General features: G+C 45.7%; 6 protein-coding genes and 1 pseudogene across 8 annotated transcripts; 2 read left to right on the forward strand and 5 right to left on the reverse strand.

Annotated features, from left to right (window-relative positions):
* Positions 1-25,400: 25,400 nt before the first annotated feature.
* Positions 25,401-46,071, reverse strand: STARD7 (StAR related lipid transfer domain containing 7). Its single transcript, XM_037527861.2, is given in 9 exon segments — positions 25,401-27,477; positions 28,315-28,399; positions 30,560-30,659; positions 31,113-31,195; positions 31,277-31,387; positions 35,867-35,916; positions 36,180-36,388; positions 45,751-46,007; positions 46,009-46,071. Coding segments are annotated over 9 exon segments (1,143 nt in total). The 3' UTR covers positions 25,401-27,292.
* LOC119259219 (protein mago nashi homolog 2-like) lies at positions 43,755-45,213 on the reverse strand. Its single transcript, XM_054701875.1, has one exon. It carries the CDS (start codon positions 45,072-45,074, stop codon positions 44,628-44,630), a length of 447 nt encoding a protein of 148 aa, XP_054557850.1. The 5' UTR covers positions 45,075-45,213; the 3' UTR covers positions 43,755-44,627.
* Positions 46,072-52,970: 6,899 nt separating the features above from the next.
* Positions 52,971-68,223, reverse strand: TMEM127 (transmembrane protein 127). Of its 2 annotated transcripts, XM_037527863.2 has the most exons (4): positions 68,100-68,223; positions 67,375-67,692; positions 58,820-58,984; positions 52,971-58,076 (listed from the first exon to the last, which is right to left on the reverse strand). In XM_037527863.2, exons 2-4 carry the CDS (start codon positions 67,616-67,618, stop codon positions 57,769-57,771), a joined length of 717 nt encoding a protein of 238 aa, XP_037383760.1. In that variant the 5' UTR covers positions 67,619-67,692; positions 68,100-68,223; the 3' UTR covers positions 52,971-57,768. The 2 variants fall into 2 exon arrangements, with proteins under 2 accessions (XP_037383760.1, XP_054557851.1); XM_054701876.1 differs by lacking the exon at positions 68,100-68,223 and having other exon boundaries at positions 67,375-67,705.
* A 216-nt stretch (positions 68,224-68,439) lies between these two features.
* On the forward strand, positions 68,440-72,554 carry CIAO1 (cytosolic iron-sulfur assembly component 1). Its single transcript, XM_037527864.2, has 7 exons — positions 68,440-68,732; positions 69,313-69,461; positions 69,594-69,705; positions 69,813-69,901; positions 70,128-70,329; positions 70,926-71,013; positions 72,116-72,554. Exons 1-7 carry the CDS (start codon positions 68,594-68,596, stop codon positions 72,354-72,356), a joined length of 1,020 nt encoding a protein of 339 aa, XP_037383761.1. The 5' UTR covers positions 68,440-68,593; the 3' UTR covers positions 72,357-72,554.
* Positions 72,555-75,255: 2,701 nt separating this feature from the next.
* SNRNP200 (small nuclear ribonucleoprotein U5 subunit 200) lies at positions 75,256-100,909 on the reverse strand. Its single transcript, XM_037527865.2, has 45 exons — positions 100,767-100,909; positions 99,906-100,069; positions 98,679-98,850; positions 97,479-97,671; positions 97,013-97,068; positions 95,910-96,008; positions 95,150-95,302; positions 94,943-95,042; positions 94,307-94,443; positions 93,630-93,713; positions 93,368-93,541; positions 92,945-93,082; positions 92,552-92,707; positions 91,814-91,984; positions 90,422-90,615; positions 90,104-90,227; positions 89,263-89,412; positions 88,929-89,039; positions 88,014-88,145; positions 87,682-87,870; positions 87,167-87,364; positions 86,612-86,764; positions 86,421-86,501; positions 86,054-86,137; positions 85,342-85,448; positions 84,890-85,008; positions 84,460-84,614; positions 84,166-84,355; positions 83,794-83,967; positions 82,723-82,883; positions 82,181-82,408; positions 81,642-81,833; positions 81,371-81,549; positions 81,037-81,188; positions 80,086-80,194; positions 79,202-79,310; positions 78,298-78,487; positions 78,046-78,210; positions 77,724-77,845; positions 77,319-77,462; positions 77,047-77,223; positions 76,592-76,752; positions 76,396-76,477; positions 75,791-75,883; positions 75,256-75,694 (listed from the first exon to the last, which is right to left on the reverse strand). Exons 1-45 carry the CDS (start codon positions 100,809-100,811, stop codon positions 75,551-75,553), a joined length of 6,411 nt encoding a protein of 2,136 aa, XP_037383762.1. The 5' UTR covers positions 100,812-100,909; the 3' UTR covers positions 75,256-75,550.
* Positions 100,910-100,997: 88 nt separating this feature from the next.
* LOC119259914 (60S ribosomal protein L39) lies at positions 100,998-105,982 on the forward strand. Of its 2 annotated transcripts, none has more exons than XM_037528905.2 (2): positions 100,998-101,213; positions 105,324-105,982. In XM_037528905.2, exon 2 carries the CDS (start codon positions 105,350-105,352, stop codon positions 105,503-105,505), a length of 156 nt encoding a protein of 51 aa, XP_037384802.1. In that variant the 5' UTR covers positions 100,998-101,213; positions 105,324-105,349; the 3' UTR covers positions 105,506-105,982. The 2 variants fall into 2 exon arrangements, with proteins under 2 accessions (XP_037384802.1, XP_037384801.1); XM_037528904.2 differs by having other exon boundaries at positions 100,998-101,218; positions 105,324-105,981.
* Positions 105,983-110,867: 4,885 nt separating this feature from the next.
* On the reverse strand, positions 110,868-111,266 carry LOC119258773 (iron-sulfur cluster assembly 1 homolog, mitochondrial-like; annotated as a pseudogene).
* Between the last annotated feature and the right edge of the window lie 10,370 nt (positions 111,267-121,636).

Genomic DNA, 121,636 nt, shown 5'->3' on the forward strand with positions numbered 1-121,636 from the left:
GTGAATGGCAGAGAGTGGGGCAGGAAGAGAGAGAGAATAGATCACAACCCACATCCCACCCCACTTCTGCTCTGACCAAGAGCCCTGACCCTTGGTGAGTCACAGCCCAGATATCGTCTTCCTTTCTGTTACTTCTGCAAAGAGCACAGTCCCCGTCCCCCTGCAGACTCGATGATGGGGGCACTATGAGACAGGCCTTGATTAGACAGGGTGCCCCACGGGCTGCAGACACTGGAGGGAGGCCCCTGCTCCTATCACTAGAGAGTAACAGGACAGCAGGGGAGGAGGGGATATTGCCATACTCAACTCTTTTTTTTTTTTTTCATACTCAACTCTTATAGAGCTGACTATCAAGCAAGAGTGGGGCTTGTTTTTTGTTTTGGTTTTTTTTTTAATTAAAATACCCAACTGGAACAAATGATGCTTCTGTGTCATTCTCCTTTGTAATCATCCATTCTGACTCGCTTCTGGCCTTTGGGATTCCCTTTTTCTGCCCACCCAGCCCCCATGCAAAGCAGTTTCCCTTCCACATTCTCGAACTTCCAAGCTCTGTACCGATGCTGCCGAACATCAAGCATCGCGTTTTCCTTCCTCCTCCTTCCAAACCCACACCCTGAACAGACGCCCCAGGGAGAGGGGAAGAAATGAATGGGGTAGCTACAGAAGGATCCTTAGGCTAGGGCAGGTATGAAGGTGAGAGTGACAAGTGTCGGCCACCCCCAGCTCCGCCTGAGCAGTGAGTCAGGGTGACGTCAGGTTTCCTGTGCCAGGCCTCTGTGAAGAGCCAGCCTCGGCGGCCACCCCCACAGGCTCCTGCCAGGCGACAACGGTGACGCCATGCTCTGTGCAGATGGCCCTGTCCTGCACGGTGGGGAAGACCGGGAGGGGGTGGGGAGAGAATCGCTTTGGGCATCCAGGCCTCAGCAAGACGCCTGCATGTGGCTGGGGGGGGGGGTGCTGGTGCCTGTCCCCATGTGTATAGGCAGCCCTGCTGGGGACGCGCTCCTGAACTCGATGAATGTGTCGAGAAGAAAGTCTCCATTTGGGGCTGGTGTAGCTTTAACACCTCCTGAATACTTGCTTTCCGCATTTCACAAAGAGACTTGGGGGTGCCTTCCCCAAGTGTCTGTATCCAGGTCACTCAGTCCTTTCCACATTTACGCACTTACTCAACTCCTCTATTCAAAAATATATTTTTGTCATGTGCCTGGTTCTGTTCTGGGTGCTGGGAATACAGCAATAAATCACAAACACTACCCTTAGGGAGCTGACCTCATGGCTTCAGTAATACTTATTTTTATGACTATGTTGGATCCATGGCAAGTGATACCACTTATCCACCTGGCGTAATGATATAGTTTCCGTTCAAAATAAATTTTAGGTTTGTAAAACCAAGTTGAATGGGCCAGATGGGATCTAGAGATGGTAAAGAGTGTGCTGGAGGTAGGAGATGCCAGGGTCGCCGTGCAGACGCGCCCTACAGCCCCTTCCGGCTTTGGCTCGGTGGGCTTCCATGGGGTCTAGTCCCCCATTCAGGGGACCCTTCAGGGAGGCCATCGTCTCCCATTCAGGGAGCATAGAGGAGGGGGGCTGCTGTGACCCTAAGGAAGAGAACCTGGGAGAGTCAGTCCCCCTGCTGAGAGCCAGCTCCTCTGGTCAGTGTCCCAACCGGCCCCGAGTTGGGCTGTGACCGCGGCTGTGCCTGGGCGTGCAACCTGGGCTTGTGGCCCCCTCCCTAGAATCTTCCCTTGAACACACCCACCCAATACACCCGTGGCCATCAGGGTTGTAAAAACCGGTACCATTTCCACCCAGTCGGCCAGAGGCCCAGGCGTAGGCCCAGGTGAGGCGACACTAGTGCATCGTGCATCCTCATGGGGTTTGTACTGAGCAGGGGAGGGGGGCAAACCAGATGCCAAGGTGGTGGCCTGTGTGGCCAGAGCCTATCTCGGAGACAAGAGGGCTTTGAGCGAGGCAGACCTCTCCTGCCTCGTGCCCTGCTCCCCTCAGGAGGTGAGCAGACTCTGCACAAGCACAGGTCTGCAAGGGAGTGGCTGCACCTGGGCTTTGATGGTGGCCAAGGCGTCAGGGGTGGTGGGGTAGAAGGGAGCAGTCTCTGACTCCTCAGACCTGAAGGCTCCTCACCAGCCCTCACGCTGCACCCAGCTCTGACCACAGAGGAATCACGGTGTGCTCCTGTCCCTGAGTCGCGCACTCTGTGACCACAGCGTGGCAACATTTCTGAGACTCCCTCAACCTCCTGCCTGGCCATTCCCACTGGTGACAACTCCTTGTCAGCAACCTCTTCGTCCCTCCTCTGCTACCTTCCTGCCGAGGGAGAAGCAGCTTACAGGAGGTGGAGGGGCAGGTTTGTGAAGAGAGGAGCCCAGAGCAGCAAGGCCGGCTCTTGCTGGGCCCTGAGGGTCTGATCTGATTGAAAGGACAATGGGAAGCCCTAGAAGACTTTATAAAGGAAGGAAGCATCTGACTGCAGAAGCACTGACTCTTCAGGAGCGGGAGTGGCCACCGGCAGGCGCTGCTGTGCTGGTTGGGGGGTCAGTGACTGACCTGGATGGCAGTAAATATGAAGGAGGGGGTCCAGAATCAGGTGGGGGCAGAGCTGACAGGATTTGTGGGCAGAAAGCACGGAGGCCCCTCACGGAAGGATGGGGCCATGTCTTTCTCCCTCCTTCCGAACCTACCTGGGCACCAGCTCCCCAAGACAGGAGACAGGGGACATCAAGTTTGCCAGGTTCTGCATGTGCTCATCCCACCGCAGGCCTCAGTTTTGCCATCTGGAAGAGGGGCATTGTTCTCCAACCATCCCAGGCCCGGTAGGCTCACCGTCAGTTCAGGCAGCTTAAAAGAGAAACTTGGAGGGGTCTCCCTGGTGGCACAGGGGATTGAGCACAGCACTATGAAGCAGTCCACAGCCTCAGCAGCACGAGTTCGATCCCCAGTCGGCCAAGGAGCTACCCACATAGCACAGCAGACCTCTCCTGGTTCGCCCGCTGCTCCCCTCACAGTGTATTTCAGTCAGTCTGCCTGTTCTGTTCCCCGCTCTGTCTCTGGTGAATCCTCTCATCCCTTGTACCTCTGACCTGCACCCCAGGTCTTAAAAAAAAAGAGAGAGGGCCTTCCCCGGTGGCACAGTGGGTTGAGCACAGCACTGTGAAGCTGTTCGCAGCCTCTGCAGCGCCGGTTCAATTCCCGGCCGGTCAAGGAGATTCCCACATGGTGGGGAAGACCTCTCCTGCCTCGTCTGCTGCTTCCCTCAGCAGTGTGCTTCAGTCCTTCTGCCTGTTCTGCGCCCTGCTCTGTCTCTGGTGAATTCTCTCACCCTCCCGTGCCTCTGGCTTGTACCCAAGTGCTTGTATAAATAAATAAAATCTTTAAAAGAGAGAGAGGAGAGAGAGAGAGAGACAGAAACTTGGAGCTCTTGGCATCAGGTTTTTTAATAGTACTCAGGGGAAACAAGGCAGCAGGGAGACAGCGAGGTGGGCCCCCTGCAAATCTCTATACACTTTTTCCTCTGGGCTGCCTCTGGCCTTCTCTCGTGGTTGCCTCTTCTCACAGCCGTCGCTCATTCTCTTGTAGCCATTCTCCACCGCACCCATCTCTGAGTGTCGTCGCCCTTATAGCCCTGACCCCCAGGCTCAGGTGTGCCCACTTACGCATGCCCACGCCATACTCCAGGTGTCCACCATCAGGCACGCATGCCCTGAGCCCACGCTCACAAGCGCCTCCAGCATTCAAGGCCACAGGTGATAGTCACAAAATCTAAAGGCACAAAAAGCCTGAGCAATCTTCATTCACCCTACAGGCACTTACTCAACACACATGTGGAAACGGGCAGAGAAGAGAGGTTGCCCAGCCACAGGCAGAGAGGCACTGGGGGCTGCAGCTGGGATGGCAGCACATGGCTGGGGGTAGAGACCAGAGAGGAAGTGCCTGGAGAGGACAGGGCAGGGCTAGGGTGCCAAATCGGATTCTGCTTCCCTTGATGATGAAGGCTCCTGAAAGTGCTGAAACTGTCCCTGCTCATAGCGTCCCCTCTGGACATCACACCTCACACTCACACAGGTTTCCTGCACACCCATGTCACACACATCAAACCAAAGCATCTTCTCCACCCTCTCATGGACTCTGGGATGAGGCTCCTGGCTCCAGGACCACCTGCAGAACCCCTTCCACTGGGCAGTGCCTCCAAGCCCGTGGCCCCAGGGATCAGTCCACAGACAGGCAGGCCCTCCCTGCCTCAGTTTCCCCACGGCCAGAGAGCCTTCAGATTCAGTGAGAGACAAGAAAGGCCCCAAGAGAGGTGGAGCCCAGTGACCACCAGTGTCTTCCCAGGCTAGACCAGGTAGGGGCAGCAGTGACCTACACCCATTTCCCAGGATGTACAGGGGCCAGGCATGTCCAGATGCTCAGGGTTTCTGCATTACGGGGCTGCTGCTGTGAGATCACCCAGGAGTGGGCCCAAGTGAAGGAGGCCAGAACCAGGCCACTGGCCCAGGGCGCAGTTCCAAAGACCGTAGACATTAGGCAGCTGGATCGTGTCTGCGGCAGACCTGGGTACTGAGGATGAGGGAAGAAGACACCGGAGGGCCAGAAGGGGACGCTGCCCTTGCCGAGACCCCACAGGAGGGCCCGCACCAGGGAAGGAGGGCAGTGCCCAAGGAGCTCTGGTCTTATGCAGCAGCCAGAAGCAGTGGGGTAACTATATGGATCTGTGTGGAGAGGCACTGGCAAGAGCAGGCAGGAGACTGGGGCAGCTCCCCTGGGCCCAGGAGATGGAGGTCCCAGCAGGGAAGAGCACCCCCAGCCCCCTCCTCCCCGCACCCTCAGCCAACTAAGGGAAACAGAAACTGCTTGCGTACAAGCAACAGGGTGCCTTCCCCTTCCCAGCCGGCCCTGCTGGGCAGCCTCTGTATGGGTGGCGGTGAGTCACGTCACACCGTTTCACATGGGCCACGGCAGCACCGCCTCGCCTGCTCTGTTGGGAACTGAATGAGCTGCCATCCGAGAAGTCATTTTGGAAACTATGAAGAGCTGTCCATGTGAAATAATGTCAATAATTAGGGAACAACAGACTCATGAGCATAATTAAAGGGGGAGGCCTCCTAGGCTGTGGGGAAGACCCCTGGAAAGGCCTTTTTCCACCCCCCACTAACCCCCTCCCCAGGCACAGGACTGCCTTTGGGGTCCTCTGTAGGTCTTCTGTGGCTACACTTCTCCCAGTCAAGGACAAAATATCCCCAGGACATTCCTTCTGTTGATATCCCCTCACTCTCCTGATCCCTTAATCCTCTCCTTTGGATGCTGTGGGGGTGGCCCACTCTGTTTTAGCATCTTGCACTGCCAATAAAAACTCTTTCATGCAACCTAAAGTTTCCCCAGAGGAGCTCACAGACCCACAGCACACACGAGAGGGGCCACCGAGGGATGAAGCTGCCGTGGGCTCCATTCATCCAAGCCCTGCTTGTGGGGGAACCTTTCTGCCCCAGCACTACCGTGGGCTTGCAAAATGTGCGGTGGTCCGTGTGCCCCTCCCTCATCCCAGGTCCCTCGCCCTCCTTGCTCTGGGCCCACAGGGCTGATCTGTGTGGACACACACTCTCCCGGAGCATCCAGGGACAGCAAAGGCGAAGGAAAAGGGGAAAGAGTAATCGGGGGCTCCCCGTCCCACCCCCTGCCATGACACTAAGGTTTGGGCAGCAGCCAGGCCTTTCTGTGACTACAACTCCCGTAAGACACAGCTCAGAGGGCTCTGATCTGGCCTCTCCTTCCTCCAGCTCAAAAAGGAGGAACAGCTTTGTAACAGGCAAAAATAACCACAAAATTTTGCTGCTGTCCCATCAAGGGGTGGAGTCTATTTCTCCACACTTTGTCAAAATAAGACACAAGGACAGACCAGATCCCAAAACAGCTTCTCTCTGACATCCTCTTATTGAGACACCCTCATGGTTTCCTGTGATGTGTTCTCCCTTGCTGCAAATAAGCCACCTCTTTCCACTACCGGTGTGTTCTGGTGGTCTTTGGCGGAGGACATGGACAGACACACCCCGCCCCCTTGTTCCTGCCTTTTCCCTCCTCCCTGTAGCCAGAGTGAACTTTCTAAAATACAAGGTTGGCCTTGTCATCCCCCAGTGGCGTTCGAGTATCTGTCGGTAGAAATTCAATGGGGACTGACAGCAGTGGCTCAGATTCAAGCCGCTGCAGGAGCTCAGGGCTGGCATGGAGCTCATTCCTCTAAGCGCCCAGGGATCTGGGTCCTGGCGGCTTGTCGCTCTGCTTCTACGGCCTCCATTTCCAAGGTCACCTTAGAGTTCAAGCTGGCCGCTCCAGCTCCTGCTTTCAATCAACATGCCAGTCAGCTGTGGAGGGAAGGGCAGAAAGGAGGAAAGGGTAAAAACATGTCCCCTAAAGAACTTAAGGGCACTTGCAGGAAGCTGCACAGTCACCTCTGCTGTAAGCAGCCAGAACACTCAGGGCAGCCTCGTCCTAGGCTGGTTGGTCCCTCTGGTGTGTGCCAGTCCCTCCCGGGGAAACTTTTGGTTGGATGAAAGAGAGTTTTTATTGGAGGTGTAGCCAAAAAGAGCCACACCTCATTATTCTGGGCAGCCGTGTGCCCCAATAAAATCCCCCAGCAAGCAAGCTTGTCCAAAAATCTGATATCATGTTGAATAATCATTCAAGATAACGGACAAGCAGAAATCTTAGGACACTAAAATAGAAAAATAGAAGCCTTTTAAACTCGAGCAACTCCTTAAAGGAGCCAGACAAGCAAGCCCATGAGAACTGCCGCCGTGTCGTGACCTGGCCCAGCCCTCTGGTGGGAGGGGAGAAAGACGTAGGAGAAGAGAATAAACCATCATTAGTTGCAGGAAATATGACTGCTTGCCAGGAAAATCTAAGAGAGCCATCTGACAAATATTAGAACTAAGAATTGAAATCAGCAAGATAAGCAGATACAAAATCAACATCTGACAAGTATTGCTGTGTCTGCTCACCAGAAAAGCCAGTGAGAAATTATAATTGAAATTTGCCATTCACAGTATATATTTAAAAAAAATAAATGTTAATAATTAAGGCTAAACGGAGTGTGTGGGACCTATGTGAAGATAACACTAAGATTTGGTTGAAGGACGACATCATGTCAGGCCCAGTCGCGGGAATATTTGACATAAAGATGATCTCTGCCTGACTTGATATGTAAATGCCTCACAACCCAATCAGTATCACAAGATATTTTATTTATTTTTTTTAAAGATTTATTTATTTATTTATACAAGCACTGGGTACAGTCAGAAGCACGGGAGGGTGAGAGAATCCACCAGAGCCAGAGCAGGGAGCAGAGCAGGCAGAAGGACCGAAGTACACTGCTGAGGGGAGCAGCGGGCGGCAGGAGAGGTCTGCGCGCCATGTGGGACCCTCCTCCGGTGGCCGGGGAGCAGCCGGGAATCGAACCGGCGCTGCAGAGGCTGCGGGCAGCTTCGCAACCCAGCGCTCAACTGCTGCGCCACCGGGGAGGTCCTCACAAGATATTTTAATAGGACCTGACACACTGGTTTTCATATTTATCTGAAATAGAAAATGTACAAAAATACACAGAACAAAGCATAGGGACTTGTCCCACTTGATGTAAAAGTCTAGTTCTGGCATTGTAATAGACTAGTGGATCAACGGAGCCACTTGGAAAATCAAAAAAAAAAAAAAAACAGCTAGAGATGAATGCGGTGTTTAAAACCAACAAAGATTAGACTCCTCAATATATAACACTTGTACAGCCAGCAAAGTTTTTTAAAATTTTAATCCATTATCTTACATCATTCACAAAAATGCATTCCATGTGGGTTAGAGCATTTAAAATCAGACCAGGGCCTCCCCAGTGGCGCAGCGGTTGAGTGCTGGGTTGCGAAGCTGCCCGCGGCCTCTACAGCGCCAGTTCGATCCTCAGCTGCTCCCCGGCCACCGGAGGAGGGTCCCACATGGCGCGCAGACCTCTCCTGCCGCCCGCTGCTCCCCTCAGCAGTGTACTTCGGTCCTTCTGCCTGCTCTGCTCCCCGCTCTGGCTCTGGTGAATTCTCTCACCCTCCCGCGCTTCTGACTGTACCCAGTGCTTGTATAAATAAATAAATAAATAAATAAATAAATAAATAAATAAATAAATAAATAAATAAATAAATCTTTTTAAAATAAATAAATAAATAAATTAAATAAAATCAGACCAAAACAGACAAATATTAGAGAAATCATATTAATCACATGCCAAAATACGTTTATTTCTTTGGGGTAAGCATGACCGGAGGCAGGGACGCCTGTCTCTCCGCTAGACTGGACGCCGTCCTAGTCACAGAGCATTGGGCAGAGCCGCTGGGGCCGGGAGGGACAGGCAATAAAGAGATGAACATATAGTCTGCCAGACGGTGCTTATGGAGAAAAACAAGACAGGGAAAAGGGGGTGTGGGGAAAGCAGGTAAAGATGCAAGGCCCTCCAAATATTAGTAAGAAAAAAAAAATCAAGCGGCATAATAGGCAGAGCGTCAAAGAAGAGCAATTTGGAATTTCCAGGCCAATAAGTATGAATGTCCACTAATTCCAGGTATGCAATGGCATCACTTGCCCATCAGGTTGGCAAACACTCAGTATACTGGGAGGGGCAGGTAAGGAGTAATTTTGTGCCTTTTGGATGTAAATTGGTTTTCTTAAAGAGTATTAATCCTGGGCCTCCCCTGGTGGCGCAGCGGTTTAGCACTGGGCTGCGAAGCTGCCCGCAGCCTCTGCAGCACCGGTTGGATCCCCGGCCACCAGGCGAGAGTCCCACATGGTGCACAGACCTCTCCTGCAGCCCGCTGCTCCCCTCAGCAGTGTATTTCGTCGGTCTGCCTGTTCTGTTCCCCGCTCTGGCTCTGGTGAATTCTCTCGCCCTCCTGTGCTTCTGACTGTACCCAGTGCATGTATAAATAAATAAATCTTAAAAAAAAAAGAGTATTAATCCTGGCATGAGGCCAGGACAGAGGGGCGATTTCAGGCCAAAGGGGTGGGCTCTGACCAGATAGGTGGAGAGAGCCCCCCCACCCTAGTGACCATGACCCACATACCTCAGGCCCGGTGTCCCCTCAACACCCCATGCTGACTGACCCTACCTGGGATGACTTTCCACACCCTTCACCTGCCCATTCCTTCAAGGCTCACCTTGGACCTCACTTCTTCCAGGGAGCCTTCCCAGATCCTAAGGATGAATCAAGGGCCTCCCAAGGGCCTCCCACCTCTACCCTTCACAAACTCATCTTGGGGCCCTCCTAATGCTTGAGCCTCTCTCAAGTCAGGGAGCTAAGTGGGCCTTGCCTGTTTCATTCTCTTGGCTCAGGCCTGGCCCAAGCAAGTCCTCCATCAGTATAAGTAGATGGACAAATGAATGAGCTGCTTGCCCTGTTTCTCCTTCATGTTTGGTTTTGCCCTTGGGTACCAGGCCCTCCCGGCATCTGGGAGTCCTTGTTAAGATTCAATCCCCATATCTCCAAAAGGCAACATTTCTGTCCTTCTCTCACCTACCACCTGGCCCAGGGGTCAGGTTCTGCCAGAAGCTGGGGGAGGGGGGAGTTACGGGGGGCGGGGGCTGTCTGGGAGCAGGATGTGCTGACTCCCACACAGCCCTGGGTCTTTTTCCGTGGCTCAGAACAAGCTGTACCAGGTGGCTGCCTTGCTGGGAGTCACCTTGCTTCTCACAGCCCCCTCTCTCCTCACATCCTGTTTCCACCTCTCTGACACCCTGGGCCCCAACCCTGGGCCCCCACCCCCGCCTCCTGGGTTTTCACATCACCTTTCCTGGGGTGCTCTAGAGGCACAGACCTTTTGTTCTCTCTCTCTCTCTTATTTTTTTTTTTTACTCTTAGGGGCTTGAAGGAATTTACACTAGAGTCTGCTATCCTGGAAGGACAGTCTTAAAATATGTTAAATGTAGTTTGGCTGGGTAGAGATGGTTGAGGGGAAGGAGCGAAGGGAAGGGTCAGGTCATGTCAGGAGACTGGGCTCCCAGCCTGGTTCCCCACCAACACACCCTTAAGTGATCTGACTCCACTTTCCTTGGCTACCAAGGGAGCATCTTAAAAAGTGGCCTCACAGGGGACAGCCAGCAACAAGGACCAGAGTCCCTTGCGACAAGTCAGGGCTCAGAGCCTAGTCTGCCACACCTGACCTGCACTCACTCATGATACAACATCTGTTATTTTCCCTAGCTAGCCCACAAATACACCCACACTGTAGAAAACTTGGAAGAATCAGAGAAGAGAGAAGACAGAAAGCATTGCCAGTAACCCACATGGGTTCATTTTTGGAGTCCCTTCCTCCCTATGTGTGAGCCCTTTGCAATACCCTTAGTACTAAAGGGCAGGAAGGGAAATCCATTACTGAAAACAAAAGCCTGCTGTTAGCACAGACCAGGGGAGCCCTGGGTGTGCACACAGTCCAGAGGACTCTACCCCTTTTCCTCCTCTCCTTCCACCTCAGGAAAGGGCAGCCCCCTGGGCCCCTGTGGTCTCCAACCCCCCACCCTCCCCGCCCAGGGCAAGCCCAGAGGTCCAACGGGAAGCACCGGCAGATCAGAGGAGAGGCCTGAGTGGGGACACAGTGTAGCACATCTGTGGTGGACGTGACTGGTGGCGCACAGAGGCAAGAGGCAGCTCTTTTCAGGGGGGCAGGGGAACCATGTCACACATTGCAGCCAATGAAATGTCACTTTCAGCTGAGGCCCTAAAAACCCTGTGGGGTTTCCAGTCTGGCTCCCATCCTCTGCCTTGTTGGTGGGGAAGCACAACTGCCTTGGGCCTTTGTTAACTGTTAAGTGATGGGCCTGGTGGGGCCCTTGGGCACCCTCTCTCAGCCATCCCAACCTGCACAGCCAGCCTGCTCCCCTGGCTCCCAAGTCCTATCTCTCATCTTACTCTCAAATCCCTCTGCTTGCTGCCATCTACCACCATCCCCATCCTGATCTTCTCCTCAGTCCTCAGATGGTGGTTTTTGTGCAGTCCATTCACCCTGGACAGTGAGGGGGCTGGGGGCCTCCCCTACCTGGTCTCAAGGCCAGCACCTTCGGGACAACCCAACCTTTCCCATGGGCAGAGTGGCTGCCACTGGGCCCAGCTGACTGCACCCAGACCCTCCCCTGCATTCAGTCCACCCGGATCTGTGCCCACTCCAAGTAGTGCGGAAGAGGCAGGGGAAACCCCTCCTCAGAGTTGGACTCTGTGTTACTGCCCCCACACTTGGTTTCCGGGTTATATTTTCATTCATTGTCATTTAAGCATGCCCCCATGTCTCAAGCACCCACCTACAGGGACGAAAACTTTTCCTTTGTCCACAATGCCTTATGACTAAACACGTCTACGCCCCACTGCCAAATCCTGAACATCCTTCTCTCCTTGCCCTCCTAACACTGACACCTTGAAAAAAACCCTAATCCTGGTTCAATCCAGCTCTCAACCCTAGTGGCTAAATGCTTGCCCCCCCCCCCATGCCTTGGTTGCCTAGCTACTGTGCTATCTATGTTTACTACAAAGTGCTATATACCAGCATGGAAAACAATAATGTTGGAGCCCTACCTCACAACCTAATGGGGTAAATATCTAAAGGTAAATGGTAAAACTATAAGGAAAAGGTAAGCGCGGAGGACGATATCTTTTTCACCTTGAGGGAGTAAAGGTTTTAAAAGTACAGATTACAATTGAAAGAGTGATGGATTCAACCATAAGAATTAAAGATCCCTATTCAATGAACAATACCATAGACAGAGTTAGTAGACTGGTGATAGATTAGAAGGAAATGTTTGTAATGTCTAAAACAGACAGATTTTGTAGGTATGTTATATTATTATATATTATATATTAATTTTATAAATAAACTACTAAGGAATTTTCACTTAGCTTATACAATCATTTTTGCAAATAGAAGAAGAAGATAGGGGAGTTACAGAAAGATAGCAATAGAAAAATGGAAATAACCATAATAAACAATTTATATAAGGGACTTCTGAGTGGTTAACAAGTACGTGTGGAAATATTTCAACTCCCTAGCAATAAAAGAAATCAAAGCTAAAACTATGAGATATCCCTTTACATCATCCATAATGGCAAAAAAATAAATCAAAATCAGAAAATCAAAGTCACATAATAGCGAATGTTGGGAAAAAATGTAAGGAAATCAATATGGAAATCAATATTGAGTCAAAGAAGTAGACTGGTTGCCTCCACATTAGCAAAATCTCCTTGTCTCTATTTTTTTTTTGTAGTACCTCTTGTCCCCTTTCACCCCTTTCATTCATCCCTGACTCCCTGCCTCTGGTACCTCCAATCTGCTTTCTATGAGTTCTTTTTTCTTTTTCTTTTTTTAGATCCCACACATAAGTGAGAGGGGATGGTATTTGAGTTTCTCTGACTTATCTTGCTTAGTATAATGTCCTCAAGGTCCATCCACATTGTTGCAAATGGCAGGTTTTCTTCTTTTTATAACTAAATTACATTTCTCTGTGTGTGTGTGTGTGTGTGAGAGAGAGAGAGAGAAAGAGAGAGAGAGAGAGAGAGAGAGAGAAGAGAGCGAGCAAGCGAGAGAGAGAGAAACTTTCTTCATCCATTCATCCATCGATGGACACTTAGGTTACTTCCATATCTTGGCTATTGTAAATAATGCTGCAATGAACATGGAGTGTATACATATTTTCAAGTTAGTGTTTGTTTCCTTCAGATACATACCCAGAAATGGAATTTCTGGATCATATGGTAGCTCTATTTTCATTATTTTGGAACCTCCATACTGTTTTCTATACAAGCTGCATTAATTTACATTCCCACCAACAGTGTACTAAGATTCCTTTTTTCCACTTACTTGCCAGTACTTGTTATCTCTTGTCCTTTTGATAATAGCCTTTCTAACAGGTGTGAGGTGATATCTCATTGTGGTTTTGATTTGCTTTTCCCTGATGTTAGTAATGCTGAACATTTTTTTGTAGACCTGTTAGTCATCTGTCTGTCTACTTCAGGAAATGTTTATTCATATCCTCTACCCATTTTTTAATTGGATTGATGTTATGTTTTGCTACTGAGTTGTAGGAGTACTTTGTATAGTTTAACGCTTTATCAGATATGATTTACAAATAATTTCTCCCATATTGTAGATTGTCTTTCATTTTGTTGATGGTTTCCTTTACTGTGCAGAAGCTTTTTAGTTTGGTGTAATCCCACTTGTTTTTGTTTGTTTTAGAACACGAAAACATAAAAGAAAAAAAGAAAAAATTGAACATCAAAATTATAAATTTGTATTGTTTGAAAGATACTAGTTTTTTTTTTTTTTCTGGCTCAAAAAGGAAGCCCTACCTCCCCCTTTTGTCTTCCTAACTCACTTCCTCATTTTATGGGCCACAGTGTAGCACGTCACAGTGCTAGAACCAGACAGACCTCCTGGCTTGCTCCTGACTCTGCATCACAGCAGTTGTCTGACCTGGGTAGGAGATTTGGAAATTCTGAGTCTGTTTCCCCATCTGTAATGTAGCATGGTCACCCCTGCCTTGGTGAAAACATCTGTCTAATGCCTGTTACCCAGCACATGTTGGAGATTTTAGTAGTCGGTGACATTTTCCCCAATATAGCCAAAGGTCAAGACTCATGATGACCTTGACACCCAACCAAGACAATCACAGAGAAAGATATATATATTTATTTTTAAATTTAAAAAAGGCAAGTTTGGGCTTCCTTTGTGTTCTAGAGGTTAAGTCTCAGCACTATCATCACTACAGCCTAAGTTCGATCCCTGGCCAGGGAGCTAGCCCACGTGGCACAGCAGACCTCTCCTGTCTCATCCAATGCTCCCCTTAGCAGTATATTTCAGTAAATCCACCTGTTCTGCTCCCCACTCTGTCTCTGGTGAATACTCTCACCAACCGCACCTCTGGCCTATACCCTGGTTCTTCTACACAAAAATAAAAAATAAATAAATTAAAAAGGCAAACTACAGACAGAAAGTAAATATTCCCAAAACATATGCTAGACAAAAGACTTAGATCTGAAATATATAATTACACAACCCAACAATAAAATAACAATCAATTAAAAATGAGCAAAGCTTTTGAATAGACATTCTTTCAAAGAAGATATACCAAGAGCCAATAAACACATGAAAAGACATGAGAACATATGAAAAGATCAGTCATTGGGAAAATGGAAGTCAAAACCACATTGAGATACCACTTTACCCACACTAGAATGGCTAGAATAAAAAGATAATAACAAATGTTAGGGATGTCCAGAAATTGAAGTCCTTGAGTTGCTAGTGCAAATGTAAGATGGAACAGCTACTCTGGAAAATAGTTTGACAGTTCCTCAAAAGGTTAAATGTAGCATTACCATATGATCTATCAACTGCACTCTTAGCTATATACTCATTAAAATTATAAACATATATCAAAACCTGTACATCAATGTACTTGATAGTCAGAAAGTGTGTGTGTGGGGGGGGAAACACTATTTCCAGCAGCAGCAGATAAGTAGGTAAACAAAATGTGGCATATCCATATAGTGAAATTACTCAGTCATAAAAAAAAGAAAAGGACAACAGTACTGACACATGCTGGAGCATGAATAAACCTTGAAAACATTATGCTAAGTGAAAGAAACTAGTCACAAAAGACCATGTATTGTAAGATGCCCTTTACAGCAAATGTTCCATAAATTAGTGGTTGCTGGGGCTAGGGAGGAAAGGTAGAGGGGGATTGATTGCTGATGGGCCTGGGCTTTGGGGGAAAAAGAATGAAAATTTTTGGAATTAGATATAACAGTGACAGTGGGAAAACTTTGTAAATAAGATTAAAAAAAAAACACTAAATTTGTTCATATGTAATAGTTGTAACAAACAACCCAATAAAAATTGAGCAAAAGATTTCAAATGACACTTCACAGAAGATTTATGAATGACAATAATGACATAAAAGAATACTAAACATCATTAGTCATTAGGGAAATGCAAATTAAAATTATAATGAGAGGGTCCTCCCTGGTGGCGCAAGGGGTTAAGTCTCAGCACTATGAAGCTATCAGCAGCCAAGGCAGCATGAGTTCGACCCCGGCCAGGGAGATGACTCACATGGCATAGCAGACCTATCCTGTCTTGCCCTCCGCTGCCCTTAGCAGTGTATGTCAGTCAATCCACCTGTTCTGCTCCCCACTCTATCTCTGGTGAATCCTCTCACCCTACCCCCTGCACCTCGGGCCTGTACCCCGGCTCTTATACACATAAATTAAAAAAAAAAATCTTTAATAAATAAATAAATAATATTACAATGAGAAGACTAGCCATAACAACTTTTGTCAAGTAGGTGGAACAACTAGAACCCTCATATGCTGTTAGTGGGAATATAAAATAATATTTGGGTGGTTACTTAAAAATACTTAAATATACACTTACCATATGACACAATCATTCCACTTCTAGATATTTACCTAAAAAAAAAACCTCAAAAACATACGCAAAGACTTGTACACAGCAGCTCTATTTGTAACAGCCCCAAACAGAAACAATATAAATGTCCCTCAGCAAGTGAATGAATAAATAAATCCATTCAATGGAATAATGCTTAGCAGTATAAATGAATAAACTGTTGATAAATGCAACTTGGATGAACCTCAGCATCATCATACTTAATGAAAGAAAATGAAGAGTGCATACTATATGATTCCATCTATTAAAAAAATCCTAGAAAGTGGACACAGGAAGCTCCTGGAGATGGGACTGATGGAGCATTCCAAAGGGGCACATGGAAAATTTTGTAGCTAATGAAATGTTCATTATCTGAATTGTGTTACCTATGTGCACACGTGTCAAAATTGATTAGATTATTCATTTTAACTATGTGTATCCATTGCATTTTGATTATACACCTAGATAAAGTTGGGAGGGTAAATTACATAAACAAACAAAAACAAACCCAGGTAAAGATATCAGATTGAGAGTACATGATTACTTTGGCTTCCTCCTGAAACCTCACTCCAACATGTAAAAGAAGCAAAATTTAAGGCAAATCCCACACAAACAAGGAGAAAAGAGAAGAACAATAGGAAAAAAAAAAGTCTTTCAAAACTGGAAAGCAGAGGGATAAAATGCCATAAGTGAAACACAAAGTTAAATTCCTAGTCAGCAGTGGGGACAAGAGCCAATGCAACTTATATAGCAGAATCGCCAAAAGACCGGGTAAGTGGGGCACCAAGTGGAGCAAACAGATGGGCTAAAATAAGAACAAGTTGAAGGCATGAGTAATATGCCACCTGTTCACCCTACAGTGATGGTAATAACCAGCACCACCCCCTCCCACACCCCCACACTCACATGCCTCAGAGCCCCTGGTAGGAACTGTTGTATGAACGACAACCATTGGCTTTTGGCCGTCCAAGGAAAGCCTCTGTCATGCAGGAAAGTAACCTGGATGAAACAGATTATTCAGGAAGAAGAAAACAGTAACAAAAATCACTAACATCCTTAGCAGGAGAAGGTACTAAGCAGGGGGAGTTATCATAAAAGGGAACATTCCGAAAACAGATATTTTATGTATTAAAAATAAGAAAGCAGAAAGTAAATACTCAATATCAGGGTTCAAATATCTTTCCAGAAAGTAGAGCCAAAAGGTAAGAGGTTGGCAAACAGGAGGGAAAAAGATCAGAAAGTGAGAGGACACATTCAGGTGGTTGACCATCTGAATAACAGAAAGTTTAAAAGAGAGAAGAGGAGGACCTCCCTGGTGGCGCAAGGGGTTAAGTCTCAGCACTATGAAGCAATCTGCAGCCTCTGCAGCATGAGTTCGATCCCTGGCCAGGGAGCAACCCACATGGCGCAGCAGACCTCTCCTGACTCACCCGCTGCTCCCCTCAGCAGTGTATTTCAGTCAGTCTGCCTGTTCTGTTCCCCGCTCTGTCTCTGGTGAATCCTCTCACCCTCCTCGCCTCTGGCCTGTGCCCCAGCCCTTGAATGCATAAATAAATAAATAATTTCAAAAAATAAAAGAGAGAAGAGGAAAAATGAAACAATTCAAGAAAATTCCCTAGAGCTAGAAGATGAGAATTTACAAAGGAGAACCCAATGGTAGCACAATAGATAAAAACAACTCAGAGGAAATACCAGGAACAAAGAGGTCTCACTCACTTGGGCTGGAGAGGGAGGGGGTGCCGCAGGGTGGGGGGGCAGGGGGTAGGTGTTACACATCACAGATAAAAGATAGGAATCAAAACACCTTCAGAATTACTTGAAAATTCTAAAGGAAAACTATTTCTAATCTTTATTTCTGTACTTGGCTGAATCATCCAACATGTGAGGATCTAAAAATTTTTACCTCCCCATGTACCATTTCTTCTTTGACAACCAAAGAGGAAATAAACCAGGGAAGACGAAGAATGGGCTATGCAGGTCACGGACTGACCTGGAAGGAATTCCAGGCAGAAGTAGAATGCAGATGGCGCAGCAGCAGCTGCCCACACCGCCTCAGGAAGGAGAGATGTTGCTTGACTACCTGTTGCTGCAGAATTATCAGGAGGACGGAATTGGATTTGTGATTAGAACAAAATGCAGCAACCATGTCTTGGCTCTAGGAAAGGGTGTGCAGGAAAGGTCGTCATAGTGTCCTCTCGCCGGTAACATTACCAAGCTTGCAATAACAGATGCTACACAATGCTCTAACTAAAATTTCATGTAACTAGGGTGTCCCTGGTGGTGCAGGGGGTTAAGACACAGCACTATGAAGCTATCTGCAGCCACTGCAGCACAAGTTCAATCCCCCTGCCTGTACCCCAGTTCTTGTATGCATAGATTAATACATCTTTAAAAATAAAAGAAAATCTCATATAACTATTAATACTTTGGGAAGATGAAAGAATGGAGAAATGGAAGAGAGGAATCTTCATATAATGCCTCCAGTGAAGAGTCAATGTGTATTTGTCTATATATATTATTTAGAGACCTGGAGGCAAATACCAAAATAATGCCCTCTGGGAAGTGAAATTGGTTATCCCTGAGGAGGCAAAATGGTAGGAGAGAGGGTTTCACACCAAACTACATGAACGACTTGGCTTTGTAAGTGGTGTGCGTGAATGCTTAAACTACAAAAATGAAAAAAATGTATAAGTATGTGACAGCGGTTGAAAGCTGCCCGCATAAGTCACTATTGAAAAAGACACTGATTCTGTGGCTTGTAACAATTACAGATTTTTTCCTTTATTTTTTTATGTATTAAATAATGTATGAAATAAATGCTTTACCTTTTTAATCACATAATTACTACTTTGAAAAACAAAAGAATATGGAGGTAAAATCCAAAGGAGTGTCAAGAATGTCCTCAGTGAAGAATCTGCACCGCCCTAGGTGAAGTAGGTTCCAGACTGTTATTGTGGTTGTTCCTTTGAATGGGGCCCCACCTCTTACCACCTGTCCTTAACTTCACAACTCAGAGCTGGCACTCCAGTGCCAGCTTAATTCTGTCTACTTCTGTGCCAGCTCCTTAACTGCTTCATAATTTTTTGGAAAGTCCTCAGGCACATAGCAGGCAGTCAGTAATTCCCTGCAGCGTATCAGTCGCCATGTTTCCCCTTCTGTCCTAGGCACTGAAAATACAGCAAACAAACATGACTGAAAGCTGGAAATGGGGGACTTAGAAGAGAGGACTGAAACATCACACAGCTGGGTCCTCCACTTGGCCTAGCCAGCCTTGGATGGATTTGGAGAAGGGACCCACCTCCCCAGATTGGGAACTGGATTGGCCGCTAGGAGTAGACTGCGAGGAAGGAAGCAGCAAATCAAAACTGTGCCCCCCTCACGCTCCCCTCCCACGCACACACCCGGGGTTGTCCAGCTGGGAGCCCATGAATTTGCCACTAGCCCTCAGCCCCCTCTTCCCACGCCAACCTACTAGAGACGCCCACACAGATTGTGGCCGTCTGAACCACTTCCTCTCATTCATTCATAGGTCTTCATGCCAGTCAAGGCTTTGACGGGAGGCGGGTGGTGCCCAAATGAATGCACCAAGAACTACCGGGTTTTATCAGCTGTAAATCCTCCCAGCAACCAAGAGGAGGCTTCTGGCAGGCAGTGCAGCCCTGCCCCCTGCTGCTGCCACACTGAAGATGCAGGACAGGTGAGGAGGCAGCCAGCCCTTTCTGGACTCATTCTTGAGTTATCTGTGGGTCTGCCCTGGTTATGGCTTGAGTTGTCCCCTCAAAATTCATATGTTGACATCCTAACCCCCCCAAGTACCTCATCTTATTTGGAAATGTGACCTGATCTTATTTGTAAATAGTGCCATTGTAAACGCAAAGTTTGGGTAAAATGAGTTCACACTAGAGTAGGGTTAATTTCTAAGCCAATATGATGGGTGCCCTAACCAAAAGGGAGCATTTTGGACAAAGACATGCTGTAGGGGCAGGATGGGCACTGAGCAGGTTTCTATGATCTGGCGATGGGTAAAGGGGAGTCTTGGAGCTCTCAGTGGCTTTCTCAGGCTTTTATTGAGTTGTTAACATGTAGAGCAGCAACCAGGTACACGGCAGGCAGGGGTGCCAGGGGGCTAGGAGGCCAGCAGGCCTCCAGGCCCCCTGCAAGTCTTCACTCTGGGCTTCTCTGGCATCCTTTCTCCCCTTCTTTCTCTCCTGCTTCTGCTTCTCTCTGTGACTATCTCTCAATACTCCTCCCGCGGCCCACCATAAATAAAGATAGTTTGCAATGTAACAACTACAGGTGCCCCATCAGGCAGGGCAATCCCGATGGTGGGAGGGCAGAAAAGCCTGAAAAAACATTTACCCTACACATATGCACAGGGAGATGTGAAGATGAAAGCGGAGATCAGGGTGATGCCTCTACAAGTCAAGGAATATCCGAGATGGCTACCAGCCACCAGAAGTTAAGAAAGAGACTCGGCTGGTGGCCCAGGCAGTTGAGCGCTGCGCTGTGAAGCTGTCCTCAGCCTCTGCAGTGCAGGTTCAATCCCAGCCGGTGAGATACCCACATGGTACTGCAGACCTCTCCTGTCGCACCTGGTACTCCCCTCAGCAGTGTATTTCAGTCAGTCTGCCTGTTCTGTACCCTGCTCTGTCTCTGCAGGGTGAGTCCTCTCACCCGCCCACACATCCGGCCTGTACCCCGTTCTTGTATAAATAAATAAATCTTTTTTTTTAATTTTTTAAAACATTTATTTATTTTATTTATACAAGAACAGGGGTACAGGCCAGATGTGTGGGAGGGTGAGAGGATTCACCAGAGACAGAGTGGGGAACAGAACAGGCAGACTGACGAAATACACTGCTGAGGGGAGCAGCGGGCGCAACAGGAGAGGTCTGCAGCGCCATGTGGGACACTCACCGGCAGCCGGGGATTGAACCAGCACTGCAGAGGCTGCAGACAGCTTCATGGAGCTGCGCTCAACCGCCTGCGCCACCAGGGAAGGTCCAAATAAATAAATCTTTTAAAAAAAGGACAGAGACTTGGTCGGATTCTCCCCCCAGTCTTCCGAAGGAACCAGCCCTGCTGACACCTTGATCTCAGACTCCCAGACTCCGGAAACAAGAGGCAACAAATTTCTGTTGCTTAAGCACACGGTTTGTGGTACTTTGTTACCATCGCCCCAGTAAACTAGAAAATCTCTGGCATTTTTTTTTTTCCTTTTTAACTGATCCAGAGTCTTTAAATTGATACACTCAAAATTGTAGGTATGTCTTATCTAGAATTTGACAAAGCCTGCCAGTTTCCTCCATTCCTAGTCTCTTCTTCTTAAGCAAAATTACCTCTGAATTTTCACTGGACAGATGACTGCTCGAAGTACAGAGGATTTCACAGCAGCTGGGTATGGTCTTTTGACAAATCTCTAGCTATTGGGCTAGAAGCAGACATAGCGTGCCATCCTGGGAGTGTCCCCAAAGGTAATGATGTTCTCTTCTCTCTTTTGCTCCTTCCCACCGGTAGAACACAGACATGATGGCTGGAGGCAGAACAGGCCTAAAATTATTTGTGTATATATTTGTGTATATTAAGTGCTATGTCCCAGGCAGCATTCCAAGTAATTTACATGTATTATTTTTAGTTAATCTTCACAACTCTATTGGTAAGTATTCAAATCTCTCTTCTACAGGGAAGATACACAGGTTCAGTTCACCATTGAAAGTCTGGTTCAGGGCCTCCCTGGTGGCGCAAGGGGTTAGGCACCGCACTATGAAGCAATCCACAGCCTCTGCAGCACGAATTCAATCCCTGGCCAGCCAGGGAGAAACCCACATGGCGAGGCAGAACTTTCCTGTCCCGCCCGCTGCTCCCCTCAGCAGTGTGTTTCAGTCAGTCTGCCTGTTCTGTTTCGCACTCTTGTCTCTGGTGAATCCTCTCACCCTCCCACATCTCTGGCCTGTACCCCAGCTCTTGTATGCATAAATAAATCTTAAAAATATAGTCTGGTTCAAGGTTACACTCAACTCTAGCTTCTGAGCCCATACTTTCAATCACTTCACCACCCATTACTGTACATTAGGACCCCTGGGAAAACACAATGCTTGAGTCTCACCCCAGGAATTCTGCCGCCACTGTGATTCCACCCATGTGATACAGGTGTGACAAAACCGCAGGAGCCCTCGTGTGGGGGGACGAGTTACCATGCACTAGTTACATTCACAAGAGGACACTAGTCTTGTGCCAACCATATTGTGAGCGTCTGTCCCTCAAGACTGAACATAATCCTAACTCATCATTTAACATATGGTAAGTTGCATTACCCATAACACCCAAATATCACTATTTCAAAATATTCATTACCTTTTTAGGTATGGTTGGGCTCTTTAAAAGTAGACAACAAAGTTAAGTAGTTTATGTTATCTGTTTGAAAAAATTTTTACCGCCTTTGTAGACCAGAAACCACCATGGGATTATTATTATTATTTTTTTTTTTATAAAGGCATGTTTTTTTTATTTATTTGTTTGTTTGTTTGTTTGTTTTGTTTATACATGCACTGGGTACAGTCAGAAGCGCGGGAGGGTGAGAGAATTCACCAGAGCCAGAGCGGGAGCAGAGCAGGCAGAAGGACCGAAGTACACTGCTGAGGGGAGCAGCGGGCGGCAGGAGAGGTCTGCGCGCCATGTGGGACCCTCCTCCGGTGGCCGGGGAGCAGCCGGGGATCGAACCGGCGCTGCAGAGGCCGCAGGCAGCTTCGCAACCCATGGGATTATTAAAGAAACTGTGGCTGTAGGAGCCCTGGGGATTCTTTTGGAATGCCTCTCCAAGTGACCACTTTGTAGGAAGGAGCATATTTTACATTAAGATCACTTCCGCAGGCTGTAGTTTAATTTTTCAGATACTTTCAATTTTATTAGAAATCAGAGTTCTCAGCTTTCACCTAAGGGCATTTTCATTTTGAAAATAATTTCCAGATTCCTGTTCTATCATGCTGGGTACAGAAACTGGTTACCTTATAATTAAACATTTTTAAAGTGTCACCTCAAAGATGTCGCCAAGAGTACTGCCCCACCCCTTTATATTGACTCAAAGGGCAGTGGTGTACATCCTAAAGTTTTCAGGAATGTTACTTATGCATCCAGCCACTCATAACCATCCAACAATTGGTAACTGAATGACGGAACTAGGAGGTTGGGAAAGTTTAAACTACATTTTTTTTTAAAGATTTATTTATTTATGCATACAAGAGCTGGGGTACAGGCCAGAGGTGTGGGGGGGGGTGAGAGGATTCACCAGAGACAGAGTGGGGAACAGAACAGGAAACAGACTGAGATACACTGCTAAGGGGAGCAGTGGGCGACACAGGAGAGGTCTGCTGTGTCACGTGGGTTGCTCCCTGGCCGGCTGGGGATCGAACTCCGGGTTCGAACTCGCACTGCAGAGGCCGCAGATAGCTTCACAGTGCTGTGCTTAAGCCCTTGCGCCACCAGGAAGGCCAGTTTAAGCCACATTAAACACAGATGGATAAAAAATAAAGCCTGTGATCCAAGTTCCAAAGTCAACAAAGCTAAGTCTGAAGGCATACTGCTGGAGTCATCCTGGGAGAGGTCAAAGCTAGGTGTGCATCTGTTCTGTCACTTCCTGTGGGACCTTGAGCAAGAAAATTACTCAAGATCTGATGTCATTTCTTCACCCATGAAACAGGGGTTGTGGCAGGACTAGATAAGACTGCACGAAAGCATGAAGCAGTGTCCAGCACAGCCAGTGCTCAGTAACGACAGCAATTAGTTGATCCTGAGCCAACATAAGCCAACAGTGACAAAACTGGTGACAATATGGACACCTTAACTTGTACTAGTAGTATGCAGATCAAGGAAGATTGCTGCCTGTTTTTTCATCCTTTGGACTACATTAACAGTGACCACTTTCACCGGGCAGTACTGAAGTTACTGGCCTTGGGTGGCATCCAGGCATGGGAATTTTTAAAGTTCCCAGGTGCAGCTTCTTTCGTAATGTAGACATGATGAGGGGGTATGCTTGGTCTCAATATAAAGAACTTCTAGAAAGCCAAAGCTGCCCCACTGTGGCGATGCTGCTCTAAAACTCAGTAAGGGCAGCTACTTTTGACTTAGCTACTTAGTTATTGACTAGGGAAATAAATATAGCACGATACTTATCTGATCTTTGCCTTGTTGGCCAGAGGGGAACTCTAAGTCATTTAGGAGGGTGATTGGGGATATGTATGTATGAACTGAAATTCAATATGACATTATGTGCTGCTAATGGCATTATGACCACACAGAACATTACTAAAAAGCACACTCAAGTGTGTCATATTGTCGTATTTGCATCTACTTTAAATAGCCGTGAAAAGTGTCAGTCCACTTAGGCTGCCATTACAAAATACCATGGACTGAGTGGTTTAAATAACAGTTCTGAAGGCTATTAAGGCCAAGATCAAGGTGTCAGCAGATACTGTCTTGGAGAGAGCTCTCCCTGGCCTCAGACAGTTGCCTCCTGCGTCACCACAGTGAAGAGGAGCAAGCCGCTAGTCTCTCAATCCCATCCTGGGGTCCCACCCTCACCTCATTTAAGCCTAATCTACCAACAGCCTTGTCTCCAAATACCCTAACATTGGGGTTCAGCATATGCGTTTTAGGTCTGTCCATAGCAAAGCGTGTACAGAAAAAATGATAAAGTACTTGCTATAGCAAGATGTTAACCAGCAAAGGTAGGGAAAGGGTACAAGGCCGTATTATTTTTTCTTTCAACTTTTCAACATACATGAAAATTTTCAAAATAAATTTGAAAGATTTCTTTTCACATATGAAACTATTGGTGACATGGAAGTTGAGAAAAGTTGAGGGCCACATGAACAGTCTTCTAGAATGTGAAACATGAGCCCATGGAAGCCTTTTCCCTGTGCTGCTCCAAGGACAGAGCTCTGACCCCCTGGTAGACAGTGAGTCAGAGAAAGCACACTTGGTCTCAATATATAGAGCGTCCTGAAAGCCAGAGCTGAACCACAAGGCAATGTTGCTACTCAGTGAGAGGTGTTCACGCAGAGTCTGTAGAACATGAGAAATTCGATGCAGGGGCCTCCAGCAGGGCAGAAGCTGGAACTTCCAAATTTAAGATTACACAGACGGGTGTCCTCACAAGCATACCACCTCTGGTAAAAAGTCTGTAAGTAGGGCCTCCCCTGGTGGCGCAGTGGTTGAGCGCTGGGCTGCAAAGCTGCCTGCGGCCTCTGCAGTGCCAGTTCGGTCCCCAGCCATTGGAGAGGGTCCCATATGGCGTGACAGGCCTCTCCTGCTACGCCCGCTGCTCCCCTTAGCAGTGTATTTCGTCGGTCTGCCTGTTCTGTTTCCCACTCTGGCTCTGGTGAATTCTCGCACCCTCCCGCGCTTCTGACTGTACCCAGTGCTTGTATGAATAAATAAGTAAATCTTTAAAAAAAAAAAAAAAAAAGCCTGTAAGTAGAGATCTTTCTAGTGATTATTGTAACACTACCTGAAGGAAAAATTGTAATTGGGTGTGCTTTTGCGTTCACCTAGTGTTCCTCACAGGCAAAAATCTGACATAAACTCAGGTTATGCTCAGTGTGTTCTCATCTCACTTCCCTTGAAACAAATCTACATTCTAGAACTGCCTGTGTGACCCTCTTAACCCACTGTGCTAAGTGGCTCTGAGCTTAGGAATTTTACCCTCTCTTCAATCAGAGTACCAAATTGCTCCCCCCCAGATCTAGACCTGGTGCTTCCTTGAGTCCCCTTCCTTCTCCCCAGTTACTATCAGCTAAGCTCTAACTTTGTTTCCTTTACACTGATCCTTCTTTAAAGGCAAAGGATATGGATTAGTAGATAAGACAAGAAAGTGGAAATAGGCGGTTTATTTTCAGTTGCCAAATTTATCACCTGGAAAGGGGTCAGGGTCTAAAGAAGTGGTAAACCACTATCAATAAAGAACGAGTCCTGCTACTTCCATGTGCCACCTTTATTAGGAGAAACACTCTTTCTTCAACTTTATAATAATAAGGAAGAAACGATAACCCTAATAAGCTCTTGCTTCCCACTAGTCTGTCAAGACACAAACACTTTTGTACCAATCTTTATGTATTTATTCACACATTTGATAGAAATGTCACAGTTAGGAGTGAAATCATTACAATGACATAAGCAACTATACAGACTGACCCCAAGTGCAGTCAAATTGCCAAAAATCAAAACATGAACAACACACAGTTCCTTAATATCTACACACTCACACTCACTCACTCACACCCTTCCATGCACCAACAAGTTCAGACATAACCCAGGGATTCTTTCCTGCCTTCTGTCAGGTCCTGGGGATGAGAAGAGAGAAATAATCAATGAAAAGAAGCTGGAACAGCTTGATGCATCTTTCTGCTCTGCCAACCATTCAAAGGAAAGACATGAAACACTGGGGCAGTTATTTCCTTGGCACAAAACTTAACAGGCAGCAAAAAGGCCAAGTTTAAATTAGTCTCAGATTTAGATCCCTTTTCAACAACTCAAAAGGGATTCTAGCAGAGAAAAAGGGAAAAATCTGGTCATTTAAACTCTAAGAAAAAAGGAGAGAGGAGGATTTAAAATTTGATCCCTGTTCCCCTGACAGATTGTAGCATGACCATAAGCCAAACCAGCAAGGCCAAACTGATACCATCTGACTGTGACTTCAATCAGTAAGTAGGCTTTTACACTAGCTTTGAAGAAACGCAGGGAAAAAATTCAAATGAATAAGATATAAACCACAACCCCATTATGTTAGTATTTGGGGTAAGAGTACATCTATTCATTCACACAGCTTTTCTACAGCTCTGAGAGCTCCACAGGAGTGGCCCAACCCCCATTCCTCTGCCTTCCAAGATGGACAAGACCTCAGCTTCCAGTCAAACCTGAAGTGTGAAAAATAATGCCTGAACCAAAATAGTGTTTCCTATACAGTGTGACTATGGAAAAATCTCACTCAACTCCCCAATTCCTACTTTTTGAAACAGAGATTAAAAAAAGAAAAAACTGAACTAAATTTAAGTGTGGTATTTTGAGTATCTCCACCGACTCTATGAACACACTGAAGATACAGAAAATTACAGTTTAAAAAGACTCATTTCCCAGTGCTCTTGGTAAATGCACTAAGGTTTAGATGGAGACAATGATCCAAATGAAAACAGTGCAGAGACATAGAAAATGGCCAATTCAAAGGAAACTGCTAGGGCAGGGTGAGTCAAAGGGGTGGCAGTGAGAGGTTGAAAGAGAAACTTCTTGGTACATTCTTTATGCCCCTAAAGAGAGAAACAAAGTGAAGACAAGGCACTTGTACTGCCAAGCAATAGTTCACATCCATGCAACACTAGAATTGTTACCAAGAGCACTCCCATGATCCCTCACTGAAAGACTCAATGAGCCAACTGCACTTTCCAGTTGGACCTTCAGAGCTGAGGGACATCCAAGATTGCAGCAGAACCACTGGTAGGAACTGGAATGTTGGCAGAGGAAACTACTCAGAAGAACCAAACAGAAGTCATCCCCGTCGGGCCTGAGGTGAAAGGCTTGTTCCAGATTAGCCCATGAAATACTGAAATTCAGAATGCTTGGCCTAAGAATATCACAAAGTCCCCAAGGACACCTCCTTCTCTCTGTTTTGATAAAGAGCAATTAAGGGCTCTGAATGACATTGGACACCAGTTAGTGAATCATCTTGCACTGGTAGTTACAGCAGACGCCTTCTAATACATGTCCCCATTCTGTAGCAGAGTGATAAGGGATCAAGACAGGACTACAAGAAGCCTGTCTCTTCTCATCCCAAAGCCCTTCAAGCATACTCGATGCGGGCAGGGCCACAACTACCCTCATTCTTCCGCTCAGAAGATGGAGAGGTGGTCTTGGCTTCACTGCCCATATCTAGAGGTTTAGCTGAAATATAGTCCTTTACTTTGATCTCCATGTTCTTGGCTTTCAGAGTGGCCATGTGCAGCTTCTCCAGGAAATCCGGCATACCTGTCAGAAGAAAGAAAAATTGGGGTAGGTATACACAAACAGCAAGCACAAAGTCAGAAGGCCCAATTTCTTTGAGGATAGAGAATAATTCTTCGCAGTAGAGTTAACACCTTGATTGACAACTTGGAAGTGACAGCTGCCTCCTAAAAGTAAAAATAACTCATGGCCTCCAATCCTTTGAAAAAGGGTAGCGTACTGATCAGGCCATGTTAAGCCCCAAAAGACTCTCCTTCGGGTGATTAAAATATCACATATCAATGGCACAGCATAAATACCTGCCAATTTTACTTAGGCAAATGTCGAACAGGAAAACCTAATCTCTCCATCCTCCCCCGAGGTATTTGAAGTTATCTATAGAGAACCAGAAAGCAAGAAAATCACATGATGGTTTTCAAAGCAGGGAACTAGGAGAGAAAGGTGCAGTTTCTAGTCATGATGTGCATCTTTTATTAGAACAGGTGGCAGTCCCTTGCTCTAAATAACTGTCTACAAATGTATTTCTACAAGAGCTCTTATAACCGCAAACACCAAGAACAAGAAAAATTCTAACTGCTAATGTATATAAAGTACTTATTTAAGGCCTTAAGCAAACATTCTTTTTAAACCTTCCCTCTGGGAACAAGTTTTCTTTCCAAAACTCTAGAATTCTCATTCCTCCAAATCTCAGCTGGAGGTTTTGATATCTTCATAGTATTCAAGAATGACAACCGAAAGAGTTTTAATTTCCCCAACAGGATTCCAACAAGAGAAATACTAATCTTATTGCTGCTATTAAGAAACTAGAGAAAACAAATGCCCAGCCCAGGTTGCAGTACCTATAATAAAGTGCTCACTTACCACTGGAAACCATCCAGCTAACACAGTATCGAGGAAACACAGTCTGGGGATTGTCACTGTATGTCAACAAATAGTCAAAGCCATTCTGGAAAGGAAAACAGCAATATAAAGGTACTTCAATTACCCACCAAAACCCCTATCTCCAGAACCACACAATAACCATGATCTAATTCTGGGGCACAGAGTACCATTTTTTCACCCTGTACAAAAAAGAGCTAACACTGAAGACTTGATATCCATTAAAAGGTCTGTTTGCAAGGTTGGCCTTCAGCTGGAGTCTGGAACTTGGCTCCCAGAGTGTTCCCTGTCAACAGTTACTGCTAAGGGTGACTCCCTGGGCTTCCTCTATTTGTGCAAACAATGTGGTTTGTGCTGAACACCTGGCTTTCACGCCAGGGGTCTGAATGGATGGGCCTATGTGACCAGTCCCAATAGAACTATAGGGTACCAAGTCTCAATATGGGCTTCTCTGGGGAGAAATATCACACACATATTGCTGCATTTTCATTGGTGGGGGAGGAGTGTGCTGCGTGACTCCTCACGGGAGAGAGCACAAGGAAGTCTTTGTGTGGGTTCCTCAGACTCTGCCTATGTTTTCCCTTAAATCTGGGGATGTATCCTTACTATGTCATTGTAATAAATCTTAGCCACGAGTACTATATGCTGAGTCCTGTGAGTCTAGCACATCACTGAATGTGTGAGCAGTCTTGAGGATCCCACACATAACCCCAATGATTATAGTTTATAGTCAGCCTCCTACACTCTCTCTGATCCTAACCCAGACTTCCCTTTCTTATGGCAACCAGCAACTGAATGCAGTCTTTTCTGTTTCCTATCTTTTTCTAAAGCAAGGACTTTCAAACATTTTAAAGTACAACACACTGTAAATAACTTTTTTTTCACTGCAACCCAGCTCTCTCTCTCAGCTTCTCACAGTCATACATATTTATGTAACTAAACAAGTCTCATGAAATATGTTTAGTTCTCTTCTGTTCTATTTTTTTAAGCCGGTCATAATGAACTAAATTAATTTTGTCTTCCATTAATGGGTAGCAATCCAGTTTGAATACTATTCTAAAAATAGTGCAGTAATAAATAGCTCTTCTAGCAAAGAATCAAACACCACACTGACTGAGATGAACCATTGCTTCTTAGTCATAAAGTCTCAGTTTCGTTGGTATAAATAAAACATCTCAATGAAAACAAGAAAATCATACTTAAAAACACAATTCATATAGCCCTGAAGCAAGGAGAAGTGAGAGGGAGAAACAAAGCCATTATAAAGTGAAATTGCACTGAAAACAGCAAGCACTGCTATCAGTGTGTACAACCAACAGAGATTTGGTTAAAACAAAACAAAACAAAAAAAAACACCCCACTAAGTGAAGAAAATACTCTCAAAGAAAGGTCATATAATTTTAAGGAAGACAGAGTGCATTAATCTAACCCTTTCATTTTTTGGACAAGGAAACGGAAGTCCAGAAAGGTTCAAATGTTCTGCCCATTGTGGTAAAATTTTGATGGAAAAGCACTCACTCTAGTTCCTAAAGAATGCTGCTGCTAAGGACAGAGTGACTGAGTTAGTGCTATCTTCTCACAAGTGTCTCTCAGATAAATGGAGTCAATGGTCATTACCATTGTGTTTTGGGAAATCTTCCTGATATATCACTCCAAAAGCAAGTGTTCCCAAAAGGTGACTTCCAGGCTAATTGTATCACCTTTACCTGGGAACTTCCTAAAAATGCAATTCTTGGGCCACATCCCACGCAATATCTTTTTTTTTTTTTTTTTAAAGAGGCATGCATTTTATTTATTTATTTGTTTGTTCATACGTGCACTGGGTACAGTCAGAAGCGCGGGAGGGTGAGAGACATCACCAGAGCCAGAGCAGGGAGCAGAGCAGGCAGAAGGACCAAAGTACACTGCTGAGGGGAGCAGCGGGCGACAGGAGAGGTCTGCGCGCCATGTGGGACCCTCCTCCGGTGGCCGGGGAGCAGCTGGGGATCGAACCGGCACCGCAGAGGCCGCGGGCTGCTTCACAACCCAGCACTCAACCGCTGTGCCACCGGGGAGGCCCAACCCACGCAATATCTTTTAACAAGTTCCAGTGCCTCTGATACATGCCAAGTTTGAGAATCACTGCCCGACAGCAACCCGTCGTACACTCCCCAGTTCAGATAGAAGACATTCCTTGAGAAAATTCCGAAACTACTATAAATCACATTTTGGATGATGTAAAACTCACCTCATCAAATGATTTGTGGGGACGGATAACCATTTGGGATTCATATGATCTGACCCTTACAAATTCCGGAGACTCTGGCACACTAGGGTGCTCCACAGCACTGGTAAAGGGAAAAATTAAGGAAACTTAGTAATGTCTACAAATGGTATAAGAGTTAAAGTTACGAGGAAAATCTAAAATGTTGGTTCTAATTTTAAAAAATACAACAGGAGTCACTAGGATGAATGAATGTGAATTAAGTTCTAAAAACAAAGTGGCTTCTTTGGTGCTTCTTGCCTCACTTTGTGTTGAAGACATCACTTTTTTTTTTTAATAACCAACACTAAAGAACTAAAAAAATGGTCTATTAAAAGTTTATATCCCTTCCATTTTCCTAGATATCACCAGTCACAGCCCACTAATGTTTCAGGTGGGACAGACGAGGACCTGCTGCAGGGAACTCTGTGGGGGACTCATAAGGGCACTAAGAATACATTAGCGCCCCCCCACAAAATATATATGAATGAAGGACATTGCTAAAGGTACAACACCACAGGCAACCAATCACACATACCGTGACACCAACACCATCACATTGTTTTCTTGATCCACACTATACCGCCGAACATAAACATAATCCCGTGAGTACATTGGATACTAAAGAAATGGAGGAGCAAGATTAGTGATACATCTCACATGGACATGGTAAAAGTATCAAACAGAAGTAAAAATACTTACAGGAAAATGGGTTACCCAGTGAAGAACCTCAGAACCACTAACCACATCCCTCTCAATTACTTCCAGCTTGATTACCAGGGCATCCCACTTTTTTCTATACTCTGTATCCAGCTGTGGGAAAAAACAACATCATGAATACTCCAAATGCTCAGGCTGCCTCTGACCCAAGGACCTTATTTTGAAACAGTGATCTAACCTAAGAGAAAGAGTCAAAAGTATAAAAGACTTGCCAGTGCACATACAGAGAAGCCTTTCAAAATCCCTTCTCATAGGGCAATACCCTTACAATGAAAGTGAATCTTAATGATAAAAAGCCTAAGGAAAAAAATATTGTAATGTAAAATGTGTCTGGGAAAAAAATGACATACATGTGTTAAGGGCGAAATAATTCCAAAATGTTTTAACCAGACAAGAAGCCAAAAGAAGCCAAAAATGTAAACATATACCTCACACAAAGAAATGCAAGTAGCAGGCGAAAGATGGTGGATAAACAGGTAAAAAGTATGGTGAAGGAAATGTATGGTGAAAGAAAGAAGTGGACTTTAGCGGGGGAGTTAACGTAGTAGACACAGATGATGATGCATGATGGTGCACACCTGAAACCTGTATGTTATAATACTATGCCACTACAATTAAAAATTATGAAAAATGCAAGTAGCATTATTTTAATTTCTAACATCACTAATAACTAATGAATTTCAAAATAAGAAATATACATTCAAACCAACAAAAATTCAGCACCACTTGAGTATTATCAGTGGGTGTTATAATCTTCAAACTAGTTCATGAATGACCAGCAAAACAAATGAAAACATAAATGTTTTTGTAGAATCCGACCTCCCATTTTCATACATCCCCAAGCCCCAACGAAAAAAGCAGTCTTTGGACTGATCCTCTTCACCTCTTCACCTTTACTCCCTAAATACCTTCACTGTGGAAATGTTTCAGATTACTAAATCCTGCCTGGATCTCCCACCCCCAAAGATTTATTTATTTATTTATACAACAACCAGGGTACAGACCAGATGTGTGGGAGGGTGAGAGGATTCACCAGAGACACAGCGGGGAACAGAACAGGCAGACTGATGAAATGCACTGCTGATAGGAGCAGCGGGAGCTGCAGGAGAGGTCTGCGCACCATGTAGGACCCTAACCGGCAGCTGGAGATCGAACGGGCACTGCAGAGGCTGTGGGCAGCTTCGCAACCCAGCACTCAACCGCTGTGCCACCTGCGAGCCTCCCTGCCTGGATCTTTACTGAAGGGGAGAACGCTATAAAGGGCAACACTAAATCAACAGAGTATACTGAAATACAAACAGAAGATTATGTGAGTATTGCATCACTGTTAAGTTTACTGACTTTGATAACAGTGCCATGGTTAGTTAAGAGAATGTGTCTGAGGGCCTCCCTGGTGGCGCAGCGGTTGAGCGCTGGGTTGCGAAGCTGCCCGCAGCCTCTTCAGTGCTGGTTCGATCCCCGGCTGCTCCCCGGCCACCAGAGGAGGGTCCCACATGGCGCGCAGACCTCTCCTGCCGCCCGCTGCTCCCCTCAGCAGTGTACTTTGGTCCTTCTGCCTGCTCTGCTCCCCGCTCTGGCTCTGGTGAATTCTCTCACCCTCCCGCGCTTCTGACTGTACCCAGTGCATGTATAAACAAACAAACAAACAAACAAATAAATAAAACATGCCTCTATTAAAAAAAAAAAATTAAAAAAAAAAAGAGAATGTGTCTGAAAAAAAATATTTGGAAATAAACCTAACAAGAGGTGAAGGACCTATACAAAGAAAATTATAAAACACTATTAAAAGAAATAGAAGACACAAAGAAATGTAAAGACATCCCCTGCTCATGGATTAGAAGAATTAACATTAAAATGGCCATCTTGGGCCTTCCGGGTGGTGAGCGCTGGGTTGCGAAGCTGCCTGCAGCCCCTGCAGCACAGGTTCAATCCCCCGGCTGCTCCCCGGGCACTGGAGGAGGGTCCCACATGGCGCGCAGACCTCTCCTGCCTCCTGCTGCTCCCCTCAGCAGTGTACTTCGGTCCTTCTGCCTGCTCTGCTCCCCGCTCTGGTGAATTCTCTCGCCCCCCCCCCCCAGCACTTCTGACTGTACCCAGTGCTTGTATAAATAAATAAATTTTTAAATAAATAAATAAATAAAATGGCCATCTTAACAAAGCAATTTACAAGTTCAACGCTATTCCAATAAAAATCTCAATGACATTCTTCAAAGAAATAGAACAAATGCTGATGAAATTCATATAGAACCACAAAAAACCACGAATAGCCAAAGCCCTGCTAATGAAAACAAAGGAGAATGGAGGTATCACACTTTCAAACTTCAAACTATACTACAAAGCCATAATAATTAAAACTGTGGTACTGGTATAAAAACACACACACAGACCAATGGAATCAAATAGAAAGCTCAGAAATAAAGCCACATATATAAATGGACAACTAATCTTTGACAAAGGAGCAACTAATCTTTGTTAAAGGACAACTAATCTTTGACAAAGGAGCAATGGAACAAGGACAGTTTGTTCAATAAATGGTGTTGGGAAAACTGGACCACCACATGCAAAAGAATGAAACTAGACCACTACCTCTCACCATGCACAAAAATCAACTCAAAATGGATAAAAGATCTGGACATAAGACCTGAAACCATAAAATATATAGAAGAAAATATAGAAAATATAAGACATACATCTTAGTAACATCTTTAAAGACTCATCACCCAAAGGAAAGAAAGTGAAGGAAAAGATAAACACCTGGGGTTACATCAAACTGAAAAGCTTCTGTACAGCAAGAGACATTAACCAAAACAAAGAGACATCCCACTGATTGGGAAAAAATCTGTGCACTCTATACAACTGATAAGGGACTGATCACAAAGATCTCTACAAAAATGAAGTAAACAATCCAGTCAAGAAATGGGCAGAACTTGAAAGACACTTCTCTAAAGAGGAAATGCAAATGGCCAACAGGCATATGAAAAAATGTTCAACATACCTTATAATCAAGGAAATGCAAATCAAAACCACAATGAGATACCACCTTACACCAGTTAAGAATGGAACATACATTAAAAAAAAAAAAAAAACCAGCAACAACAAATGCTGGTGAGGATGTATTATAAAGGAACTCTCCTACATTGCTGGTGGGTGTGCAAACTGGTCCAGTCACTATGGAAAGCTGTCTGGAGGTTCCTCAGTCTACTAAAAATGGAGCTACCATATGACCTGGCAATTCCACTCCTAGGGACCTACCCAAAGGACACAAAAACATTGATTCAAAAGAATACCTGTACCCCTATGTTTATTACAACACTATTTACAACAGGTAAAACCTGGAAACGACCCAAATGCCCAAAAATAGATGACTGGATCAAGAAGATGTGGTACATATACACCATGAATATTACTCAGCATTCAAAAAAGATAAACACATGCAATTTGTAGCAACATGGATGGTGCTGGAAAGGATCATGCTCAGTGAAATAAGCCAGAAAGAAAAAGAAAAATACCGGATGGTCTCACTCATAGCAGGAATCTAGAAAACTTAAATAAGGGACCAGGAAAAAGAATAACTATAAGAAAATATCAAAATCAACAAATAACTGTGAACAAGAGACACTCTATGGGGGGTGGGGGCGAGGAAAGGAGGGATTGGGGTAAAAATAAAGGGGTTGTAATTATATGGGAAATATAAAAATAAAATTTAAATTAAAAAAAAAATAAAGTTCTAAGACATCTCCTCTTAAAAAAAAAAATACATTAAAGTATACAAATCTACTCCTTGATCTGATCTACCCCTGTGAGGGGGTAGAATCAGTCTCATCTCCATCCTCCATTGTAAGTCAAATGTTTGCCAGCTACTGTATGGACTGTGAGACAAGGGGTACAGACAGGGGTCTCTATGGTGGCGCAAGGGGTTAAGTCTCAGCACTGTGGCAGCCACTGAAGCACAACGTAGATCCCCAGCCAGGGAGCGGACCCACATGGCGCAGCAGACCTCTCCGGTTTTGCCCATTGCTCCCCTCAGCAGTGTATTTCAGTCAGTCTGCCTGTTCTGCTCCCCACTGCATCTGGTGAAATCCCGCCATGCTCCACACTTCTGGCCTACACCCCAGCTCTTGCATGCATACATAAATACATCTTTAAAAAAAACAGAGGGTACAACAGATGGATGTATTGAAGTCTATGTCATCTGAATCAAAGAAATTTTTTTTTTTTTAAAGATTTATTTATTTATTTATACATGCACTGGGTACAGTCAGAAGCGTGGGAGGGTGAGAGAATTCACCAGAGCCAGAGCGGGGAGCAGAGCAGGCAGAAGGACCAAAGTACACTGCTGAGGGGAGCAGCGGGCGGCAGGAGAGGTCTGCGCGCCATGTGGGACCCTCCTCCAGTGGCCGGGGAGCAGCCGGGGATCGAACTGGCGCTGCAGAGACTGCAGGCAGCTTCGCAACCCAGTGCTCAACCGCTGCGCCACCAGGGAGGCCCGAATCAAAGAAATTATTCATGTGAACAGCTGAAACTGGGTTCTAGGATTCAAGGTTCCAAATTTGGGAAGAAAAATTTACTCACCTGAACGTTGAAGAACTGCCGGGGTGTCACATCTGTGTAGGTTCCAAAAACTAGAATGACAGGAAAGAAAAATGTTTGCTAAACTTTCAATACCACCTTATTCTCAGTACTAAACTGTATTTCAGTTATAAAGTACTAACGGATCTTAAAGGCAGATTCACGAACTAAAAGTCATATTCAGGCAGCAAAACAAAAACCATGGCAACTTTTCTAAGAAACAAATAGAATGTATCAGTTTAGAGAAATATGAGGAACAGAAGTTCTGCACACCTGGGCAACCGTGTTACACACAAGACAGTCAGGCTGGGCTCACCTCTGTACTGGTAAAGGTGTGTGCCTATAATTGGGCGCCGCCACAGCTTAAAGTGCTTCTTCTCCATCACCATTTCCCAGGGTTGCTCTCTGTCCCCTGAATCTTCATTCCCTTCTGTCTGGGGTTTTGGATCTGGAGAGTGGCGTCTAACTCCAGAGTTCTGAAACATATATGACATTTCTTCCAACCGTTTCATCTCATCAATTGATCTGGAAAGGAGAAAAACAACAAGTATAGTGCACATTGGTTGGGGTCAGGCATAGGAAAGAAAATGTGCACATACAAGACCTGTGTAAGAATGGTGTAGGTTTAAACACTATAAAATATAGGGAATAAAAAACCAAGTTCCTGAGTCTGAATTTCAGTCCGACAGAATATTAAATTACCTAACCAGCCCTATTTCATAATCTACCTCCAAGGCTGACTGTAAAAATCAGATAAATTTATATATAAAGTACTTTGTATTTGGTACATAATCAGCCCTCAGATGCTAACTATTAAGAATGAAGACTGTGAAATGGCATTTGGTATCTTTCACCCATTTTTATTGGGTTGTTTGTCTTCCTACTACATTGTGAGAGTAGGTACATATTTTCCTTCTCTCTTTTAAGTCACATACCATAAGAATCACCCTTTTACAGTATACAATTCAGTATTTTTATTTTTTTAAAGATTTATTTATTTATGCATACAAGAGCTGGGGTACAGGCCAGAAGTGCAGGGGTGAGAGGATTCACCAGAGACAGAGTGGGGAACAGAACAGGCAGGCTGACTTAAATACACTGCTGAGGGGAGCAGCGGGTGAGCCAGGAGAGGTCTGCTGAGCCATGTGGGTAGCTCCTTGGCCGGGTGGAGATTGAACTCATGCTGCAGAGGCTGCGGATTGCTTCATAGGGCGGTGCTTAACCCCTTGCGCCACCAGGGAGGCCCAATTCAGTATTTTTAAATATAGCCACAGGTTGTGCAATCATCACCTATGCTAGATCAGCAGTCACTTCCCATTCCTGCCTCCCCCCAATACCTACTAAGTACTAACCTACTTTTTATCTCTATGGACATGCCACCTGTGGACATCTCATTTAAACAGAATAATGTAAGATACAGTTTATTGCGTCTGGCTTTTCTCACTTAGCATGTTGTCAAGGTCATTCATGCCATACTTTATTCATCTTTACAGTTGAAAAACATCCTGCTGTGTGGATATATACCACATTTCATTTATTCATCAGGTAATGGTCATATCATATCGTATCTTCTTTTGAAATACTTATGAATAATGTGTGGAAGTTTTTGCGTAAACATAGGTTTTTCCATTTTCTTGGGACTTGTTGGGTGGTAGTAACTGTCTAACTTTTTGAGGAAGTGCCAAATTATTTTCCAAAGAAGCTACACCATTTTATATTCACACCAACAATGTACGAGGCTTCCAACTGCTTACATTCTTGTCAACAGTTGTCATTGTCCATCTTTTTAATTCCATCAATCCCATGGGCGTGAAGTACTATTCCACTAAGGTCTTCAGATTTGGACTTCCCTAATGATTAATGGTGTTGGGCATATCTGCACGTGCTTACTGGCTATCTGTGTGTCTACTGAACCCCTTGTCTATTTTTCAACTGAGTTCTCATTTTATCGCTGAGCTGCCAGAGTTCTTCGTGTTCTGGATACCAGTCCCCTATCAGATATATCATTTATAAATATTTTTTCCCATCCTGTGGGTTGTCTGTTCATTTTCTTGATAGTATATTCGATGTATAAAAGTTTTGATGAAGTCCAATTAATCTATTTTTGGAGTCATATCTAAGAAACCACTGCCTAACCCAAGTTCACAAGGACATACACCTATATTTTCTTCCAGGAGATTTAGTTTTAGCTTACATTTAGATCTCTAATCCACTCTGACATTTATCCATTAAATTTTTGTGTATGGCATGAGAAATGTCTAAATTTATTATTCTGCATGTGCAAATCCAGTTATCGCAGCGTCAATTATCTTGGCACCTTGCTGAAACAAATGGCCATGGACACAGCTAGGTTTTGCAGCAAGTCTTGGCTGCTATTTTGATCTGATTTTCATGTCAATACTGAGTGATCCAACTAACATCTTCCTGATTGGTTCCTTTTCAGCTTGAGCTAAGCAGTATCAGTTTCTTTGCATGCACCAAGAACCCAAACCCGTTAATTTATACTGATGCCTGATGAAAAAGGTAACCATTTTTAAAAAGTTTTTGTCTGGAAAGTTACAAAACAAGATTGACTGTTACCAACCCAAAGACTAAAATAGGGAAAAACTTTAGTGTAGACAGTAAGATCTTACAGAGAAGAAAGCAAAAGCAAAACCACAGGAAAGGCTTATTCAGAGTACATTTCAGGCAGCAATTATGGCACTTTTCAGGACAGTAGAGAATATATGAATAAAAATTAAGCACCACTCTTGAATGTCATTTTTATCACATAATGAAGAGGGAAAGATTGTCTTATTAAACATTAGGGGATCATAAAAGAATTTAATAATAATTAGGTTTTAAGAAAATTAAACTATATGATTACCATCATATAACTTTAATGACCTAAGACTTGAGAGGTACAGAGCTTCTGATTCATTGCTTAATTAGACTCTCCTATAATAAAAGATCACTAGGTGGCCTTGATTAAAATTATGAGACTAAGTTCCTAACAGGGGATAGAAATGTCTTGTGAAGGCATGACATTGAATAGCACAGTAGGATTGCTGGAGAAAGACTGACCATAAAAATGTAAATGACTGGGCCTCCCTGGTGGCACAAGGAGTTAAGACACAAGCTATGAAGTTATCCGCAGCCACTGCAACATGAGTTCGATCCCCAGCCAGGGAGCTCCCACATGGCACAGCAGACCTCTCTTGTCTCACCCGCTGCTCCCCTCAGCAGTGTATTTTAGTACATCTGCCTGTTCTGTTCCCCACTCTGAATCCTCTCACACCCCACACATACCCCAATTCTTGTATGCATAAATAAATAAATCTTTAAATAAAAAAATAAATGATTGTTATATACCCAGGTTCAAGAATCTCTGAATCCTCACATGACAGACATTAATTAACACACAGATGCACAACGTCCCTTACTATTGATGGAGGACAGGAGATGCAAGGTCAAGAACCTAACCCACTCAAGGAAGTAGGGGAAGAAGGGATCAGCATAAGCCATAACCCAGTCATAGAAACCAAGACCCTTAGGCATCAACGCCCAAATCAGGAGGCACAATACCCAGAAACTATCAGACTACTCTAAGGAGTGTCAGGAGCACAAACCATCCACCCACAAAGATGAGCCCCTCCATGAAGATGATAAAACCTAACGCTGCCCCCACAACGCGGCAGCAGTCTTTCTGCCCACCTGTGACTATGCAGGTGCTTCCTTTTACCAACTTTCTCCCTCCACAGGGCAGCGGCTTCCTGCCTGCCCGTGACCTGTACTATATATACCGTGACTTCTCTTCAGCAGAGGCAGCTCTCCTCAAGGCCCGCCACCTGCAACCATGCAGGCCTCTCTTAGCTAATCTGTCCCTTTCAGGGCAGTTCTTCCTGCCCGCTTGTGTCTATGCAAGTGTCTTTTAGTCTTCTGTCCCTTTCTCTAATAACCTGCTCTTCAAATATAACTACTGTTTCTGTCTCATGGAGAAACTCCTATGGGAAACTCGCCGTTTGCCACTGAAACGGGAGCTCTGGTGGAAACACTTCCCAGAGTGAACCCAAGGACCCTGCACTCCAAACCCACTGACTCCAAAAAATGACATCACTGTCATACATACAGAGCAAGGAAAAACCTCTCCCCATGCATCTCTTTGGCCTGCTGTAACAAATCTTGTTGGGATGAGATGGGTGTCTATCTATACCTTGTTATCTAAGAGACTTAAACAGCAGTAAGAGAGAAAAGAAGGTCAAAAGAGATTTTCCAAAATAGTAACAGAACCAGCAGATTAGAAAGAGTATCGAGGAAAACCAATCAATACTTCCCTCTCAAAACTAAAGTCACTTCAATTATTTGAGAAAGAATGGAATTAAAGTTACAGGAACTCAAAAACAAAGTATAGCCTGTCTTCAGTACAGAACTTGCTATATGTAAGGCTCCAAAATGATTCAAATAAAGTCACCCCTGTAATTAGTAATTTCAGTAAGACAACTGCCTAGCTCACACAATCCCTCCTCAAATGCCAACTTTTTGTCAAAGATAGAGATTTCAAGTACAATGCTAAGAGACACACCTAGAAATAAAGGACAACAAGTAGCTCAATGAAATTATCTGTCAGCCAGTTAATGGTAAAATGATGAAGACAAGTTCAAAAAAGTTCAAGACAGAGCGTCCATGGTGGCGCAAGGGGTTGAGCGCAGCGCTGTGAGGCTGTCTGCAGCCTCTGCAGCGAGGGTTCGAGCCCCAGCCAGAGAGCTACCCACATGGTACAGCAGACCTCTCCTGACTCGCCCACTGCTCCCCTCAGCAGTGTACGTAAGTCTATCTGCCTGTTCTGTTCCCCGCTCTGTCTCTGGTGAAATCCTCTCACCTCCCACACCTCTGGCCTGTACCCCAGTTCTTGTATGCATAAATAAATAAATCTTAAAAAAAAAATTCCAGACAGTTTTTATGTCGTTCTGATCTAAAAAAAAGATGTCAGAAAAATACTCTGTAGTAAAGTCAACAAAAAAGTTCCTTTAAGCCAAAAGACCTTTTTATTGTTCATTTATCTAGTTAATAACATACTGAAAAATTAAAAGCATTTTATGTGCCCACACAAGACAGAAATGGGGGAAAGGCCAATTTTCCTTATGAAACTTTACCAGCAATTATTTACTCAAATTTCTAGAGCAATGAACTTTAAAAAGAGGGGAGGTAAATAAAACATTTTCTCTTAGCCTCTATATTTGTTAACTTCCTCTTTTTGTTCCTGAATTTTTAAAAAATGTTCCAAAACAATCAAAAATTACTGTACTTTTCCATAACATTTTTCCTGGGCTCACAGAATGCTAGCTAACATCAGAAATAATGATTGAAAGTTGTGTTTGTTTAACTGAAGCCAACTGGGTAAGAACGTTAGACCAAGCTAGACTAATCACCAAAGAAGTGATTTCGGGGCCTCCCCGGTGGCACCAACTATGAAGCAATCTGCAGCCTCTGCAGCATGAGTTTGATCCCCAGCCAGCCAGGGAGCAACCCACATGGCACAGCAAACCTCTCCTGCCTTGCCTGCTGCTCCCCTCAGCAGTGTATTTCAGTCAGTCTGCCTGTTCTGCTCCCCACTCTGTCTCTGGTGAATCCTCTCATGCCCTCATCTCTGGCCTGTACCCCAGCTCTTATATGCATAAATAAATAAATCTTTAAAATAAAAAAAAGAAGTGATTTCTATACCAGCTCCATCAGTGACACAAAATCACTTCGAACAAATTGCTTCTTTTCTCATATTTTCTTGCTGTTGCTAGATTAAGGCAATCTTATTTGTTAAGATATTCTAAAGCACAACAGAATAGCAATTTTTTTTTTTTAGAAACTCAAATAGCATAGGAAAAAGCATATGCCACTTTAAAACACACACATTCAAAGAGATATATCCTGCACTGCCATCACTGTTTTACCAAGACAGCAATACCAGAATTAGTTTGTACCAGGAAAAATTGGTACAGACAGCACAGGAAAGCCAAAAGCTATGATTTAGGGACCATGGGACAAACATCAACAATGAAAGAAATGTACTTATCCTGAGAACACACTCAACTATGCTCCATTATGAAAGTTGCCCAAAATCCTCTAAACAGAACAAATTAAACCTAAGATATTCTTTTTTTTTTAATAGAGGCATGTTTTATTTATTTATTTATTTATTTATTTATTTATTTATTTATTTATTTATTTATTTATTTATACAGTCAGAAGCGCAGGAGGGTGAGAGAATTCACCAGAGCCAGAGCAGGGAGCAGAGCAGGCACAAGGACCGAAGTACACTGCTGAGGGGAGCAGCAGGCGGCAGGAGAGGTCTGCGCGCCATGTGGGACCCTCCTCCGGTGGCCGGTGAACAGCCGGGGATCGAACCCGCGCTGCAGAGGCCGCGGACAACTTTGCAACCCAGCGCTCAACCGCTGCGCCGCCAGGGAGGCCCTAAACCTAAGATATTCTAAACTAGCTTTGACAACCTCAGCAAAGCCTCCTTTAAAATCAGAGAAACACCAAGTTAAAAAACAAAAAGTTAACCTCTACTCAGAATATTTTAGTCAATAAAACACAAACATGACAACCTATCAGAACTAAAACCTATGGAAATACTGTACTACCAAGGTTTAGTTGAACTGCATTTTATTTATTTATTTATTTGCAAACCTATCAAGCTAACAAACACTAAAAAAAAAAAAAAAAAAATCAATCCCCAAATGGCCAACTTGATCAAATATAAGTATATGACTGAATCCAAGCATGAAGAACAATGAAGTGTATGACCCTGGAGAGGGTCAGAAAAGGCACCTTAAGTAGTCTGACTGAGCTTTGCCTAAGTTTCTGAAATGGCAAAGCTGTTAAATCCAGATCAATACCTCCTAAGGAGTTGGATCAGAATCAGGGTTTCCAGTGTCCCCTGGTTTCAGACACAGTTCCAAGAAAGGGAAACAGAATGAATACTGGGCTTGGACATAAACTGGTCTGATCTCTTTCTGCCAGTGAGTAGTGACCACTGACTCAAATGTTAATCACATTCATTTCCTATCTTCTCCCCGCTAGCTTCTGCAACTGTTAAACAAAGGCTCCAAGAACACAGCATCCATAAAAACACATGAAGTAAACACAAATTGCCATCTACCACCCAGGTCCCAAAACTCTTCAATTCCCACCCCCAAAACACCTTCCCTTTCTTTTGCACCAGTAGCCCATTTCTGGTCTTTCTCCTCTTCCCAAATAAATCCAATTGGGAACTCCCCTCTGCCCCACTCAAACTTCACCACTGTGGAACATGGCATTTCCCAATCAAAGACAAAATGAAAACTCAAGCTATTACTTGATAATTTCTCAGTTTAAAAGTTTTTTTCCCAGGCCTCCCTGGTGGCATAAGGGGTTAAGACACAGCACTATGAAGCTATTCGCAGCCACTGCAGCAGCACTGAGTTCAATGCCAGGCCAGGGCTCTAACCCACATGGCGCAGCAGACCTCTCCTGTCTCACCAGCTGCTCTCCTCAGCAGTGTATTTCAGTCAATCCACCTGTTCTGTTCCCGACCCAGTTCTTTTTTTTTTTTAGTTTTTTTTTTTAATAGAGGCATGTTTTATTTTATTTATTTATTTGTTTGTTTGTTTGTTTTGTTTATACATGCACTGGGTACAATCAGAAGCACCGCGGGAGGGTGAGACAATTCACCAAAGCCAGAGCAGGGAGCAGAGCAGGCAGAAGGACCGAAGTACACTGCTGAGGGGAGCAGCGGGCGGCAGGAGAGGTCTGCGCGCCATGTGGGACCCTCCTCCAGTGGCCGGGGAGCAGCCGGGGATCGAACCGGCGCCGCAGAGGCCGCGGGCAGCTTCGCAACCCAGCGCTCAACCGCTGCGCTACCGGGGAGGCCCTCCCCAGTTCTTTTATGCATAAATAAAATCTTTAAAAATAGTTTCCTTCCCATAAATTATTTTATTTCTCACATCTGAGACTATGTCATTAGAACAAATGGGAAATCACAAAACACTAACAAACTAGGCAAAACTCCCTCTCATGCTTTGCTATCTTAGCTTTTGTAAGGTTATTTACTTTATGGTTATGACTTTAAATTGCATTTACAAAATTGTCAATTTTTGTGCTAGGGAAAGTACTGTCAGTTCTTAAGATAAAATCAGTTTTGCATGAACAGATGGCTGACATCTAGGTACTACATTTCCAAACAGGTCAGTTAACTTTATAGAGATAATTTCCATTTTTAAACTAGCAAAAAATATGGAACATAATAAATATCTAGAACAAAGAGACTTGTATGGGCTCTATTAGGGGAGGGAACTGTGTTAGGTTCCTGAAATCAGTTTCAGAGTGGATGGGGTGCAGGGAGGGGGAGAGGCCCAGTTTAGGAATAACTATTAAAAACACCCCCCAGAGACAATGCACAGCAAGAGTGAAAGCAAGGTTATGGCCTTGATAGTGAGAAGGTCTCAGATTTAGAAGCGGAGATTAACGAGTTCAATCACTGGTACAGATGGCACTTTTCTTTTTTTTTTTTTTTCAGACTTCAATATCTTTTATTTCAGTAAAAGACAGCTTTTATTTACAGACTTTAATGTGTGTGGGGACTCTCCAACCCACTTGGACCCAAGTGAAGTTAACCATTAAGCCTTTTTAGGTATTTTCAGTTTGCATACAAAAGTGTTCACATTGATAAAAACCCCAATACTGTAAATGACAAACCCTCCCTTACCTATCCCAAAATTAAATATAAAAACAACTTCAAAAAACACATAATTTAGATGGGTTTAATCTTGAAATGTAATCCAATAAGGCTAAAAACTAAACACTTCAGGTCCTGTACCAAATAGTAAAATACTCGAAGGCCTTCAGGATCCTTTGACTGATTTACATCAATAAGAGACCCTATTTTTGATGTGGTAAAAGAAATGTGTTCGTCTCCAATTACAATTTCAAGCTCCTGTCGGCCAACCCTGTCAGGGGAAGGCCATAAAGCATCATCTTCTTTTGTAATTTCACTGTCATCAATAATTCTTTTCAGTTCTTCCATTACACTCTTGTGTACATAAGCCTCTTTTCTGATCATGACATCATTTTTATAATTGCTGTTGTTGGCATATCTAAGCTTTCCGTCTGGCCGAAACTCGAACTCCAGAAACTCGTGTCCAAACTTGCCCTTGTGCCCTACGTAGTAGCGCAGGTAGAAATCACTGGCCATAGCCATTTTTACCGCAGGAAAAGCCCGCGGAGGCCCGGCCAACGTGCCGCCGGCGCTCAGATGGCACTTTTCACACAGGAGTTTTGATGGCAGCGTGACTTCGGAACAGTACTCCCAAAGTTCCAGGTAAAAGTAGCCAAAAAACTGACCTAATTCTTACAGGTTCTGGACTACTGGTTTGTCCAGGGATACAAAGTGCCCTCAGTCCCACAATTCTGCCACAAAAGTCAAAATGACAAGAGAGCACTCCTGGTATTTCTCACGAAGAAATATGGACCGAAGGCAATTTTTAAATTACATAACTACACCCTTAGGGTGAGATCAAAACATGTTTTGAATGTGCACCTTTCTAAGTGTGTTAAAGAATGCCTGAACCACGGCCTACACGCCTTCAGTCTCTAATTTTTACAATGTTATTTCAACAGCGTCACGCTCCCCACCCAAAATCTCCTACACTAACCTACTCTCCCAATTATTCCTCATGCAACAAACCGAATTAACAGAGGCAACAAAAAACGCGGTTTGCTAAAACTGGATCAAGCCACTGGCTCACCTTTCACAGTATCCCGGGCGAAGGGGACACACCGCAAGGGCAGGCAGGCCCCAGGATCCAATGCCCCAACCCCCCAGCACGACCGGCCATCACCCCCGGGGTCAGGGACGACCTCGCCGCCCGACCTACCTCTGCAGCTCCTCCTCTTGGATCCTCTCCTCGTCCCACGCGAAGACACCTGCGAGGGCCGCCATCAGAGCGGGGGCATGGCCAGGACGGCCCCGCAGCCGGCGCCACAGGCGGCCGAGCAGCACCCGGCGGGAGCTCTCGGAGTAGAGGCGGCCGTAGAGCAGCGCGATCTGCTGCGCGCGCCGCACGCGCAGGCCCGTCACGAAGCGGCACTGATTGGCCAGCAGGGCCAGGAGGCCCCCGCCGCGCGCCCCCGCGCCCCGCCGCCACGGCGCCCGCCAGCCAGGCGGCCAGGGAGGCCGGCGGCCTCCGCGGGAACATGCTGCCCCCGCGCGCCCCTCGGAACCCCGCGGTGCCCCCTGAGCCGGCCGCGCGCCCGGAAGCGACGGAGGCCTCTTTCCCGGGGCGAGCGGCACGAGCCCGGGGAAGAAGGCGCGGGCGGCCTTCACCAACTCCCCCTAATCGTCCGCCTCCAAAGTCGTCTCACTGCCTGGCAGGCGCCTCATCACTCGCCACAGCAGCCGCCCAGGAGAGTCCGTCCAGGGGGTGGCCCCGCGGCCGCCGCGGGCCGGACGGGCAGGCGCCGGTCAGTCCTCGCGGCCGCCTCCCTCCCCGGCGTCCTCCAGCCGGCGCCCGAGCCCGTGGTGCAGAGCACGCGGGAAGCCTTCGGGCGAGCGGCTCCGCGCGGCGAGCAGGCGAGAGCTTAGCTGTTCCGCGTCCTCCACATGCGCCGCCGGCCTGCAACCTACCCTCCTCTCAGCCGCCCGGGTCCTGATTGGGCGTGGCCGGGACTCCTCGGTGCTGATTGGCACAGCCAAATGCTCGTCATCCCTTGCTCCCGCCCTCCGCGTGGCGCGCGGGGTAGCAAGGTAGGTGGCGCAACGACTCGCGCTAGTCAAGGGCGCCCCGGAGAGTGACCGTCGGACCCCGCCGCCATTTTCTCGCCCCCACCCCGCTGAGGGCGCGGCTGGGTGCCTGTTACGGTCCTGCACGGTGCTCGGTCGTTCTGAGAGGCTGGGGCCCGTCGCCTCATTGACTAGTCGAGGGTGGGGTGGAGTCTCCGCTGGGCCCTGGGGGCGTTCCAGTCGGGAGAGGGAGATGGAGACGCCTTTGATTGAGTGTAGACCCTTTGATGAGTGGAGATCCTGCTGAGGCCAGAAGGCAGCTACCCTCAAAACCCTCCTAGGTCTCCCTGGCGGGCTCTTCCCTGAATGTCTGGGCCGCGGAAATGGCCCCGGAAAGTCGGAGTCTGGACACTCGTCTTCGGAGTACCCCGGGACGCGAGAGTGTGATCTCCTTATAGCCCGGGACACTTTCCTTAGAGCTATGGGGGCAGGTGGCCCGTTGCAGTCTGGAAATGCAAAAACCCATAGGTGAAAGGGCAGCAGAGTGAGGTTTCTTAATAGCTGGCTTTCCCCCCTTTAACCCAAAGGTGACAGCGTGGCAGGTAAACAGCTTTCCTAAAACTTAGCTTGCACCATTCCTGAAAACCTGGAGCATTAAATTACTATGCTGGACCAAACCTCACTAAAACGAAACTGCTGGATGTCCAGTAGGAAAACCTTACATTATTTTTTTTTTTAGGACAATGTTAAGTACCTTATTGACAAAAAAAAAAATTCTAAAAGGATTTCTTGGTGTGAAAGGGGTTTTATTCTTTGCAAGGCAATACATTCAGAAATTTCACTCTTACTGTAGCTATTGCAGCAATTTTAGATAAAAGATGTTTCTCCAAAGAGAGAGGGGAAAAAACTGTGCTTTACTGAAAGCTGAAATTTAGCTCTAGCCTATGCAGATTAACTTTGACTCTGGTATTGGTAGTTATATTTCCTTGAAATCTCTGTTGTATATAACAGAAAATAATTTGCTGCTTTGGTAAACCATGCATTTCTCAGTGATGGTAGGAGGGCCAGCCAGGCAGGGACTGAAAGAAGAGGTTGAACTTTCCTAGTGTCCTGCTTCCCTTGATGAAAAAGAGTACTTTGCTTGTTTTTTATTGTTTTTGCTTTGTTTATCCAAAATCAGTTTCAAGGGCCTCCCCTAGTGGCGCAGCGGTTGAGCGCTGGGCTGCGAGGCTGCCCGCAGTCTCTGCAGCCCGGTTCGTTTCGCCGCCGCGGCGGCGGCGAGGGTCCCACACACACACAAAAAAAATCAGTTTCAAGAACACATTGATCTGGCCATTTCTCTCTGGCTCTACTGTCTTTTTCCCCTCAGTACATAAACATAATCAAACCCATCTTCAACAATGCTTTGGGAGAAAAAAATCTCTTCCTCTTTCCACCCCTTCTCTGTCTGTGGATACAATTTTGTTTTTTAAAGAATAAATATGCTTGCTATCTGCATTTCTATGCCTATCAATTCTTGCTCTTTAAATTTTTTTAAAAAATTTCTGCCCCACCATTCTCACTGTCTTTTCCTTCAAACCCTAGTACTCTCTAACCTTCTCTCCCTTCCAGCCGATTGGCCACAAATTTTTTTCGCTTGTATACCCATAAAATAATGTTTAAAAACTTTATTTCCTTTGCATATTTTAAATTGATATGAATTTCTTCATCAAGAGCTTGTCTTATATGTTGGCTTCTACCTGTTCCTGTCAAACATACCAAAATCCAAAACTGAGTAGACCCAGTGATAACCCATAGTAAAATGAAAGTGGTACATCCAGAATTAGTATGAGCAGGGCCAGGAGCACAAGTAAAGCTGATGACTTAGACATTCATGTCACTTAGGTAGTTACCCCATTTGTATACCATTGCCTCTCCCTCCGTTCACACCTATGATTGCAAAGGAGGTGTGATCTCTTTATAACCAACTGGTAGAGCAGGGAAAAAAAAAACAAAGCCTGATTTGCAGATAGGACCGAATGGTACATAGGTGCAAGCTGGAAAGGAACTGCGACTGCACTAATACAGTTCTGCCCTTGGGTGATCTTGAGTGAAGGTGGTGAGGGGAATTCCCTCACCAATGGATTAAAGTCTTCTCAATGCTGCACCTAGTCATTCGCTCTGTGTGGGTAGATATGTAGCCGAGATTGAAATATATATATGACTCCTGGCACTAGCAGTTGACTTGGCTGGTTGACAAGGAGCCTGAGGAAAAAGATTAGAAGATAAGGGCAAGGAGGAGTAGCAGACCTCTCCTGGCTCGCCCACTGCTCCCCTCAGCAATGTACTTTGGTCAATCTGCCTGTTCTGTTCCCCACTCTGTCTCTGGTGAATCCTTTCATCCCCCACACCTCTGGCCTGTACCCCAGCTCTTATATGCATAAATAAATACATTTTTTTAAAAAAAGATAAGGGCAAGGAGCTCTGGGAGAGGGACATGTTGATGAAATAGGTAAATGGGCAAGATGTGTGCAGATGCCCACCAGAGAACATCTGTGAAAGAGGCATTGAACAAACAAGGAGACAGCATGACTCAGTCAGTTGATGCTGAGTACATGATATGGCACAGTAAGCATGTGACTAGAGTAGCCACGGTGACAGATGGGAGCAATACACGAACCCAAGAACATGGTCTCCCACTCAGAGGCTTGGATAGCTACTGCCACTGCTGGTACCACTTGTCCACCATTGCCTCTCCCTGAGTTCTCGCCTATGACTGCAAAGGAGGTGGGGCCCTTTGTGAATGTCCAGTCTTCCAGCAATGAATTCAGTGCTGAGCTCCCAAAATGGCACGTCCCTCAAGGAGAACAACTAGCCATTTGATGACAAGTTGACTGCATTGACATCTTGGAAATGGCAGCAATTTATTTTGATTAGAATTGATACATTATGGGTATGGTTTCCCTGTTCTGCCTGCAGGGCTTCAGGTAGCATCACTGAGTGTTTACTGAGTGTTTAACCGTTGATGTAGGATCTCATATAGTGTTGCATCAGCCTAAAGGACTAAATGAACAGCAAAAGAGGCTTGACAGTGGCACATGACCATAGGATCCACCGACCCTTTCATGTTCTATACCACCCAGAAGATGCCAGCCTCAACAAGAGAGAAGGAATGACTGTTAAGGCAGAGTTGCAGTGCCAGTGTGGAGATGCAACCAATTGTGGAAGAAGTATCATCTTCCAGGACACAATATATACTTTGTCACAACCAGTATGTTGCTACATCAAAGGATAGGTCTAGAAGCCAGAGAGTAGAAAGAAGTGACTCTACTTACCATTATCCCCAGTGATCTTGTGGCATTTCTGTCACAATAACTCTGAGCTTTGAGGGTTCTGAGGTTCTGGTTCTCAAGAGGAAATGTTTCCATCAGGGGATGTAGCAAAAATCCATTGTACTTTAATACACAACTGCCACTAGGCACTTTGAGCTACTCAAGCCAAGGGACCAGCAGGCGAGAAACAGGAGACACCTTCTTGGCAGCAGTAATTGACTCTGATCGTCAGGAAGAGCCAAGGCTTTTGTTAAGCAGTTGGGGCAAAAAGGAATATGTTTGTCAACCAAATGACCCAACTGGGTGTCTCTTTGAACACCTTTGCCCAATTTTAATGGCAAAAGACATGGAGCTTGTCTGGGGACCAGGGGCTCAGTGGAGGTGATTCCTAAGGGTGAAGAAAATCTAAAATGGATAGCAGAGAAAGATGATGAGTATTATTTGGGACCTCCTGGGTCAGCTGCAATGGTGGGGACTGTGGTTCTTCGCACTAACCATCTGCTCCCAGAAAAGCTGCTCCCAGAATCTATACAGAGAAATAGTTGTGAGTGGCTTGAGGAAGCATGGACACGGATATGCTGCACAGGTCCACCTTTGTCCACCTTTGTCATGTCTGAAGGGCTTCTGCCCCTGGCTGCTGGGAGAATTGCTAGCTAATAGCCTTCAGTTATCAGCCCTGTTGAGAAACTGCCCCCCAGGGAGTGGAGCTCCCTACCCAAGGTCACATCCCCTTCTCTGTGGAGAGGAAGTACCCAATGACTGAAGCTGGAGTATAAATGTCTGGTCCCTTCATCCAGCTCAGAACAACTCGAAAGACCATCCCAGCTGCAAATTTCTCTATGGGATCAGCTGAAGCCTTTATTGAGCCTACTTTGCACCCATCTTCTCCTTTTGACCAAGCTGCTTCCTTCCTTCCCCCACAGGTGTTGAACCTGAGTGCCTCCAATCCCACAGCATGCTAATTTCCACCTCAACATCTGCCAACTGGGGGACCTGCCCTGAAACAGACTCTGCATTGAGTTCAGTGGAGTATTTCTGTCCAGAGAATTGGTATTGGGAGCTAGGTCACGGGCCCTCTGCCAGAGAGGGCACTGCACATGCCCTTGCTTTCTGCCCTGCCCTTCCTTCTTGCCCACTGGTTTCAGGTCCCAGACTGGACATAATCTCCCCAGTTTGGGGATCTGGCAGAGACAAAGCACTATTTATTGTCTTAGGTGTAGCATGTATAGAAATCATTTCTCAGGCATTACACATGAAGATAGGCATGCCCCAGAGGGTAAAATGGACCCAATTGAAGTTAATTAGCATTAGCTTTAATGCCTTTGCCTTGGTCCCTTTCCCCAAGTACTTGGAAAGTAAGTTGTTTGATTCTGATGCAGCCTCTTGCTCCATCTTTTAGGTGAAAAGCAGCAATGATTGTCTTTCCTTCAAAAAATGAATGCTATTCAATTACTCATTAGTATGATTAATCTCTATAGCAGGCAATTTGCCCCTAATTCATAATCTAAAAAAACACACCTGTTTTTGTCATCAAGGATGGGCCTATATAGGGATGGAACTGCAAGGCCAAAGACAATTCAGGTCAAGTCTTCTCTGAACCAGATCAGAATCTCTGGTGAGAATCAGCTTTCAGCAGCCTCCACAAATCCTCTGCAGCAAGACTTCCCTGTCTCATGTAGGCAAGAATTATCCTCATTATCCCACCAGGACAGTGGGCCTGGAACCCAGGAAGTGAAATGGAGCACATGATGACTACTGCCTCTTTCCTTCCTATAGTCAGTGCTCTTCTGGCTCAGCTTAGGTTATTATTTTCAGCCTGGCCCAGTTCACAATGGGAAGGGCTGCTGCACCTGGAAATAGAGCTGCTTTGTTGCAGTGAGGCAGGTGCAGAGGAACCAACCCTAGCTTGGAGACTATCTTAGGTAAAAGATACACAAAGATGCACAAGCAAGTAAAAATCCAAGTCCTAAGGGGCTATAGGCAGGAGGCAAAGAGGATAGCAGATAAGCCCCGGGACAAGAGTGGACCGCATTCCAGAGGGAATGACAAGGATCGGCCTTTAAGTGTGTTGGCCTGAAACTTCTTCAGTTCTTCCTGCTTAGGACCTAGGTAGGCCTATTTTTTAAAAGATTTATTAATTTATGCGTACAAGAACTGAAATACAGGCCAGAGATGCTGGGGGTGAGAGGATTCACCAGAGACAGAGTGGGGAGCAGAACAGGCAGATTGACTGAAATACACTGCTGAGGGGAGCAGCAGGCGAAACAGGAGAGGTCTGCCGTGCCATGTAGGTCAGCTCCCTGACTGAGGATTGAACTCGCACTGCAGTGGCTGTTGATAGCTTCATAGTGCTGAGACTTAACTCCTTACACCACCAGAGGGGCCCCCTAGGTCAACCCGTTTTAAATGTCATCTCCATAAATCTTTGAAATCTTAACCTGTTTCCTTCCATGTGCAGGGTATTTTACTTGGGGTAATATTCCTCTCCTCTATTTACTTTGTCTCAAAGTAAAAGGTGACTGTGGTAGGTAGGGAAGGGGAAAACTCGTCATGCAAAGGCCAACTCCACCCCTCTTTCCTACCTGCAGCTATTGAATCCTACTGCTCTTGCTGAGGAGGACCCTATCCCTACAGCAGACAGGGTCAGGGGGAGGCTTTCTCTGGTCTAGTGCTGCCACAATTGGGTTAGTGAGCCTCCTATGGCACTGGTATTACCAGTTCACTTAGCTGGCACACCTCAGTCTGTCTTCCAACCTAGCCTCTCTGTCAGTAATAAAGGGGATATCTTGGGCCTCCCCAGTGGCGCAGCGGTTGAGCACTGGGTTGAGAGGCTGCCCGCAGCCTCTGCAGCGCTAGTTCGATCCCCGGCTGCTCCCCGGCCACCAGAGGGTCCCACATGGCGCACAGACCTCTCCTGCCGCCCGCTGCTCCCCTCAGCAGTGTACTTCGGTCCTTCTGCCTGCTCTGCTCCCCGCTCTGGCTCTGGTGAATTCTCTCACCCTCCCGCGCGTCTGACTGTACCCAGTGCTTGTATAAATAAATAAATAAATCTTAAAAAAAAAAAAAAGGGGGATATCTTGGCCTTTATCTATCACTTCTGTATTCTCAGGGCCCTCAAAGAGACTCTAGAAAAGCTTTCCTGACCCCTCAATCTTGCTGATGTTTGAATTCCCATGGCATTTTGGGGATATCTCTAGTATGACTTTTGATTATTCGGGTAACTACCTTATTTCCTTCCCTTGCTAGTTGAGAAAATCACAAGAAAATGCTCCAGTGGTCAGCCAGTAGACAAAGATGAAGGGACTAACTTGAAGAGACAGACATGGAAACAATGATAACACCATGTGATGAGTGTGTTAACCGGGGTTGCAGACAAGGTTCTGTCCAGAGCACCAATGAACAAAGCAAGAGAGAGCTTAGGATGTGTGCAGCTCCACCAACCCAGTGTCACATCCTTCCATTTCTGAGAAATATTTGTTTCAGCTGCTAAGCATCCATTGCCCTTCTTTTGCGAAAAAGTACTTTGATTTCCATTTAATGGAACCACTCTTCCTGCTAAGCTTCAGGCTTTCCTAGCCTGATTCTATTCCCAACATTAGGGTAAACAAGAGACACTAGGCCTGGCCAATCAGGGCATTGAATCTTCCTGGCCACAGGGACTCATTCAGCAATGAGATCTATCCCAAGTTGGTCAAATCAGATTGAATACTGGGACATTTGTAAACTTCAAGGAACAGGCTTACCTTGTTTTCTGTTGGACTTAGTGCTCTGAAGAAAGTATGAAGCTGAGCAGTCCCCTTACCACTACTAGGGAAAGGCATGGCTAGGAAGTGGAGCCAGCACCCAAAGTGGGCATTTAGATAGCACCCTTGGAGCACCTGAATTCATTGCATTGTTTGACTTTACTGGTACTAAGCCAAGAAAGTTCTTTCTTGCATTACCAATTTTAGTTGTTTTGTAACTAAAAGTATACAGGTTAATACACCCTTAGGTAAGATCAGAAAAGGTTTCAGCATCTGTTTTCTTAGTCATGAGGCTTCATGAGGGTATCTAAAGTTCTATTTGTTTAAACAAATCCTGTTGCAATGGAAAGATAATTCATACTTTTCCATTTCTGCAAAATGTTTAAATGTCTTTCTACTGGGCATAAATTTACCTGTGACTGTAGGCCCTTGCCACAGTCTATGTTACCTTGATATAGTATCCAGGATATATAAAAAACTCTTACAGCTAAACAATAAAAATGTAAATAACCCAATCTGAAAATGGGCAAAGAATTTCCATAGATGTTGGTGTTTCTCCAAAGAAGGTATATATAAAAAGGATAATGTCCTTTCGGTGAGATTGTTGAGAAATTGGAATACTCGTGTTGCTGGCGGGAATGTAAAATGTTGCAGCTACTCAAAATTAGTGGCAGTTCCTCAAACTATTAAATAGTCATCATGATGCAGCAATTCCACTTCTAGGTATATACCAAAAAAAATTGAGAACATGTATTAACACAAAACTTGTGTACAAGTGTTCATAATAGCCAAAAAGCAGGGGTCTCCCTGGTGGTCAAGGGGTTAAGCATCAGCATTATGAAGCAATCTGCAGCTACTGCAGCATGAGTTTGAACCCCGACCAGGGAGGTGACCCACATAGCACAGCAGACCTCTCCTGTCTCGCCTGCTGCTCCCCTCAGCAGTGTATTTCAGTAAACCCGCCTGTTCTGTCCCCCACTTTGTCTCTGGTGAGTCCTCCTATCCCTCGTACCTCTGGCCTACACCCCAGACCTTGTATGCATAAATAAATCTTTAAAAAAATAGCCAAAAAGCAGAAAAACCTAAATGTGTATCACATCCTGGCCACAAGTTGTGCTTGTGTTCATCATCCTCAGTGGGAATGCTCCCCACCCCATCTCCAAATACTTTCCCAAAAAGCCTGGCTCAAGCTGCCTCCGCTGGTCAGAACAGGTCTCCCTTCTCCCGAGAGCACAGCACTTTCCCCAGCGGCCCATCAGACAACTCACTCCATGCTGCCTTTTCATGCACAAGTCTACCTTAAACTAAGCATATAAAATCCCTGGGAGACAAGCCCCCTGGTGGTCCCTTCTCTCAGGTGTACGCAACACAGGGCCTTTCATAAGTGTCTAAATGAGACACATTCCTAGTTCCAGAGAAAGACTTGTATTTTTCCTCAGAATAAAAGAAGAACTAGGAAGGTTGCTCTACAGAGGGAGCCTAAGCTTTTACCATGATAGCGATGTGGGCTGTATTGGCTGACTGTATGAATAAATAAATGAATGAATAGAATGTAGGTATCCATTCGAGGCCTGGCATTGGCCCTGAAGAGTTCTGCAAGTTAAACTCCCAGAACTGTTCCCACTCACATACCTTGTCCCTTAAGCCTATGGTTTCAAAAGATAATTTCTTCTGCCAGGTCCTGAGAAGACTAGTTCCCCCCACACAATTGTTAGAGTTCAGAAGCAGCCCTCTCATCTGCAGCTAACCAAGTTGTGCAAGAGAAGAGCTCAGGATCTGAAGCCGAGAACTGGGGCAGGGGGCATCTAGTGCTCCTGACCCTGGGCTGGTGTGGAAGTTGTCAGGGCCAGGGGAGGGTCATGTAGGTGAAAATATCTTGCAGAGTAGCCACATGCACATCCCTTCTAATTTTTTTAAATTACTTTGATTGCTCTTGTTTCTCTAAGAGAAAGGGAATAAGTGAAAATCAGGGAAACTGACTAAAAAATGACAGGGAGCCTTTGGTATTTACATTCTTATTGTGGTTTCTGATTTTTTGCTGTTTTGCTTTTTAATTTTTTTTTCTAGAAAAAAAAAAACACAACCAGGGGAATTGATATGATGAACTATTAGTGACAGGATGGCAGGGGAAAAGAGAAAGAAAGGCCAGAGACATAAGAAGCTAATAAAAAGTGGATTCCGAATTGCATGGAACTGCCCACAGGGTCATGTCCAGGTCCTCATGAGATGACCGGACACTTTGGCATGCGTGTTCAGTATCCGGTCTCTTGGTCTGCCCACTCAGACATCCACCCACAGTCAGAGTTGGTCACACTCTAGAAATCTGCCGAAGGTAAACTTGAACTTCACAGAAAGACAAGACTCGATTTAATCAGCTCCTTGGCTTTGTGCTCAGGTATCACAAGGCAGTCTTTCTTGCCTTAGAGAAGAGTCTGGAAGAGTGTGAGTCATCATGGGTCACACTTTGGCATCACAGTGAACTCCAGGCAGTACTCCTTCATGTGTGGACATGGCCCTCACCACTTACACTGCATCTGTCCAGACATCCCCAGGCAGTCTGGCGGAAGAAGGATGAGGGACATGACAGTCCCTTTCTAGCCACAACTCAACAGTGGTGTCCATTCTCTAGTCTTGCTCTATTGCCTGTGGGAGGAGGTGGGGGAATTCATCTGTTTTTCAGTTCGGCACTGGACCCTGACTCCAAAGAAGCTTGGCCAACTGGATCCACACTGAAGGCCCCTAAGTTTCTCCCACTTTGTGCCCCAGATCTCAGGGGCAGAAAATTCAGCCCCAACCAGAGCTATGTGTGGAGTGATAGTTAGGCAAGAAAGAGCCAGTAGCACACTGCAAGGCCAGAGTACATTCAGGAAGGGGAGAGAGGCATGCAGCAAGCTGTTGCCCCAAGTCACAGTCTAGAGGATGCACTGAATCTGAAGGACACAACCAGATCCGTTAGTTTGACACCTCACGTGATGGGACCCCACTGGTTGTGGTTCCTATGTGGAGAGTGGTGGGCTTCCCGCCCTGCTGTGGCCCCTGTTCCTGCAAGGAGGCCAGGTTACATCTCAGTGCCACAGTCCTGAGGAGCACCACGCTGGCCAGCCAGCCAGGCCACAGTCCTCAGCCCCTCTGGGGATGGGGTTCCAGGTTCCACAGGAAGGCCCCAGGGAGCTGGGGTCACTGAGAAGAGAGCAAGGAAAGAGGGCTGCATTCTGCTAGGGGAGATTCAGGAAGGAATGACCACGGGCTGGAAGGAGCTATGGCTTAAAACAACACATAGCCAAGAGGAAGTGGATAAATATCTGAAGAAAAAAAAAAACAAGTCTTGTCCCTAGTTTAAAAAGAGAATTTGTTTCTGTGTCTTGGTTGTTTCTTCTTTTAAAACCACCCACATTTTAAAAGGTGAAGGGGCTGGGGAGATACAGTTCCCTTCACTCACCCTCTGTGGGTACTGGGAGGCCCCAGGCCTCAGGTGGTGCTCTCCTTGCCGGGGCTCCAGCCACTCAAGCAAGGGCAGGGCGGGGAGAGCAACTGCTGTGCTTTCCAATAGCAATTCCTTCTCCCCATAAAACCAGAGCGCACCTGATGGGACGCTCAGACTAAAGTGCAGAGAATTCAAAGGAGTAACTACTCCAAGAAGGAATGGGGGTGGGGAGGGTACATGTTGGGGGTGTGTGTCAGCCCAGAGCTACAGCTGTGGAACAAACGTTGACCCTCATGGGGCTAGTCTGCAGGGCACAGTCCTCTTTCCCTTGGACCCTGCTGACACTTCTCCTGTCTGGGACTGTCCACTGTCAGCAGCTCCCCGAGGAAAGTCCCGGTCTCAAAGATATGGCCCGTGAAAGAGAACACTTGTATGACCCTCCCTGGTTGGTAATGACTAGTGACCATGAAGAAGTGACAGGAGGGGAACCAGTGCATTATATAAAATTGGTGAACCCCAGGTTTTGAGAGCAGGGATACACTAACAACCCTAAAGGCAGAGTCTCTCCCAGGGAAGGTTTGGTGAAGATGGTCAGGATCCTACCCGTGCAGCCTGCTGGGGAAGGGAGCGCCTCTGGGTGTGAGAGGAGCTGCAGAGTGGGGAGGGATTGCTGAGGAAGAAAGCCTGAGGTGGCATTAGGGTGTGTAGGCTGGAGGTGGCTGGAATTGGTTGATGACCTCATATTCTGCTGGGTAGGGCTCGTTCTCCTCCATCTCAGAGAGCAGCTCCAGTGCTTGCTCCTCTTCCTCCGTGGGGTAGTGGCGCAGGAGGTTGGCTGCTGTGGCCAGGATTGAGGCTCCACCAGCTCCTGCCACCAGGTAGAAGCTAACAGCAAAGGTGACATAAACCTGGGAACCATGGTACTTCTTATGTTGCTGCTGCTGGGCCAGGATGAGTTCGGAGGCCCAGTAAGAAAAGCCGATAACAGTGGCACACTGCAGGACTGGGGGACAGAGAAATAGCACAGAAGTGGGGTTAGCAGGCACCCTGCAGTCAGGATACCTGAGCAACCAACTGCAGCCTCTCTACCCAAACCCCATTCTCAGAGACCCTGCAAGGAGGAACTCTCTAGTCATGGGAGTCTCAGGCTGGGTCTGAGACAGATGCCTGACCCCATCTGGGCCAGTCAGCTTCCCTGTCCTAAGGATTTGGAATTGGGATACTACAAGTCATTGGGTGCTTGAAAGGAACAGACAAGGTCAAACAGTTTGGAAGTTAGAGTCAGCACAACCACAAGTCCCAAGCACAGCAGCCCAGTCACGGGGAGGAACGAAGTTGCATGCAAGCAAAGAAGGCTGGTCTGCAGGGAAGCAGGAAGGGGTGGAGAGACTCTGGTGAGAGCATGGACTCCGGGGAAGACACAGAGAGACACTTTGGCCCTCCCTTGCTGCTTCCAGACCCCATGAGCTGGGTTGAACTTCTAATCCAGTTCTTAGAGAACAGTAAGATCTCTTGGGGAATTCTAACAATACCCTCCCCAGAGCAGGGCAGCGGTGATGTGTGGTCCTGGCAAACATGCAAATGACAGAAGCAAGCTGCTATCACGCCCTGGTGCTCTGTGTAAGGTTAGAGCAGAAACAAGCATATGGAATGGTGTCTGCACACGGAATACCTTCGACCCACCTGCAACACCAGACAGGATACCCCAGCCCTATGGCAGATCCTCCCCCATGATGAGCAGGTTACCTGTGAGGATGTGGGCAAAGGCATAGCGACGGGTGATCTTCAGGGCTGGGTGCTTGGGCCCAAAGACATCCAGAAGGAATGCAGAGAGACTACACAGGATGCCCAGGAAGCAGAAGGCAGCAATGACCCGCAGGAGCAGCACTGTCTGGGGATTCATGCAGAAATCTGTAGGGAGAGAAACAAATCTTCAGGGCCTAGGCAACCCTATGGCAGGATGTCCACACCTAGAGTAAGAGTTTGTCCCCTCTCTGCCACAGTCCTGGAGAGCCAGGGGCACACCTGGTCTTAGCTCCCGCTCCCAGCTGGCATGGGGAAAAGATGGGACAATTTTTCTATTAGCAGACAGGAGCCCTGGGTCACTGCTTCCATGTCCCTCTGTCTGTCTTCCCTTTCCAACAAGACAGGAAGTGTCTAAGTGCAGGACTCCACTTTGCTGTACTTGTCACACTCTTCTAATGAGTTGGAAAGACCCTGAGTTGTTAGTCTCACATGTTAACACATTCTGCTATAGCATGCTTTGGGGGGCAGGAAAAATCCATGGAATTCTGAGCTGAGACAGCCACAGAAGCTAAGCTCAGAGGTCAACCAATGTCAATTCTCTATCCAGCCACACATTCATCCCTATTTGACCCAAAGAAAAAACTGAAGTGGTTTAAAGAAACAAGAGTGTACTACATAAATTAGGAAAGATGGTAGATTGAATGGTCACACATATTTTTTCTTCCCTTCCTGAGCTGTAGAAAAACAAAAGAAAAAAATTGTTAAAAAAGGCATAAACTCAGGGCCTCCCTGGTGGCACAGGGGTTAAGTCTCAGCACTATGAAGCTATCCGCAGCCACTGCAGCACACATGGCGTAGCAGACCTCTCCTGTCTCGCCCACTGCTCCCCTCAGCAGTATATTTCAATAGATTCACCTGTTCTGCTCCCTAAACTGTCTCTGGTGTATCCTCTCACCCCTTCCCCGCACTTCTGCACTCCAGTTCCTGTATGCATAAATAAATAAAATAAACCTTAAAAAAAAAAAAAGGCATAAACCCATACAAAGAGGAGAAAAGCAAAACAAATTCTGGGAAGTGGAATGTAAAGCGATTTACAATTGATGTAATAGACTAGATTAAGCTGAAGTGTAAGCCAGAAGTAGGAAAAGCTAAAACATACTGGATTGATACTACAAAAGCTGCAAGCTTTTGTGACAGCACAAATACCTTCTAAAATGAGGGCAAAGCCATTGAGGGGAGCATGCTCTACCAAAATGAGGGAGTAAACCAAGAAAAAGGAAGATGCTGAAACAGGAGATACAGCATTCGAGGAGTCCCCAGGGTCATTCGAGGATGACATTCCAGGAGATCAAAGAATGACAATGTGCATTAGACACATAGAACAGCCTCTACCTTTTCCTTCTAGACCACATTTCCCCCCCAACTAGACCATAGTCAGTCCCCTTTGACATTATGTAATCTGTCATAGCACCCAGATACACACAGACAGTATAAGGGCTGATCCAAAAAGATGCCATTTTAAGCTTTAATAAAAAATAGGAAATGGGTCTTAATTTCTACTCCCTCCTCTACCCCAATCATCGGCAAGCTCTCTTTTTATTTAGGCCATTGGTCCTGAAGTGATTTAGGAACACTTGGAAAGGGCAGACAAGACTCAGACTATAGGCTCCTTTCCTGAGTCTGGGTCACAGGCTGAGAGTCGAGGGATGATGGACATCACTCTCTAGAGCACATCAAAATTCCTGGGTGTGAGCTGAAAGCATGTTCCCGGCCCCAGAGATTCTGGACGCTAGGTCTGGGGCAGGGTCCAGGAATATGGGTTTTAACAAGCAGTTCAGGTAATTCCCATACAGGGGCACTGACTCTGGTCAGACAGGAAGTTGGACTGATGAATGAAAGTCCAAGACCGGGACCCAACAAAGCAGATTCATAGCCATGTATTTGGCATCGTGGGGTCTTGGGCAGAGGGCCAAGCCTCCCACATATGAGAACCAGAACAGAAATCAAAAGGCTCTGGGCCTTTGTGACAGCATGCATTCCCTGCCTCAGGCCTACATGAGACCCATATGCCTCCATCTGGTGTCAGGTCATCCACTAAGCTGCCCTCAGAGCTATCTGTCACTCTCTTGTCAGTTGACCGCCTGTTTTTGGCCAATCACCCAGCCTGGGTGATCTCCTACCGCCAAGAGGCTTGCCTGTGCATTAGCTCAGCCAGCAACCAGGACCAACCTTCATTAATCCAGCCCTGCATAGCCTAAGACAGCCATATGGGCTTGGAAGAGTCTAGAAACCCAGAGGGCCTCATCAAAAGAAAAGCTCTTGGAAACAGGGGCTGCCTTTATTCTGAAGATTATTAAAAGCTCACTGAGGGGGCGTCCCTGGTGGCCTAGAGGTTAAGTTTCAGGGCAATCACTGCTAGGGCCTGAGTTCAATCCCTGGCCAGGGAGCTAACATATGGCGCAGCAGACCTCTCCTGTCTCACCTGCTGCTTCCCCTTAGCAGTGTAAATCTGCCTGTTCTGCTCCCCACTCTGTGTCTGGTGAGTTGTCTCACTAACCCCCCCCCCCCCCCGCAACTCTGGCCTATACTCCAGTTCTACAAAAAACAAACAAACAAACAAGTGCACTGAGATAGTTTTCCTTGGGGTCCACATGGCAAATGGCAGTGACAAGGCAAGACGAAAGTGTTCTTCTAGTGTTTCCAAGAATAACCCATGAGCAGCAGGGTGTAAGGGCTGACATCACACACCGCTCTGCAGCAGGCTGTGGTCAGAGGCCACCAGCATCACTTAATGTGGTCTGGCACTCTGAAGGGTGCTTTAATTGTGGTTCTTAAAAATAGGCTAAGTTTTATTTAACAAGTTTTAACTGAAAAAGCAATACACCGGAATTTCAAAGACACTTTCTCCCACTGCACAGCAAGTATAGGATGTTCACTTATTCTCATCCCTAAAAATGCACTTTTATCACATACACTCCTGTGTCCTCTGTTTCATAATATACTTGTTTTAGTAAGGAAGACCTAGACATGATAAAAAGCTTCAGAGAGGACTCCCCTCCCCTTCCAGATGTCCAACTGCCCAAGAGGCAAACATTATTGGCAGTTTCTTGCATGCCCTCCAGGAAAAGCCTGTGAGCACAGATGGGTCAAATGTTATCCTGGCTTAGCTTCCCTTCACTCTGGGGGATTCACCACACAGCTCAGATGAGGACTCTGAGGCTCCAGAAGGTTAAGTGACTTCCTCCTGGTCACAAAGAGCAGAGCTAGACTCCAAAGCCCCGTCAGGGTTCCTTACATTGTGACGCCAGGAATCACCAAGCAGCAGAGTTAGCCATTTTATTTTTCCCAGACAGAGATAATCAATCAAATTCTAAAGAGCTGAATTTGAATGAAAGGTCAAAAGTTAATATGAATGCTGTCAGAACCATCCTCAGAACCAGAAGCAGTTGCATTCACTAAGGGAAAGCTGGAAGCAGGAAATCTCTTCTAAGCAAAAAAGGCTTGGGTCATTAAGCAATGAATAAAGTGCTCAGAGTGGGAATTATTGGCCAAAACCTGCTTGATGTGGCCTAAGCTTCAGCAGCCATCGCTGTGGCTCCTGCAAGCTGTAGGGGAGGTCTTAGCCTCAAATCCTAGACCCACCACAGACTATGCGATACCACCAGCACATGACTTGACTGCCCTTGGCCTCTGCACTCATTTATCAAATGAAAGCGAAGCCACAACACCTGCCACATGGAAGCAGTCCCGCTAATCTGGGCTGATTCAGCTGGGCACAGCAGCGCTGCCCCTGGGGTGCCTTTCCTTCTATGGAATCTTCCTCGTCTACATACAGCAGTGAGAAGCAGAGAAAGACCCCACCGAACCCAGACGAAGGTTCTGCCCCACCAGTATGATGCGGTATAGAGGGGGGCTTTCACCAAATGGGTTTTGACCCAAAATTCAAACAGGTTTTGTTTCAATGTGACTGCCTTTCTCTACCTTAAATCTGTGCATAAACGCTCAGGTTTAGTGAGGAGCCAAATGTAATGTTCCCTGGAGTGATGCTAATAGACACCCCAGGAGCCTGCCACACATCCCAGGTGGTCTTTCATCAGCGGTTATGGGAGCAGAGAGAGGACAGCAGTTATCCAGCACCAACACTGCTGGGGTCAGGATCTCAGTGTCTCTTTCTCTTCTCTCCAACCAGTCATCGGCATGGCAGGGAGGGCAAAAATATCTGCTCCCATGAGGGGACTGCTAAAAAGAACAAGACCTGCAAATGTGTGGATGTATTATTTGTGGAAAGAAATGACTGGCATATGGGGCAGGGTCCTGATTTGAAATTCAAACCTGTGATGCAGAAACTCTGGTAAGGCAGAGAACACATCCTATTCTCCAGTTGTGCTGTGGCCTGTTTATTTTGGTAACTATTGCTCGACTGTCCGTCCAGTCACTAGGGAAGAAGGCAGCTGCTGCGTAACAGGATCCCAAGGAACTGACTTTGCCCAAGGTCACTGGTGAGTCATTGAGCTAGATTTGTTTTGAAGGCCCTGGCTCTTCCTGTCTACCTGCCCATTGCTCACACCCCCTTACTGACCCAAACAGGCTGTAAGGCAGGAAGGTTAAAGTGGCTTCTGGCCAGTCTTCTACTCCACCTTCCCTGCTTTCTCCCCTCACTAGAGTTCCTGTGAGTTAGAGGTACTTCCCCATGGCTCAAATCCTTCTCAGCACTCATCAGCCCACCTGCAATGCCTTGCCCCACTGACTTTTTGGCACCCAGACAGGCTTCTGGCACCGGACTCCAACAAGGCCCTCTAGTGCCTGGTCAAGTCACTACCACAGATACTAGTAATCCCAGCCAAGTTGAGGCCCTGGAAGTGCCAGCTGCCTCAGTCACCACCCCTCAGACACACCCACCCTCCTTGGAAGGCCCTTGATCTCCCCGTGGCTTGCTGTCAACCATGATTCACCTGACTTCCTCATTCTCCAAAGTTGCTTTCCTAAGGCTGTTGTGCTGCCCTTTGCAGGCAACACTTGAATGGCAGGGAGAGGTTGGGGCTCCCCTGGCTCAGACTGAAGAGCTGTATGAGAAGCAGGCACCCCCAGGGAGTAGAAGAATCCAGGAATCTTTTAAGCTGGACTGCATTTGCTAAAGCCTTTAGGGGATCTGCAGTGACAGTGGGAGGGTGAGTGCTTCTGCCTCAGAATGACCAACTTGAGCCTTAACACTGATGTGATGAGGGATGAAATACACTGTTAGCTGGGCCTGTGATAAAAACCCAGCTGGAATGGGGAAATAACCCTTGGAAAGCTCTGGCGGAAAAAAAAAGAAATAAAGTACACTAAAGCGTGGTGGTAAGAATGGAGTCTGGGGCCTCCCCAGTGGCGCAGCGGTTGAGTGCTGGGTTGCGAAGCTACCCGCAGCCTCTGCAGCAACGGTTCGATCCCCGGCTGCTCCCCGGCCACCGGAGGAGGGTCCCACATGGCACGCAGACCTCTCCTGCCGCCCGCTGCTCCCCTCAGCAGTGTACTTCGGTCCTTCTGCCTGCTCTGCTCCCCGCTCTGGCTCTGGTGAATTCTCTCACCCTCCCTCACTTCTGACTGTACCCAGTGCTTGTATAAATAAATAAATTAATCTTTAAAAAAAAACAAAAAACAAGAATGGAGTCTGTGCCACACCAATCAGCTGTGTGCCCCTTAGCAAATTACCTGATCTCCCTGACCCTGAGACCTTTGTGAAGTGGGGGTGATGACAGTACCTACCAAATAAAGATGTTGTTTAGAGGAAACTAAAACCAGCATGCAGTGTGCTTTGCACAATGCCCACACTCAGGTAGGGGGCTGAGAAACAAGAAGGCAATGCTGCAGTCTGCCAACCCTGCCTACTCCCCATCACCTACAGAGACCTGGTAGTGTGTGTTCTCCTTCTGGAGACATCTGTAGACGCTAGGTCTGTGCCTTGTACTTTGCTCCCTCCTGAGATGGGGAATATCCCAGGCTTCCATGCTAGGACATATGTTAGGACCTGCAGATCAGCACAGTTGTAGAGGATACTATATGCCCGATGGTCCACTGGGTACCAAAACCCAACAGGTACAGAGAAAAGAAAGAAAAGACACAATCAGAGGCTCCCTAATCCCTCCCCACCTTGGGGCCTCCCTGGTGGCACAGGCGTTGAGCGCAGCATTGTGAAGCTGTCCACAGCCTCAGCAGTGCCGGTTCGGTCCCCGCCAGCCACATGGCGAGCAGACCTCTCCTGTCTCACCCGCTGCTCCCCTCAGCAGTGTATTTCGTCAGTCTGCCTGTTCTGTTCCACACTGTCTCTGGTGAATCCTCTCACCCTCCCGCACATCTGGCCTATACCCCAATTCTTGTATAAATAAAATAAATCTTTAAAAAAAAATCCCTCCCCACCTTTTGTGATAGCTCATAGGGTACCAATGTCAATTCTCCTATTACTGAACACCCAAGTGTTCCTTACTTGCAATGGCTAAGGAGTTGACAAGCAGATAGAAACTTATGATGGATTGAGACCTACCCCTAAACACATGAGAAATGTAATGTAAAGATCAAGACAAAATGCTTTACAAAAGACAAAATCTGGCTTGATTAATTTCTTAAAAAGAGTAAACAAGAAAGGAAAGCCTGCATCAAGAATATATTTTGGGGCCTCCCGGGTGGCGCAGCGGGTTGAGTGCAGCACTGTGAAGCTGTCTGCAACCCCTGCAGTGCCGGTTCGATTCCTGGCCGGCCAGGGAGATTCCCACATGGCAAGGCAGATCTTTCCTGTCTCTTACCCTCCCGCACCTCTGGCTTGTACCCCAGTGCTGCTTTTATAAATAAACCTTTTAAAAAAAAATGAAATAACCATTTCATTAAAAATATATATATATATTATTTTTATTTTTATATGCTTTGGACAAAAAGGCACATAAAAGTGGAATAATCATGTGATCATCCCTTAAAACAGTGAAATAAAATAAAGGAAGCAAGCCTGTCATCTTAAATACTGGAGCCAACAGATGTGAAATAGTCTCAGTTATGCCATCCCCAGATGTATGACCCTGGAGAAACTACTTCATGTCTCTGAGCCAGAAATTAGTTCCATTGCCACTCAGTAACACAGCTGGAATTTGGGTCCTGGAAGCATTGAAATAAAAACACGGGTTCAGAGGGCTTCTCCCTCTATCACCTGAATTTTATGAGCTCTCCCAGGGATCATCTAAAAGAGGAGGAGCATCATGAGCTCTCTCCCAGTCTGTAGGTGACACCAAGTTCTTGAAACACTGAAACATCAGGGGATCAACTGCAAAGGCCTCCGATGTAGTGGGAGAAAGGTGGCAGCTGTCCTTCAAAGAAGGCAATGCAGGGGAATGAGCCAAGGGAAAAACCATCCAGATTAAACTCAAACCTGATTACCTTTGTGCCATCAGGTACAAGCTAAAGAAAAAGCTGCATGTCATAAGGCCTACATCATGTCTGAATAAGCTAACCCAGCGAAGACCATCATCACAGTGAAATCTGGAAACCAACCGAAGCCCCCAACCTGTCCTCCACAGAATCATCCTAAAGCTTCAAAAACCGAAGAGATGCAAAAACAGTAAGAAGACTTTCAGGAAAAGACAACATTAGGCCACAAGGACAGGGCTTTTTAGTCTAGACCTGCAGAAGTGGTGGTAGGATCCAAGGCACAAAGAACTTAACCTTTTCACCAAATGCCAAACCTGAATCCTTAGAGAGGCAGAAAATACCTCATAGGGCATCAATATATGGGGCAGTAAACATCACAGCCAGGGAGTTGAATGGGAGAATGGTTCAAAAGATCTTAGAAATAATAGACTGTGCTGATACTAAGAGCTGTTTGGGGTCCTGTGACCATTTTCTGGTAAAAGCCAGGCAATGCAGGTCTGCACACCACAGCCTTTACCCTCATTACTGGAGACAGGACTCCCTGGGACAGGCCCCTCTCTCCATTCCTCTGCTTATCTGTTTGGGAGGATGTTGACAGACAAAGCAACCATATCTCATTTATCTTGACCATATCTTATCTCAGGGTAGACTTATAATGGCTACAAAAGTCAGTTTTCAACTGTTTTGCTGGCAATGGAACTGATTTCTGTTTACCTAAAATGCCACAGACTCTTTTTTTTCAATAATTTCTCAATGATCATAAAACACAAAAATATCTTTTTAAATCTAGACATATTAAAAGTTCCTTTTTCTCCATCAATCAAGATGCCCAAAGAAACCTTCCTGTTTCCCACTGGCACCTTAGAAGTGGACGACTAATTGTGATGCCTAGCACCCTTATCTTTTCTCAATACACAGTGCCCTTCCTCCCGCTGAATCCTAAAATAGCAGCAGTCCAGATTAGCATTGGCTTGAGGAGTAGGTGCTCGGCTGAATAACATCAGAATTAATGAGGGGCCGGAGAGCAAACAGAGCCACCTGGTGGGTAGGCAGGAATGGGGCTTCAATCGCCTGCCCTCGACCATCTCAGTTCCGGCCCCCATCACATTCAGCGCCCGGCCGGGTCGCTCAAAAAGAACAGGCATGGCGCGCGGCGCTCTCACCTTTCAGCAGGTCCGGGTGCACGTAGCCTAGCACGTCGGAGACCCCCAGCTCCTGGCGGGAACAGGTGCCACCGTGGATGTGCAGCCAGGCAGGCTCTGCCAGCGCAGTGCAAAGCGCCGTGATGGACAGGGCGCCCGGCAGGGCCGAGGCCAGACTACGCTCCGGCTGCTTGGGCAGAGCGCTGCCTCCCGGGCTCCTCCGCCGGCGCCCTCCGGGCAGCCCTGCGCCTCCGGGGGCGTACATGCCCGGGGCCGCCCGCCGTCGCTCCGCGGTCGCTGCTGGTTGCCGCCGACCTCCGAGGGGCGCGCAGACCCTGCCTGTGCCGGGAAGAGAGCAAGTCGCTGGGGTCTCCGCAGGTGAAGCCGACTCCGGGGCCGGCACCCGAGGACAGGGGGCGGGACCTGCGGCGGAGGGGAAACGGGAGGGCTGCGGGAATTTGGGGGGCGGGGACCGGGTTCCTAGAACAGGGCTGCGGAGGTGCAGAATGAAGAACCGGAAAGGACTGGGGGACGGTTGGGGTCTCGAGGGGCCGAGTTGTAGGCTGGGGGGCACGGAGACATCCGCTGCCGGTGAGCGAGAGACCCGGGGCTGCGGCCAGAGGGTGCTGAGGGGCGGAGAGCCCGGCTGGGCCGCGGGCATCAGGGACTGGGGATCTAGGAACCGCGCTCTGGGGGTGCGACCTGAGCGCAGAAAGGAACCTCCCTAGGCTGCCCCTTTTCCTCACCAGTCAGCAAGCCCCAGGGCCGGGATGGTGCCGCTCCGTCCAGTCACGGGCTCCTCAGCAGCCCCGGGCCGAGAGATCTCAGGCCCCAACCCCGCAACGCCCGGACCGACCCGGGCCCGATGCACTTCCGGCTTCCTCCTCCTCTGCCACCGCCTCCTCCGGCTCCCCTCCCCGTCCCCCGCGCGCGTCACAGCCCGGGCGCGCCGCCGGCTCCCTGCGCAGGGCCTCACGGGACTGGTAGTCCCTGGCGTTCCCGCGATGCTTTCCTCTATGGGAGGGGCGGGGGTGTGCGAAGGCTACTACAACTCCCAGAGGGCAATGCGGCCGCGCAGCGGGCACTTCAGTTCCCAAGACGACCTGGGCCCTCGGGCGGAAGCGGCCTGACCTGGCGGCCAGTGGAGGGTGGCGGCGAGGTTGCGGGGACTTCTGCAGTGCGAACTGCAGTCGGCGCGACAGAATTTGCCCACTTCCTCTTCCTCCTGCGCCGGGCTGCCATGAAGGACTCGCTGGTGCTGCTGGGCCGCGTCCCGGCACACCCCGACTCCCGCTGCTGGTTCCTGGCCTGGAATCCTACTGGGACGCTGCTGGCCTCGTGCGGTGGCGACCGTAGAGTTCGCATCTGGGGCCTGGACGGTAAGGCCCAGCCTAACAGTGCGACCCCTGCTCCGAGCGTTCAGCGTGCAGATAGTGTGGGTTCGCAGCACAAGGGGCATGTCGACCTGGATCGAGGTTACAGGTCCAGGGAGAGGAGATAGAGGCCACTTGCATTTGGAAGAAAAATCAGAATGACTTGACTTGGACGTTGGTCGCTCTGAGAAGGACTTTGGGCAAAGGCGTGGGCGACTTCCAGAAGCACAAACGTCAGTGGACAAACTGGTACTGTTGAGGGAATTGTGATAGTTGCTGAGGCAGGAAAATGAGAGAGTAGCCTGGGAGAGTAGCCTGCAGAGTAATGCAACAGATCGGTGAAGTTTAAATTTTATCTGGAGGGCATTTGGGAGCCACGGATGGATTTACAACTCATCAGGAGGCTGCCTCAGAAGTAGAGTCAGCTACATCTTCCTAAAAGCTTGTTGTTAAATATATGGGTTGAACTTTGCTTCCCAGCTTGCTTCCAGTACTTGCTTCCAGTCCCATTATCAAATGACACTGATACTGCTTCAGCACCTTCTTGTGCATCCAACTCCAGAGCTTGACCTTTCCTCTGTTCTAGGTGACAGCTGGATCTGCAAATCTGTCCTTTCTGAAGGCCATCAACGCACTGTGCGGAAGGTGGCCTGGTCTCCCTGTGGGAATTACCTGGCGTCTGCGAGCTTTGATGCGACCACTTGCATTTGGAAGAAAAATCAGGATGACTTTGAGGTAGCCAGGTTGGGGAGGAAGAGGATTGTTGCCTGGTTGCATTGCAGGGCTGGTTCAGGAACTTGAGCCAGTTTAACTATACTCATGAAAAGGACCGCAAGGGTCTTGGCTACTGTTCTTTTCCCTTTTCAGTGTGTAACCACTCTGGAAGGCCATGAAAATGAAGTCAAGTCTGTGGCCTGGGCCCCATCCGGGAACCTCCTTGCCACCTGCAGTCGAGATAAGAGTGTATGGGTCTGGGAAGGTGAGTCCAGGTCCCTCTGGTTGCAGTTAGGAACAATTAGACAGACATCCCCATCTGTGTCCCTGACAGGGTCAACTCATGGGGCGTTTTTGGTTTTCCTTCCACAGTTGATGAAGAAGATGAGTATGAATGTGTCAGTGTCCTCAACTCCCATACACAGGATGTAAAGCATGTGGTTTGGCATCCAAACCAGGAGGTAAGAATGCAGTGTCTTGGTGAGAAGGGTTGTTATGCCCACCTTTCTTCTACTTCTCAGCATCAATCTGACTTAGCGAGATCTCTGTGACCAAGAGATGTTAATCATTTTACAAAAAACAGATTACTGGGACTGCTCTGTTCTAGCAGGGAGACATATTGGAACCATAGGTACTTCCTGTACCATACAGACAAGTATGTTTTCCCTGCCCCCAACCCCACTCCAGCTGTTAGCCTCTGCAAGCTATGATGACTCAGTGAAGCTCTACCGAGAGGAAGAAGATGACTGGGTATGCTGCGCCACTCTTGAGGGCCATGAATCCACTGTGTGGAGCTTGGCCTTTGACCCCAGCGGCCAGCGCCTGGCATCTTGCAGTGATGACCGTACTGTGCGCATCTGGCGCCAGTACCTACCAGGCAACGAACAAGGTAAGGTGCCAATGGGAGAACTAAATAAGACTCATCTCCTAGAGACTAAGACACATAGGTGAATGGCAGCAAATCAGGATAGAAAGTGAGATGTGCCATGAAAGGCCTCCAGATAAAGTCTGGAAGAATCAGGGAAAGCTTTGTGGAAGAGTAGCCATTTCATCCAAACTTGAAAGGCTGCATAGGATTTACATGAAAAGAGAATGGTGGATAAAATAGAATAGTATGAGCAAAAGCATTGAAGGTGGGAAAGCTAGATTTCCTCCAGAAAGAGTGATTCATTTAGATGGCGCATAGGGTACAAAGGGTTTTGGGAGAAATAGGCTAGCAGGTGGGTGGCCTTAAAAGGCAGGCAGGGTTTTTTTTAAAGAGTAGGACATTTCCTATTCCTAGTCTCAGAATTCTGTAAAAATAACCAGTCTGGCCATAATGTTTAAGATAGATCAGTAAGAATGGGGACAGAGGAATGAAGATAAGGACTCATGATTGAAGGGGGAGGTAAGGGAGGGCAAGTTAGGATTTCCTCTGCAGTGGGGATTTACCCCCCTGAGGTGCCCAGGACACACACCTCAGGCTTAAGAGAAGTCTGTCTGCAGGGGTGGCGTGCAGCGGCTCTGACCCCAGCTGGAAATGTATCTGCACATTGTCAGGCTTCCACTCCCGGACCATTTACGACGTCGCTTGGTAAGACTTCCATCTCCTCCATCTGGAGAGAATTTAGAGAAGTTGAGACCCTGTGCTGCTCTCTACCACGTTTGGGGAGAGCATGGGAAACCATCCTGTTCAGATCAGGCCAAACTGACTACCATGCTGGCTTATTGCTGACTGGCCTGGGGGTCCACAGGAGCAGGGAACAAATTTAGACCCAGGCCTGCACCTATGTTAAGATCACAGGCTGTGAGGGCAGCTACAGCCTCTAGGAGTCACAGCATTGTACCATCCAACAATATTGTTACTGAGATTGTGGGTTCATGACTTTTTTTCCCCACAGTTGGCCGCCCCCTTTATCCAGCATCTCTGGTGCTCTCTGACCCCACTGCCTTTGTGCCCCACCACCTGCCACCCCCGGCCCTCTGGCCCACCTGGTTAAACTTGTTCATCAGCTACTGGCAGCACCAACAGGGCACTGGCTTGTCAGCCTGGCCAGGGGGTAGCAAGTAGTGCTGCTGGGACCTGTGACACTGGCTGAGCTCTCCCCAACCAGCCCCACAGCTGCACCCCACTTTTTGTTTTTTTATGATTTGTCTCACTGACTCTACCCTTAGGAAGTCTAGAAAAGTAACACCATTCATATAGGAGAATTCATCAGAGGGCAGTCCTGACCCTGAGAATCTATCCCTAGCAAATAATCCTAAAAACTGAAAATCTTGATGTACATCAATGCTTTATTAATATTAACAAGCATTTGAGAATGACATTTGAAAATAGACTTAAGCATGGTAAAATCCAATGATCTATTATATTACTGTTAAAAAATGATTAAGACTACTCCCTGACAAGAGAAACTGCTTATGCTAAGAGAGGAAAGTACAGTTCAGAATTGCATGTAGTGTTTTTAAGCTGATTATATCAAAGGAAAGCTAGACAGCTGCACTTGAAGACTTAGGGGGGTGATGTTTGTGGTTAGGTGTTAGTTGGGGAAGTTCTTCCATAAGAAACTTGTGCCGAGACCTAAGTTTGGGAAGAGAACAGGCCAGAGACATAGAACTAATTGCTTTTACCTGATTTGCAGGGCTGGGGAGGGAGGAGCCACCTGCTTATATGCTGACACTTATGTTCCTTCCAGGTGTCAGCTGACAGGGGCTCTGGCTACAGCTTGTGGGGACGATGCCATCCGGGTGTTTGAGGAGGATTCCGGCTCAGATCCACAGCAGCCTACTTTCTCCCTGACAGCCCACTTGCCTCAGGCCCATTCCCAGGATGTCAACTGTGTGGCTTGGAACCCCAAGCAGCGAGGGCTCCTGGCCTCCTGCAGTGATGATGGGGAGGTGGCCTTCTGGAAATATCAGCGGCCTGAAGGCCTCTGAACCACAATGACTTTGGACAGAATCATGGTTCCCTAGAAAATGTCATTAAGACTTTCAGCCCCGAGAAGACCTGGAAGGCACATCCTTGACCTTCATCTAACCGGGCTGTCTTCCACTCGGGCTTGGTAGACGTGCAGAGCCGCAGACCCAGTTCCCCCACTTTGACATGGAGCCCTGTGGTGAAGAACTGCAGACCATCAGCACGTTGTCGTTATGCCAGATTTTGCTTGCTTTAACTTGTGTTACATTTTGAGGGTTGTATGTACTATTTATAATCACCTTATTGGGGCCTCCCTGGTGGCCTAGGGGTTAAGTCTCAGTCCTTCCACCACGACGGCCCAACACCATGGCCTGAGTTTGATCCCTAGCCAGGGAACTAACATACATGGCGCAGCAGACCTCTCCTGTTTCACCCGCTGCTCCCCTCAGCAGTGTATTTCAGTAGATCCACCTGTTCTGTTCCCCACTCAGTCCCTGGTGAATCTTCTCACCCTTTACCTCTGGCCTACACCCCAGTTCTTCTATGCAAAAATAAATAAAATCTTTAAATATTTATATCACTTTATCTATATGTAGGAGGGGTGTATCTAAGACCTTTCTGAAATCTTAAAGCTTTATAGAAGTATTCCATCTGAGTCCCAAGTCCTATTTTATAAGGATGTTCACAATTTAAAAGAATTCCATCGTGAGTCCTTTTCTGAAATAGGTCCCGCCTATTTCCTGATTGCTGGGCAAATCTTTGCATTTAAGACATTCAGTCAACACTGAAGTAAACTTTCAATGTAGGTTGGTTTAGAGTAAGACATGCTTCTGCTTTCCCTTAGAAGCTCTTCCGTACCTTGTGTCACATGCTGTGATGGCAATTAGGAAAATGCCAAAAAAAGTAAATAGGGGAGGATGTGAACCCTAAAATGGAGTTATTTCTGGCTACAACCCAATATATTCTCAGTGGGATGAAAATTAGGTCCTTAGGGTAAGGAGTGGAAATCTTGGAGACAGTAACTTGTGGCCTGCTGAAAGACCACAGTATGTAAATACACACAGTGTTATCTATGGTATTAAGTATTCATGGGAAAAAGATGTCTATTAACTTCCTTAGGGAAGTGGGATGAAAAAAAGGTAGAGAAACACTGCCACAGGCAATCACTTCTTCATTCCCATTACACTCATTTGTCCTCTGACAGTCACTTCCAAGTGGATTCTGGCTTGAGGACTGTTCCCTAAATTACAGCCTTCACTTAAATTTTTTACACCACAAAAATCACAACCTTAAGGATTTCGAAAACACAGTTGGGGCAGTACCTGGAGCAGTGATTTTTAGAATGTGATCAGCTTATCACCTGAAAGTTCCCAGAGCCTTGGAGGAGTAAATGGAGAGTGGGTCTGAGGTCAACAGGTGGTTTCTTGGTTGGTATCAAGGTAGTGGCACAAATACTAGTAGTGATTGTCTTCACTGCCTTGCTTTCACAGTAAAAAGCTTTGCCAACTTCACTTAGAAATATCCTTGATATAACCTATGCAATGGGAAGCATGGATAAAGCACTTCTGCACATTGAAGCATGGCTGTCTTGAGAAAAAGCAGTTGAGCTGCAAGCTCAATTAGCTGTGTGCTTCATGGCATCCCGTTTTTACTTTAGCAAATTATGGTATTTACAACTTGGCTATTTGGCTGACATTTTCTGGAAAAGGACTAGATGAGCCTTTTCCTTCAAGGGAAGCTGATGGTGTTGCCAATGATAAAATGAACGCTTTCAAGCATAAATGAGAATTTTTGGAACTTGTACTGCCACTATGAGCTTGATATTGTCCCAGTATTTTAGACTTTCTGAGATTGATGGTGATACTAACATGGTGATCTGTATGATGAAATGTATTAAAATTTGGTAGATCTGTATTTTTCAGTGAACATTTCTAAATAACTAATGCATGTTGTTACAAAGTCATTTGTAAGTAAGATAGAGCAGTGGGTTTGAATACAAAAAACTCATTGATAAGGTTTCTGATTGCCTTTAAGAAACCACTACTTGTCAAGTTTTGCAGGGGTATCAAATGGTCAGTTACCGGAAGACTATTTAAAAACCTTTTCTCCCAACTTTCTCTCTCTGAAGTCAGATTTACTTCATTTTACTTCAACTAAAACTGTACAACAGATTGTAGAAGCAGCTGTAAGAACCCAACTGTCTTCTATTAAAACAGACATTAGAGTTTTGCAAAAATGTTGGATGACAGTTTTCTCCCTAGGTTTGTCTTGAAATTTATTTTTCATAAAAAGTTAACATAATTTACTGTTATTTTTAAACACATTATAATTCTGAAATAGTATCAATGTATATAACCTAGACAATAAAAGCTCTTTGAGGTTCATTTTTTTGGGTAGGAACTTAATATTGAATCATTTCAAAACTGCTGACCTAGAGAAATAACCCCTCAGAATCATCTTCCAGTTTTATCCACATATATTCCTAAAAAACAACAAAAAGCAAGACTTTGAAGAAGGAAGTTTATAGATCTGAATCACAAAACCAGTTAACCAAGACTGGGTGCCACCCACTTGGCATTCTTTAAATCCCGCTTCTGTGCTCCTTGTGGGAGAGAACACTGTATTTTAAGAAACTTCCCCACCCCCATCTACTGAAGTTCAGTGTTAGTTCCTACAGTGGTGCTGCCATCAGGGTAACATACAGAGGCAGTGACCAAAGGATGACCAAGTGAGGCTCCCTAACACTGTTCCCTTCTCTTCATTGAGTAAAATGACCATAGGTGACAACCCAATTAAAGAGCAGGATTGTCCTCAAAAATATTCATTATAATGGCTTCAATGGCTAAAATCCCCATCTTTTTGGCCAAAGGCCTTAGGCTAGAGGAAACTTAAATTTGGAATCACTGCCAAGACAAATGGTTTCTCCAAGTTTTTTTATTATAATGTCTGATTCAAGAGGAACTATAAAGAACATGCATAAAAATTCTGTACAGTTTATGCTTGACAACAAGAAGACACTTGCAGATACTAAATCCAAAGTTTACGTGGCAAGATAGCAACAGGGAAAAGCAATGGAGACGGCTGGAACAGCACTTGCACTGACTAGCCAGACTTCATGCAACAGACCTGGTCTCCACAACCGAAATCCCATACACCTATACATGGCCCTAATTCAGATTCAACTCTTCTCTATGCAAGAGTAACACCTCTAGACTCAATCTGAATCACTGTCTGTCTCAGCTTCTTTCACATCCACGCTGAATTTGTATTCCTGGTCACATCCCATGTAAGCATCACTCATGAAGTACAGGGTATAGTTGTGGGCCCCAGTGGCCGGAGCTACGAAGTCAAGTTTCACCTAGAGAGAGCAGGCAGAAATCAGGGTGAGCATGGACACAGAACCAGTGTCACTCTGGCCATCTCAGAACAAATCCGGGGACCAATGAACACTCACCTTGGCCTTCTGTTGTAGGGTCAGCCTCTTGATGGAGATGAGGCTGTTGGACTTGGCATCTCCGATCACCACCCACCAGCCCTCTTCACGTTTCTGCAGTGACCAAAGCCAAGAATTTCAGCATATAAACTTGATAGTCATATTAGAGCATGAGAATGGTGTTACAAAAGCAGGAAAACAAAAACCAGATAGAAAAGTTTCTAAAACTTCTTCCTGAAATAACAATTTGACATAACTAAGATTTTGGAATTGTCAAAAGATACCTCAAATGAACTAAATTTTTAAGTAGGTAAATGAACTCAGTTGTCTCAAAGTACCCTTTCCTTCTAGCACTTTCCACTCAATCCAAGATTCCACTCAAAGATCTAGTCAAAGACAAATGCATAGTAGTCACAGAGGGCACAATTCTGTACAAATGTTTTTAACAATGACCAATCATCCAAATTGTTTCAAAGGAGAAACAAAAGTAACACCAATGGTCTTAAGATTAATTCTCAGTCTCATTAACTGTTACTACTTTAAATTTCCCTTCCCCAGTGACAATGTACTCTAGTCCATGGAGAGGCTGAAGTAGACACCTGGTAAATCCAGCAAGTAGGACATACCTGGGGGAAAAGAGGTGCAATCACAGGGCCTGTGACTTCCTCTTCTCGCTCCAGCTGCACCAGTACCACAACTGGCCCACCACTGTGGGGGAGAAAAGTGAGACAGCAATCAGCTACACGCAGTGGGGTTATGGAGCACACAGTCATGCTGTGCCCAACAGGGACCCCAGGGCAGGGACCAAGGCCCCTGACTCACCTGCGGATGCTGTCCTTATCCACGACTTCGTAAGACAGCTCAATATTGGGGTAGCGGTTACAGAAGCGGGCCACATCTGCGATCTGGCTATCAGACAGCTGAAGCAACGCATTTCTTTCTTCATCCTCCATCTCCATAATGTCAAACACACTCTCCACTCCCTGCCGTGGGTATTCAGAAGTCAGGGAAGAATACATACTAACAGCAAATAAAACTGGCTCCAATCTGGTACAAATTTTACTTTCTACACTATCAGATAATCTAAAGAAAATAATTTCAGAAATAGTCCACAACTGTCAGGCTTTCAAGCACCTTAAGCAAGCATCTCTGCTTCCTTCAGAAGAACTGCAACCAAAAGTCTCCCCTACTGTGACTCACCTCCTACCACCCAACCCATGCCAATATACACAGCTCTCACCCCTGCTACCCAAATTCCAAGTCCAGAACCACCTCACCTTGTCTGTGCAACGTTTGATATGCTCTGATGTGAAATGTGGCAGCTGTTTCAGGTATGAATCCTTGGACCACATGGCTTGGGTGACCATTTGGGCCAGTTCCATGGCTGCCAGGGCAGGGCTCAACCACCCATTGCTGGAAAGGACATCCACACAGGCCTGGATGAGCCGGATTGCCTGAATAGATAGGAGTACAAGAGCAGGCAGGGTTGGAACAACTACTACACAGGTCAGTGGGCCCCCTCCATATCATCCCTGCACCCACACCATACCTTGCTAAGGATTTCCTCTGTATCTGACTGCAGCTCTGCACTCAGCTGCATGCGCGACAGGTGAGCCTGCAGAAGCAGGTTGGTCTTGACATGCGGGTCATTGAATTTAGGATTATTCAGCTTGTGGGGCACCTTCTGCGCCAACTGGAAGGTGGAAGAAAAATAGCTGGTGACAAACAGGTAACAGTGCCTGAGACCAGCTCTCAGACCAAAAGCACCACCTGACCCAGGCTCACAACTTTTCAAATATATCAGAAAGGTCTGAGTGGAGGGGGTAGAGATGTTTTTGGAGGCATAGGGTGTGTGTTGGGGTTTCCTGTGGTGACAGGACACCACAGAGTCTGGTATACAACAGGCCATACTTTCAACCCCAAACACATTCTCCTGGAGCTGAGATGTCCTCACCTGCCTCAGGAGGTTGTCTTCATGGTGCCGGATGGGGATGTTCTCATATTCTGCTGCATTGGAGATGATCTCAATAAGCCCTCGGACCTTGGTTTTGGCATTCAAGGACATGCTGAAGAGTTCTAACAAAAAGAAATTTGGGAGAAGTCAAAAGAGGCAGAAAAGGAGGAAGGAAGAGAGTCCTGGGTCACCCTGCTCTACTCTGGAATACATGGGACACCCAAAGCCCCAACACCTTTCTCAGTGGGCTATAGATGCAAACATGATTTTTTTCAGCTTGGGTTCCCCAAAGACACAGACACTAGCCCCTGCCAGCTCTCACCAATGGTGGTATAGTTGATGTAATAGTAGGCTGCGATCATGCCCAGGTTCAGAGGTGCCACATCCATCTCATCCTCGATACTGATGCACTTGGACTGCTCCAGGTCACTCAGGGTCTGCTCCACAAGCTCTGACAAATGGTCAGACAGGTGACGATGGGAGATGCCTGTGAAAGTGAGAGGTAAGGGAGATGGCCATCAGGGACTCATCTGAAAACCACACAAAGATAACATGTGCCCTGGGGCTCACTGACCCTGCAGGTTGTAATAATTGGGGTTCTGTGTCATGCGGCGGTATAGAAAGGTCCAAGTGAGGTAATCCACAGCATCCTGTTTGTTCTCGATGGTCTTAGTGACAATCTCAGCATTGAAGTGGTCATGCATACAATGATCCAGGTGAGACTCTACTGGCAATGGCTCATACAAGAACTTTTTGAAGAAATCCTATGGATTGGGGGAGAGGAGACAGTAATGAACAATCAATGACAACATAGTCACAGAGAAGGGCCAAAGAGCAAATCAATAGAGGACAGCCTTGTGTGACAGACACAGTTAATACAAACATGGAAGATTCCAGCTGCACAAACAAGGTGAGCTGGACCTGGACCTGGACTGTTGGGCATGTATGTCTGTTTCCACTGGCATCACCTGTTACTTTTTTTTTTTTTAAAGATTTATTTATTTATACAATAACCAGTGTATAGACCAGATGTGCAGGAGGGTGAGAGGATTCACCAGAGAAAGAGCGGGGAAAAGAACAGGAAGACTGACTGAAATACACTGCTGAGGGGGGCAGCAGGTGAGACAGCCTCACAGCGCTGTGCTCGACCCCCTGCACCACCAGGGAGGTCCATCACGGGTTACTTTTATAGCGTGAGCAGGGATATGCTGAGTCACACAGACTGCTCAGTGCAGGAAAAAGGAATGGAACTAGTCAGAGAGTGAAGACTCAACATATTCAGCAGCAGCAAAACCAAAAGATTACAAAATTTCACATGGCTGAGAGGCTCCTTACAAAAGCAACATGAGAATATAAAAAGAGGCGGAAAATAAGAATACACAAAAGTAACTACAGACATCTATCAAAGGAAGATGAAAGAATCTGTTCTGGATTAACGAACCCAGGATCTCAAGATGGTACGGAAGGCTAGGACTGACCTTTTTGGAGCCCTGGCACATGATAACACAGCGCCCCTCATCATCCTGCAAAGGGCGGTTGGCATGCCCCACCATCTGCAGCACGTCATAGATAGGGTAATCCACATAGCTGGAGACAAAAGAGGGGGAAAAGATGACAGGACATATTCAGGAGGCTGACTCCCCAAATGTCAAAGAACAAAATGCTGACATGGGAGATATGGGCAAATTACAGCAAAGCTGTGTTTATAAGTCTTTACACTGAGGCACCCTCTAGGCTCGCTGGCTTATGTATATATCACTTTAGTCTTCAGGTTCTAAGAGTCATGACTTTGTTGCCTAGGGTATAACACCAAAAACAAAATAACTCCCTATTAAAGGATCAAGTGTGTAAGTCTACCTTCTCAAACCAAATAGCTATATATTTCATAGATTGTTGAATCATTTGACATAAATAGAAATCTTGAAGCAAATTTAGACATTTAAAGATAGGTCCATAAAAAATAAAGCTCATTTCAAAATAATGTTTTGGGGAAAAAATTAATTATTCAAGCTTTTCTGAGAAAAAAATAAAACTTCTTCTCATCACCACAAATGTGCATGACTTTGATCAAGTCGCTTTTCCTAATCTACAATAGAAACAGATTACATAATGTCTAAGGTTCCTTCTGGCTCTAACTTTCTGGCTCTCCAACTTGCTAAAATAAAAGTGGGCAAATGACTGTAAAAGCAAATGTCAGCCTGCTCTTGAGACTTAAAACTCTCAAACGTCTGGCCGTGGTGAGACCTTGGCTAGCTTTTTATAACCTTAACACTTCTTCTCCTTAATATCTTATTTCTAGATCTGCAGAAGTTACATTCATTTTAGAAGAGAGATTCCTTTGATACCGAGCAGCTAGACTCACGCATGGATCTTGCCATTGTAGTACTGGGTGTCCATGATGATCACCAAGTGGGCGGCCACATTCATGCCCCAGCAGAGACTTCGAGAAGCTACCACCACCTGGATAGCCCCTAAGCAGCAGAGGGGAGAAGAAGACTGAGTACAGGGCTCCCTGGTTGAGGTAGGTTTACTGCCTCCTGGGCAGGCAGGGACTTATCTTGTGTTGTTTCAGAACTCAGTGCAAAGCTTAGTGGGGATGTGATCTAACATGAGTAAGAAGGTTAATGCAGTACCGTTAAGAGGTAACTCCAAGCTACTGTTCTCTACTCGGGGGACTATTCTAGAGGAAAGAAGGCAATCCTGGAACAGAATCCAAAGCCCAGGAAGAGCGAAACTTAAGACACCTGCCTGACATACTGGCCTTGCTAACTGGAAAGTGCTAAACACTGGGTCATGGACTGGCTCAAAATTGAGCTCTTTGAATTTGCCCCAAATCAGATCAAGGATCAAAGAGTGACAGTGAATGATTCTGGTAGGATATCTCCACTGTGGTTCCACCAAGCCGTGTGAAAATAGTAACACTCTGTAGGAAATGACACAAGTGAACAAGGGACAGTGGCAACAGACCACCCACAGGAGACTCAATAGTTTTGCCATTTACTCCATCTCTAAGGTCTAACAACCTAGGTGTGTCTGGTATCCATGGAAAAGTAAGTCTAAGTCTAGTGGCACAGAGTCCTGGTCTAGAGATGCAGATTCTGAAATAACACAATCTATGTGCCTGTTTTCTCATCTAGCAAGTAGAGATAGTATTTGTCCCACCCGCGTTACAATATAATTGAGACAATAAATGAAATTACAGATAAAATAATCAGAGGTTTTCTGAAAGTGTACTAGACAAATACCTCCATATCAAAGTCTAAGACACCTTACCAGAGATATAATTACATTCTGAGCTAAAAGACTTTTTTACCTGAGCTGAAGAGCTGTTCTACCAGGCGTCGCTCCATGGGGCTGAGCCCCTCGTGCAGGTAGCCCACCCCGTTTAACAGTGTTTCCTTGAGCGTGCTGTCACTTAGCTTCTCCAGGTAAGGGATCAGATCCTTCTCAGTGCAGTGCAAGAACCTGAGCACCAAGAGGACACATTCAGCTCAATCCTGAGCCAATAACCCTCCACTGTGCAGTCGCCTAGCCCCTCACCATGTGGGGTAACCCCACCCCCATAGCAAGAATACATTTTAGGGTGGGCAAACCTCACCTGACCCAACTCCCCTCACACCCACCCCCAAAAGTCAGGCCCATCCCACCTCTGCCTCTGGATGTCTGCTGCACACGTGGTAAGGATGTCAATTGCAGTGAGGCGGGTCTGCTTTCGAGACGGCACAAAAACAATGACAGGTTTCTTGGGGGAGTGCTTGGTGATGGCATGGTACACGGGCTTCGCCATGGAAAGCAGGCGAGTTTGTGTATGGCTAATGTTGAATCCCTGGAGGTCAAGGAAAAGAGGAGAGACAGAGGTTACAAGACCTGGGTACTCTGGATGTAAGGCCTTATAGGATTAGGACAAGTGGGTGTTACCTGAATGTGCAGCTCCAATGGCACAGGGCGCACATTAGGGTGGAAATTGAAAGTGGAGGTGGCACTGCACCCCAGCCAGTGGGCCACATCCTTAGCATTTGAGAGCGAGGAGCTAAGTGCAACAATGCGAATAGGTCGCTCAATCTGGGAGGAGATGTAGCGCATACGGGAGCAGATCACTTCTAATACAGGCTGGGGAAGAGAGAGGGAGTCAGTACAGGCCCAGGTGCTCCATCCCCCACCTTGAGGCACCATTTGTATTATACCCGCAACCTCAAAATGATCTAATTCTTCCTTCCAACTAGGGCTCTCCTATCTTTGGTTCCGCCTCCTCCATAGCAGCCAGTCTCCATTACACCATGCTATTTGCCAATAATACCACAAAAAAGTTTCATAACATCCTTCCAGAATAAGATCACAAGTAGGATCATCTTGGGATAAGGCCCTCTGAGGCTTGGGCCTTAGACCCAAAGGTAATGCCCAGTGCCAAGGTCACTTGGCCAGTCACAGCTCTTCTGTGCTATAAAGTCAGGGCATACCCCGTTCTCGCCTCCGATAAGGTGGACCTCATCCACCACGAATAAGTTGATGTTCTGGACATTCTTGCGCTGCTTCCACCGACGGGAGAGGATGTCCCACTTTTCAGGTGTACTGATAATGATATTGCCTTTGCCCAGGAGCTTCAGGTCTGTGCTGGTCTCCCCAGTTAGGAGTACCACCTTCTTGTTGAGCCTGTCCTGGAACTTCTCATACCAGTCCATGTAAACCTGGCAGGCAGGGGAGGAAGAGCAGAAAAACGATGAGGCCATGCCAGGTATCACTGTTTATTGAGGAAAACCTGAGCAGTCACACAAAGACCTGTTGATCTGTAGAGACCTCAAACTACTTTAAATCCCATGTCAACCTTTAACCGGCAGGAGAGTTTTTCATGAGTATACAGAATTAGGAAATGACCAAAAGAAAACAAATAGTCTTTGCCCAGCTGACCTTGCAAATTTCCAGGCTCAGAAAACCTTGATCTAGACTCACGGGTAAAAACGGCTTCTAGGGAAACACACGTGGTGCACAGCATGTCACATACCTGCTCTGCCAGCGCCTCCATGGGAGTGATGTAGACACAGCGCCCCTCCGAGTTCTGCAGCAGCATTCGCAGGATGGCAAACTCTGCACAGATGGTCTTCCCGCTGCCAGTGGGGGCCCCCACAAACACGTTGTCATCACTGTTGTACACGGTGTTAAACACTGAAAACCCACGGAGCAGCAGTATGAACATTGAGTGGGCAAGAGACAGAAGAAAGAACAACACGGGAAACCCAGCCAGTCGTGAAGCTCCAACAACAAAGTGATGAGGGTGTATAGGCTCTAACTGCAGTCAGGCTGGCCACATCTCTCGCCCCATTTTCTCCCTCCCACACAGAAAGGAAGGGAGGAGAGACCAAGATCAAGTGTGCAGGTCTCATGGTGACATGGGGAATGACAAGTGTCCTTGGTCGCCAAGTGTCCTTGGTCCAAAGGGGCTGGGATGCAGAACAAATGGAAACTGGCTACCTTCCTCTGCCCCGCCAAACCTCTCTGATGTTTTCCAGACACAGTCTATAGAAAAATGAAAAAGCCTAAGCCCTGGCATCAAGTTCTTTTTCTTTTCTAAAGTTCAAGTTCTTTTTTAGCTGGCTCCACTGGAGTGCCTCTCTACGCATGAGTTTCCTTATCTATAAAATATGAATAACAGTTTCTCAAATAGTAAATGCCTCATTGGATTAATGGAAGAATGAAGAAATCACCCATGATGCACTGTGCCAAAAGCACTTAGAAAATGGTGTGCTCCGAGGATGTGGCTGCTATTTAAAACGATGGGAGGAAGCCTCAGTCAACACTACACACTCTACTTAAATACTTGAGCATCGGGGCAGGCAGCAGCCTCCTGAGTCCAAAAAATGACAGGGCACCATGCTAAGACCTTGTTCTACTACCCTCCTCAATGAGAGGTACAAAGGAGAGAGCAAGTCTAACAGTAACCAAGGATTTCTGAGGAAGGACAATGTCCTGCTAAGCACCCAAGCACCCCTCTTCTTTTCCTGCCACAGAATACATCTTTCCCTCAGTGACCTTGAAGGTTCCAAGGAACGGACTTCCAGAGAATGGACAAACCTACCCTGTGTCTGGATGGGGTTGAAGAAAGGAAATTTATCTTGGTAAAGGCTCTCGAAAGCACTGTTTCTCAAAGCAGACACGGGCAAGGGCTGCAGGTCCAGAAGCTCAGTTGGAGGTGGGTACTTCTCTGGTAGGATCAGGTGTCGGAAGGAGACAGGCAGCTGGGTCTCACAAGCTGCCAGAAAACAAACAAGAAGAGCAGTAGTAAGTAGTTCTCTACCTAACGGCACCCCCCAGAGCCCTCTCCATGCACACTGGAAACCCCAAGGCAGCATATGTACAAAGTCAACCAAAGCAGTACAAGGACAAAACATTGCTATAATTGCCTTAGAGGACCAAGTTGCGCGGGGACCACAGGAGGAAAAACACTCACAGAGCCAGCGGTCAGACACCACTCGGATGAAGTATTGAGGAGGCAGAGGTTCAAAGACAGGCACGAAGAATGTAATGAGGTGCTCATCCTGGGCATACTTGGCCTTGAGAAGAAAGTACTCATGGTGCAGAATCACTTCGCTGTCCACATCCTCCACTAGGATCCAGAATGCCTCTGATGAGCCATGGACCTGCCAAACAAAGGGAACATGAACCAGGCTGGGAACTCAGCCCTGCAATCCAGCTCTCCTCAAGATCACTCTGAAACCAGGCCCTCTATCCAGCAAAACCTCACCTTTTCATCCCATTGGAAATCTGGCGTAATGGTCAGCTCTACTTTCAGAGTGGAGCGCGTGATAGGCTGTAGATGCACCGACAACTCCAACTTGGGAAACAGGTGGACATACTTGTGGATTGTCTTCCCCATCTTCGGCATGCGGATAAGCTCCCCTGTGAGGACATGAGAAAGTATGGAGGCTGCAGCCCAGTGGGCCCGAGGGAGCTGCAAACTGGACCCCGAGGGCCACCACAGGAAACTGGCAGATTCTGCTCCAGGCACAGGTTCTCCTCATCACTATCAGTGAGTCCACAGGACTCAAATTGCCAAGACCAACAGCAAGTCTTGTACTTCAGTGGGATGTAAAAAGTGAAGACAAGAATATCAAGTTACAAGGACTAGGAATTGGTAAATATACAGGCTGAGAAAGGGCAAGCTTTCCACACACCTATCTCATTATGATTCAAGTCATACAGACGTTCAAAGGGGAAGTTTTTCTTCTCAATCTTCTTCACTACCTCCTCAGGGAGTTTCCGGAACTGGCGCAGAGGACACATGGATTGCCACCTATCCAGGAAGGAGACAAAGCTGTAAGTCCCTTGCAGGACCTGTAACCAAATGCCCTCACCAAGGCTTGCAATAGATTGCCAATAACCACATGAGACACAGTCATTAGAAAAGAACATTCAATCTATGCCAGTTGTGAGACCTGAGTGCCAACACTTGCTACACCCTCTCCCACTCCCTGGCTCCACTCCAAAGAGTCTTCCCTTTTCTCAATTTTCATTGGGGGCTCATGCATCAGACCAGAAAGCATATGTACTCTAAGATTCTCCCATCACACCCTCGGCCCAGAGACCCCATCTCAGGTGACCAGCCTCCAGCTCACTATGTCCTCACATGCGTTTGTCGATCATCTTGCAGAGGTTCAGAGTCTTGTCTGTAAGTTGTGCCCAACCTCGATTCAGGACAATTTCAAAGATGGCACGCATCAACCGGCCGGCAGACTAGAGAAAGAGGAAGCATCCCTCTAGTATATCTCCACTATCCCCAGGCCTAATGAAGCCTTTTTACACACGGATTAATTGCCTCATACAATCACAGAACCAACTCTAAATCCCTTTAACTGTCGCTCCACCCCCTCTAGGAGATGTTTGCTAAATGCACAGCTGCTAGAAAAAGTGCAGCCTGAGCTCACCACACAACATTTCATCCTAACGTTCATGGTATGATTTTAAAGCTTTTGGCTCATTGGATGTTTAAGGCTCTAGCAAGATGGCACTAGTCATCTGCCCTTAGAGATAAAGATAAGAAGGCTAAGAAAACCCAGTGTCATTTCTGGATGCATTAATGAGTCTGGCAGTCACAGTGGGAATTCACTCTGTGTCATGTGGATCTCCCTGTGGAGGCCCCGGTCTTCTGCTGTAAGGTCTTACCTTTCTTATATGCCCAGACCAGTAAAACAGAATGGCTATCCCATACATGTACCAATCAACAAAGAAAACTAGAGCAAAACTCAGCAGTCCTTCTACCTCGCCAGTGCTAGGCCTACTTTCTCTAGAGGTTGGAACCATTCAGGACCCTTCTCCTTGTGGCATAACTCTGCCCTCACCTGAGTAACATACACCATATCGGCCATTAGTGCAAAGCCCTCCAACTTCAGCTGTGAGATGAAGGCCTGGAGAAGGACATTGATCTGGAAAAAAGCAAAGTCAGCCAGACAGAGGCCAATCATTAAACAGGGTAAGACAGTGAATCACATTTTTGCTCTGGGCATCGCCAGGTAAGATCTACAGCTATTGATTTACAGACTTTAAATAATTGTTAACTTTAAATAATTGCTTTGCATCAGTAGGATGCAAAAACTGGGAGTACTGAGCAGGTTTCCAAGCAGAAATGCAAATTCACAGTTCATTTTTGAGATGATTATGAGAATGGCCTGATTGATCCTCAACCCATGCTGAGAGAGATAGGCTCACCTTCGCGCTGGGCTCCTCAATGCTCTCCTTTACAGGGATGGGCACCCGCTCCAGCAATTTCTGCAACTCCAGCTTCTCTTCCTGCCACAAGGAGGACACAGGTCAAGGCAAAGCCTTGTGACCAAGAAAAGAACCCATCCTGCAACCTGGCTGAGCTGCAGCTCCCCACCCCAACACGCTCATAGGCTCACCTCTCTCACAGTGATGTTCTTAAACTCTGAGGACAGTGAGAAAACTCTGAAAAGCTCAATCTCACTCAACGTAGGCTTTAGCAGCTGGTTGTAGGTCTGAACTGTATCATTAGTGATGTAGTAGTGACTGGCTATTCGGCCCAGTTCTGTCACCTACAAAGAAGAAAAAAATCCAATGCTGACCATTAACAAACTCCAACTTCTCACTGTGGAAAACAGGTAGCCAATGGATGAACTCAAAGAACACAGCTGTCTGGCCCAGACACATGAGGAAAGATGGCACAATAAACTGACCTACAGAATTGATGCCCATACAGGAAAGAGAGCTGAATTAGCCACATCAACTCAAGCTATGGGGAGGAAGCACTGATAGATTTTATTATACTAGTTTGGAGGTTTGGAGGTTCAGGGGCTCTCTCCAATTCCATCTGTTTTTCCACTGTTCCTAGCAATGGGTAATTAGGCAGTACTCAAATCAAGAGAGTGACTGGAAAAATTTCTCTCAGGCCTACAACTTCTGCTGAGACCTTTGCCTCAATCCCTCACCCCACTCACCTGGAAGTTGCCTGTCTTTTTGTCATATTTGACCAGATTATTCTTATCCAGCATCAAGGCAGCAGTGTGAACCAGATCTAGTCGACGCTGGTCTAGCAGGGGATCTCCTTTGAGGTCATCATGAGAGATGCCATAGAGGGTTGGGGATCGAAGCATTCGGATATACAGGTAGGCATAGCCTAGCCAGTTCACCGCGTCCTACGAGAAAGAGCTCATGGTGACCTGATGTCCAAATGAAAAGCTCCCACGGGTCATTTGTAAATTAATTCCCAACTACCAGGATGTGTACTATGTTGTCTATGTGGCTATAAAATTTTATTATTAAAGACAGTCCTTCCTAAGGTCTTGGTAACAAGGGGAACTATCAGCCAGAGACCAAAGAAGCTTATGAGAGACTGCTTAACTGAAATGGGACAAGGGGGTAGAGGACCCTGGATACTGCTGGCCCACAGTAAGAACCATCCCACTCCTGGTACCTCAGCCCTTCTGGAGAAGGCAAAAGGCCCCTTCTTTACCTTTGCATTCTGGACATTCCCCAGCACGATCTCTGCATTGAGCATGTCAGGCAGCTTTGAGACCATCTGGCTCTCAATGGGAAGTTGCTGGTTGAGGAGGGATAGGTAATACTGTAGCTCCCCATGAGATGTGATAAGGATGCCTTCCCCCTTGGTGTCATACTGGGGCCGTCCAGCACGTCCCAGCATCTAGATCAGAGACAGTAAGCCAAAGGCTTCAATTAAATTCTTCGACTTTATAGAAGCTGGCCCTCTACTGGCTGTCTTTCCAACATCCTTGCATTTCAGGCACATACTTTTCCCCATTGAGAATAAACACAAAGGCTCGATACCTGCAGAATGTCCAGTGCCCCCAGCTCTGTCCAGCGCCCCTTCTCTGGACTGTATACCTGGGTGCCTTTGATGATGACTGTGTGTGCAGGGAGATTCACACCCCAAGCCAGAGTTGCTGTGGAAACTAAAACCTACAGAGGCAATAACGGAAACAGATGTTACCACCAGAATTAACATCACCAACTTCTCCAGGCAACTTTCCTCAGAGCTTCTAGCATGAATGATGTGGGTCCCCTACTTATCTATATGACACCAGACTAAAGAGAAAAGGAGTCCTTGTGTTCTTCATCTACTCAAGATCTGTTCATTATTGATAATCTATTCATCATAATTATGAATAATCTATTCATTAATATTTCAAGGTTCTAGAAACAATTAAGGGCCAAAAGTATAGACCAATATTATCCAACTTAAAAGTACTAAGCAATTAAAAACAGAGACTATCCATTAAGAAAATAAAGTGTGTCCAGACTCTTAGAAAGGAGCACAGGGGACTGTGGTGATGGTGCATGGGTGCCTTGGGGAAGGAAATTCTATGGGGGCTCAATCTGAGGGGGCGGGAGGAAGCAAATATTGTCTGAAAAATGTAAAAATGATAAATGTTAAAATAAAAATAATAATAATAAAAAAAAATTGATAGAAGAGAAAAAGTGTGTCCAGACTCTATATGAGACCTTGTCTGGTAGTATCTGGAGTCACCAAAGTGCCTGCTTTGCTATACTCCTCAGATACTTTCCTAATCTCACTCATTTCCCCTCATGCAATTTATGAGGAGTTGGGAGAGGCAGCACAAAGTTATATTTTCTGTATCTACACAAAACCCTCGACTTGGGTTACCTGAGTCAGAAACAGTACAATACGGGGCACAAACACCTGGCACAAGCTTTGACAATCTGTGCTTTGCCTACCCTCACCTGAATGTGTTTGTCAGCAAAAAGGTCCTCCACAAGTGTGCGATCAACTCTGGTCATGCCTGCGTGATGAATAGCAAAGCCATAGGGCAGCAGATCCTTCAGCTCCAGGTTCTGAGAAAAAGAACACATGATGAGGGGAGCCTCCCTTTACTCAGGAAGACTCAGTAAATCTCATGAGACCTCACCCCTCACCTACTACACACAACCACATCCAGACAATCAACCTCAACCTGTATGAAACAACGGTAGCACACTGCAGTCCCAGAGGATTGTCTGGACGACCCGAGATTGAGCTACCATGCAGGAATGAGAGAACAGGGCCTGCTCCCCTCACCTTGCATTGCTCAGCTTCTGTCCGAAGGACCTCTGTGGAGGCTGAGCCTTCTCTCAGAAAAAGACCCAGAGTGTCCTTCTCCAGGCACATGTCTCGGATGGCCCTGGCAGTCTTTCCAGTCTCTTTCCGGGAGTGGACAAACACAAGCACCTAAACAGAAACCATGATTTGCCACGGCACCAAAAGCCACTCCCACAGCCCAGAAAGCAGAGGCTATACCAATGGCTGTCCCAGAGGCTATAAGAAAAGAATGCAGGTCTTGAAGAAGAACAATGCAGCACTGTGTACTGGCTCAGAAGAAACCTAAACAGGACCAGCAAGACCCTAAACAAATAAACCTACCAAGTATAGAGCTGGAGCCCTGGAGCTGGGAAACTAAATAATCCTTTGTTCCCTATCTTTAACAGCAAGTTGAAATATAATATGGATACAGGAATTTCAATTAGCAAATTGTGTTCAAGTGCCTAACAAAATTCCAAGTCATCTGAAGAATGCATCTGCAAAACAACAGCTAAAATACTAAATGAAATAGGCACTTTTAAAAAAAGGACTGAGGAAATAAATATTAGTATGACAGCAGTACCATCTGGTAGGAAATGAAGTCCTTCAAATATTTAATGCCAAGACAAGGTATGTCTCATCTGTTTTTATCATACAAAAATAAACATAGATCCTGTCACTTTCCCCTACTTTTTTTCTACCTTGATTAACAGGGTCTACAGTAATACCTTATTCGGAGATTTATATTTTGTCTTCTTTTTATTTTCCTCAATCTTACTTATCAGTAAGTCAAAAATTCAGAAGAACAAGGTTTAAGAATAAGAAAGAACCACTGACAGACCTGATTTTTTCCAGCATGTTCCATGATTTTCTCATAAACTATTTCATTCATGATCTGGAAACGCTTGATAGCTTTCTTCTCTGTGATGCCCACATAAGTCTGTTCCAGAGGCACTGGGCGGAAGCTAAAAGTTCAAGTTAGACAAATGAGGCTTTCTGGCACAGAATACTGAGGAAATATAACTGCTCTGGGAGTGATACTCTTTTTGGATTCACATATCTAAACTCTAGGGCCTTTTAAAACCCAATTCAACTTCTAAAAAAGGGGATGGGCAGCAGGAAAGTCACCCTTGTTAAACTTTCCAGTCTTCTCTACTACCTGTTGTCAAAGTAGAAGAGGCCCTTGGCAGGATCGACCCGTAGAAAGGTGGCCACATCTTCATAGTTAGGGAGGGTGGCGCTAAGACCTATAAGTCGGACATCCTCTTGGGTCATCTCAATGTTTCGGATGGCCCTGGCCACCAAAGCTTCTAAGACAGGACCTCTGTCATCATGGAGAAGATGGATCTCATCCTAAAAAAAGGGTGTGCAGAAAATTACCCAGAGGACTAGGAAAATATAGTCCCTTTTCCTGAGAGTAGCCGCGTTTTGAAGTAATATGCCCAACAAAAAAGACAAGAAAGGGGACTCCGAACCAGAGAAACCCAAAGGATGAATAATAACTGAGAAATACCCAGGAAATAAATGCTGACTATGAGCTGCTCTGCTACATTCAGTGAAATACAATGCTTTGTTACAAGTACGCAAAGCTGCTATTGAGCACAAAGGCAGTTGCAAATGATCCATTAACAAATGGGTATGTCTATGTCCCAATACAACAAAGACCAGTACTCAGATTATCAACTCCTGCTCTACAACACTGAAAACCAACATGTGAGATTTCCTTTGTTTTTCCAGATGACTTAAACTATACTCAGGCTCACCATCATTCCTCTCCAGGTGTTTCTGCATATAAGGAATAAAATATCCTGATCCCTTATTTACTCTTCAGACAATGGACTATTTATTAATAAAGTCCTTTAACATTCAGGAGAACATAATTAGTTTTTTGGTTTTCTGTTCATTTGAAAAACATTTCAAATACAAAAGAAATAAAGAATAATGATGGTAACACCTAATGTGAAATGTTTCAGTTAGACAGAGATTCTCATTGAAAGGTAGCAGCGGGCCTCCCAGGTGGCGCAGCGGTTGAGCGCTGGGTTGCGAGGCTGCCCGAGGCCTCTGCGGCGCCGGTTCGATCCCCGGCTGCTCCCCGGCCACCGGAGGAGGGTCCCACATGGAGCGCAGACCTCTCCTGCTGCCCGCTGCTCCCCTCTGCAGTATACTTCGGTCCTTCTGCCTGCTCTGCAACCCGCTCTGGCTCTGGTGAATTCTCTCACCCTCCCGTGCTTCTGACTATACCCAGTGCATGTATAAACAAACAAACAGATAAATAAAACATGCCTCTATAAAAAAATAAATAAATAAAGGAAAGGGAAGAACCAGAGAGAAGACTGATATAGTCTGGTTATGATGCCAGGGGTGGGCGAGGTTTATTTAAAAAAAAAAAAAAAAAAGAAAAGAAAGGTAGCAGCAACACTGACAGCAAAACGTTGTCCTAACAAAGGTCAGGGACTAGAGAAAAGGTTCTGAAGAAACATTTAGTGTTAAAACAAGCAAACCCTCCTTCAATAGGACTGTCCCTCCATTCCCACAAGTACCCCAGGCTCACCAGAATGATGAGTCGCACCAGCTGGGTGTAGGTGCGCTCCCCACCCTTCCGTGTAATGATGTCCCACTTTTCAGGGGTACAGACAATGATCTGGGTGGCACTGATCTCCTCCTTGCACAGCTGGTGGTCACCAGTCAATTCTGCAACAGTGATGCCATATGTGGCCAGGCGCTGGACAAAGGAAAGGGCGAATCAGGTAAGAATGCATGAAGGGTGTGCCCTGACCCCACACTATCTGTCTGGTAAGTTTGCGTGTAGGGTATTGAAAGCAGGTATCAACCCACGGGTAATTATTAGATCAATCAGGTCAATCTTACAAATATATATTTTTACAACAAATCCAAGTCTACATCGGGAAAATAAAGGAGGCAAAGAATCTCTGAGAGTTTCATACAGAACCCAGAATAACATTACTATGCCTCATACCAACCACATACATGTGAATGTTTCATAAATGTACCAGTAATACAAATGATACCGATTGCAGGAAAGTGCTATGGAAAAGATGAAAGAAAGATGGTAAAGCCCTATAAAAGCTCAAGACAGCTCCAGAACATTCCTACTTTGGAAACACTCTGAAACTGGCTCAAGTTCATCTTTGGAGTGGGGATAAAAACACCGTATGAGACACCCCAGTGATGCCATAATATAAGCAGCAGTGATATATCAAGCCTGTTCTTACTACTTAACAGCTGTACCCAATAGATATCTTCTGGAGGAAAAGTTCTATCCCTTTACCTTTCCAAAACTGCCCACCATCTCCTGCACCAAAGACCTCATGGGAGCGATGTAGATGATCTTGAAGTCATCCACGTTGATAGTGCCATCCATGTTAATGTGTTTCCCTATCTCTCGGAGCATACACATCAAGGCCACGTTGGTCTTACCAGCACCCTAAGAAGAGGTTAAAGGTGAGAAAGCCGATTTATGTTTACCTGGTTATGTTGTGAGGCTTATCATCGAAACAGAGAATAGCACATGTCCTAGGAATTTTATCCTACCACTTAACGTCGCTTAGATCAAAGAACAAAGGGCTGGCAGGTGAGAATAGAGATGAAGAACAAGCTTGCCACCAAAATCATTCATTTCATTCCACACCACAAGTAAAAAAGCATACAGGGCAGTGCTTACAGTAGGAGCACACAACAGAAGATTCTCATCTGTCTCCAAAGCAGCGCGGTAGAGTTTACTCTGAATCCGGTTCAGTGTTTTGAAGCCCTCAAATCCAGCCTGGGCATATTTTGGCAGTTTCTCCACTGGAAGCAGTTGCTGGAAGGAAGAAATGTCATTCACATCACATTGGCAATACCCTCGAGCAGACTGTCCGTTTTTGCAAGATTGCCAGGAATGCATTTCCTGGCCCCTCCCTGAGTAACTCTCCAGAACAGAGAGATCAGTCTTGTCTCCTGGGCTCAAAATCAAAACAAGAAAACTGCAGCAGCTTCCATGTCTGGAATAAACTATCTATGACAGAAGGACACATTTTGGTCAATGGTTTAACACTGGAAGGGAATTGGAAACTGAGCAGAGAACTGAGAAAAGCAATTCACTCACTTCTTCTGAGCCAAAGGGCTTGGGCTTCAGAGCAGGCACATGCACCTCTTCATAACCCTTGCGTTGGCGACGGAAGGAACCATCAGGAAGTTGACAGCGTTTATTGGCCATGAAGTGGCTCCCTTGAGTAAAAACCAAGTCCTCCAAGTCCAGAACCTGCCGGGGAGCTAATGCCTGGAAGTGTGACAAAAACACAAAGTTAGCAAGCTGAGCATATTATTTCTCCATCCACCACAGCCTTGGCAATAGCCCTGACACCCACCTCTCCACCCTGGTCTAGATCCATGGTTTCCAGATCCGTGTCCATTCGGGACTGACGGACTCGCTCTCTCCGGATCCTTTCCTCCTGTAAAGGGAAGAGATAAAATGAATAGTAATGTATTCCTGTCCTCTTCAGTCTTTGCTTAGCTGAGCTTAACTCACAGGAGCTGACAAGTAAACCCTAAAACAGAAAGACAGCCATTTACATTCTCGCACTTATCACAGGGACCAGCAGAATGATGTAAGCAAGCAAACGGATTTAAAGGGATGATGCAGAGTGCAGGAACGTCAAAAGTAGACATTCAACAATTTGGCATCAAGGGGTATGCCTGAGCTGTGGGTTCTTTGTCACCAAGTATGTTTTCCATACCTGGATTTTCCTTGCCATGGCATTCAACAAATGCCATGATTTATTGTATAAATAAATACCACAGGGCCCCATGGTGCTGATGGAGAGAGCATCAGGTGAGCAGCGTCTCGACCACACCATTGGGCATGTATTGATTCTAATCCACATCCACTAACAAACCTCAAAGAATTCAGAGAAAATACTTTGCTTCTTCAACTTCCTTTTAATAGGAATTTAGTTCCCTGCGGTCATCTTGCAGCCAATATCTCGTTTCTGAAGAAAACACTCTAGGGCTCAGCAATCGAACAGATAAACCAACCCATCCTTACCCGGATCAGATCCTCCTTCTCAGTTTCCTGGAGCTGGTAGAGGAACTTGGAAAGCTCTGGATCAGCTTCCATTTTTCCCATGATCCTTTCCTTTTCACCCACACTCTGTGCACTGGCCAGTAAGGTACAGTATAAAACTGCCAACAGCAAAAGAAAGAAAGGGAAGATGAGACGGGGAGGAGTGAAATAACAATCAACAATCAAAGAAATTTTGCCATCTGTGACAACATGGATGGACCTTGAGGGGATTATGCTAAGTGAAATAAGGAGAAAGGCAAATTCAAAAATAAGATTTCATGCATTTGTAGAATAAAAAGAAAATAAAAACAAACACAAACTACTAGATACTGGCAACAGAATGGTAGTTACAGGAAAGAAATGGGGAGGGAAGGCGCAAGGAGCAACAGATGTGGGAGATGGTGACTGGACATTTTGCGGTGGGTACACTGAGAAAATGTAATCTTGGAACCTACACAGTGTTATAAACTAACGTTACCACAATAAGAAAACACAAAATAAAAAAAAAAAAAATCAACCTTCAACCACGGAGTAGAAAGAAAAATGAAACCATTGCTAAAGCGATGAGAGCAAGTCTCGGACATGTCACATGCCACAGAGGGCACACGATGTACTCACTCATCATTCGGTGCTGCCGCAACACTTTAATGAAATCAAAAGTGTTGAAACCAAGGAGCAGAACCAGCTGGTTCTCACACTCTCGATCATCACTGGCCGTCTACAGAGAGAAGTTAACACCTCAATTAAGGACACAGCCATCTGCTACATACACTGTCCCATCTGCTGAGAGACACGCTGACCACAGGAGTATCATCTTGGCCATACCTTCAAAATTTCCAACACTTCATCTGCCTTCTTCTGTGACACGATGGCATCATCATAGAAGCGACTGAGCTGTCGCTGTAGCCAAAATGCATCAATATCCCGAGGGTGCAAATCCTTCTTCTTAGAACTCATCAGTTCACCAGATGCTACAAGCTACAAAAGCAACCAAGCACTGAGCTCACCATGTCTCTGCCATAACTGCTTCCTCCTCATCCTGTAACTAAGTACTACTGGTGACCCTCCTTTTGAAATTTTCCAGAAGGGAAAAATAATTCTGTTTCCCTGAGTTTGGAGCACACAAAATTAGGGTTTGGGCCTTCCTAGTGGTGCAGGTGATTGAGCACAGCGCTTTGAAGCTGTCTGCAGCCTCTGCAGTGCCGGTTCGATCCCCACCAGCCTCAGAGCAACCCACAGGGCGAGCAGACCTCTCCTGTCCCACCCGCTGCTCCCCTCAGCAGTGTATTTTGTCAGTCTGCCTGTTCTGTTCCCCGCTGTGTCTCTGGTGAATCCTCTCACCCTCCCGCGCATCTGGACTGTACCCCGGCTCTTGTACAAATAAAATAAATCTTAAAAAAAAAAAAATTAGGGTTTCACCAATACAAGCCTTTGCGAAAGAGGATGACTGACTGAAATCTTAAGCAAATTAAGACACTGATTTATTATGGTTCACCAATAAATGTGGCTCAATAAATATGTAACAGGACCTAGGCAAGAAATAAATCTGGCCTTGCAGCAACAGGAAAGAGCAAACTGTACTTACATTAGCTGAGAGCGTACAGCGCACAACAGCCTCATCCCCTTCCATGTCATCATCAGATGCCTCTTCTCGTACCTCCCCATAAACATCTTCATCACCTTCCTGTGGAAATGACCCAAACCCCAACTCATGATCTGCAGCTAGACCTGGTATCACCACAAAACTGCTCTCTTTAGTCACTTAAAATTAGTTACATGGATAGACCAATGGCTCTGGGTTGAAATCAACAGTTTATTGGAACCAGGGTCAACCCTATTTAGTACTATTCAGGAATTTCTGATTAGATGGGGAACATTAACCTCAGTGTCTGCCTCAACTGTTAATTAAACAACCATGTACAAAGTATGTCTGTGCTTTTGGGCAAATGTACATTCTTTTCAAACTGGCACTAGCACCTGGTACTGGGAAGTGGGAAATTTTGAGACTTTAAGTCTAACCATGGAAGATACAGACCATGATCCCCAGTGGATGCCGGAAACTGTGGGTAATAATAAACCTACATATGCTGTTTTTCCCCACATACATACCTATGAAAAAAAAGTAATTTGTAAATTAGGTATATTGTAAAATATACCCCCACTGGGTATATTTTAAATTATATTAGCTTGGGCCTCCCTGGTGGCACAAGAGGTTAAGCATCACACACTATGAAGCAATCCACAGCCTCTGCAACACAAGTTCGAACCCCGGCCAGCCAGAGAGAAACCCACATGGCGCAACAGAACTCTCCTGTCTAGCCCGCTGCTCCCCTCAGCAGTGTATTTCAGTCATTCTGTCTGTTCTGTTCCCCAGTCTGTCTCTGGTGAATCCTCTCACCCCCTGCATCTCTGGCCTGTACCCCAGCTCTTGTATGCATAAATAAAAATAAATCTTTTTAAAAAAAATTAATTATATTAACTTATGTTTATTAATTTAAACTTATTTTATAAAACCTAAAAAGAATCATAAACATTTTTAGGTAGAGTAATAGTTATGCCCCAAATTTAACACATACAACACCGTAAAATTTATTTGGCTTGTTAGGGACCTTCTTTACCCTCGAATGGTCCCCTCACCTAAACAATTCCCAAAATCAATAAACTAGGTTCACCTGCTTTATCACTCACCTCCTCATCAGACTCAAACTGTACATTCACACCATATGTCTCATCAATATTGTCATCTGTAATGATAAGAGACCAGAAAAAGAAGACAATGACTGATCAGTGTAATAAGGCACTCATTTGGAGCTCATTTCATTCCCAAATGTCTGACTTGTCTCCCCTCGGGACTGATCTATAGTCTAACGATGCACAACCTATAATCTTGGATACGGCCTTGCTCTTGTTGCTCAACCACTTGAGCCACATGCTCCCACTCCCAACTCTGTCCAAGTTTTCCCACATATTTTAGACAATAAAAGGGTCTCAGTGAGAAATGGCTGCTGGAATCTAGGGTTTCTGGAGTCCATCAACATGACTCCAGTAAATACCAAACAGGGTGTAGGAACTGAGACTTCAAACATCTTAACGACTGATGCTAGATCAAGTTTAGGAGTCAACAAAACATAAAGAACATAAAGAATTCATTTACCCATATTCTGAATTTCCTTGTCTCCACCATAGTCTGTGATCTTTTTGCCCAAGTTCACTAACACATGGTATCTGGTATCATCTGTTTGACCCAGCAGTAGGTCAATCTCCTTTCGTCTTTCCTTGTCCCGAAGCTTTTCATTCTTTAGGACAGCTAGAACTTCATCAGCTGCCCCACAAAGGATATCACGAGGCTGGTGGCAAAAACAAAAGCAGAAAAACCACATTTAGAAAAATAATGCACAGGGGCCTCCCCTGGTGGCACAGCGGTTGAGAGCTGGGCTGCGAAGCTGCCCGCAGCCTCTGCAGCGCCGGCGAGGGTCCCACATGGCGCCACAGACCTCTCCTGCCACGCCCGCTGCTCCCCTCAGCAGTGTATCTCCTCAGTCTGCCTGTTCTGTTCCCCACTCTGGCTCTGATGAATTCTCTCACCCTCCTGCAGTTCTGACTGTACCCAGTTCTTGTATTAATAAATAAAAAATAAATAATTTTTTTTAAAAAGTCAATCATATTTAAAAAAAAAAAAAGAACAAGAATGCACAGAATTCTCACTGACCAGCTTTACATGACAACAGGATGTTAACAGGAATCATACCAGGTTCTGACCATTTTCATTAGCATTAATAAAAAAGCCACCAACAGTTACACAATCGAATGAAGACTCATCTGGTTTTAAAAAGTTTAGGTAGGTGGTCTCGGGAAGCAGGAAGACACGGCTTTCACAAAGCATGCCAAGTCTCAAGTGACAGAGCACCCAGCAGTCCTCCTCAAGCCTGCAAACTTCTGTCATTTTTTTGTTCTCACCTCCTCTAGCACCTACTTCACTAAAAAGTCTCAGAGACTCATAGAGATCACACATGTATACTGGTCAAGGGCACAGATTCTAGACATAAGACCACCCTGTTAATATCTGGCTCATGTAAATACTTCTATGAATTGGGAAAATAACTATTCTGTGCTTAAAATCTCTCTTCAGTAAAATGAAAAGTATTAGTAGCACCTACTCACAGAGTTAGTGCTTGTGAGACTTGAAAGAGACATGTAAATGCTATTCTACATAAAGTAAGTGTTCAGCAAACAGCAGCCACTTCTGCAAAGTGGTACAGCCTACACAGGAAAACTTAGGGATGAGGTTTTTCTGGTGCCTCCTAGGTGTGACCCCATCCTCTCCAAAAACAGTCTCACCCTCTGGCTGCCTCACCTGGTCCCCAAGTGCAGCCTGGATGAAGCTGAGCAGCACCTCATAGGTCTCCCGGGTCTCTTTAGTTTTTGGCTTATAGATGATGCCCACCATCTCATCAATGCCCTCTGACAGGAGAGTATAACCCTTCATCTTGTTGATATCATGCCGGTCCTCATCACGCTTTCTTCGCCTAATAGACAGAATGTAATGTTGAACAGCAGAGCCTTCCCTCCCGAAGGCAAGACTAAATCAAGCCCATCCATCTCCTTCTCAGCTTCATGGCACACATGTAATATGTAAAAACATGAATATATTAACCTAAGCAAATATTTCCTACCTGGCATCATCATTAGCAGTAGTCTTTATGGGGATACAGTAACAGATCCTCTCACTAGATGCATTAAAACATTATGAGATGTCCCCTTCATTCATTTAAAAAAAGCAACCTTTTTTACTTTGAATGACAATATTGCACAATCAGATATTGACTAGTTTTTCACCTCTCAGACACACTTTCCTTTTTAAGCCACAGAAAGCTCCTTTGGGGCACCTGGACACTTTGAAGCTCCAAAGGAATTCACTGTCATTGATTTCCAACAAATTGTAGAAAAACTAGAGAAGAAGTTCCTATGCTGCAATGTGTAGTCCAATAATATATTAATTGATTTCAAATATAACTACTTTAATCATATCTGGGCCTATAAATAATTGAGACTTCATCATGGAAGGAAGAACAGAGATGGGTTAAAAAATAATGGTGAGATAAAGTTCAATGATTTTTTTTTAAAGTTCTAAAATACATCTCCCCAAAAGTAAAAAACCAGCTAACCAAAAAAATCTCTGTCTTTCATAGTATGGATGCCTAAATGCTTGAGTGTAACAACAAAATGAGTACGAAGTGGGCAATAGCATAAGAAGTGGAAAGTTAGAAACAGAAGGGTGAAAAAAAAGTTACTGAAACAAGGGCATAACGAGAGTCTAAAAAAAACCATGAAAAAAATTTAAGATTTTGCTACCAATCTACCAGATACACATGTTAGAAAATGGTCTAAATGTGGTTTCCTACTTCTAATACTCTTGTCAAGACTAAAGAACGTTTTAACTCTCATTGCTTTTACCACACTAAATTTTCCTATGCCACTGATGTATTATCTTGCCCATACATTTCATCAAAAATGCTGCTAAAATGCTAAGAGGAAAATGAACTTTGAATCTGAAGATACATCATTTTCCCCTTTTACTTACTTTGCTCTTCTTTCCTCCTGCAACTGTGGTTTGGTCCGTTGAGCTTTATCTCCCATTCGGGTGCCCTCCAGTTTCCCAACCAGGGATAACACCTCTCCAGTGGGTTCATCTCGGCGGGTTCGGTCAATGAGAGAGCGGTCAGCTTGGAGGACAAGATTCGAGTTCTGAAGAGATTACAAAATTATGGAAGCTCTGGCATAAACAGGGCAAAGTCCTCTAACACAGAAACCAAGTAATGGTGAAAAAGGAAGTAAGAATCAGAGTAACTAAGTGCTAGTCATCATTTGTCCAAATAAAAAGATATTTTCCTTAAGAAGAAACAGCATTGGGCGATTTCTACACATGAGCAAAGAGCAGAATTAACTCCTATAGCCAATTAAAACAGCTAAACAATCCTAGCTCCTAACATGCCCAAAAGCTCACCTGGGAAAAGGTGGGGATGGGGGAGGGTCGGGGATGGTTGGAGGGTGGTAGAGCACAGATTAACTGGTGATAACGTCATGTGCTTCTTGTTGACTTTTCTCTCGTTATGTCTCCCAGGGGTGGGGGTTCCAAGGTCCCAGTTCTTATCCCTCCCGTTATGTCTCCCAGTGCCCGGGTGCTTATCTCTGCGTCAAGATCTAATCCCTCACCGGTACAGCGCTAAGGGGGGCGGGGAACAAACCCTCCTATCCGAGCTCTTTGCCCATCCAGCCTGCCCCAGGCCCCCTTGGAGTTAGTCACAGATCGGGTACCCCCAGCTTCTCCTCGATGATTTCCCGCCCCCTTCCGCCTTCTATAGGCCTTCATTCTGGGGCTCCCCTGAGCCTCCGGCCCACCCCCAGGCTCCCCAGACCGGAGTTCTCCCCAGCCCACACGCACCGCCTTGTACTCGTACTGCAGGCTACGGGCGGTCACATCCGCCATGGCTGCGGCTGCTCCGGGCCCTCAGCGCTCTGCGGCCGGACCCGCACGCTGCGATGGGCCGCGGAGGTGCTCCCGAGTACAGCGGAGACGACGCAGGGCCGACGCGCAGGAAGCAGAAAGTAAGGAGCCCCTTCCGCTTCCGGGTCGCGGACCGGAAGTCGGGCGGGTAGCGTCTCCCGGGAGCGCGCATTGCGTCCCTGCGGCCTGGTCTTCGCGGCCTGGGCGGGCGGGCGCCTGGTGGGTCCCGGGTCCAGGGTCCGTCGTGCTCCGCTTTCACTTGGGGTTCGCGGCCCGCCCTCTTGCCCATCTAGCCCCGGCCTCGGGACCGCAGATTCCTCACCTCGTAACGAGAAGGCCGCTTGCTTACCCGCCGTTCCCGGCGCTTTCTGCGCGCTGCTGCTGGTAAGGTCAGTTATTTCACCGTGTGTCTGTGCGTGTGTGCCCGGCCCCGTCCCACAGACAGAGTTTAGTCTGTGGATTTGTATGAGAGACAGAGACAGCGTCCGGCCTGAGAAGGCTGCGGCCCAGGGGGAATTGTCAGACTGATGGTGTGTATAGGAAGGGAAACGTTGCAGTTTAGGAAACAAAATGACAGCGGCAGCTGTGTGTCCCCCCTCGAGGAAAGGGACAGTTTTTACCCAGAGATGGGAGTTGTTTTGCTGGGGGAGACTTTATCGACCTTCTTGTTGAAAAGAGTGAGGCCGGGGGGGTCTCATGATGACTGGCAATTCAGGAGGGAATCTTTAAAGTACAGAAGGAAAGAGGAGTGAAAATTAGGGGTTGGTATGTAGGGAGGGGAAGAGAAAGGTATCCAGGAAACCCCAGGAGATGACAATCAGCCAGGACCGAAAAGAGCCATAAGCAAAGAAAAATTTCCCTTCACAGAGAGTGGCTCATACTTTTATTTTTTTTTAAAGACTTATTTATGCATACAAGAGCTGGGGTACAGGCCATAGTGTTGACGCTTAACCCCTTCTGCCACCAGGGAGGTCCCGGCTCATGCTTTTAGGTAATGATGTTTAAATTGTTTTTTTTGTTTTTTTTTTTTAAGTTGCTGCCCATGTGAACTTTGCAGGGTTCTCCACTCATTTATTCAAATCATTTACACACTGTTGGTGTTTTTGATTCTCAAGAAGATGAAGGAATGGAGATGGTGACCAGGGGAAGTTGGGAGGGAATGGGGTAGGTAGTAGAAGATAAGACCCAGAACTAAGAAAGAATTTAGTGAAAGTAAGGCATTTGTACAAGAGGTAATGGGGGAGATGTGTCCCTGAGAATTCTCACACTCCTGGCGGTAGGGAGATGTTCTTATCTTCATAACATGTAGTGTGAGGCTTGAGCTAGTATATTATAACATTAAAAGAAATAGGGCCTCCCTGTTGGCTTAGGGGTTAAGTTTCAGTGCTAACACCTCTACAGCCTGAGTTCAATCCCTGGCCAGGGAGCTAACTCCCATGGCGCAGCAGACCTCTCCTGTCTCGCCTGCTGCTCCCCTTAGTAGTGTACAGGCCTATAAGAAAGTGCAGCGCCTGTTCTGCTCCCCACTCTGTCTGGTAAATCTTCTCTCCACACCCCCCCACCTCTGGCCTACACCCCAGTACTATGCAAAAAAAAAGCTTAATAAAAAAAAGATTAAAAGATATAAACATGAATCAATAGAATAGAATTGAGAATTCAAACATAACCTCTTATATTTATGGGCTTGATTTTTCCTCTTCCAGTTCTTTCTCCTTTCCCTAACTACTCACCCTCTTCTCAGATCCCCAGCTTATGGTTCAGACGTGACCAGATCCAAGTTATAGTGGAAGAAAGACATTTACTGCTGGCTTTGCAAGCTTGTGCCCTGGAACAGGGAAGGAGGGTCTTAACCAAACACCAATCCCAGAAGCCCCGGAGTCATAGGGCCCCAGCTCCAGGTAGACACCTGCTTCTTAATGGCAGGCCAGATACCAAGAAGAAGGAACCACGAAACTGGATTCGAATTGGATAAGAAAGGGCTTGGGACAAGATGCATGTATGCTATCCATGTAAGATAACCTGGGAAATAACCAGTAGGAGAGTTAAACTCCCTCATACAAGTGACGCTTAATAAAATAGAGCCAACACATGCCCGGTCACTTTTGTAAGCACTTGACAAGCACATGTTGGGTCCTCATAGAGCCATCTTATGAACCATGTAGTATTCTCATTCTGGAGAATACAGGTGAAGAGATGAGCCATCCCATGAGCTAAGTAGTATTCTCAGACCTGGAGAATCCAAATGAGAAAATGAAATACAGAGAAGTTAAAAGGATCACTCTAGATCACCTACCACTAAGTGGAAGTACTAAGATCTGAACCAGGGCTGAGAGCTCTTAGCTGCTATGTCAATCTGCCTGAAAGCAAATGTTGGAAGTATATCAGAAAAACAGAGCCAACTAGATATAACTGCCAGGAAGTCCTGGCCTGTACCCCAGTTCTTGTATGTATAAATAAATAAATCTTTTCATAAATAAATGAATAAAATGTAGTCGCAATGGGGTGTTGTAGAAGATCAGAGAAACCACTTGTGGGTTAGGAGAGTGAAGCATTGCCTTGTGATGTAAAAACTGGCTAGGATTCCTGTATAGGTAGAGGTAGGGGAGATCTCAGGGATACCAAAAAAAAGGAAAAGCATGAAGGTGGGAAGACAGGAACATGTCTCTGGAAATGTTAGGAGTTCAACGCAGCTGAATATGGAGCAAATGTAAGGAATAAGGCAGGGTGATATAATTAGAGATATATATTTAATAAAGAGTTATGTAATCTCTTTATTAAAAGCAACTGTAAAGAGTTTTTACTTTATCCAGAAGACAATAGGAAACCCTACCAGGTTTCTCATGTTGGGGTTTTTCCTTTCTTCGTTGCAGTTTAGTAGTAGGTGTTTGATTAGAAGAACCAACATTTAGATTTAGCAAAAACTTTCATACATGACAAACTTTTGCAGAGTGTCACTGAACCATGTGTTGCCTAATCTCCATGAAGCCCTATGAAATAAATTTATTTTCCCTATTTTACCAATGAAGAAATGGAGATCCAAAGAAGACAATTGACTTGTTTGGCCTTATTTACCTTAAAACCAGGCCATCTCACTCCAAACCCTCAGAACAGGGGCTTCCTCACAGCTCTAGTCTTCAGGCTGAGTCTCACAGTATTGGGTAAGATGGACGGTGGACGTCTAGGAAGGACTGGGCATGGGGAGCACTGCTGGAAGGCTATTGCAGGAGGTGGAGCATGAGGCTAGGTGTGCCTGTAGAGGCACTATGGGCAGGGGTTATGGAGCATTAGAAATGACTATGCAACAAAAAGATTTGATGTTGTCTTTGGTTAGTCCCAGAACCCCTCTGTTTGTCTGAACTCATGTACTAAGAAATGTTCTGGGTCATGGGTCATCCATCCTTGGTAATCTGCATATTGGGTGGTGAAATGCCTCCTGACCTAGGATAGAATATATGCCTTAAGGTTAGAGTGAGGCTAAATCAAAAGACTTCAGTAAACATAATGTCCTACAAGTGGCCTCCCTGCTGGCCCAAGGGATTAAGCACCACACTATGAAGCAATCCGCAGCCTCTGCAGCACGAGTTCGATCCCTGGCCGGCCAGGGAGCAACCCACAAGGCAAAGCATAATGTCCTACATGGAGAAAGGAGTCAATAAATGGTAGTTTTCTATGTGCCTGAACATGAGCTCACCCAGCAAGCCGCACCTTTGAACTGCTTTATTAATTCATTCACTTGTTCATTTAGTAAAAAGTCATCATGGCAGTCACTATGCTGTTGGTTTCAGGGGTGCACCAGTAAGCAACATACATGTGATAGGCAGGTATATGAAATAGTTGACTGTGTTGCGACAAAATTGATTTTCTAATTTATTAGTCTGGTGTCTGTTTCTAAGTAGACTTTGTTGCCTTCTAGGTCATCACCTTAGGAGATGATCCTTTTGTTTTCACCAAAAGGCTGTTTGATATTAGTGATTAAAAGCTACAGGCTGGGCCTCCCCTGGTGGTGCAGCAGCAGCCTCTGCAGTGCCGGTTCGTTCCCTGGCCTCTGGCGAGGGTCCCACCAAAAAAAAAAAAAGCGCTACAGGCTGCAGGTCAGCTGGCTATGCCAGAATGATGTGAACTGTGACCGCATTGTAGACTATGTGTGGACCCCCACCTAACAACTGATTTGCAGGAACTGAGAACGCTTTGCTGTATATTTTAAAATTAAATAATGGCACGATGACATAAAAGTGTAGACTCCTTGCAAGGTAGTCATGTCAAGCATGACTCACACTGGTTCTGAGGTGGATCCATTCCTAGCCAGGCTGCTGTTAGCTTGGAGAGTTTCAAGGACTGGCTTCTGTCACAGGTGGAGCACATATTCTCATGACAGGCCAAGTCTTCTGTTAGGCTCCCTCCCCCGCCCCCTGACCCCCTTGTTCGTTCTCTCCAGTTTCTGTCTCAGTCGAGTTTTAAAACAAAAAAACAGTCTCTCCTTTTCTTTGCCATCAGGTTGTGTGCACTTGACTCTTCTCACCATGTCATCTCACAAGACTTTCAGGATCAAGCGGTTCCTGGCAAAGAAACAAAAGCAGAACCGTCCCATTCCGCAGTGGATTCGAATGAAAACTGGTAACAAAATCAGATACAACTCCAAGAGGAGACACTGGCGGAGAACCAAGCTGGGTCTGTAAGGAGAGTTACATGTGAGATGACACGTGTTCATGCTGCATCAAGATCACTAGCATCACCACGTTGCTGTTTGGACATGTTTGGAAAGTATTTTTCTCTATGTCTGTATGCTTCTGCACCTTGTAGATTGACTCAGTAATAAATATGTGAGGTCTTGGGAAAAAACAGATCGTTCTGTACTGTATCATGCTCTCTCTGCTTCCTCTTTGCACTCTTTCATCTCAGCAGCTCCGAATCACTGCCTGTTCATCTTCCCCAGCCCCAGGTGGCTGCTTGGTATGGAATCCAGGTCTCATGCACACAAAGACAAAACATACTCTTAGTGTAAATGAACTTTCATAGGATTAGTGTGCATAGGAGAGAAGAAAGTTACCCATATCCTTGTAGGTAAATGTCCAACCAAACAGGGTTGACCCAGAGTGTGGCTGCAGAGGCCCAAAAGCTGCCACAAGTTCAAGGTAGGGAACCACAGGGAGGGGAAGCAAGGGGCCACTTAAGTCTGGGACAAAAAGTACAAAATCAAAGTACAAATTAGATAATGGCTGCCATTGTCAGCCTCCCCATGTCTCCCATATCCTACAAGTCCAGATCTGACAAGTGTCTCTCAAGCCCACCTCAATAACTTAGGGCCTCCTGGGCCTCCCCGGTGGCGCAGCACGCGCGGCCTCTGCAGCGCCAGTTGGATCCCCGGCTGCTCCCCAGCCACCAGAGGAGGGTCCCACATGGTGCGCAGACCTCTCCTGCCGCCCGCTGCTCCCCTCAGCAGTGTACTTCGGTCCTTCTGCCTGCTCTGCTTCCCGCTCTGGCTCTGGTGAATTCTCTCACCCTCCCGCGCTTCTGACTGTACCCAGTGCATGTATAAACCAAACAAACAAACAAATAATAAATAAATAAATAAGACATGCCTCTAGAAAATTAAAAAAAAAAAGAAAATACTAAGGCATTGTATTTACTTCAGCAAGCTACATTAAGGTCTTTAACTTCTGTCTCCTGATCCCAAGGCAGTGAAAAGGAGCTTGCTTTACAGAAACCAGCTGGACAGAATGACTCCACAGTAGCTGAGATAAATGCCCTCCCCATGCCAAGAGAATTCCTGAAGCCTCTTACCGATTTGCTCATTTCCCTGAATAATTAACATTCCTTTCCCAGACCTAGCACGTGCACCTCTCATAAAAAATCTATGCTTCCGGGCCTACCTGGTGGTGCAGCGGTTGAGCGCTGGGTTGCGAAGCTGCCCGCAGCCTCTACGGCCCCAGTTTGATCCCCGGCTGCTCCCCGGCCACCGGAGGAGGGTCCCACATGGCGCGCAGACCTCTCCTGTCGCCCGCTGCTCCCCTCAGCAGTGTACTTCGGTCCTTCTGCCTGCTCTGCTCCCCGCTCTGGCTTTGGTGAATTCTCTCACCCTCCTGCGCTTCTGACTACCCAGTGCTTGTATAAACAAAAAAACAAACAAGCAAATAAAACATGCCTCTACAAAAATAAAAAATTTTAAAAAAAAATCTATGCTTCCCTACTTCAGGGTGGTGGTACAGGAGCCTGAGAAGTACAACGACCTCCTCAAGATTGTCAGCAATGCTCCTGCACTACCAGCTGCTTGGCCCCCCAGCCAAGGTCATTCATGACAACTTTGGCATTGTGGAGGAACACATGACCATAGTTGTTATTTTTTTTTTAAGATTTATTTATGCATATAAGAGTTGGGGTACAGGCCAGAGATGTAGGGGGTGAGAGGATTCACCAGAGACAGAGTTGGGAACAGAACAGGCAGACTGACTGAAATACACTGCTGAGGGGAGCTGCAGGTGAGACAGGAGAGGTCTGCTGCGACATTTGGGTTGCTCCCTGGCTAGTTGGGGATAGAACTTGTGCTGCAGAGGCTTCGAATTGCTTCATAGTGCGGTACTGAACCCCTTGCGCCACCAGGGAGGCCCCGACCATAGTTGCTTTGTAACAAATTCAGAATCCATTGTAATATGTAATAATGGTTTGCTTACTTTTGTTTATAATGCTTATAATTAGTACACGTATAGAGAAAAACTAATAACATAAGATGACCATAAAATAGAGTAAAAATAGCAAGTTAAATGGTATTACGGTATTATATATTATTTTTCCCACATTTTATATTTTATCAAGAAAAAGTTTAATCACAAGAAAATTGGAAGGATTTTATAGTGAACATTATCTCAATTCTAACTAACATTTTACTAACTTTGCTTTATCACATATCCAGCCATCTGTCCATTCCTCTAACATTTCATTAATCCATTTTATTTTTTGATGCATTTCAAAGTAAGTCACAGGGCCTCCCTGGTGGCACATGGGATAAAGACTCAGCACCATCAAATTACCTCCCACCACTGTGGCATGAGTGCACGATCTCCGGCCAGTAAGCTAACCCACATGGCACAGCAGACCTCTCCTGTCTCTCTCGCTGCTCCCCTCAGCAGTGTATTTCAGTCAATTCATCTGTTCTGCTCCCCACTCTGTCTCTGGTGAATCCTCTTACCCCTCCATCCTGTACCTCTGGCCCACACCTCGGTTCTTATATGCATAAATAAATAAAAAATAAATCTTTTTTTTTAAAAAAATAAATTGCAGACACCACTTTCCCCTAAATACTTGAGCATGAACATAATTAACAATATTTCAATTACTCTTGGAATAAAATTTATATATAATGGAATATACGAAACTTAAGTGTAAAATTTCCAAGTTTTGATAAAGGCTATATATCTGTGTAAACTCAAACCTCTACTCAGGAATGTCATCAGTCCCCCAAGAAGTTTCCTCATGCCCTTCTTAATCAGTCTATCCTCAGGAACAATCATTGATCTGATTTTTTTCCCTATAGATTAGTTTATATAACACTTCAGTTTAAAAACAAGAAAAAATGTGGGCCTCCCCGGTGGCGCAGCGGTTCAGCGCTGGGCTGCGAAGCTGCCCACAGCCTCTGCAGTGCGGGTTCTATCCCTGGCTGCCGGGTGAGGGTCCCACATGGCCCGCAGACCTCTCCTGCCACCTGCTGCTCCCCTCAGCAGTGTATTTCGTCAGTCTACCTGTTCTGTTCCCTGCTCTGGCTCTGGTGAATTCTCTCACCCTCCAGTGCTTCTGACTGTACCCAGTGCTTGTATACATAAATAAATAAATCTTAAAAAAAAAACAAGAAAAAATGTTCATGTAACATACATAGTGTTTCACCATATGCCAGCACTGTTCTAGGTGCTTTATAAATATTAACTCACTCTTCATATCAACCCTTTGAGGAAAGCAGTGATTTCTCCATTTCATAGATGGAGAAACCAAAATATAAAGTGGCTAAAAAGCCTGCCCAAGTCCTCACAACTGAAGATTGTGGAGCTGGGGCCCCACAACCTACAGTGTCAGCAACTCAATGACCTCTGTGTGGCATCTTCCAGATCTATGTCATCTCCAGAATGCTGACACCAGTTATTTTGGTTGGAGAATTGTGGATGATTTCTGTTTTCTTCCATTTTTTTACATATAGTTGCTAAGACTTCATCAATGAACACATATTACATCTCTAGTTTATATACCTAAAACTTCAACAGTTATTTAACAATATTGTTGTCATGCCAACACTACTGTTTCCTAAGTTACATCACCACTCTGGTGTCTGATCTGTGCCCACATTCTCAGCCAAATCCTTGGCTGTTGTCACAGTGTGTCACAGTGTGCTCCTAAGGCTCACCTCCATGCAAATAGTCACTTTAGCCAATGAACATGCAGCATCCAGTGATACGAGAGAACCTCATTTGGTAGTTGGAGGATGTGGACATGGATGGGTGAGGCAGGAAGTGACTCATTTCAGAATGTTCAATTTCTTAAAATTAAGCATAGAATTTCTCTACGTTTCTTAAGATGTACTCTGTAGTTTGAAATTATTGGTAATAGCGTACTTTAAGGTGTTCAGAAAGACAAAATTCATTTTTCTTTTTCAAAATTTTATTTTGAAGTAATTCCAAACATATATATACTTTATCTACATTGACAATTATTGTATTGGGCCTCCCTGGTGGCGCAAGAGGTTAAGTACTGCACTATCAAGCAATCTGCAGCCTCTGCCAGCACAAGTTCGATCCCTGGCCCGCCAGGGAGCAACCCACATGACACAGCAGACCTCTCCTGACTCGCCCGCTGCTCCCCTCATCAGTGTACTTCGGTCAATGTGCCTGTTCTGTTTCCCATTCTGTCTCTGGTGAATCCTCTCACCCCCTGCATCTGTCGCCTGTACCCCAGCTCTTGTATGCATAAATAATTCTTTAAAAAATTATTGTATTAACAAAAATTTGTTAATACATTTGTTATACATTCTCTGTATTTCTCTCTTTAAGGTTTTTTTCTGAAATGTTTCCAAGATGCATACCATGTTCCTTTACTCCTTAGTATTTTACAGTGATTTTTTAAGAATAAGGACTTTTTTTTTATCTAACAGTAATACCACACTACTTCATATTCCAGTTTTTACAGTTATCTTAATAATGTCTTTTATAGCATTGTTTCAATTTCCACAATCCAATGCAAAATTATGCACTGCATTGTCTTATTTATTTAGATCTGAAGTTACTCTTCCTCCTCTCCGCTTTTTTTTTTTTTTTTAAATATTTATTTATTTATTTATACATGCACTGGGTACAGTCAGAAGCACGGGAGGGTGAGAGGATTCACCAGAGCCAGAGCGGGGAGCAGAGCAGGCAGAAGGACCGAAGGACACTGCTGAGGGGAGCAGCGGGCGGCAGGAGAGGTCTGCGCGCCATGTGGGACCCTCCTCCGGTGGTCGGGGAGCAGTGGGGATCGAACCGGCGCCGCAGAGGCTGCGGGCAGCCTCGCAACCCAGCACTCAACCGCTGCGCCACCGGGGAGGCCCTCCTCTCCGCTTTTTAGGTCTTTCTTGACACTATCACATTGCAAAATAACAATGGTTATTTTGTAAAATATATTTTTATTTTATTTTACATTTCCCTACAATATGGGCTATACAGACTACATGTTTTTGGCAAGAATATTATATGAGCAATGTGGTGTCCTCCTCAATGCCTCATACCCAGAAGCATCTGATAGTTATGTTATTTTGATCTCCTGGTTAAGATGGTGACTGTGAGATCTCTCCACTGTGAAATGACTATTCTTCCTTTTGTAATTAATAATTTGTGGAGATAGCAAATGCATTTCTGAACATGTACTTGCTTGGTAAATGCTTATGTATTTTTTTCAAAATGCACCACTTTATTTTCCTCATAAAGCAGCCATATTTTATAAACCTTAAGCATGTGACAGTCACAAGATTTCTTCAGTAAGTCCCATGGCTTCCACCTGGGCCCTATAGGTAGAGTAGTCAGGGAATCAAACATGAAAGCTTTGTCCACAGCCGCACGTTCCTTTGATGTTTGGGTTACTGAACACAAATTTACTGGATAATTTGTCTTCAACATAGTCTATTTCTGTTCCTAAAAGTATTAGTTCTGCTTTCTTTTCAATGAGCACTCTGACTCCATCTTTAACATCACCAGAATCTCCTTTTGTCTTCGTATATTCCAGAGTATAGAAAGCTCATTACAACCCCTGGTGGGAGACCAATTTTCACACCTATGTGATCAGGCTTATCTGTTGCTTTATCCTGTCATATCTCACTGGACACCTTTATCTTACTGCTGAAGGTGTCAGAATGAGGGCACCCGGGGTGGGCGGCAGCTTCCTCTTGCTCACCACCTGGACAGTGGCATGGAAGAAAGAAGCTGACATCCTCACCTTTGGGGTGCCCAGGCACCTCAGGCCAGAGCTCATCCACCTCACCCTCTCTCCTTGGACATGGCGGTGCATTCTCTGCATTTTTCAATGTTTATTTTATTTAAAAACTTAAACTTTTTTTTTTTTTTTTGTGGTACCCTCGCCAGTGGCCGGGGAATGAACCGGCGCTGCAGAGGCAGCCCAGCTCTCAACCGCTGCGACACCAGGGGAGGCCCTTATACATTTTTTTAAAGATTTATTTATTTATTTATACAAACACTGGGCACAGTCAGAAGCATGGGAGGGTGAGAGAATCCACCAGAGCCAGAGCGGGGAACAGAACAGGCAGACTGACAGAACACACAGCTGAGGAGAGCAGCAGGCATGGCAGGAGAGGTCTGCGTGCCATGTGGGACCCTCGCCGGTGGCCAGGGATCAAACCGGCACTGCAGAGGCTGCATCAGCTTCGCAGTCCAGTTCTTAACCGCTGCGCTACCAGGGGAGGCCCTAAAAGCTTAAACATTTAAGAAATGTATAAACAGTTGAAAATCTATAAAAATGCTAAAAGCTTTAATAAATGCTAATGGAAAAGAAGACAAAGCAAATAGACCAGATTGTGGGAAGAAAACTCCTTAATGATGAAGACTAGAACATTAGGGAGAGAGAGAACAGGAGAGAACAAATGGGAAATATATGTACAGTAAATCCTCACTTAATGTCAATAGGGTCTTAGAAACTGACTATAAGAGAAATGACTCATAATAAAAACCAATTTTGCCATTGGGTAACTAATATAAGTTCAAATGGCATATTTCTGGTCACAAAAACGTCAAACTTCCAAATAAAGACCCAAAACACTTCTAATAGTCAGCAATCATTTCTATTCTTTCATTTCCCCACCCAACCAGTTCAGGGTCGAAGGTGACCAGACCCTATCCCAGGAGCTCAGGATACAGGAAAGAACTAACTCTGGCCTGGACACCTTTCCATCGCAGGGCACATCACACACACACACACACACACACACACACACACATGCAGATTCAGACTAGAACAATTGAAACAAGCCAATGAACCTCATGTGCACATCTTTGGGATGTGGGAGGAAATCAGAGTACCTGGGGAGAATGACATTGGCTCTCCTGAGAAAGGATTTTTTTTTTTTCTCTCATCAAAGTTATAATGAGGGGCCTCCCCGGTGGCGCAGCGGTTGAGCGCTGGGTTGCGAAGCTGCGCGCGGCCTCTGTGGCGCCGGTTCGATCCCCAGCTGCTCCCCGGACACCGGAGGAGGGTCCCGCATGGCGCGCAGACCTCTCCTGCCGCCCGCTGCTCCCCTCAGCAGTGTACCTTGGTCCTCTGCCTGCTCTGCTCCCTGCTCTGGCTCTGGTGAATTCTCTCACCCTCCCGCGCTTCTGACTGTACCCAGTGCATGTATAAACAAAACAAACAAACAAACCAGCAAACAAATAAATAAAAAGCATGCCTCTATTAAAAAAAAAAAAAAAAAAAAAAAAAAAATAAAAACAAAGTTATAATGAAAGGACAATGAGCAAAACTAATCTGGTGTATACAGCTGAGAACCCTGCCAAGAATTTTCATTCTGCTCTTACATCTCTCATCGTATCACATCCAAATATACCTTCTAGTTATTTTTTAAAACATGCTCAAATAATTATTGACTAAATGAACTCATCATGACAGACATTGGACAAAATCTGCTTGATCTTTTAAATCCCTACTTAATCATGAGCATCAATATGTTGTGCTCCCAACAGGAAAAATGCTATATCTGAGAAAAAAGAGAATATTGATTGTCTTTCTGAAGAATTGTACCAGAAGTAAATAATATGCATTGACATGCTATTTGATTTATTAAGCAAGAGTACTCTATCCTATGCATGAGTAACAGCAAGTTTCCTATCAAAAATTACCCTTTACATTGCATTCCTGGACTGACTGAAAACAAGGCAGCAACTTCTACTTTCCTTTGCATTCAGAACACCAGCAACATGTAAGTCTGTCCACATAGGCCTTCTTTGCACGCCAAGTCTCACAAAATGTTTGTCATCAAAGCAAGATAGGTTTTTTTTTTTTTTAAAGCAAGATAGGTTTTTGAGATAATAAGAAATGTGCTCCGTGAAAATCTTGCAGTGGTGAAAAAAAAATAAGTTTTAAAATTTGTGGTTCAGAGAAAAGATTTCTCGTGTATTTATTGTATCACAGTTCTTTTGTTTGGTTAACCTGATCTTTTGCCTCTAGCCACAAATCCAAATATTTTATTTAAGATCTAAATATTTATTTGCTTATCTGATTCCTGGCCATAGACACAATCTCTGCATCCTCTTGGTCGGAATTCTGTGTGGAGCCTGGACTTGCTTCCTATAAATCATCCCAAACTTCCAAACAGTTTATACAAACAAGGAAGGTACAGTCCTATCCCACCCAAACACATTTTTTGTTTAATGGCTGGACCACCCTGTCATTCATTCATTTATTCTCTCATTCAAAATCATTTAGCTGTTGCACAACAGGAATTGAGCTAGTTCTAATTTTGATCTTGCCCTTACGGTTCTCAGAATTTCATTAGAGAAACCAACAGATAACCAACTGACAGGGATGCTGTTTTATGTGGTAAGTTTTGTAATGTCAACAAAGATGAAAGACATGGAGCCCAAGAAAGGTGGGTGACTAATCCTTGAGCCAGACGCTCTAAATATATAGAGGTCTAAACAATCTGCACACCAACCTTAAAAGGAAGACCTTTTATTGTGCTATTTATCAAATGAGGAAGCTGAAGCTCAGAGAAGTTGCGAACTTCTTTCTCAGGCCCTCACCCCGCCCCTCCTCTCTCCCTCCCCCCCCCTCACCCCAAACCAAAATTCTTGCAAGGGGAAGGAAGAATCGCTTTGATCGTGGGGTATGAATCATGCAGAGCTTTCTACACTCTCAAGAAAGAGCAAGGGGACGCGATGCGCTTCAGACAAAAGGGCAGCCCGAGTACGGGTCCCCGGTCTGAGAGGGGCGCCCAAAGTTCCCCACTCCACATTCCCGCATTCTGCCTGCTGTTCTCCCTTGGGTTCGTGTTTGCCTCCTGAGCCTGCATTTGCCTGAGACCTAGCCTAAAGAGGGTCTCGGTTTTGCGCGACTGGTACCTGCGAGGAAAGACGCGGCCAGGCTGCTGAGGCACTGCCCTGGACCCACGCCTCCTTTTCAATCCCGAAATGAAGTTGGTAATTGGTTAAAATGACCCTCACAGACAGTATCAACATGCGCTGTAACAGAATGAATAACAAAAGTAACTTTTAACACGGTAACAAGAGTTTTGACCTGTCATGGCGCAGGCCCCACCATCCCAAGGAGAAGGGGTGCGCAGCGCCCGGGAGGCTTGCGTTCCCGGGAAAGTCCTCGAACTATATCACACCACAAAAATGCACTCGGCTTGTAGCTGACATCAAGCGTTGGCTGGGATCTTCATATGCTCTCCATTTTCGGGAAGGTAGCACCCCAGTCTTTGAAACACCAAACTTGCTACGATGAACGTAGCGTGGTGGATGGGGCGGTGGGGCCACCGAGGGTGTGACCCCGAAATCCGTGGGAGAAGAAGGCGGCGACTCTTGGGGGAAGAGCAGCGAATTGAGGGTGCTAGCCCGGCTTCCGAGGAGGAAGCCCCTTTCTTGTGGAGGATGCCACTCTGACATAAAGCGAGTCCTAGCTCCATCCGTGAGGCGATCATGCTCAGCGAAATAAGTCAGAAAGAAAAAGAAAAATACCGGATGGTCTCACTCAGAGCAGGAATTTAGAAAACCTAAATAAGGAACCCGGAAAAAGACTAATTAATACAAAGTAAAAATCAAAATCAACAAGTAACTATAAACCAGAGACACTAAGAGGGGGGGAGAGGAACGATTAGGGTCAAAATAAGGGGGGGGGGGTGCAATTGTATGGGGAATATAACCAAAATGAAAATGCATACATTGTGCAAAAATGAAAAATGATGTAAGAATTATATAAAATAAAATGTTAAAATAATAATAAAAAAAATAAAGCGAGTCCTAAGTTAAACAGCAGCATGAGTGCACCTGTTTCTTTAGGAAATGTATTTTGTGCACCAGTTAAGACGCACTAGAACTTTGGGTACACAGCCCGTTCGTTCATAAACTGGGTACTGTCCAAATGTTATTTTTACGTAAAAATAGTATGTACTCATTGTTAAATAGTTTGGGGAGAGGGGTTGAAAAAGACAAAAGTCATTTATCACTGATCCCTTCACCCTCAGGAGCTATTGTAACAGGGTGGTCCCCAGGAAAGGGGGAAGTTCCAGGTTCCCTGCCCCACCCAAGGGAGGGTGGAGCTGAGCAGGAAGAGGAGAAGCTGCAGAAGAGACTGAGGAAGGAAGCAGGATGGGGCCAGGAGACCTGGAGGAGGCACATGGAGCCTAGAGACACGTGAAGAAACTGCGCTTGTCTTTTGGTCATGGACTGGGTGACACAGATGTGGGTGAGACCCGTGGGGAGGTGACAATGGCAGCTTTTATTTTGATGTTGATTTTGCTCTTTTCCTTCCGGGCTTGTCCAGTTGTTTGTGACCCTTTTCTGTGGGTTCCCACTGGAAGATGCTTTAGACTTGTGGCAGGCCTTGGGGCCTTGCTCTGGGCCAATCCCATTTGGATGGACTTTTACCCATGAGGGGACGGGTAACTTTGGGTGCTTCATTTAGAAACTAGACTCTTTGCCTTACCTGTATTGTTTCCTAGTTTTATTAAAGTTCCTTTTCATTAAAGTCTCCTATGTTTTGTGTTGATGCGGCGGATGGCAGAACCCATTTAGAATAGGCAGGTTTGCGGGGTTTGGGCTGCCCCTCTCCCTGTCCTATTGTTAGGGGGAAAAGGATGTCCCAAAGCAAATTCCTTATAGGCTTTGTGGACTCCACCCCCACCCCAGGTCAAAGCCAAAGACACTGGGAACTCCAAATACCATCACCACCAAAGGGAAGGTGGCTGGGACCTGAGGGTGGGGTTAAGCAGCCAGGTGGATACAAAAGGCAGACACGTGGGCTTTGGGGCTCTCTCCATTTTTGGGCTCTCGGCCAGCTCGCAGCGTCCGGCCAGCTCTGAGAGTGACTTAGGGTTTCCAGGTCGTCGGATCGGGTAGGACGCATTAAAGGCTTTATTTCCCTATTTTCTCCCTGAGTTGTACATTTTCCTTATTTCTTTTTCTCTTGTAAATAAACCTTTTATTAACCCTTTTGCGTGTGTCTGTAGTGGAGTATTCATAAGTCCCTTTAAAGCGCGCGGGTGAGGACCCACAGCCAGGAACCCGTTTAATATCGGGGTTGCTCTATAACACTATCGTTGTAAATATTTTGGAATCCGCCCTTTAAAACTTTTTCCCTAGGTGTATGATACACATAATGGGATGAAATGATAGCATGCTGATTTGGAAGCTGACTTTTTTTTTTCACTTAATATGTTATGGCCTATTTTCCATGTTAATGTAATTTTGCAGATTCTGTTTTTATACATGCAGTATTTTTTTTTTAGGCATATTATTTAATATCAAAACGTGAGCGTGGGGCCTCCCCTGGTGGTGCAGCAGTTGAGCACAGGGCTGCGAAGCTGCCTGCGGCCTCTGCAGCTGTCCACAGCGTCCTCAGAAACCGGTTGGATACCTGGCCACTGGGCGAGGGTCCCACATGGCAAGACAGACCTCTCCTGCCGCGCCAGCTGCTCCCCTCAACAGTGTGTTTCTTCGTCAGTCTGCCTGTTCTGTTCCCCACTCTGGCTCTGGTGAATTCTCTCACCCTCCCACGCTTCTGACTGTACCCAGTGCTTGTATAAATAAATCTTTAAAAAAAAATCTTTTCTTTAAAAAAAAAAAAGTGAATGTAAGATTTACGTAGATTTAATTTTGGTAAAAATATTGGAAACTTGGGTGCACCACACGAATGTTTTTACAAAATCTTTTATGGTTTGTGTATTGCCGCGGACCAGCACAGCAGTAGACAATGAGGCCGTCTCAGGGTTGAGAGAAACGTGCAGGGTGGTCAGGGCGTCGGTGAAAGAAATGACAGACACACTTTGAGAGAGTGTAAATCTGAGTGTAATTTTCTTTGAGTTTGTGACCAGTATATATATGTTTTCCAAAAGCACAGGAACAATGAATATCAACGAAATCAGCTTGCTCATGGGCTCAGCCTATCACCAACAGGGCGGTGATCTACATCTGGACTCAGCCTCATTCCTAAGTAGATAGACCATTAGTTTTGTTTTTAAACTATATAATCGCATTTTTTACTAACTACTTTTTTACCTAAACTATATTTTAATTATTACAGGGTTTAGTAATGTTTCATTTGAGTCAGCCTTGTTTTAAGGATTTCATATGATTTTTTAATTAACAAGCAATGACCTTTATAGAAGAAAGAAGGAAGTTTAGAAAGACAATAAGGGATTAAAGTTTGTAGTTCTAGAAAGACGGGATAAGGTTTTTTAGCATTCTTGTAGTGGTTCCTGGTGGTCATTATCTTTTGATAAGCTTCTGTCTTTTCAGGGAACTTTGCTGTACTTCCCCTGCTTCAGGGAGTTTTGCTGTTCTCCCCCTGCGCGCTTGTTCCTTGCCCAGCCGGACCTAGGGACTGTGGCGAAAGCCATTAGCCCTAAAGGTCACTGCAGGGGGAGGTGCAGCAGTGTATCGTTTAAAAAAATAGCTCCACATATCCATGGGCTCAACTTATCCCAATGATTATAATTATTTTTTTCAGGCATAACCTGCTATTCCTCTGGCAGGGGGAGTCCTCTCAATGTGGTCTCTCTGCATTCTTTTCCAGCATTACCTGAGACAGGTGTAATGATGGCTCCCTCACTCTCTAACATCATCCAGATGTTCTAGGCTCACCTGGCTCTCTAGCTATCCTGACAAGTTGTGCTGTCATCCTCTAAGGGGTTGAGTCTTTTTAGAGGAGAACAGCACAGTGGGCCCAAATCTGGCCTTAAGAGTAGCGGTCCCAGTGTGTTTCTATATAACTGAGGCAGCACAGTCTTGTCTCCAAAGGTGAATTCAGACTGGCACTTGAGACTGGCACTTGAGACCAGCATGGGTAACTTTGGCAGTGAATTGTGCATCTTCTTTTGCCCCTGCAGGTCTTTCCCCTTCCTCCTCCCTGCTCTCTGCCCTCAGGCGCTGACCTGAGGTTTGCATCAAGGGATTCCCTTGTCCTCTGACTGCCCATTGATCTTGGACAATGGGAGGCATCAGAAGGAGATGGAAGGCATGAGAGAATCCAGCTCTCAAATCATGGGGCCTCAGAAGGTTGACTTTGTCCTCACAACTGACCACTACCTTTTCTTACCAGATGCTCTCTTCACAGCTACCCTCTCCAAGTTCTGGTAACAAACCACTCTTCTTCCTCACCCTTTCTCAGCAGTGGGTTCCCTGTTGGACTAGTACCAGGAACAATAATCATCCCTTGCAGTTTCCACCAAACTTGCAAAACCCCAAACTTTGTCTCTTTATCAGACTCTCAATTACCTAGCATGAGTATGCCATTAAATTTGTAGGGATCCTAGCTGATACCACCTGATTAAGGGTGTTTGAAAAAAAAAAAAAAGGAACAGGGCCTCTCTGGCACAGGGTGTTGAGACCCAACCTATGGAGATATCCACAGCCACTGCAGCACGAGTTCTATCCCCGACCAGGGAGCACTCCACATGGCACAGCAGACCTCTCCTGACTTGCCCGCTGCTCCCCTCAGCAGTGTATTTCGTCAGACTGCCTGTTCTGTTCCCCACTTTGTCTCTGGTGAATCCTCTCACCCCCCATACCTCTGGTCTGTACCCCAGTTCTTGTATGCATAGATAGATAAATCTTTTATAAAAAAAAATAAAGCTACTGTTTAAAAAAAAGATTAAAATTTTTTCCTAATTTTCACCCTGATTGTGTTTTGTATTTGAGTTTTTATTTTTTTAAAGATTTATTTATTTATACAAGCACTGGGTACAGTCAGAAGTGTGGGAGGGTGAGAGAATTCCCCAGAGCCAGAGCAGGGAGCAGAACAGGCAGACCGATGAAGTGCACTGTTGAGGGGAGCAGCGAGCACGGCAGGATAGGTCTGCGCAGGCCATGTGGGACCCTCGCCTGGTGGCCAGGGATGGAACAGGCACTGCAGAGGCTGCGGGCAGATTCGCAGCCCAGCGCTCAACAGCTGCGCCACCAGGGAGGCCTGTATTTGAGTTTTTAAATGTTATCAAGAAAGATTATGCATGTCTTTTTATTAAGGTTCATCTTGAGCAACTAGAGTTTCAAGGGGCCCTTTTGGGAAAATACTGATAGACACAAATTATGTCTAATTGAAGATTAAGTGGAAGATCCTCAGTTGCAAAGTTAAATGAATTTTGAAATATGCAACCGTAACATTTTATCTTCAGGTGGTGGGGTGTGAGAGTTTCTCTTCTATTCTTTTCGTATGGTACGTATTTTTACTATGGGAATGTATCATTTTTATAAAAAGATAACTTGCAAAATAAATTTCTGGGGAAATGTGCATATTTTGATATTTAAAAGCAAAGCTCATTTTCCTTTTCTGTAAAGGCCAGGTAGTAAATATTTTAGCGTTTGCCAGCCAAGAGGCAGAATCAAGGATATTAACAAGAAAGAAGCAAATAAATGTCTACAAAATTTTATTGACAAAATTCAAAATATAACATTAATAATCGAGTGCAGGGCCTCCCCTGGTGGTGCAGCGGTTGAGCGCTGGGCTGTGAGGCTGCCCTCAGCCTCTGCAGTGCCAGTTCGATCTCCGGCCACCGGTGAAGGTCCCACATGGCGCGCAGACCTCTCCTGTCTCTCCCACTGCTCCCCTCAGCAGTGTGTTTCATCAGTCTGCCTGTTCTGTTCCCCACTCTTGCTCTGGTGAATTCTCTCACCCTCCCGCGCTTCTGACTGTACCCAGTGCTGCTGTAAATAAATAAATCTTGAAAAAAAAAAATCAAGTGCAATTTTTTCATAATATGAGTCTACTAATGAGAAGAATGGATTTTTTAAAAAAATACATGTCCTGGGGCCTCTCTGGTGATCTAGAGGTTAAATCTCAGTGCTGTCAGCGTTGTGGCCTGAGTTCCATCCCTAGCCAGCAAGCTATCTTGTCTTGCTCCCCTTAGCAGTGTATTTCAGTAAATCCACCTGTTCTGCTTCCCACTCTGTCTCTGGTGAATCCTCTCATCCCCTTGCACTTTTGGACTACACTCCAGTTCTTCCACAAGATAAATATTTTCAAAATACATGTCACTCATTCAGAGTTCAGAATTAGTGTTTCCTATCATCCAAATTGATTGCACATGTTTATCTGTTAATGCTGATCTATAATGAGATATACATATTGCTTCTTTTCATGTAGTTACTGCCAAATACAGATATACTATTCCACAAGCATATGATTTTAATTAAGCATGTTAATTGCTTGAAAGTTATTTATATAATTAGAGTCTTTGATATTTATCTTTTAGTGTATCATTTCACTTGCTCACTAATCACTTCTTGTTGAAGATGACATGGAAGATCCTTAGTTGCAAAGTTAAATGAACATTGAAATATGCAACTGTACTTTTTTTTTTAAAAAAGATTTATTTATTTATGCATACAAGAGCTGGGGTACAGGCCAGAGATGCAGGGGTTAAGAGGATTCACCAGAGACAGTGGGGAACAGAACAGGCAGATGTACTGAAATATGCTGCTGAGGGGAGCAGCGGGTGAGTCAGGAGAGGTCTGCTGTGCCATGTGGGTTACTCCCTGGCTGGCCAGGGATTGAACTTGTGCTACAGAAGCTGTGGACTGCTTCACAGCATGGTGCTTAACCCCTTGCGCCACCAGGGAGGCCCTGTACTTATATTCTTAGTGATAAAAATAAGTTTATTTTGGGGGGAAACACCATGATTCCCTACCTGATAAGGGTAAATTCCACCACCGTGGAGGTCGGTGGTTAGAGTGAGCTCTGACACAGTGTCCTCACATGTCATTTCTGTACAATCCCAATTTGCATTAAAGACAAAGTGTTGAAATGGCTTGATCTTCTATTAAACCCACTGACTAAGCCAACAGTCACTTCACAGAAGAAAAATCACCAGAAAACAGCCCAAAATGTCTACTCTTGAAGGCTTTTTGTTGATTAAGTGTGATCTTGAAGTGGATAAACAGTTCTCTAGCTCGGAGTCTCTAATTTGGTAAAGCAACCACGAATTAGCAAATGTATTCTAACCCAAAAATTTCACCACAAATACACATCTTTAAACACATGGTAGTAAACACCATCGATTTGCAGACTTTGAAAATTTTTTTTTTCATGCTGACATTGTCAGGTCATAAATTTAAAAATAGTAGAGAATTTCATTATTA

The sequence above is a fragment of the Talpa occidentalis genome, unplaced genomic scaffold, assembly GCF_014898055.3.
Source record: "Talpa occidentalis isolate TD23 unplaced genomic scaffold, MPIMG_talOcc4v2.1 talOcc4.5, whole genome shotgun sequence".
Taxonomy (NCBI): domain Eukaryota; kingdom Metazoa; phylum Chordata; class Mammalia; order Eulipotyphla; family Talpidae; genus Talpa; species Talpa occidentalis.

Bases quoted from the DNA above. Each gene is read 5' to 3' on its own strand.
- SNRNP200 (XM_037527865.2), bottom strand. From the start codon at position 100,811: ATGGCGGATGTGACCGCCCGTAGCCTGCAGTACGAGTACAAGGCG. The intron at 93,542-93,629 runs GTGGGTGTCAGG...TCACACTTCCAG, and splicing joins ATCTAGACCAGGGTGGAGAG to GCATTAGCTCCCCGGCAGGT. The intron at 77,846-78,045 runs GTGAGAGCTGGC...TCTTTTTGTTAG, and splicing joins CATCAACTATACCACCATTG to AACTCTTCAGCATGTCCTTG.
- LOC119259914 (XM_037528905.2), top strand. From the start codon at position 105,350: ATGTCATCTCACAAGACTTTCAGGATCAAGCGGTTCCTGGCAAAGAAA.
- CIAO1 (XM_037527864.2), top strand. From the start codon at position 68,594: ATGAAGGACTCGCTGGTGCTGCTGGGCCGCGTCCCGGCACACCCCGAC. The intron at 68,733-69,312 runs GTAAGGCCCAGC...CCTCTGTTCTAG, and splicing joins TCGCATCTGGGGCCTGGACG to GTGACAGCTGGATCTGCAAA. The intron at 71,014-72,115 runs GTAAGACTTCCA...TGTTCCTTCCAG, and splicing joins ACCATTTACGACGTCGCTTG to GTGTCAGCTGACAGGGGCTC.
- LOC119259219 (XM_054701875.1), bottom strand. From the start codon at position 45,074: ATGGCTATGGCCAGTGATTTCTACCTGCGCTACTACGTAGGGCACAAG.
- TMEM127 (XM_037527863.2), bottom strand. From the start codon at position 67,618: ATGTACGCCCCCGGAGGCGCAGGGCTGCCCGGAGGGCGCCGGCGGAGG. The intron at 58,985-67,374 runs GTGAGAGCGCCG...CTCTCCCTACAG, and splicing joins GCACCCGGACCTGCTGAAAG to ATTTCTGCATGAATCCCCAG. The intron at 58,077-58,819 runs GTAACCTGCTCA...TCTGTCCCCCAG, and splicing joins CTTTGCCCACATCCTCACAG to TCCTGCAGTGTGCCACTGTT.